We start from the raw sequence: 114,622 nt of genomic DNA, 5'->3' as shown, positions 1-114,622 counted from the left end.
ATCTACATTCGTCTCGTATAGGTACACTTGCTTAGTTGTCGTAAGTAAGAGACTTGATATTTCCTAGGGATTTGGAAGTGTGCAGAATGATGACCATAATGCAAAATGTAAAACCAATATTTTATTATCACTGAAAAAATCTCTTTATTACAAATGGAAGGACTTTTTTTAATCACAAGTGAAATAATCTATTGTAATATGTGCAAGTGAAAGTCTTTTTCTAAATACAAGTGAAACAAAGATTTACAGGACACATGGCATGTTTGCAGAGTATACAAATGTATGTGCAATTTATCTGTCTTATGCTTATAGTAATTAAATCTGAAAGTTCGTTCGCCGACCTATTGCGATAATTAGCCACAATACGGATTTAAATCTAAGCCCTGATTTCAAAAAGTCTAGTTAATTAGTTAGGTAGTCATGTGGTACAGTGACGTCACATGCGACCCTCTTCATCAACAGATTATTACGAACATGTGTTTATATAGGAAGCATGTATTTTTTTCTTCCAGACTTCAGCAAAGCGTATTAATGACGGGTTTACACTACAATTGTATTTAAGAACGCTATTACAAAGTATGTATGCAAAATACATGAGTACATTTATTTTCACATTATCTAGAAATCAAACAAGGCGGATGTTATGACAGTCCAAGAAACGAAAGGTGTAAATTATGTTCACGTGCTGAAATAGAAGATAAATATCATCAATTTGTTCATTTTACAATTGAATATTGTACACAGAGAAACGTCACCACAAAAAAGGGTAAAGAAAACCCATTCACTTTCAAACTAATTAAATACTAGTAACCACCAAATAACAATGTCTCAGAGTTGTGTAATTCATACAATACAAGAAGACGAATAGAGATAAGGATTTTGGAATTTTCAAACATTATCATGAATAATTTAACGTGTTCTACGTTCTACTTTAAATTTAAATTATGTATATTATGTTATTTTATGTTTTACAAAATCATTGTGCAATCATTACTATGCAAATATTTTAAACCCATGAAGTAATAAACGATACAATACAGACGCGGTTATAGGGGAAGGAATGGGGAGCTGGACCCCCTCTCCGAAGAGTTGTAAATATTACATACATTGTCTATTTGTTATACACTTTCAGCTGTAAAAGTGTTAGGACCCCATTGGAAATAAGCCATATGGCTTTCATGGGTTATCCTTGGCAGAGGCATATACATTAATTTACTCACTGTGCTCTTAAAAGTCAAATACCTTGTACATAATGTAGCTGCTAAAGTTTACCTTTCTATCTTATATATTTAACAACAACTTTTGTTTTAACTATGTGTTCCTCTGTGATATTGTCTTGTATTTATATTGTATATGTGCCTATTCCCAAATAAATGAACTAAAAAGTCCGTAAAATAGGTTGTATCCCCTGAAAGGAATTCACCCCCCCCCTCGAAAAAATTTCTGGGTCCCCCCCCCGGAAAACTTTCTGGATCCTTGAATACAACAGAGTACGGATTCACTATCATCCAATGTACATGTATTTTGTCATTGCTTTATGAAATGATGGTGAGCAGTGTTCTTTCATCCTGATTTTTTAACCAATGGCTCATTGTTGCACAGATTTGCACTGATAAAAATTCTGGGTTTTTTTAACCTTCAAAATCTGAAATCTAAAAAAAAATAAAAATCACCATCCCAACTGATATAAAAAAAAAATGTTGGGGTATCACATCTTTAATAAGCATATTAATCAGTACGTATAATTCATGAAAATACAATTAAATAACAACCACATATTCAATACATTAACAATCTGAAAATTATATTGGCTTCAACAAAGGGCTGAAATGCAATATGCTGTATGATAGATACTTCTTATTGTGGCAATACATGTATCTATACACTTTATAATGCAATCTAAAATCCATGCATAATTTATTGGATCTATATTTGTACATGTACCCTCACCATTGCTCATCTGTATAACTGTTGTTGCTTCTAATTGTCAACATGTACCGGAAATCTAATTTCATAAATATTTTACATCAATTTCATATCATCAAATGCTTGACATCACAATTTGCTACACCAGAAAACAACAGGCTTGTGGAAATTTCAAGTAGCTAATAAAATGAGGTCATGCTGAAGCATTTTCTGGTCTTTGCAATGTCAGCTGGAGTCCGGCGACTCATTGCTGGTGTTGAACATGGGATCCATGGCGTGTTCCCGGGTTAGACCGATGCTGGAGCCCGAGGAGGTGCTTAGATTCTCATTACTGCCGATAAAGGCATCTGTGACATTGGAACGAAACGTATTACTTCATGACAATTCAAATTGGAAGCACAATAACAATAGTTCATTATTACGCACAAATGTCGTATTCACTTTTATGGCACCAAAATATTTTTTCTTTGATAATTTTCGTTTTTATGACCCCAGTGGCGATCAAAGAAAATATTTCATATCGTAATGAAATGTCACAGAAACCATGGTAGAATTACGTGATCATAAAAATAAATCTTTTGTCCTCAATTTTAATTTTGAGAAGACCAGTTGTCCTAAAGGGGCGGGCAAAACAATGTTTTCGAGAATACTCTCCTTAAGGGAATGAAAGGAAAGCTCTTTCAGTCAAAGCCCCCGGCCATAAAACCGCCGAGGGCAACAATCTGACCTACTCACAACAACTGTTTTCTCCTCTGTATCTTTTGTTGTAAATAGTGATTAAAATGAAACCTTGATGACGAGGATTAACAAAAATGTTGATTAATAATTTCATCTCAGGTAATTGATCTCGGCCTCTCACGCTCATTACCTTAGTTGATAAAAAAGTCTTGATCCAAAACCCGTTATTGATGTACCCTGTGTGTATACAGATAATGGAGAAGGGGGGCTCAAATTATCATAGCATTAAATAAACTATACATGAAATTAAGCCCAGAAGAATACCGCGCCGACAGATCATTGGGATGACTGATCAGGCGTTATCAAAAGATCGAGGTGAGTCGCTTAGCATTTCTGGGCATCTTAAAAATCAACCTTGGTCTTTGATAACTGATTCTGTCTCTCCCTGGTTTGCTAATTATAAAAGACTTTTAATGACACTAAAACAGAGGGAAGCACCTGATGCTGCTAGCCAGCCTCAAGCAGTCGTCTGCTTAAATCTATACACGTAAAAAAAAATAGCCAGTCATTTGTTGCTCGGAAATATGACACTGTCTATTAGGGTTGCCGTTTATGGGTTAAAAGAGGCAGGAAAAGTTGAAGATAACGTGTTGCCAAAGTAACAGGAATGCTGTTATATTTGTCAGTAGTACTGACAAGAGAGAGAGAGAGAGAGAGAGAGAGAGAGAGAGAGAAAGAGAGAGAGAGAGAGAAAGAGAGAGAAATATATATAAAGAGAGGGAGGGGGAAAGAGAGATAGAAAGACAGAGATAGAAAGCCAGAGATAGAAAACAGAAAGATAGAGAGATAGAAATAGATAGAAAAACAGATAGAAAGATAGATAGATAGAAAAACAGATAGAGATCAAACACTGACAGTAATGGTATTCAATTACCATTTAATTCTTGGTCCTTGCTATAACTTACATTATAAATCAAAGAATATATAACACTTCTTCAGTGCTTGTTACCTTCCCTCTAGTATGTTTAAATTTCAGCATTTTGATTTATTGACTATATACATCATATCATGACTTTAATCCTACATGTATATGAACATACCTGGTATATCAAATACCTGGATAACTAGACCTGTCCTAGTCGGACCATGTACCCCCAACTGAGCACAATTAAAATGAAGCAGAGATCAAGGTAATGGAAGATGTGTTATGCTTCTATTGTGAACCAAGATCAAAAAGAAAACAATTCATGACCCAGAGATTATTTTCCTATCTCAGAGTCCAGTTTGCTTGATCTTTGGACCCTGGAGTGTACACAGATCTTCTCTATCACTGAAACAATGGCAAATCTGTGAGTGAAGTTTGATGGTTTCAAGGAAAATTGCTTAAATCCCTGAAACTATTTTCCTATACCACTGTTCAGTGTTCTTGACCTTTGAACTTTTGACCTCAAAATCCATCTGGGTCATCCTCATTCCATGGCAAGTGAAGTCTTTAAAAGAAATATGGTGACTTCAGATGGAAAGATAAATAACTTAAGGCCAGGACTGCTTTTAAGATTGTAGCTGCTAGGTATGATGGCTGATTTATGCCATTTTACACTTTATCATCTTTTTGTTATTTCGAGGCGAATAGACAACAAATTGATATTTAGCAACTTTCCATCCTAAAACAACGAAAAGACGACAAAATGATAATATTAGCTACTTTTTGACTCTAAATAACAAAGAGGCCAAATTGTAAAATGGCACACCATACCTAGCCCCTAGACTAGCCCTGATGATCTTGAATGCAGCCCTGAAAACCATTTTCCTATATCAGTGTCCAGTATATTTGACCATCTGATCCCAAAATCAATAGGGATCATCCTCATCACATGGTGAACATGTGTGTATGATGTACGGAGAATCCAGGTGAAAAAAGAAGTCACTTATGGCCTGTAAACCATTTTCCTATATCAGAGTCAAGTTCTCTTGACCTTAATTTTGATTCCAAAATCAATAGGGATCCCCGAATATCTAGTCAATGTATGAAGTTTTGTGACTCCAGTGAAAAGAGAAATCCTTATGACTTTTGCAGAGTCGAGTCAGTGTTCAGTTTGCTTAATTTTAAACCTTCTGTCCCAAAAATTGATAGCCATGATGATGATTCCATATCTCCAAGTGTAAATGGAAATCACTGAATCCTTCTACAGACATAAAGATGGAATATCTTATTCCAGTATAACCCCCACCCCTCCAACTTTGTTGCAGGGGATATGATACATATAACCAGTACTAATATATAAAAATCACATAATTCACATTTTAACCACAACCTTATCTTAATCAGTAATCAAAATTTTGTAAATTCCTATGGTGGATTATTTTTATTTGATAAACCCTTTAAAATAATATCATGATTACAACAAGAGGCCCATGGGCCACATCGCTCACCTGAGTCACTATGGACCATATTTGAAGACTTTCCATATATATTTGCATGTAAAACCTTAGTCCCTATTGTGGCCCCAACCTACCCCTGCAGGTCATGATTTTTAAACTTGAATTTGCACTATGTCAGAAAATTTTCATGTTAATGTCAACTTCTTTGGCCCAATGGTTCTTGAGCAGAAGATTTTTTAAGATTTTCCCTATATATTTGTATGTATAACTTTGATCCCCTATCATGGCCCCAACCTACCCCTGGAGGCCATGATTTGAACAAACTTGAATCTGCACTATGTCAGGAAGCTTTCATGTAAATCTCAGCTCTTCTGGCACAGGGGTTCTTGAGAAGATTTTTAAAGATTTCTCTATTTATTCCCATGTAAAACTTTATCCCCTATTGCGACCCCAACCTATCCCCCCCCCCCCCCCCCCGGAGAGGGGGGGGGGGGGGCATGATTTGAACTAACTTGAATCTGCACTATGTCAGGAAACTTTCATGTAAACATCAGCTCTTCTGGCTCAGTGGTTCTTGAGAAGAAGATTTTTAAAGATTTTCCCTAAATATTTCTATGTAAAACTTTGATTCCCTATTGTGACCCCATCCTACCCCTGGGGGCCATGATTTGAACAACTTGAATCTGCACTATGTCAGGAAGCTTTCATGTAAATGTCAGCTCCTCTGGCCCAGTCGTTCTTAAGAAGAAGATTTTTAAATGACCCTACCCAATTTTGCATTTTTGTGATTATCTCCCCTTTGAAAGGGGACATGGCCCTTCATTTGAACAAACTTGAAATCCCTTCACCCAAGGATGCTTTGTGCCAAGTTTGGTTGAAATTGACCCAGTGGTTCTGGAGAAGAAGATGAAAATGTGAAAAGTTTACAACGCCGACAATGGACAAATTTTAATCAGAAAATCTCACTTGAGCCTTTGGCTCAGGTGAGCTAAAAATCACACAATTTATTTATTAGATATGAAATATGATCATTATACATTGAATACTTTTAAAACTGCTATTTCTGAAGCAAACATGAGACAGAAAACTGAAACTGGAACAGTAATTTTTATAGAGAGCAAACACATGTGGTGATGACCTTATGTTGCTCACTGTACATTAACCTTGACCAATGATGTTCTAACCCAAAACCAATAGGGAGCTTTTTCTTTTTATCTGTTATCAATGCATTAAGTAAGGGGGGGGGGGGGGGCACTACAATTATACATGTGTGTTGGAATAAAGTAGGCCCCAAGTATTTCTATATCAAAATCTCTATGAAGTGTATTGTTTTACCCCTCTACATTTACAATATAGATGTGATTTGAAATATATAAATTACAGAATTTGTAATTGGAAAACGTGTGCACTATACCCATAGTCTGATTATATAGGAATGGGATATTTATTAGAGGATCTACCAACCAAATATAGGCCTACGGTGCACAATAAAACTGTTAAAACACTCCCTCCTCTTTCTCATCAGAACACCAATCCTCATCGTTTTAATAACGTACGTATACAATATTTTGATAATAAAAATTACATTGACCTTTTGATAGAAAATAAATTATTTTAGTGAGAATGAGATGCTTTGAATACACAAAAAGTGCGTCACTATGCATGTTGAGTATGATGCAATGTGAGGTTAAAGTGTGACGTCAGCATTAATACTAGTATATTAGTGTAGAAAATGATTTAGATAATTTTTGTTAGACGGATCTTTGTTGTTGTTTTTTTTTTTAATGAAAACAAGTGTTCTACAATAGATATGCGTCAAATTTTATTTACTATCTTCAATATTGCTATTATTTTTCCCTTGTAAACTAGAACAGAGCATACACTTAGGAAATTTATTTTGAACAATATATGCAATCTAAAATAACAGTGACATTGTGTTTAAACCATGTGTCATGTAATCACTTATCCCCCCCCCTTTTTTTTTGCTGATGTATTTATACATTTGTGTGTATTTTCATGCTGCCCCTTGAGGGCCCTTGGCTTTTGGAAATAAGATATGAACAGGTAGGGGAAAATATACATGTATATACATGCATATGATAACACATATTAAAATCAATGATCTGACTTTATCTGTGCATGGGACAAAGATCGACGTCAAACTTTTTTCTATAAATAATTTCTTTTTGTAATAATCCCCATGTGTTCAAACCACCAGGAAATATTGTCCGACGTCTGCTCTGGTCTTCTCAAGCTGTAAAACCACTTTTAAAACAATTTTTTCTTATCATCTTTAGAATTTACTATATTTGAACATGAATTAACAGTCCTTTAGTTTTTTATTTAAAAAACATGGTAATTGTTAAAATATCTACATTACTGTAGAGTTCACTTTTTACGACTTCATGAAAGTGAAATGATGCACAACAACTGCGCAGAATGCGAAAATTCAAATTGTACTTGGCCTCGTTAACTGCAACCCTAACCTTAGATGTAACCCTAACTGCAACCCTAACCAAGTAACATTGCCCTAGTATTGTAGCCCCCACAGCTTTTTTTCAATAACTTTTTAAAAACATGAAAAACAACAAATCTTAATATAAGGAATAAGATTTCATTTCTATTATTTCATTAGAATATGAAATGCAGTTGGCACTTAATCAAGTCTACTTTCACTCCCTTTGGGTATTACAGGATTTAATCACATGATCAACTGCACTTCACTTTCCAATGAAGTTAGAAAAACTATACATGGATGTTCTTATGTCTTAATTGTCTGCTACAAAACCTTCTAAGAAAGGAATAATATACCATCTGAATATATACCAGTAAGTAAATTAATTACATAATGAAAACAATTACCAAGGACATCTAGCAATACAATGCTCCTGTTAATGATTAAAAAATAAGATGAGGATGGCCAAGTAGTAGTACCCATAGGACTGTCTGAAACATACCATGTGATATAGATGATGGACCCCCCTCCTTCATTGGACTGTCTGAAACATACCATGTGATATAGATGATGGACCCCCCTCCTTCATTGGACTGTCTGAAACATACCATGTGATATAGATGATGGACCCCCCTCCTTCATTGGACTGTCTGAAACATACCATGTGATATAGATGATGGACCCCCCTCCTTCATAGGACTGTCTGAAACATACCATGTGATATAGATGATGGACCCCCCTCCTTCATAGGACTGTCTGAAACATACCATGTGATATAGATGATGGACCCCCCTCCTTCATGGGGGATTCTAACATCGCCTCTGCCAAGTTTTCTTTCATCTTCTCATCTAATTCTTCACATCCTTTTGGTTGCTTAGCAACAGTGGACTCTGCCCAACTACTATACACATCACAAAGGTTTGGAGACTGATCAAAACTACCTGGAATTCAAAAGAAATTGTTAAAGACCCTGTCAGAAAATACACTGACAACATACATGAAATTTCTGTAGGTCCAAAGTATTTATATCCCCATGGTATTATTTTTGGCATGACCTGTAGAGCACTGACCTGCTTCAATGAGTAGAGGGGTGGAGCCTCTTCCTGGAGACGATGCAGTGTCACTTCCTGTTCGTCTGTATGCAGGGCGAGCATTAGGCATGGCTACAGGACTAGATCTGGCTGGTTGGATTCTGCAGAAGATAATCACTTTTAGATACATGTCTTTTCTGTTATCAGTAATCAGAACTGAATTAGGTGTTGAAATAAATTGTACATGTCATAGATCTGCTCTGAAATCAAATAATGCATTCTGCATTGAAATTGAATAAGAGGTCTATGGGTATGACACTACTATGAGTCACCTAAATTTGGAACTTTCTCGTTTCCCAATACTTTAGTCATGGCTACAACTGGACTACTACCAAACAAAAATGCTTTAGTATTTCATTTATTGATATTGAAAAGGAAATATTGAATAATTCTCCACAGGAAATCTGTTTAGGTCCATTCTGGATTTTGGGTTGTTGTTTGAACAAATTGCATTTATGTTGACAAATATTAGATCTATGAAAAGTTTGCACCTAATTGTGGCCCTATCCTAGTCTTAAGGGTCACAGTTTGATATACTATATAAGAAAACTCTCGTATTAATTTTATCCCATGATGATAAAAGGATATTTTTCCATTTTCTTTAATAATCTTCCCATTTGAGGAAAGGAACAATTCTTATACTGTTTCATCTGAATTCTGTTTACCTGGAATACTATGTCCCGGGTCAAAATTGATCCAGTGCTTCTACATCATCGAATATCCATGGCTGATCTCATCATGATGAATAGAAGATGAGGTCAGCTGTGGATATCCAACAATGTTAGAGAAGTCCAGATGTAGCAAAATGACCAGATGGACAATCTGATCAAGAAATCTACCTGGAGTTTTTGGTTAGGGTGAGCTACATGAATGCTTTTACATGGCCTACCTTTACAGCATGCAAGAAAACTCCTACGTTCAAGTTGATTTTTAGAACACGTTTTTTTTTAAGTCTACTAGTATACTTGGTTAATAACAGCTTCAGTTACACATACATGATCAGCAATAAGCAATTCTGTAGGCAAGAATAAACGGATGTAATTTTTTTCATCATGTTTGCTGCTCCTTTTTGTAGGAGATGCCCCCTCCCCCCACCCCAGTGAAGTCAACACAGCATTACAGTCTTTATTAATGATGAGATGGGGCTGCATTAGATATAACCCAGATGCTATATAACACATCACTTGTCGTTTGCAACAAGGTGGGAGTCATACATATGAAATTTCATTTCTGAAAAAATTTACATGTATCTTACTTGAGACTCTCTAGGTCAACCTCATCTGAGGTAACATCCATGTTGGACAGGTTGACTTCGGGACTCTGTGACAAGAGCGCTGATGACTGGGAGGAGAGGACAGTGGTATTCTGGACATTCTGGTACGTCTTAAATGAGAATTGTGGCCCCATCCAGAGACGGCGGTGAGGACCCACATGGGTGATGATTTCAACCTGTCACAGAATTAAGCACTCACCAGTCATGACAATGTGTCTACTCTAAATCTTTAACTCACATGTATAGGTTAAAAAGAAACACAAAAAATATCACAAGATACTGATTTCTTGTGAGCTATGTTCTCCTTAACAAGTACATATATATAAAGCAAGTCCCATTTTCATTAAAAATACACATATAAGCAAGTCCCATTTCCATCAAAAGATACACTATATATGCAAGTCCCATTTTCATTATCAGATACATGTATTCACGAGTCCCAGTTTCATTCATAAATATATACCTGTATATACCCAAGTCCTACACTCACGTTAAAGTTGGCTACCAACACCATGGTGTATTTATTAGTACATGTAATGTCAATGAATATTTGAATATTCATTCGATGAGTTGACATTCAATTCAGAATTCATCATTTGAATATTCGTTATATTTTTCATAACAGTATAAAACAAAATTAAGATCATGAACCACCTACACAACGATAAAGAAAATCAAGTGGGATTGAGTAACTTATAAAGTTCTCATATGAGAAAGGAAAACAAGAGGCCCAGGGGCCTTATAGGTCACCTGAGTATCATGTAACAACATTCCAATGTTTGAATTAGGTTTGTGTTTAAATATAAGAATTTTACTTTTGGATGGAAGAAACATTGAATAGCTATGTGGTCAGCCCCGCCTTTGCACCAGAACTCCTGACCCAGGGGCCATAAATTTCAGTTTTGAAAGAAGCATCCTTGATCATCATTATCATACTATTAGTTTGTCTACTTAATACCCAGCAGCAGAGAAGATTTTCAAAGAAATAAAATGCATTTTCACTATATGATCAATAGGGCCCCACCCTAATACCAGAACCCCTGACCTAGGGGCCATGAATTTCACAATTTTGAAAGAGGCATCCTTGCTCATCATAACCATGCTATTGGTTTGTCTACTTAATACCCAAGGACAGAGAAGAAGATTTTCAAAGAAATAATGCATTTTCACTATATGACTTATAGAGCCCCACCCTAGCACCAGAACCCCTGATCCAGGGGCCATGAATTTCACAATTTTTAACAAGAGGTACTGTGAGCAATGCTCACTAAGAATACCCCCCGCTTACCCCAATCTCCCAAAGGGTGTTGGTAATAGGTATAAACTACCTCTTTTCTGAGTGTTGCTACTTCGATGTCCAGTGCGCATGACCTTTGACCTTTTGACCCCAAAATCGATAGGGAATATCTTCATCCCATGGGTAGTTCATATGTATGATATGGTGACTGTAGGTGGAAAGGATAACGCTTTAGAGCCCGGAAACCATATTGCTACTTTGATGTCCAGTGTGCTTGACCTTTGACCTTTTGACCCCAAAATTGATAGGGAACATCTTCATCCCATGGGTAGTCCATATATATGATATGGTGACGGTAGGTGGAAAGGATAATGCTTTAGAGCCCGGAAACCATTGCGTCTACAGACGGACGGACGGACAGACGGACAACCCGATTCCAGTATACCCTCCAACAACTTGTTGCGGGGGGTATAAAGAGGCATCATTGCTCATCATTACCATGCTATTAGTTTGTCTACTTAATACCCAGAGACAGAGAAGAAGATTTTCAAAGAATTTCTACATTTTCACTATATGAACAATAGAGCCCCACCCTAACACAAGAACCCCTGCCCCAGGGGCCATGAATTTCACAATTTTGGTAGAGGGCTCAACGCTCATTATAATTATGCCCACAGTTTGGCTTCTTGATGTCCAGGAGTAAAGAAGAAGATTTTTTAAAAATACACTCATTTTGATGGTTTTTGCCCCACTCCTCAGGCCCCAGGGGGGCAGGGACCACAAATTTCACAATTTCTGTTCCCCTCCACCCACAGATGCTATATGCCAAAATTGGTTGAAATTGGTTCAGGGGTTTCAGAGAAGAAGCTGAAAATGTTCAAATGTTAACGCACGACGAACGACGATGGACAAAAACAGATAGCAATAGGTCACCTGAATGAATTCAGGTGACCTAATAAGCTTGAAAACTACACAAGCGAACGTATCCAACCTAACAAGGATGCATTGATATAGTGGTGGGAAAAAGAGGAAAGATATCCTATTCTGTCTAAACTGGCCAAAAAAAATTATTGCCATAATGGTTGCCATTATGTTCCGTTCTATCTGAAAGATTTTTTTCTTCAGACGGCCTTCTTATCACTAAGCTACGAAACCAACTGTCAAGGGAACTTGTTGATCAGATTATATTTCTAAACAAAAGTAAAGAAATTACTCTCTTGATCGTTATTGTTGTACAATGCTCATTTTCTTGAATTCAACCCAATAAATGCATTCATTACTTGTTTGTCGTGTGTTGTACTTTGTCGGGAAATTGTAAAATCATCAGAAGATTAGTTAATAACAAAAAATTTGAGGCCAGGGTGTTTGTTTCATAACATTTTATTAATATTATTGCTCTCCTTGGGTTATAATTCTCTTCAGTGCAGGTAATATAGAGTTATCGTTCTTGCCCTTATCTTGATCATACGAGATTGCCTATGTTGGAGCTTCAAAACATTTAAAAGTTAAGTTTTATTTGTCCAAAGTAAATTAATTTCTTTCAAACATTGGAAATAAATTGCCTTGATATACACCTAGAAATGTTTGCATATAAAACAAATTTTCTAAAGAAATATATAATAAAATGACACAATGCATATTAATAGGTAAATGTTATAATAGAATGAATGGGAGTTTTCACATCGAATATTGAAATATATTCAAATACTAACATTGAATATTTGAATAAGAATGGTTGATATTTTTTACATCCCTGGTAATCATGTTGTTACCAGTTCGAGTAAAATTTTCTCAACTCTGAGACCTTCTTTACCTGAGACAGCCATTCCTCTTGATCCACCACTCTGTTTTCCTGCTCTAAAGTCAGACTGTCCCTGGAATCTTGTCTGGTTACAGGAAATAGGTCACTGCCATCTGTCAAATAAAATAGGTATTTCAAACCACTGCATGCTGAAATGCATATACACTGATCCCTTATTTTAAGTGAGCAGTCAATATTCGCATCAACTCATGAGAGGTCTCTCTAGCAAAATCAAAAGCATTGCCTAAATATGATTATGTAGATGTCAGTCCTTCAGAGTATAGCAGTCATGATTTTACCATTAATGCAAATCAACACTCAATGGCAAATTTGTTATATAAAGTACTTATGTAATGTAATTATACAAAAACATAACACTTTAAAATTGAAACTGAGTGGGTTAAAATAAGACATTGAAGCAAGACAAAAATCTAACAATGTGTACAAGAAATTGTAGACATTTATTCGGAAGGAAACATATCCTCTGATATAATTTCCCCAAACAGTTTATAGTCTTTGGAATACATGTAGTACACAATTCTAAATACACGACACTACACCAGCTCAGGTGCACAAAATTGTTTAAAATTGAAAATTTCTAAATTTTCAAATTGAAAAGAATGTGATACAGTCTTGGATTCAGTCCCGAAGATGGACCTTAAATAAAAAGGGGTCATTTCATGGAGATTTTCATCAACATTGTTTTTTTAAAACATATAAAGCAATTAAAACTGCTACTTTCAATCCCAGCCTTAACTTTCAAAATAGAAAACAAGATTAGTTTACATTATTAAAGATTTATTTAATATGCATGATCATGATACATGTACATTTTATTGTTATCTTCAATTTCATACCTGTATGACAGTATATTTTCAAACCAGTAAAATGTAATTAATTCATCCCATTTTGGTTATTAGATATTTGAATTTATAATACTATTTACTCTCTGTAGAGAAAAAATTCCGTTTGTTTGAGGGTATCAGTACCACTTTCAATGACCTTCACCCTTACATACATGAAAATAATACAGATAATCTGCACTACTTATGGTTTAGGAGTCCATTATTCAACCTTAAGTAACTAATTTTGCTTATTGATTAGTGAGCCTTGTAATAATAGGTTGCGTCATTATAACACCAAGTCGGCGGCATGGAAAGCTTAAAGTATAAGAAATATGGCAGACTTAGGCATACTAAATCCCTGGAACTAATTCATTAATAAGTACATTCAAGCCATTATTTATTGTAATAGGCTTGTAATTATAACCCTGTACTAAACAAATTACAAACACAAGCCACTGATCAGCTGATCATCAATGTCTGTCTAATTGGGTCAATCAAAATAACACAAAGCTCAGTTTGCTTGAGAAATGGCTGGGTTTATTTTTGCTAATTTAAATGTTGGTCTTAGTGAGGGGCTTCAGGATATTTTTTAAGTTAAGCACATGTTATTTTCCAGGAGCATTCTAGCGGATTTGGGAAATTGCACATTCATGAAAGAATATGAACCACTTTGGGAAAATGAAAACCAGTTAGTAGAATTAAGAACTGAAAAGCTATTGGATTTCCTGTCACCATCTTCAAATGCTCTCTTGTTATAAATAAAACAATATGTAGCCATTTCAGGCCTCCATTGCAAAATGTAACATGGACTATGCATGGACTATGCATACAAAATGATATATTTACATTCACTGAATATGTTCTTTTATATTTCTTTTGAAACTGACATTGCTTTCATCAGGCAATAAATACATATTTGTTGCAAACTAATTCGATCCGGTTTTCTAGTACAACCTGTCTGCAAAATCATTACCAAATATGGAGTGTCATCAAGGTCAAAGGGTGCATTGGCTGTTCCATTTAATGTAACAAATGGGTAAACCATGTGATATTTTAGTTTATATTTTTAAATAATACATAAAAATATGAATATAAACAATAAAATGTCTTTCTTTGTTTCATCGGGTGATGAAGGTAGCAATCATTGCAGAAAAAATTTGCATAACCCATTTGATGAAACAACAAAGAAAGCATTGTATTGTTTAAATGTCACTGGTCATGTTGAAGTTTTTGATACACATGGAAGAGATTTAATGTCCATGCATTTTTATGAAAGTGGGGATGATGGAAAATTTATCAACAATCATGATCATTAGATGTAGTTATTCACCTGAACATGATGAAGGTCTTTGTGTCATAACAGCATCAGAGGCCAGAAAGAGGGGGTTGTTGTTGACCAGAGGGGGCCTTACTTCATCAGATGTTTTCGATCTGTATAAAATAAATGTAATTAAATAAAATGCATGATATACAGATTATTTTTTAAAAATTTGATCTGTGTTGTACTTTGTATAAACACTTTTTCAATAAATATCAATTAATATTATAATATTTACATTCACTAAATCTGTTCTCTTATATTTCTTTTGAAATTGACATTGCTTTCATCCGGCAATAAATACATATTTGTTGCAAACTAATTCGATCTGGTTTTCTAGTACAACCTGTCTGCAAAATCATTACCAAATATGGAGTGTCATCAAGGTCAAAGGGTGCGTTGGCTGTTCCATTTAATGTAACAAATTAGTCAACCATATGATATTTTAGATCTTAATTCTAGTTTATATTTTTAAACAATACATTTTAATTTATAAAAATGTAAATATAAACAATAAAATGTCTTTTTTTGTTGTTGTTTCATCGGGTGATGAAGGTAGCAATCACTGCACAAAAAATTTGCATAACCCTCTTACGAGGGTTAGCATTTTTTCTGCAATGCTGGCTACAGTGTACCTTCATCACCTGATGAAACAACAAAGAAGGACATTTTCTATTGTTTAAGTATTTCTATATTAGTTTGGAAACAGAACTTGGTTGTAGGTCACAATTTCAGATGTGCTTATAATATTAAACACATCAAAATTTGGGTATGTTACAGAATTTGATTATTACAGAAAATATATTCTGATGGCCATGAAATGCACAATATCATGTCAAACATCCAGAACCAGCAACCAATTAACCAATTAACTTGCCTCTGCAGATGCCATTGTGTATATCCAGTAATGGTTAAATCCAGTGGAGTGCCGTCAGTTATTTTCTCTGTCACCTGCTTAGACTTGGGGTCCAGCACATATTCCACTAAGGTTCCTGTCTGACTCATTAGAAATAGAGAATCTGCTGCTCTCTTGCCCTCTACAAAAAAGCAATACTAGATTTTTGGTTGGAAATGATATGCTAAAATAATTATTTTATGTATTGGTATAGCAATCTTGGTCTTGAGGATTTTCATTTGTACCAATCTGAATTTCCTGTTCACATACAGATGCTAAAAACATTTTTTCAAAAGTCTAAAAGAATCGATAAACCCTTTATCAAAAATGAGGAACTAGAATTTGTGTTTTAAAATATATCTAAAGTTTTATCAATGTACTACTAACATGTAATTACATAGATCTACATATATTATCATTACAGTAACTTGATCTGAAGAGTTGGATCACTTTGAGTTGCCAGGTGTGAGTCATTAGATCTAATGAGACGCTTAGTATCTCGTTTGATCTGATGATCCGCGCCTGTCAATGAGACATGATCCAATTCTTCAGATCAAGTTACTATAGTAATGATACATTTATTATATACCCCTTGTTCATTGCCAAATACACGTTTATAAAATAATGAATGTATTCCTAATTAGTGAAAAGACATACAGTAAAACTATTTTAAGGTACACAGTTTTATGTGATTACTTTCCTCAAAAGCGTGTGTTAATGCATTTCAACATCTTCAGTTTCAGAGAGACATGATCTAGATTCAGATCACCACAATGTGATGATCCTGAAAGTCAGATCACACTCGGTGAATTCAACAGTATCAAAGCACAGACTATTGATGGGTATATAATAAAAGTTCTAAAGAGTAGAGCACCTGCTATCTTGCACCCCTACAAATCGATGTTTAAGAGCAATTTACCAATCAAATACTAGGTATAAATAATTACTTTTCATAATGATCGGTAAGAGTACATGCGTATGTATAAAAAAAAAAAAAAAAAAAAAAAAAAAAGAAACCGGAAGATATTAAGTAAAACTTCAGTTCTATTATTTCAAATCTTCAAAAGCTTTACATTTAGTATTAAACATAGCAATGTTACAGAATTAGATTATCACCGAAAATATATTGTGATGGCCATGGAAGTAACATATTGCCATGTTATCCACACCATTACAGCTAACATGCTTGTAATGAATTTATGCTTACAGCAAAGCAATTTTCATTCCCTGTAGTTTTTAAAACATCTTATGACCTTATTGGGTATGATAAATAGCATTTAAAAAATGAATCAAAATTGTTCCTCACCAGCACTTTGCTATAAGCATCTTCTACTTCATTACTGACAAAATAATAGCAATACCTCTCCTATCTACAGACAAGTTAGGACAACCTCCCACCCAAACGCGGGGGGTAGAGAAACAGGCTGTAACAAGGATCCAGTTATCTGAGGCTATGTGGGAGGGGCTTCCCGTCTTACTGCTGCTCCGCCCTGCCATCAGGGGCTGCTTTATCTGGGCCAGGGGATACACAGTGATGGGGTGAGGATATGGGGGAAGTCGGGGGTTTCCGATGCTATTGTTGAGTGCGTTGTGTCTCAGGAGGCTGGGATAGTTGTCATACTGCCCTACAAAATATTCAGTTAACAGGATTAAATCATGATTACATCCTGTACAACAGAAATAAATACTCTGGTGAATAGAACCTATTCATTGTGTGATGACTTAATTGATTTCTGTAAATCATGTACTGTAACAAAACATACATGTATATGCTTACGGAACCTACCTCCTGAAGAAGTTGGGCTGCTGGAGGCATTCTGAACTGGACTATTTCTACCCGTACTGTGATCCATTTCATCCAGGCCAGCACTCTTGTGGAAGCGACTGGCTCGATTTACAATCCGTGGACTACAGTGTGTTCTGGTATTGATTGGGCCTGATGAAATGTACAACATATACAAAAAGGGTTGTTTACCAAAAGTTCTATGTAAAGTCTGCAAAAATTGCTTAAAAAGAAAATGTGTACCAATAGTATAGTAAATCCAAGTTTCCATAGCAAATTCCAAATGTACAGTAATTTTCATGAGTTATTGCAACAAAGTGCACCAATGACATTGTTTCTTTTTCATTTTCTAATCTATTTTGAAGGGTTATATGCTTTACATTCTTTTCTCATTCATATTCATGAAATGCACCATTGTTATACAATGTAAATAGTGATTTTACAAAAACATACAACTTCTTTGATGATTTCCTGTGAAGTGACATTTACCTCCATATGGTGTAATGGGGAAGAGATGAGTTGTTCCTCTGTGAGAGCTGACTGTCACCCATCTACTGTCATGGCTAAAACACATGTCAACCACCTGACAAAAGGAAAAATAATACAGTCAATCATCACAAGGGAGGGGGACAATTTTTCATGGGTTGTAAAGATTTTAACTTCCTCAAGATGTAATTTCATGAATATGGATTCTGTACATGTAGAAACTCGATATAAATTGTGCATTTCATTGAAGTTTAAAATGGGATAGGGGCCATCTATGAAAACTGGGCCCTTATAAAACAATGATTCCCCTATAAGCACATTTATGACCATTGTGTGGAATGCACAACATGCATCAGCTCCGTGTGTATCTTCTTTTATCATCACTTCAAATAACAGGTTTACACTGTCTAATAAACATCATAAAGGCTACCACTGACAATATCATTTTCTAAATAAACCACACCTAGATATTCCTTTGTTTGAAAGTACTACAGTGCTATCAGAATATACAAATATATGTACATGTACTCAACAGTTAAGTTGACTGCCATATTGTGATTACAATTGTAAGATTGTGAAATACTGGTAAACATACTGTTAATCTTCTTCATACTGTACACTGTTATAAAGACACTACCTGGTTTTAATTATAACATATTCATTTCTTAAGGAGAACAATATACTGTAAAACAACTTTTATTTGCGGCTACTTCGAATCTCGTGGAACTTTCTCGCATGCGAATAATAGTTGGTTTACAGTAACTAACTATTCACGATAAATATACAGTAGTTACAGTAACTATTCATGATAAATGTACAGTAGTTACAGTAACAAACTATTCATGATAAATGTACAGTAGTTACAGTAACTTACTATTCATGATAAATATACAGTAGTTACAGTAACTTACTATTCATGATAAATGTACAGTAGTTACAGTAACTTACTATTCATCATAAATGTACAGTAGTTACAGTAACTTACTATTCATGATAAATGTACAGTAGTTACAGTAACAAACTATTCATGATAAATGTACAGTAGTTACAGTAACTAACTATTCATGATAAATGTACAGTAGTTACAGTAACAAACTATTCATGATAAATGTACAGTAGTTACAGTAACTTACTATTCATGATAAATGTACAGTAGTTACAGAGGTGTTCCTATCTCTCATATTTTTACAGTATGTAAGTTTGAAGCTTTGGGTTCACAAAATCAGACCTTTGCAGTTGTCTCTCCTCTGTGGAGGGTATACAAATGATGTATAGCTCCCATTGATGAGGCGCAGGGATGGGCCATGATTCGGAACACGTGGAAGTTGTGACCCAATTTACAGGCCGTTAACAGCAGTGTTCCAGATGTGTCAAAGGTCATACAAGATACAGGTTCGTTAGCATGAGCATGGAAATGAGCAATCAGTCCATCCCCATCATTGTCCTCACTAACACAGAACTGGAATCAAGACGTGTACTATTGAGTGTATGCTAAGGGAGATAATGTTACATCATATATTATCAATAGCATGTAAAACAAATGTGATTTTTTTTCCCTGTTACCATGTCAACTTGCACATGTAGATACACTGTGATTCTAAAATAAACAAAATGAAGTAACTAATTTCTTAGTTTCTAATATTCAAACATTCTTCTTCTACCAAATAGATGTCAGAGGTACTAAATGGACATCACAAAATGATTCCTTACGTGATCCCCAATGACTGTCTGTGTGTCAATGATGGACACAATGCCTGGTCGATGACCGTTGTCCAAGGGAGGGGAGTCAGACTTCTTTGGAGTTGGAGAGGGCTTTGTTCCTGTTACACTGTGAACCATGGCTTCTCCAAACATGGTCAGACCCTTGAATGCACCCTGCAGAAATATACAGTGACTTCAGTTGCTCCTATCAAAGTTGATTCTTACATGCAGATAGAACCTCCAAATCTGACAGCTTTATGAATACTTCAAATTTTAACTACCAGTATTTTACATATTATTTAAAAATTAAAGCTGATTGTGATAGTATTGATGAGAAAATATGTTTATACACTTTTAAAGATACATGCACATTGTCCAGGTAGTTTCCTATGCAAAAGTACCCCTCCCTTATTAAAAACTTCAACCCCCAATCTTTACTCTCAACTTTGTTTTATTCAAAATAAGATGTAAAACACACACTGATAAAGGAATAAGAACCATAAACACTTAATTTCTATTTGTACAATGGACAATGCTAATAAAAAAAAAATTAAAAAATAAAATTAAAAAAACCCATAAACATTAACTGAATTTTGTTGTAAACCTTCATTAGAATATCACTTGGGAACCAATCATTTTGGTGAATATGCACAATAACATCTTCTATAAAATCTTCACAGAAACAGCAATATTTCAAAATAAAAATTTAGTCAGTATCTACCCATTTGGTTCAGTCACTTAAAGGGAAATAAACAAAGTTAAATGTTATGTTCAATCAATGTTTACCCTGGCAGCACTAATCACTGTGGCAGCGTAGGATTGAGATCCATCCCCCGACATACCCCCACAGGACTGGTGCATCGGAACAAGCTGTCAACAAATAGTCACAATAAAACACAATATCCAATATGCATTTACATCAATATTAAATTGACCCATACATGAATAATAGTAAATCTTACATGTATATTTTTTTCACCTTTAAACACATAATAAAGGATCAGTACATTCATTGATGTAGTCCATCTATACATAAAACATGATCATCGGATGACATCATTAACATATGACATCATTAACATAGCTTACGCACATATTTACAATCAAATTACCTTGTAAAAACAATGCCTGACTGTCTAATTCTGTTTAATACATAATGCACATCTACTCTGATGTTTTATGATATTCTGCTTTCCTGTTGCATGTAGAAATCATACATAAATCTGATCTACGTATATTAAATTAGATCTCCTCAGCAGTAAAGCAGGAGTACGGATGCTCACCCTTTTGTCTGCATACGCTAACCACCTGGTTCCTAGAGCGATTGGGTTTATATTTGGACCAGTGTTAGGAAAACAATCTAAAATACAAAAGGTGATCCTCTACAGATTTATACAATATTACCATTCTATGACGCAATTACAAAAATACATGTACATAAAAATCATGACAAAAGATGAAGATTGTTTGACTGTTTGTTGTTAAAATTAGATTTTCACAAGGAATAAATAGCAAGTCCACTTACTCATAACCCAGAATAATTGCCTCAGTGAGCAGGCATCAAATACACTGAGTTTCTCTTGAAATGCCACCACAATCACTCTGCAAAATGTTCATGAACTAACATTCAAATGTATGTATAGAGAATATCTAAATGATAGTACCAATTCACTTCTTCTGCACTTCTGAGCTACTCATACACTATACACTGTATGTTGATACTTCTAAACTGAAAAACTATATTTATATATAAAGGATAAACATTTAAATTGCATTTTCAGCTTAAGTGAAATTTGCCTGATCCAGATGTAGTGAAATCTTGAATTTTGTATAGCCTGTAATAGTGTTTTTATACAATTCAGCAGCAAGTCTTAAATACAATGGAAAATTATATTGTAAGTAAATTTTGGCACCAAATCCAGCTTTAGCAACATTGTACAAACCCAATTTTGTATCAAATGTTGAGATGTTCTGTTTGTAGCACCATGTGTGTGTTTTAAAGTTTTGTAATTATCTGAAGAGTTCCATTTATCTCTGATTATTCACTATTTCTGTTTACACAATGTGTGTGTAGTTTTGTAATTATCTGAAGAGTTCCATTTATCTCTGATTATTCACTATTTCTGTTTACACAATGTGTGTATAGTTTTGTAATTATCTGAAGATTTACCTCTTGTTACACTCAATATTCAGCACTGGATGAGTTTTAAAACTGACATTATGAACTTCATCTCCAGTCCTCAGAGAAACAAACTTCACAGAGCAATATGGCTGTCCAGCACTGAAAATTGTGTAATGTGAAACAAAATACAATCAAAAGCAGGAATGGAAAAGAACATTCAGATTGTTTTATGTCTAGTATCATTTTAATTTTATCATTGGTATGAAAAAGCCTGTGTATTCAGAAATGATGAGGAAAGAGACATACTTCTAAAACTGTATAAAAAAACAAATGAGAGGGCACGATAAGGCATCATATTGTCTCTATATTTTGGTGGCTTGAAACCTCTGCAGTGATGGACATAACATTAAGATGCTTGAGAGTGTACACACCTGGTACTATCACACAGTACGGCTAGTGGTCTCTTGTAATGGAACTGATCACAATCCTCAAACACTGCAAACATACACAAGTCAGAGGGTCATGAGCTCTTTATTTACATACATTCATGTGGAAATATTTCTTTTCATGACGAGATAGAGCACAAATTTGTAAATCAGTCAGCAAATAAAATGCAATATGTGAAAGTTTAAATATAACAATGTTTTTTAAATAATGATATGATCTGTCTGTATTCTTCTTCATTTTAAATTCCTGTAACACTGAACAAAAATACAGTTTAATGCCCTGAGATTTCCAACATAGAATCCTGGCATACTCAAAATCCGTGCTCTAAATCGTACTCAAAATGAAGGTTATAAAACTTTTATAAAATCATTTTCATACTCAAATGAAGTACATGCTCAAGATTTTTTGAGTATGCTTTGGAGCTTGCTCAGAGTTGTACTCAAAACAAACATGGCTGAGTTTGAGTATGAGTACGGTAAAAGTTTTATAACCTCCAGGCCTGGGATTAAGAAGATATGAAATGTCATAGAATGTGGAATTTAGCAAATATTCAATTGAATAAGCAGACACGATTGCTGATGTAAACCTTGTGTTGGCGATGGCAAGACTTTGAAGATTCTGATTGGTCCCTGTCTCAGTGACAATATCTCCTGGGCCTCTCCATTAGTCTATGATGAAAAAGCATTAACATCTATGTTTAAAATGAAAATCAATATTGCTGTATACCAAGAACATGACAGAATACTTTGTAGATATGAATATTTATCCAGAGTTGTATCTACAGGAACATATCAACATGATAGTATTCTGAATCAAAATATATACCATACTTGCAGTGGAAAATCCAGGATTTCCGAGGGGGGGGGGGGGGGGGGGGTGGGGGGTTTACAAGTGAAAATCAAGAATTAGTCAAAATATTTTGCCTTTTGGATGCCAAATCTGGAGTTTAACTCACATTATTTTTAATTTTGTTGCAAAAAAAGGTGAGGCCCTCTAAATCTGCCACAGACTTCTTTATTTGCATTTGCACACTGCTGCAATGCTTATAGAATATTCCTTAACTGGGAGCCATAATCTGATGCAAAAGTTAGCTCTGTTTGAACAAAAGTAATGAGAAACAACTATTTTTACCGCTATATTCCACACTTGGACACCATTTCCATAGCCCAGTATCAACAACAGAGGTACCCCTTTACTTTCATTTGTGTTCAGATCAGGATTGGAGGACACATCTGCAAATTCAAATTTCAAAATCATGCGAGTCAAGCATGTACTAAAGAAAATTAAATACATAAATTCTCTTTTTAACATGGAACAATTCCAAAAATAAGTCTTGTTGTCATTTACATAATCAACAATAATTGTGAAAATGTGATGATGATAATACAAATGAATAATAAGCACAATAAACAATTAGTCTATTTGAAAATCCCATTTTAATATTTTGTAGTTTTCCACCACTTATTCCTAGGCAACTTCAAAATTTCAGTATTGCATTTTTTTTTATCTGGTGCCATTTTGTAACACAAAATCAGTTCTCTACCATTGATGTCTGAATTGGCAAAGTGGACCCACTGAATCCTCTCCTTGTCCTCACATTTTGTGCTTCCAGTATAAGCCTAGAATAGAATTTGTTAAACGTCATTGCTTTTTGCATAAATATATATCTACAAAACTACTTTCAATGTTATCCATTACCAAAATGAAAAAGTGAATACGTACATACATATGCTATATTATATATATATATTGAAAATTTTGTGCATTAGATCTTCAACTTTTTGCATTACTGTACCAAGAGTTGGAACTCTTTTTTCCCTGCAAGGAGTCTGTTTGATCTGACATTATACTGATGCAAGAGGAAAATCTTATTTCAGCATAACTTACTTATGAACATGATGGATTTCTCTAAATGTTACCCTACACCATCACTAAGATTAGTGTGTTACAGTTATCACTAGTAAGATATTTGCTTTACTTGTTTTGTTGGTTTAACAGGCTAATGCGATGGGCACTAGAGTCTTACAGCCCTGACTAGGACGAAAGTAGGTTGCACAACATTTATCACTATTCAGTGTTTACATGAGGAATAAGAAGGAATAACTTGCACCATGCAAAACAGGTATGATGAATTTTAATGTCACATCTGTGTTATATCATAGTGTGTACTTTTCAGTACCAAGTTTTATTTAAGCATACTATCAACACCTATCTCACCTGTGGTACAACATCTGATATGAAATCCACAACACTTTCCATCACACTCTTTTCACTGAAAATAATAAAGGTTTTCCGCTATTAATTTGCATCTGATACAAGCTGAAAAAATTCCCTACCACAGAGATTCATTTTTCGCACATTATCACCATTGTGAGATCGACTTTACCAGTGTTAGACAGCCATGTGAGATTTTTTGTCTCACACTGCTGCGACGTCATTTGACTGTGATGCCATATATTTTCTATGATTTGCGTTACATGATGAAGTAAAATATTTTGTATTGTTTTCTTTAAATTTCACTTTGATATAGCTTTCTGATGGACAACCTTGTTTTTTGTTGTTGTTTGTGTTGTTGTTGTCTGTTTTTTTAATAGTTTACACTTATAATGTAAACCATTTTCAGGTACACTCTTTCTGTCTGTCTCATTAGTTTTTGCATTGAAGTTCAAATGAGGATTTTGATGATTTAGAATTTTCACAATGCTCCTGAATTTATGCACTAAACTGTGGGTAAAATGTGAAAAAAATAATCCTTTATTATTTACTTGTGTGGAACAGGGAAATTCCACCCCTGGAACAATATTCGCTGTCTAGGACTCAGCAAAGCCTTGTCCTAGACTGCAAATCTTGTCCCCTCGGTGGAATTTCCCTATCCCACACTTATACTAATAATGGGCATTTGAAAATAATAAAAAGGAGGGGAAATGCTTTATGTTTTCTGTACAAATCCATTAATAACTTGTTCCCAAAATTGTCCTCCATGTTCTTCATTAAGTTTCAGAGATAAGAATCACAATGAGACAATGATCCAAAGAGGTATATGGGGTGTGGTTGGGAGGTAGGTGATATCTCACTTGTATTTGATTTCTCTGGTCAGATTACTTATATATATGCACTTATCTGAAGTTACGCTTATCAAATATTTTGAGGCAAACATTTAAAAATCTATTTCAAGTATTATGCACTAAACTGTGGGTAAAATGTCAAAAAAAATAATCCTTTATTATCTACTTGTGTGGGACAGGGAAATCCACATTTGAATAAATTTTCTGCATGATTAAACAGCCACTTTTAGCCACTCTATACCCTTGTATCTGGGGAATTCTGCAAAGTGCAGACCAGAACAATGAAATAATACCCATTAAAACTACCCTATAATATATAGTAAATTCAAAATACAAACATGTACTTTGTTCCATATATTTCATAACGAATGCTAGAGCATGAAATCAAACGATTCAGTATTTACCTGAAAGCTTGTGGTCTAGTGACATTGTAATTCGATTTTACACTTTTCTTTGGTGAATCAGCAGCCATATCTACATTATATGTTTCATTAAATGCTTCATACTCTCCTAATCCTAAACAGAGAATGAACACATATGACGTCACATTTGTTTTGGATTGTCCGCGAAGCGTTCAATTGAAGAGTTCTATTTCCGGTTAAGTGGCGGATCCATACATGTCGATCAATATAATTGTATAATATCATTGTACCAAAATATATCTTTTATTTCGAGGATCCTGGATGTGTGCGTCAAATATTTGACCAGTATCGTTATTAGAAAAGGATGGCGTGGGGGTTACATGTGTTTGTGGTGCATTTGAGGCTTGTAGGCCTATATCAAAGCAAAAAACTGGAAAGTTTTACATTAATTTTATTTATTTATTTTGCCTGAAATTCATGCAAATTATGAACAACTAATCCCCTGGAAGATTGGAAACTACTACAGAAGTTATGTAGTCACTTTGCTTGTAGATCTGCTTTTAAACATAATAATAGAACTTTTGGAGGGTTAGAGATGCTATGTAAAAATGATTTCAAACTTCATATAAAATTTTTAAAACACACAAAAGCTGACTTTCAGTGGATAAAACTGAAAAAGGATTTTTTTTTCAATTTTATCAAGATTTATACATTTGTATGATATATGCAACCCTCCAGAAAACTCCTCTTATTCAAATGGTATCGATTACGATATTACCGACTATTAAAAAAGAAATAACACATTATACATGTAAATCCTAGGGGGAAACATTTTACTATGTGGTGACTTCAATGCGAGAGTCTCAACAGATCTAGACTTTATCGCAAACGATGGTAATGAATTTCTCCCTCTCCATTCATCATATACTATAGGTAACTATATCTACTCAGATTCCATAGAGACAAGTCAACAAGGCTAGAACCCATTCGCGCCAAAATGGCAGACATGATGCTGGAGATTGATTCCTCGTGGTCGAAAATTGTACCAGAGTACCCCAGATCCAGTTTACCAACAAAACAAAAAACAAAACAAAAAACTAAATAAGAGAACAGGTAAAGCCAAAAATTCTCTTTTTGAAGAACTTGACTTGAACTTGTATAAAAAGGAGGCGAATATGGTAACGTTTCATACTAGTATAGACCGCCTCTATCCTCTATCCTCGACTCATTTTACTACGATCATTTGGGTAAAAGTGACGAGTACAACATCAAATGGTATGATAACTCTGAAGTGTGGGAAAACTCCTCTGACAATGCTAATTCTATTGTTATTCAAGTCCAAGAGAAAACGAATAACCTGGTATATTGTGAGACGTTTTTCATAACAACTGTTACCATAAGGGCACAGGGGACCAAATACTTGTTATTTGTGGAAAAACATTTTCCCATCTTGAAACATTTGTTAAACAGGGTTCTTACCCATGTAATACCACAAACAGAAGAAACCACTGGCAATGAGAATCGGTCCCCATCGAACATAAAAGTAAGTCCTGATCAGATGGGTATAGAAACTGATGAGAATGACACACTCCTGAAAACTACGGTCCAAAATGAAGTGCAGTCCAATGTAGGAAATGTATCTTCAACCTTATTGAGAATTGAGAAAGGTTTAACTGATGCCATCGGGAAGCTGGAATTTGGTCACGGAAAAGATACAGAATGTCTGGCCAAACTTGTTAGTCAGAACAATGATAACTGTGAAAAGAAGTTAAATCAGTGTTTAGTGCACTTGGAACAAATTAAAGATATATGTGTACATCTTTCGAACACTTCAAAGAAAATGTCATGAAAACTTTATAGAAAGAATAGAAAAACAAATGAAACTCCCACTGTCCTACTCTGAAGTTGTAAGCAACTCTAACCATATTGAGCCTCAAACAGATCATGGTACTGTAGATAGGAAACCCTGCATTTTACTAATTGGTACATCAAATGTCAAAGGTATAAATGAAAGCAAACTCACTCCAGTTGCAGAAATTATCAAGTTGATACAGTACACCATAAAGGGGACAATTGAATTTGTTTTTTCCTGCATTTTACACCCAGAAATCATAATTCTCCACTCATTGACAAATGACTTCACAAAAATGGATCCAGAAACATGTGTCAATGCCCTTGAAAATTTGATTTAAGTCATAAAAGACAAATGGCAAAACAGCACCACAATAATATCACTGGTCACTCCAAGATTAGACAACTTAGTATACCATACCAATGGGCAAATCATAAATGCTTTGATCAAGCAAAGGATCTCGGAAGAACCTGCTGTCTCTTATTGTGATCACAGCAATGTGCTAACAAATGGCAATCCTACCCCGGACTTCCTTGCTGAAGATAAATTCCACCTCTCTGGTAAAGGGACATCTGTGTTAGCAGCCAACATAAAGCGAGCCATCCAAACTGTGCTGAACATTCCGATACAAGAACGAGGACGATCCAGGTCGAGATTTCGTCACAATGGTAGAAGAGGTCGTGGTCGCGGATTCAGCAACAAATTTTAGTATTTGGAATTATGATCTGTATAGCTCATTGTAGCATTTTACCATATATTCATTACTACATAAACAATACAATGTTCAGTCTATTCGTAGAAGAAAATGGTCCTATTTTTTGTTCATTACCAATGTATTATTGTGTTAAACTTGTTCACAGTTTTCATGTAGTACATTAAACTTTTTACACATCATTTTTTTTAATCAGCTAAGATAGTGTTAGTATTGCAACTTTTTGTTAGAATTAGCAAATACCATTCTTAGGTATTGATAGAAATCCAAGCACAGCTTTCATACACTTATTTTTTCTAATTTAGAACTTACTGTCAATAACGAGTTCATCTTTTGTTTATTCATCAATCAAAATGGGCTTCTGGAATGTAGGGGGTCTCATGAGTAAGTCATATAATAAACTCAATGACACAATTTTCCTCAAACAAATTAAAAAATTTGACATTGTCTTTATTGTAGGTCATGATCAACGTATTCATAAGATAGACAACTACTATTGTCACTGTATGCAGATCTGCATCTAAGCATAATAATAGAACATTTGGAGGGTTGGTCATGCTATGCAGAAGTGAATTTAAACCACATATTAAGATTTTAAGAAACACAAAACCTGACTTTCAATGGATAAAGTTAGAAAAATCTTGTTTTCAATTTTGATCAAGATCTATTCATCTGCATGGTGTATAACCCTCCAGAAAACTCGTCTTACTCTGAAGTAATTGTATTGAAAAAGATGAAGCTCGTTACAAAGTACAAGGTAACATTTTGTTGTGTGGAGATTTCAATTTTATTGTAAATGATGGTAATGATTTCATTCCTCTTCATTCAAGTTATATTACTGATAAACAAATCTGTAATCGCCTTAATATGGACACTAAATTTGATAACCGTGGCAAAAATTTATTAGACCTCTGTATATCCAATCAATTTGAGAATACTAAACGGTCGAACTTTTGGAGACATGCTTGGCAATTATAGTTGTTATACACCAAATGGATGTAGCACAGTTGATTATGTTTTAGTGTCAGAAAATATTTTGAATCACATTTTGTATTTTAGAATTTCCGAATTTTTACCCACATTGTCTGACTGTCATTGCTTGTTACAATGGTCATTGTCTGCTAGATTTCGTCTAGAGCCAGAAAAGAATGATGTTATTACGCATGCTGTATCACCTAACTACATATGGTCTGATAAATCTTCTCTTAGCTTTGAAGCTATACTCAACTCGGAGGAAATTCAGAATAGACTACAAAATCTTGCTAAGCAAGTCAATATGGATTCGAATCAGTTAATTGATAATGCTACTGAGGAATTATCCAATATTCTTCTTGATACAGCAAATAAATCTCTTCGAAAGTGCAAAAATGCTCGATACAATACAAGCAAGAAGAAACATCATAAATGGATCGATACAGACTTGAACTCCTTGAGGAGAAATCTACTCAGTTATGGAAAGATTGATTCAAAATATCCTCAAGATCTCTCAGTCAAAAATCATTATTACAAGTTATTTAGAGAATATACAAAAACAAGGAAATTCAAATGCCGTCAATATAAGCAAACTCTTCGAACACAATTGGAAACACTACATGAAGAAAATCCAAAATCTTACTGGAAACTAATAGATAAGTTAAGAAGTAATGAGAGGGAGAGCAGCTCTGAAGCAGTTGACCCATCAACTTGGGCCTCCCACTTCCAAAATTTAAACAAACCAAAACCCATGTTTGCTCAACGTTTAACACAACTAAACGGTGTTCTTACAGAATTGGAAAAAGAAAAATATTTTGGTGAACTTGATAATCGCATATCTGTAGCAGAAATATATGAAATGCTATCTCAAAATTAAAAAGTGGGAAAGCTCCTGGCTTAGATAATATTTCCAATAATATGATCAAATGTGGTAAAAACACTCTACTACCATGTTTCCTTAAAATATTCAACAGTTGCCTCACCTTTGGACATTATCCAAAAACCATGGTCTTCGGGGTATATTACTCCTATTCACAAGAGTAATGACATTTCTGATCCTAATAATTACAGGGGCATTACAGTTACTAATGCAGTTGGAAATTTATTTAACAAGATATTGAACATTCGTCTTGATAAATTTCTTGAAAAATACCATATCATTAGTGATTGTCAGATAGGATTTACCCAAAAAGCTAGAACATCAGACCACGCGTTTATTCTTTAAAAGACACTTATTGACAAGTACTGTAAGTCTAAAGATGGAAGAGTGTTTGCCTGCGTTGTGGATTTTCAAAAAGCATTCGATTCAGTAATCCATACTGGAATCAAAATTGGAGTTCGAACAAATTTTTACCATGTTATCAAAAGCATGTATACATCAAGCAAATCACGTGTCCGCCTAGAAAACAAAGTCAGATCCCCCCCCCCCCCCAATAACACTGGGGGTGAAGCAAGGTGATAACCTTAGTCCGAATTTATTTAAAATCTTTATCAATGACCTTCCAAACTATCTAGACTCTACTGCTGACCCTGTCTATTTAAATTCAAATCCAATTAAGTGCTTGGTGTATGCTGATGACATAATTTTACTCTCTTCCTCTGCTGATGGATTACATCAAGAGTTGAATATTTTACATAAATATTGTAATGATTGGTGTTTCAATATTAATACATCAAAAACCAAGATAATAGTTTTTAACAAAGCAGGTAGACTCTCCAAATCAAAATTTTTCTTTGATGATATGTCGAGCTTAAATGTGTATCAGAATATAATTACCTAGGAGTTCTATTTTGCTCTTCTGGATCTTTCTCCTTTGCTCAAAAACAACTTTATCAAAAAGCCCTAAAAGCTTTCTTTAAACTCAGGAAAGATTTCATTTCACTGAATCCACATATTAAAACCACTATGCACATTTTTTACCATAACATTAAACCTATCTTATTATATGCATCTGAAATTTGGGGTTCTATAAATTCATCTTCAAAAATATTAAGAACTCCAGGCTGTACCATTAATAAAATGTACTCCAACCTATTTTGTGACAAACTTCATTTGAAATTTTGTAAATCAATACTTGGCCTTGGGGTACATAAATCTGCAACAAATTTTGCTGTGTTTTCTGAATTGGGAAGATTTCCTCTACACTTTGACAGTGTCAAATCGATATTAAGTTATTGGTACAGACTTGAAAATCTTGGTCAATCTTTTCCACTTTTGAATGATGCATATCGTGAATCTAAGTCACTGTTTTGAGCAGAATGTTCCTTCATGGTACAGTACCACCAATTTTCTTATCAATAAGCTAGATGGTGTTCAGAATTTGACTTGTGCCAAAGTACATCAATTCAAAAGTGAACTGAAAGATTGTTTATTCAAAAAATATATTAAGGAATGGAAATCACAAGCTACTTCACAATACGACAAAAAAGTTAGATTGCTACATATCTTTTAAACAAAACTTCGGGCAGGAGAAATATTTAGAATTACTCAAAAACTTTGAGCAGAGGAGAAGTTTTACACGCTTTCGCATATCGGCTCATAGATTAAATATTGAAAGAGACCGATACCAAGGCATTCCTAGACAAGATAGACACTGTACTAGATGTAATACCAATACACTTGATGATGAAAAACATTTTTTACAGTCATGTTCTCATAATGAGGAAGAAAGAAATGTTTTATATGAATTGGTGAATAACTGCTGTAAGAACTTTTGTAACATGAATAATGATCAAAAGTTGATCTGGCTCATGACAAATGAAAAGCACAAATACTCAAACAAATCCGTAGATCAGCTCATAGACTTAACATTGAAAGGGGGCGTTACCAAAGAATCCCTCGACACGAGAGAAGTCTAACACGTGTCCGTATATCAGCTCATAGACTTAACATTGAAAGGGGGCGTTACCAAAGAATTCCACGACATGGTAGATATTGTGTTTAGTAAACCAAAAGTGATAAAAGAATCACTGTTCGTTATCTTCACCTTGCATAGGTTACATGAGGAATATGTTTTGGTTCCAGCTGACAAAGCTTTTAACAACATTGTCTTTGTTTCACTTTGTAATACAACTGTATTTTAAACGAACTTGGCATTAATTCCACTTTTGGTAATTGTACTCCAACTGCCCTTTCAAAAGATAAAATTCTTCAAAACCATGCTTCAGTTTTTGACACATTTAATATCCCAGTCAATGGGACGGATGAATATGAGTTACCGTACCTATACTGGATTCCTAAACTTCATAAAACCCTTACAAACAAAGATACATTGCTGGATCCAGTAAGTGTTCTACCAAGCCTATATCATTGATCCTCATGAATTCGAAAATATTAACAGTTGTGAAGGAGAAATTTCAAACATACTGTGCCACTACATATGCCAATAGTGGTGTAAATCAAATGTGGATTCTAAAAAAATTCTAAAGAACTGTTAGTAAACTTGAAATCGCAAAACTGTTCTCAAATCAACAACATCAAAACGTATGACTTTTCAACACTACACGATCATTCCTCACGATAGATTAAAGACTAGATTTTTTGACATTATAGACAGTTGAAACAAAAATGGAAATGCACTGTATTCATATCTAGTGATCAATCATCCAAAAAAAAAAACAACTTTGTTAAACACCACTCTGATTCCACGCACAAGTAATTTGAAGTTGAAATTAAAAAAAAATATGCTGAAGTTCCTCATTGACAATATCTTCGTAGTCTTTGTTGATCAGGTTTTGCAACAGTTTGATGAAATTCCCATGGACACGAATTGTGCTCCTTTGTTAACTGACCCGTTTTTATATTCATATGAAACATAATTTATTCAAAAACTTCTACGTGAGAGGAACAAATCTCTTGCTGTGACCTTCAATGCGACATTTAAATATATTGACGACGTTTTAGCTATTAACAATGCTGATTTTCATTTACAGGTGTAGCGGTGATCGCGGTCGCTGGTGCTCAGGGTCGCTCTAAATATAGCGGTAGCCCTGCTGTTCGACGCTCGCATAATTCGACCCATAGGTAATTGTAAATATTTTATATGGTTGTAATCAGCAATTAGTGTGAAGTCTGGTGTTGAAAAAAACCCAAAAGACAATAAAACAATTGGTATTATTGAATTATTTTGTTTTAAAAACCAGAAAATGCTTTGGTTTTTAATTCTACATCTGAAATTGTGATCGGCATATGAACTTCATTTATGCACATATTTTAATAAGAAGACGTGCATTTTAACTAATATATTAAATTATATAACTAGTGCAGCTCCTTTAGCAAAAATATCAACAGAAACTTACTAATAATTATTCATTTTACATGCAAGAATCATCGAGATCGGCATCCCACCAATGTCGTCCTGTACTCGAGCGATCGAGTCTCGACTGATTATGATAACAATACCTTGAAAGTAAGATAGTGGTTTAAAAAGAAAAAGTAAATAATATTGTTTTTATTGTCTATGATTTAATTGCTAGTATGAATAAATGCGAATCATGATCACACTGTACCAGTTTAATTCAAAACGAATGTATGTTCGTTCGCCCTAAAACGCGTTCGCCCATGACGCCGTTCGCCCTTATTCCCGTTCGCCCAGAGTCCGATCGCCCTAAAACTTGTTCGCCCATGGTCCGTTCGCCCTCTTATTAAGTTGAATGTCTGAAACATAGGAATTCTTCATTTTTCTATACATATTTTTCTATAGATGAACCAAAAAAAATATTTTTCACGTATGCAACGGGTCTTACTAATGACCTGTCATACCAAATACCTGACTAACAGAAATTTACGACATTTGAAGGTTTTATATTAAATTTTGTAAGATATATTCCTGAATATGAATAAAAATACATTAGATTAAAGGCTATTAGAAATAATTTTCCCAATTTTTTTAGTCATTCATAAACATTATTTATATTTTATTGCTTGATATACATGTATGATATATTTGGTATTTTGGAGTATGAAGGTATAATACTTGGTAATTAAAAATTTTAATGAATTTTTGTAACTGTTAATTTATGATTTATCATCAGAGCCATGTTCATTCTTATATACACAAGCTGACATGAAATTGAAGCTTTATTGTTCTATTCTATCCCATTTAATTCAGTTCTGTGTGGATGCCTCATTCTTTCCCTCTTTCTGCATATGGATAAACAAGAAACCTAGAAAGTTTCAAAATTTATTTATCGTCTGATTCTCATCATAAATAAATATCAAACAAGCACTACAAATTAAATATCAAACAAGCACTACAAAATAAATATTTAACAAACAAAAATTCTTCAAAGATAAAACCGGTGCTCATATCCATAATGGGCCTATTAACGTCTCAATGTCTTCAATATTGCTTTCAAAACATCGCGAATCGTTAAGAAAACAAAGGAGCTGATTCCCCAAATTACAGTATTAAAAATAACATACATTTAAAACTAATTATGTCTTTTATAAACACTACAATCAGAATTAAAATACCAGTCTATTTATTTAAGAAACTTAAAATTGTTAATTGCGAAAAAAAAAAATCGATACGTAATAAATGTCTTAAAAAAAAAAAAAAAAAAGCTTAATATATACTATATATATATATATATATATATATATATATATATATATGGCGAACGGGATATAGGGCGAACGAGGAAAAGGGCGAACGAGAATTATGGCGAACGGACTCTGGGCGAACGGACGGACGCGAACATGTAGAGAGGGCGAACGAACCCGATACCTTCAAAACAAAGTTGTGACTCGAATTTCCTCTATTGTGTTTTTTAATATCGAAAAGCCATCAGCTATGTCAATGAAATATTTTTATGTAGGTGTTGAAATGCTTAGGTATTTAGTTTTAATTTTTTGCGCAATTACTTACGAATTATGAATTTAAAGCAGATTTTCGACATAGTTTGTGGTCAGAATAATCCAAGCCCCATGACTAATTTTCATTTGTAATTAAATGAGCACAAAGCACAACTAGCCAATCCAATAAACTTATCATGGTTATGTAACACTAACCTGACTAAGAAGATAGGTGCCTGTTTTTGACCGACTCAGGTTTACATTTCTAGGTAAACATCATATCTATAGATATATCTAGTGTTTTTCAATGATGATATCAGACATTCAGTATTTGAAAAGTGGATAATTTATGTTGAATTAATGTTAAGAATGGAGATGTGGAGTTCATATCCCATTAAAATAATTTACTTCACGTAGTTCAAAACGCGTGAAATTAGTTTAAATTCATTTCTTTGAAAACATGCCAGAAGAAAATTTATACTAATGCAATAATCAATTATCTTTGGAATGAACAATATGAATTATTTACCCTGTGAAAAACGAATAGAGAACATCCTATATATTGGACATTCTCGAGCATACAGTAAAAATGTGCATAATCATTTGCATGAAATTTCTATATGGTAGAGCCTTGATATTTAGAGGTCAAAGGGCAAGTATTATGACATCATTTACTGATCCTTTTAATTCTTTCTGCATTGAATTTGTCAATTCTCCAAAACATCCCAATTTCCCTCATTGTGATACATTTTAATCTGTGATCCATTTCAATCAGTCTGTTGATTTTTTTTGTTGGATTTGAATTATACATTTTTTTTTCGAAGTAATCTGTAGAGTAGCATAATTTCATGTGAATTTGCAATTTTTGAGCTACGTCTGTTCTTTAATAACATCAGGTTGCACTCAAATACAGTGACAAATCTATACCTTACTGTGGGGTTTGGGGGGAGGTTAACCCATTTAAAAAGAATGATTTAAAATGGTGCATTTTAATGCATTTCTTCCCTTCATTTGTAGTCACCACATCTTTTATATGTTTGGGTGTGGTAAAACAGAAAAGAAATATGCTGGTGTGACGTGTTGTCAGTATATTTTTCTGAATTAAAGTAACAGAAAAGCAGTTTTCGAAATTCGTTTAAAACTTAGTACAGACTGGGTTTATGCCAAAACTAGATGACTTCATTGAATTGGCATAGACCGCAACATTGAAAAAAATAACACAAATTTAAAACATTTTTATTGACTTTTAAAGTACTTATAAAGCATATTTTCTTTCCATTTCCAAAAAAGTGTTCTCTTTTCCTCATAACGTTTATCAGACGTTGACTTGTGGGATAACTCAATTGCTTCAAACTAAGAAAATTAACATACACGTTTTGTTATATCCCAATTACAATTGTTATAGACCAGTGCCATTTGACATAGACTCGGTCTATGGTTAATTTCAAACACCAAGAAACATCCTAAAGGTCAGTTATAAAACAGCATCACGCATATTTGTAATATATCAACAAGTAATTTTGAAACTGCACTTTCTAATGTTGACTGTCTGGTATCACCCTCATCTTACTGGAGTTTGATAGGCTATATATCAAAATAGCAAAACCGGCTGAAACCTCAAGTGAACTTTTATGATCACCTGTTGTCCGTTGTCTGTCTAAACTTTTTACATTTTCGACTTCTTCTCCAGAACCACTAAGCCAATTTCAACCAAACTTGGCCCAAAGCATCCTTGGGTAAAGGGCTTTCAAGTTTGTTCAAATGAAGGTCCATGAGCCTTTCAAAGGGGAGATAATCATAAAAATGCAAAAATAGGGTGGGTTTCATTTAAAAATCTTCGAGAACCACTGGGCCAAAAAAGCTAAAATTTACATTGAAGCTTCCTGGCATATTGCAGACTCAAATTTGTTCAAATCATGGCCCCCGGGTGTTGAATGGGACCACAGTAGGGGGTCAAAGTTTTACATACAAATATATAGAATAAATCTTTAAGAATCTTCTTCTCAAGAACCACTGAGCTAGAAAAGCAGAGATTTACATGAAAGCTTCCTGACATAGTTGCAGATTCAAGTTTGCTCAAATCATGGCCCCCGGGTGTTGAATGAGACACAATAGGGGATCAAAGTTTTACATACAAATACATAGGAAGAAACTGTAAAAATCTTTTTCTCAAGAACAGCAAAGTCATAATTATTCATAGTTATATGTAAGCATCTTCAAGTAGTGAAGCAGTTTGCTCAAATCTTAACCCTCCAGGGGTAAGTGAGGAACACAATTGGCAATGGGCAATTTAGTTTTAGATAGGAGGAATGAAGAAATTTGTTTACAAACAGTGATCAGTCTTATTAATATGGAATCATTCTCAGGTATTGTAGATTCAAGCTTTTTCAAATCATGACCTCTGATTTCCTTAATTAAATAATTGCCAAAACCATAACATTGTCAATCCCCCAAAAAGTAGACCAGGGGTCATAATGTGAAAGTGCGTTCTTTTTAAACTAGATACAGATATATATTTACAATACGAGGATGTCTGCTAATGTCACTTCTTTTAATAAGACTAAGAAAGAAGGTAATTTTGTGACATCATTGCCCAGCTCATACCACGTGGAGGTATCCTCATATGAGCCATAATTTTAAATAAAAATTTAAACCCAAATGAAAAATAAAGTCCTGAAATTTTCTTAGTAAGTAAAAACAAAACATTAACAATTATAATGAAGCTTTAAAAAATTTCAGTGCTTAATGTAAAAAGTATGATCTAATTTGGAATGAATAAAAATAAATGTTATAGAAAGCCAAAATGAAGAGACGAAATAAAATACTATGTGTGGTTTCAGTTACAATCCCTTGAAATATAGTGTTGGTATGTAGGAATGATATTTAATTTCTTTTTTATTATAGACTTAAGATGGAAACAGTTTCCTTTTATCGTCACTTCCTTGCATATACCATTTACATATATTTATCAAAATTGGTAGGGATCACCCTAGTGTTTACAATTCTAAGACTTATATATATATTTTTAAAAAATAAAAATGCAGAACAAAATCAGTGCATTTGCCAAAATCATGTTGTCATATTTCACCCAGGTTACAGTTTTCAAACCCTTCCAAGTTTTTAAATCTTTCTTACTGTTTCAAAAATAAGTAGGGTGATAGCTCAGTTGTGTATTTAAGCATTTTTTTTTAGTTCTATGTCACTCTCTGTCTAACGTTAGATGGCCTGTTGTAAGTGTTTACAGCTTAGCGTTTGAGCGGTATCTATATATTGGCTATGAAAGAACTTAAAGCTTCACCTGAAGGAAAATGGGCCAAAAACCTATATATAGTGGTAAATAAAGTTAATCCTTCTCATAAAAGAAAATCTTGAAAAAGGCGTGTATTTTATTTGTATATGGTAACGAATTTAGGAAATATTAAAAACCGGAAAAAAAAAGATAATTGAGGGTCGGAGGTAAAAATTATGGACTGTCGTTTAACTGTAACCACACATGTTTTTATTTGGCCTGAACAATAATGAAGAAAAGGTCAGTGCTCAAAAGGTAAAAACAAAAGTTTTAAACCAAAGTTTTCAAGAATGTCTTGCCAATCAGAATTTCATGCTGTGCTGAATTTTTTTTATTATTATGGATCCATTGAAAATAATAAAGTTGTTATTTTGCTGTTTTCAAATTACCTTCTACACCATGAATAGTGACCCCCATAATTGTTTTAACTACCACTTTCTTGTACATTATCTAATCAAAGCATTATTATTAGTATTAAATAAATTCAAATTGTGTAATTCTCTTAATGCATTACATGTAATTCAAGTAATTTTTTTTCGGATTGTGTGAAGTAAAAACTTAAGGTTAATAATAACATGAGAGCCAAAATTTGAATGATTGATATTAAATGGGTTTATGAAAAAGATAAGTTTTTATTAAAACCTTTAATAATTACATAACAGAGAGTCAGCATACAACATTGAGAGTAATAATAAAATAAGTGTATATTATTTACAATATCTGAAGAACAATAAAACTGCTATTTACAACAACTGCATATATATATATATATATATATATATATACATTTTTCGCACAGATGTACTCGGGTTCATAAAAATCAGGTGGACTCGCCGATCAATGCATCTGTTTCCAGGTTCAATTGATACTGATTTATTATTTACCTGACGTACATACCTTATAGGTCCACAGACCTCAAAATTGGCATCAAAGTCTCAGAAAGGTGGGTAGATTATTTTACAGAATGAAAGCTTCTGCAATCTACATTAAGTCCATTAGTATCAAGGTTCATAAAAATCAGGTGGACTCGCCGATCAATGCATCTGTTTCCAGGTTCAATTGATACTGATTTATTATTTACCTGTCATGAGTTTCTGTTACAGAATTAGGTCCACAAACCTCTTAATTGTCCACAGGATTTCGGAAATGCTGTAAATCACGGACGTCAAGGTAGGATTCAAGCCAACCAGTATATGCCTGCACTTACTCTTGGGTCATGAGAACAAGGTTTCCAATTCGCCTCATTGGGGTAGTGCTTCTGGTGTGCCAGGTGAACAAGTAATCTGAAATCAAAAGATTTTGAGATCTTTTAGATTTTCTCCATTGATTAAACACCTGAAAAACAACATCATGAGTAGGAATGATCTTGACTGGTCACACTGCACATGGATCCCAACCTTAGATAAAATGAAAGCAAATGTGTTAGTACGGTCGTTAAGGAAAACTGGAATTGTGCTGGCATCTGGTTCCATCGGATAGGAGGAATGGTCATCAAAGACACGTGTTGTCACTGTGGCATCATCCAAAAGTAAATTAGCTATTTCAAATCAAACCGCCACCCATTTGCATCTTGTGCAACTTTTACAGACCATACCCTAGTCAGTTCTGACAAAATATGAAACGGTCATTCTGAAGAGCGACCCCAGACACCGACGCTCATAATTAATTCAAAATAATTATTCAATTACATTTCTACTTTGGCTATTTTTGTAAAAAAAAGATATGCCAATTTTATACGTATATTTCGGACCATAAAGACTGAAAACAAATGATTTGTGGATTTTTATGTGTTTGATAGAAAGTTCGGTGAGGCTGTATGCTGGTAATTAGGGAGTATATGTTTCGACTCTTAAAAAGATTTCGTCTCTCTGAATGTATGTTATTTGAGGCATCTTTTCGAAATATTTCTGTGGCCCTTAAAAGGGCCGGTTTTCTTCTCGAGCTTTACTTTGTCAGAAGAGCTCTCCTTATCTGTGCGGCATATTTCCATAGGTTTCCCTGGGAAATATGAACACCATCAGCCGCAAAGTCCTGGGGATATTTCAGTCGAAGTAAAATAAATCTTTTTCCGAGCTTTGCTCGCAGAATTGTGTTAATCCTGTTCCTCTTCCTCCTGAAGATATCCCTTGTCAGACCAGGGCTCTTCTTGAAAGTACCACCCCTGTCTAGAATCTGTCCCACGAGAACAGTTCCAACTCCGCTGTCTTCTAGGACCTGCACCAGTTGTAGGACGTTTTCAGCCACATTCCTAGGTTGTCCGTCAACGCTAATGTCGTTTCCACCGAGATGAATGAAAACTCGATCAGGGGAATACTGAAGCAGGTTTTGCAGGCAGGTTTGATTTGGCTCCTTTGCTGTCATGCCACCAACTCCAAAATATTTTATTCTCGGGTCTGCTTCGGTAGATCTTCCGAGACGCGAGACAAAAGACGATCCAAAGACAGCAGCTTTCATGATGATATTAAACAACTGGACGTCGATACCGTGGCTTTTGTACATACTCGTGAAGCCAGTCCTATCATATTATTGGCTGACTGCAAAGAATGAGATTCACTTAAAGTACTGCTCATTTTTACGTAGTTCCTTGTCATGAATTTGATATAAGAAAATTGTAATTTTATGATATATAAAAAATAATTCAAATAAATGTTCCTAATTAGAACCAGGATCATGAAAATATTTCAACTTTTAAAGTCATAATTAATATATACATTGTGCTGAAATTATGTACCTTTCAAACCATTTACAGCTTTACAAATTACAAAAAGACACGGCCAATATGTCCATGGGCAAAAAGTTACAATAAGAAATTTTATGAAAGTAGGACAAAATGTCACAGGACAAAAAGTCACAATTTTATAAGAAAATAAGACCAAGTCACAATTAGAATTTTATGATAGTAGAACAAAATGTCATAGGACAAAAAGTCACAGTTTATAAGAAAATAAAAAACTATTGATTTTTTATATATATTTGAAAACATATCTGTTCTTTTTGTAAAGTTTAAGAAAATATATATGCAAACTTTATATTTTCTATGAGATTTTGATAATAATTATAAAATTGTTATTCCTTTTATCATATTTATTGTAAAATATCATTTTGATTTTTAAAAAGAGAGATTTCTTATTTCGATGAAATAAGCTTGATATGATCATTTGGTTTAGTATACTACATATTACATGTAATGATTGTCAAAATAAAATCTGATGACAGAATTATGGTTGGCTTCCTTTCACTCCAGATCATTGTCAAAACAAGAAGTAAGTGAACTATCATATAATAATTGATATATAAACAAGTTAATGATTTTTCCTTTCTTATTATCTGATAATGAACATTTAATAATGAACTGAAGGTGCTAAATGTGGCAAAACAAACATCAATAATGATGACATGTATTCCCTTGTACCTCCTATCCACTGTAAGAAATGTCTGGTGTCTGAACAACAGCTTTGGTGAGCATTTGGGTACCACCTGTTATTATTCTCTTAAAAGTATATATGGGGTCTCATTTGCTAAGTCATTTTTGTGACTTTTCTACATATTTTGTGACTTTCTGTCCAGTGACGTTTATCCTGTGACTTTTTGTCCGTATACCAAACATGAATCCTATTTTGACTAATTTCGTGAAACTGAAACGTGTCCTTTGTAAGCAATTATAGTTGGGGCATAAGTGAACAGATATACGTTGACCTTGAAAATAAATAAATAGATATTAGGTAAATAAAGAAGAAAAAAGCCGCCAGACGTTAGTTTTGTTGTCTTATGGGTTTTTTTGGGAATAAGAAGGATGGCACGATCCCTAATGCCTGCTGGTTCCTATACACGATCCTGCTATATGTACATGTATATAGAGTCTAGTTGGTTAAATTTTAACACAAAAAGAATTATCTCGTAATAGGAAAGTCTTCCACTTTTGTACAAAAACACCCAAAGTAAACTTCCAAGTTGTATACAGTAGATGTGTGGTTGTTCGCATATCGGAGATAATTTGAATTCAGATAATCAGAAAATATATTTGAAATAAAAGAGGGTGAGAGAAGAAACATACTATGCAAAATAGATAAATAAATAATAAAACAATGTTGAATATGTGCCTACGTATTGTTCGTAAATTGGGCGAGTGGTATTTGTACTTATGATTACGAAGGTTGGTCACGGTAGAATAACCTGGTGTTATTTTATTTACAGGTAATTGTTTACACCTGCACGTTAATCCAAGTTTAAGGCGTCTAGCTGTGCCTTGTTCACACCTGTTGTCATGTGATTAAAATATAAAAGATGACTTAGGAATTGTTATGGAGATAACACTATTGTAAATATGCTTTGAATAAACAGCTATTGTTTTCAAGTTGTTTATTCGTTTTTGTATCTTTCAAGTTATGATGTGCATACGAAACAGAAAACTGAGAAGGGGGTTTATTATTACTATGATTTAAAACCAGTAGGGCACCGCTTCGAGTTAAATACCACGCATGCGCAGAAGCCGGTGATCCGAGTCGTTCTTTTCCCTATATATTCTATTAAGAGCGACCCTGAGCACCAGCGACCGCCACCACGGTTACACCGGTATCTGTCGATTCGATATATCTCTGTAAACTCGAAATAAAAAGCTCCACAGAGTTATCCACTTCTGCTTCATACTTAGATATGATAAACGGGATGATTTCAGCTTCTCCATTGTCAACTTCCCATATTTATGTAGCAATATTCCATTATCTACATATCGTGTTTATATCTCTCAACTGATTCGATACGGAAGAGCTTGTTCTGCGAATGACCAGTTTTTAGATCAAGACAGGCTACTGACATACAAGTTGATGGTGCAAGGGTTTCAACAGTCTCGTTTAAAGTCAGCATTTCGCAAATTATATGGTCATTATAACAATCTAGTTTGCCAATACAACCTACATGTATCATTGGGTCAAATGCTTTCTGACTTTTTTCATACCGATTGTTAGGCCATTCTTGACACACCAATTTTGGTTACGGATAACTCCGTTTACCTGATCAAGATATAGAGCTCACGGCGGGTGTGACCGGTCGACAGGGAATGCATACTCCTCCTAGGCACCTTATCCCACCTCTGGTATATCCAGGGGTCCGTGTTTGCCCAACTCTCTATTTTGTAATTGCTTACATGTATAGGAGTTATGAGATAGATCACTGTTCTTATCTTCACCTTTCATCCAACAACAATTCAGTGGATGATGAAAAACATTTTTTATTCTCGTGCAGTCATATATCAGAAAGGCGAAGATAACGAACAGTGATCATTTTATATCAGATGACAGATAAATCATTTAAGAATTTTGTAAAGATGGACAGGGCTAATGACCAATGAGGATGAAAATATCCTCATCCAAATTAATAAGATGATTTTGAACAGTGGAATATAATACTACAAGTATTGCATCTCATTGCATTGTACACAGTTTCTTTTTTCTTCATGTTTTACACTTGTAAGCTGTCTTGTTTACTGGGATTACAAGACCAACAGCCTGGTACAACAATTTATTACCATACTGTTAACAGGCACTGTCCCTTTGTGCCCCTGTAATCAAGTCAACAAATCATGCTTTCTTTAACTTTTTATTCATATAGTACAATTATTTTCATTTATATAATTATTCTAACATTCCTGCTTTAGACATGAAACATTCAGAACAATTGGATCCTGCATATACATGTGTATTATATTTGCATATTGTATTTACTAAACTCTTAGAAAATAAATACAGTTCTTTACGTTTTACATTTCGTCATTTTTCGTTATTTTCCGTAAATACATTTAAGCAGGTTTTTGAGCTCGATCATGAACGAGCGCCTTTGCGCTTAGTATATATACTACTACTGGTCAGTGTTCGGACAGTACGAGGTTCGTTACAAGCAACAGAGGTCGCTTTTGTATTTCTGTGCCATAGCCTTCACTCCCACCCAGCCCATTTTCAGTTTTGAATTCATATGCTTTTATTAGTGATTTTTCAGCTTTGTCGATTTGATGTTCGCTTATTAAAAGCCATCTTGTACATGTAACGATCGCAACCAACCTATTCACTTTTTCTGTTATGTTTTATTATCAAACAGTCAAGAAAATATTTATTTTCGGACGAGGGCACTGAGGTAGAAAATAAATAAATAAATGTATATATATATATATATATATATATATATATATATATATATCAAAATAAATGTAGTAACATGCGATGTGTACTTTAACATTCGGTGACTTATAATATCTGGGCCAATAGGCTTATTAACGGGCAATAATAAAATAGTGTTAGCATATATTGATTGATTGTTTCTCTAAAGATGTTTTACCGCCACACTCAACAATTTTTCAGTTATCTGGTGGTGCCCAGTTTTTATTGGTAGAAGAGAGAACACAGATACAATATACCTTGGAAGAGACCACCCACCTTCCGAAAGAAAACTGGGAAACTTTCTCACTTACCGGTGCAAGCGGAATTCGAACCCACGCCCACGGAGGCCCCCGTGTCGGCAAATAAGTGGTAGACATGTTTTCTTTACACAAATAATATAAATCGGGTAATGTGTGAGTTGTAGTATCTATATTAGAAATTGTTGAAAAATACTTATTAATCGCCATCAGAAAAGGCTAATCTTGACGATCTGTGTCCTGTGTAATGCAGAGGAGGAATTTCATTTGTTGCTTTAACATGGAACAAATCAATATAGTTAACAGCTACTACAACCTTCATTCAACTGTTCAATGCGCACTCAATATTGGCATAATAGTTAGTCATGACATATTTTTCCATATTGTTGACTCTTTTGCGAACAGGTGTATATTTAGCCCAGTCTGGGTAATTTTTTAATGCTTTCTCGTAAATTATCTCATTTCGCAATACAGATCAAGTCGTACCACGGCTTGACACGAGGGCGCACATCCTTCAAAATTGTTAAAGTAAAATGTTCAGTGGCCACATCAATATTTTCAACATCGTTCATTAAACTTTCACAATCATGATTACTTATTAAAGAATTTGATTTTTAAGGTTAACAGAAATTAAGTGAAATACATGTATCAGAGACATATATCCACCTGTATGTCTCTTATGTGTATAGATAGTTTTGTGATCGTTATCGGACGAGTCCACATTCAGAGTGGCAGATTCATGTACCTTCCTTACAGTCTCCGCAAGAATTGGGTCAATACACGTGTTATTCCTTAACCTGGTCTGATACAGAAATATGTACTCTGTAACGTGCATTGTCTCCAGAAATCTGTCTTTACCGTACATGCATTGTCTCCAGAAAGCTCCCATCACCATATGGTATTTTATTCCAGTTAGAATTTAAAAACAATTTCAAATCATGTTCCGGTTGAGGAGGTTTCGGAAACATCCTCAAAACACAAATCCTTCTTAATTTTTTGTAATTTAAAATTACTACAGTAAATGAAATTTTTTAGAAAGAATTGTGTGTTTATGTTTGAATATGAAAGGATTTAGACAGAAATATGCCACCGTATTACTATAACAATATATTTCACAGGAAAACGTTCAATTATCTTCAAGTTTAATGAAATGCCAAACTATTTAGTGTATATTGCAGCGATTACCTAGCTATTAGAGAATATCACGAGGATGACTGTAGCCATCATTCATGATGCCAATGACCTCTTTACAATGTCATCTGTGCTCTCATGCGTGGTTAGCTTGGTTCCCGAGGCCTTCCGATTGTGCAAGCACAGAATGTGGGGTAAAATAATCTTCATGCCATTCATGCCACTGCAATATTGAAATAGGCCATTTAATCATGGGAAAGATGTTTGTGATGTACAAGTAATGCAAACTAAATACACAGTTTAGGTGAAGAAGAAATAATCAACAAGTTCTGGGGACGGATACATCAGTTGTAGAGGTAATATTTTATCTACGGACAATTTTACGGTCAGTTTTAAACGTGACATATTTCATGATAAACTGTAAAATGTACAAGTATGCAAGAAAAGCGTTTTTTTCGTATTTTCATCTAAACTTTTAGGCTTGGATTTCTCGAAAAAATCTCTCAAACTTAAGTTTTGAGTATTCTTTTATTTGAGCAGATTTGTATTTTGAGCAATGCATGATGTTTTAATTAAAACGTGATTTTTATTTGTTTTTCATTACTATCGGAGATATGCACTGGTCGAGTCCAGCTAGAAAAGCATTCAAAATCGCATTTGGGGTATAGATAATATGGGTAAAGTAAAATATGCTCTCTGAAAGAAATATGACGGATAAGATGAGATTTTTTTTTAATTTTCAAAATAAAACGCGTAAATTTTGAACCTAATACGGGTACAATTCCGGGTTCACTTCTATTCTCTTTTGAGAAGTCGAGAGGCATAGCCTTCATCGACTTTTCTTCGCAAGCATTCATGTTTTGATTCTGGAAAACGTGTACATGCCGGAGTCGGTGACGGTTTATGCTTCGACCGATGTTTCGACTCAGATGTTAATTCGTCTGGGAGTTCATCTGCACTAAGCGCGCGCGACTGCTTTTCTCTAGAATACAAAATTGATTTAAAGAAACAACACACAGTCCTGGTGATGACACAGATATACATTAGTTCCCGGTTTATATATCGTCTGCTTTACCTTACGAATTCAAAAACATGACGGAGAGCGGCGACTTTTGACCTTGGAGATATTTATGAAATTGAACTGTGTGATATGGAGCACACCGAGGGCGATTTAGATGAAGATGTGTTAAGCTTTTTACCTGATACTGAAATGGAGCCGAGTCGCATTCCACCGTTCGAATATTCCCACGACACAACCAGCGTTCAACGTCTCCAACACAATGCAGTATACATCCAGCCACACCGAGGGCGATTTAGATGAAGATGTGTTAAGCTTTTTACCTGATACTGAAATGGAGCCGAGTCGCATTCCACCGTTCGAATATTCCCACGACACAACCAGCGTTCAACGTCTCCAACACAATGCAGTATACATCCAGCCACCGCTTGTTCTCTAATTCAGCTTTTAACTATTGCACCTTTGATATGCGTCTAATCCATTTAATTCTTCACAGTAACTTTACCTGACCTGAACACACAGCCATGTTTCGCTCACCTGAGTTGAAAACTCAAGGGAGCTATTCTAATCATCCGTTGTCCGTCGTCTGTTTGTAAACTTTTCACATTTTCATCTTCTTCTCCAGAACCACTGGGACAATTTCAATCAAACTTGGTACACATCATCCATGGGTGAAGGGAATTCAAGCTTGTTCAAATGAAGGGTCATGCCCCTTCAAATGGGAAATAATTACAAAAATGCAAAAATAGGGTGGACCAATTTAAAAATCTTCTCATGAACCTCTGGACCAGAAAAAGTTCCCATTTACAAGAAAGCTTCCTGACAAAGTGCAGATTCAAGTTTGTTCAAGTCATGGACCCCGAGGGTAGGGTGGGGCCACAATTGGGGATCAAAGTTTTACATGCGAGTATATAAGAGAAATTTTTCAAAATCTTCTTCTCTAGAGCCAATGGGTCAGAAAAGTTCAAATTTACGTGAAAGCTCTCCGACAAAGTGCAGATTCAAGTTTGTTCAAATCATATCCCCCGGGGGTAGGTTGGGGTCACAATAGGGGATCAAAGTTTTACATGCAAGTACATGTATATAAGGATAATCTTTAGAAATCTTCTCAAGAACCAATAGCTTAGAACAATTCAAATTTATATGAAAACCTCATGATATAATGAAGATTCAATTTTGTTAAAATCACATCCCCCGGGGTAGGGTGGGGCCACAATAAGGGATCAAAGTTTTATATGCGCTAATGGATATGAAAAATCTTCTCAAGAACCGCATTTACACGACAGCTTCCTGACATAGTGCAGTTTCAAGTTTGTTCAAATCATGACCCCTAGGGGTAGGTGGGGCCAAAATAGGGGATCAAATTTTTACATTTGAGTATATAGGAAAAATCTTTAAAACTTTTCTTCTCAAGAACCACTGGGCCAGAAAAATTCAAATTTACATGAAAGGTTCCTGAAATGAAGTAGCTCCCAAGTTAGTGCAATTTATGGTCCCCGGGGGTAGAGTGTGGTCACAATGGGGGATCAAAGTGTTTTATGTTGATATATGGGGGATATCTTTAAAAATATCTCTTGAACTATTTAAGTTCGGGCTTTCATATTTTGTAGATACATTTTTAACAGAAAGACCTTTTATGTGATGCACTGATGTGTGATCTAGTGACCTTGACCCGAAAGTTTGACCTACTTTAATAAAAAAGATTTTTAGCGGCTCACAAACTTTTCTGGTTATTCTTACACCGGAGCAAATAAATCCCGTGCATAAAGATCTTCAAAAATTTTATTTCCTTTTTTTTTTTTGAGAATAGCCTCATTGTTTTTAACACATACCATATGTTGAATTTTGTTTTATAACAACGTAATTTAAATGAGTCCCCTCAATACGTTTAAAGAAACTACATATATATTGCGCATGAATACATATATATTGCGCATGAATACATATATATTGCGCATGAATACAGTGTCACCGGCAATTGTATTTGTTTATTGAACTTGTGACGTGTGTATAAATAATAGATTCACCGGTAAACATGAAACAAATAGTGTAAGTAAATATTTTATAGTAAAGAAAGTAAATATCTTGGTTAATTTTCTGAGGTTGATAAAGCATGGTAAATATTAGCTGCAATAATGTAGCCCTCTCCCGATTTTTTATTTTATTTTATTTTGGGGGGAGGGGAGATGGCTACAACTCCTTAGGATCTCCGTAATGGTGCAAATGCGGGAGTGATTCACTCTCGCAACATTTTCGATCATTCTAAACATTTGCTGACTTTCTTTACGTAAATAAAATGATATTCTGTTTCTTAGTCAATATATAAATTTCCAACCTGCAACTTACGATTTGTGAGGCTCTATTCTACCGTTTTTAACAATTTCGATATATTCCAATTTCTCGATTCATATTCATGCGCCATGTTTGATGACCGAAGTTTCAACTTCCGATTGTCAAGTTATTTGCATATGCCATTTAAGGTAGTATTTACATCAATGGACAAGTACGGATGAGAAAGCTATTTCGTAGGTATTAGACGAATCTGACTCCACTTTTTTGGCACTCTGTTTTTCCCTTAAATAGCTCTTAGGGCCTACAAGTTAACTGTTATTTCGGATTTCAAAAATTTCGGTTGAGCATCACTGAAGAAATTTTGTGTTATACATGTTTTCTTGAAACATTTGTACAAATACATGTATAGAATTAAATTCCTGAAAAATTATTTATGAAGCCACCAATATGTGATTGATACTGACAGGGATAATCAATTTTCGTTACGTTTTGCTGTTTTACGGGTAAAGCGTATTAAATTTTATATACATATGCATCATCCGACGATTATATATGGCAATCTACCATTGTATTGAATGTATGGTTCAATAAATGTAAAATGAGAAGCTTTTGAAATATGTGACAAGTCGGTCATCTTCTAGTATTCTCGTAAAATTCACATTATCAAAGAGATGGGCGGTCCTTCTCGGATGCTAGAATATAACCATTACATATCACAGTTCTTATGTTCAATTCTGACTAATCGGCATTCTTGTCCATATAATGTTCAATTCTGACTAATCGGCATTCTTGTCCATATACATACTACAGAGCGGTAAACTTAATTTCAGTAAAGCACGTGATTTTGTAGCAATAAAGTTTTAACAGACTTGATAATTTCTTTGTTTAAACTTCAAAATTTATCAAACGAGTGTTCAATGTATTGTAATAGGTGCAACAAATGCCGTACCAAGGTGCATTATAACGGCCTCATTGGTAATTATAAACATCATAATTATAAAAGCCAATTATTTGATCGATCGGTACTAAATGAAGAACTCAAACATAACAGCATAACACTCCGAAATTTTGCCGTATTTAGATGGGTAAAGTACATTGTACATCAGTCGTTTACTGCAAATAGAATGTTAAAAGTAATCGCATATTCCCAGACCCATGGAAATCGTGCAGAAAGCCGTGCAGAGAGAAAGATTTGACATAATCAAGTGCTTGTCACAGTATCGTAGTATCATGAAAGTTTAAAAAAAAAATTGCACGATGATGAATTTTAATTCGCTGTTTCATGATAATTGATTACAGGATGTAAGCAATATGCGTATTATATTGAGTTAAATACGGGTGTTGTAAATATAATTATGTATAACTCCGATTGCATTTTTAAGGGTAAAAGTATGGAAGCTCATTAATGTCATTGTAACAGTCAGTATTTGATTCTCTACCCAGAGTTCCACGCGCTACTTTCCCGTGGGGATCCGTGTTAGAATAGGTACTCAGTACGCCTTGCTTGTCGTAAGAGGCGACTACATGGGGCGGTCCTTCGGATGAGACCGCAAAACCCGAGGCCCCGTGTCACAGCAGGTGTGGTACAATAAGAATCCCTCCCTGCTCAATGGCCATAAGCGCCGATCATAGGCCTAAATTTTTGCAGCCCTTCGCCGGCAGTGGTGACGTCTCCATATGAGTGAAATATTATCGACAGTAACGTTAAACAATATTCAATCAATCAATCCACGCGCTAGTCGCACTATGAAGCTTGCGGTAACGCGCCCTCTGGTGAGAAAATGTCAGTATCTACGTTTTCCGAAGTACGGAAACCAATTTAGTAATATTTCTAAATTTGTGTGTCTATATTTGAGATTCTGTGAACAATTTCTTTGCCCCCTCTCAAAGAAGAAAAGAGGGGGATTACTTGCACTTGACCACATGTCCGCTCAATCATTCACTTGATAGTAATGGTATTCCATACATGTTGATTGGTAATGAGTAGAAGAGGACCCTAAGTGATTTCAGGTCAAAAGGTCATTCCACTCTGGACATAAGAATATACTTCATTCAATATCTTAATGACCCTTTGCTCGACAGACATCAGACTTGGAACACTGGCACACCCTTAAGAGTAGATGACTCCTATTGATTTGGAGTTCAGATGGTTAAAGATCAAGGGTCAAATTGGACATAGAAATATACTGTCCACTCAATATCTTGAGAACCCTTTGCTTGACAGACATCACACTTGGAACACTGGTGCATCATAAGGAGTGGATTACCCCTATTGATTTTGAGGTCACATGGTCCAAGTTCATGGGTCAAACTGTACATAGGAATAAACTGTCCGCTCAATATCTTGAGAACCCTTTGCTTGACAGACATCAATCTTAATGTGCTGGTAAATCCTAAGGCGTAAACGACCCCTATTAATTTTAGGTTCACTTGGTCAAAGGTTAAGGGTCAAACTAGACATAGTAATATATTGTCTTCTATATTTCAAGAATCAGTTGCTTGATTGACACCAAACCTGGTACATTGGTACATCCTAAGGAGTAGATGACCCCTATCTATTTTTAGGTCACATAATCAGTCGACTCTGGACATAAGATATTGTCCACTTAATATCTTGAATTGACTTGGTATTATTATCAATGAAATGATTCATATGTATAACCCTTTTCAATTTTTCACCATGGGGGATATATGTTTGACAAACATTTCTTGTTTTCTCTTTTGTTTTGATAGTAGCTTTTTACGTCTAGTTGCTGAATAAACTATAGAAATATACACTGAGAGTTAGTACAGTAAATCCTGCTAAAAGAAGCGTGCACACACGTACACATACATACACGATGTCCCTCATCCTTAATTACTACTATTTTCCTCCTTGAAGATTACCTACTCCAGTTGACAATGAAGTGCGAATCGACCCTTAGGCCCTTCAGGTCTTTGATTTTTATTTTGGAGTTTGACCTACATTTTAGCTCACCTGAGTTGGAGTTTGACCTACATTTTAGCTCACCTGAACTAAAAGCTCAAGTGAACTTTTCTGATCACCCATTGTCCTTCCTCTGTCTGTTCATCTGTCTATAAACTTTTCACATTTTCTACTTCTCCAGAACCACTGGGTCAATTTCAACCAAACTTTGCAAAAGCATCCTTGGGTAAAGGGCTTTTAGGTTTGTATTAATGAAGAGTTATGCCTTCTTCAAAGGGGAGATAATCACAAACGTGCAAAAATAGGGTGGGGTAATTTTAAAATCTTCTCTTCAAGAACCACTGGGGTAGAAAAGCCAAAATTTACAAGAAAGCTTCCTGACATAGTACAGATTTAAGTTTGTTACATGACCCTCTGGGGTAGGTTGGAGCCACAATAGGGGATCAAACTTTTGCATGCGAATATATAGGGAAAATCTTTTAAAATCTTCTCAAGAACTACTTGGCCAGAAGAGTTGAAATTTACATGAAAGCTTCCCGTCATAGTGCAGATTCAAATTTGTAAAAACCATGCCCCGGGGTAGGTTAGGGCCACAATAGGGGATCAATGTTTACATACAAATATGTAGGGAAAATATTTAGAAATCTTCTTTATAACCATTGGGCCAGAGAAGTTTACATGTACATAAAAGCTTCCTGACATAGTGCGGATCCAAGTTTGTTAAACATCACGGCCCCCGAGGGTGAGTTGGGGCCACAATAGGGGATCAAATTTTTCATATACAAAAATATAGGGAAAATCTTTAAAAATATTCTCAACAACCTTTGGGCCAGAAAACATTTACATGAATGTCACAAAATGAAAGAGGCCGACCCAAAAATGAGATTGAAGAAATTGTTTTCAAATAGTTATCTGTTTAATAATAGTTATTTGAAATAATGGTAATAGTTTCCAGTCAGTATTTATGATGAGAGTTGGTCCTGTCTCGTGCGTCCATATCACGCAGAGCTCCGGGTTGTTTCGGAATCCTTCCCGAAAACATACATATACAAGAGCCAGTGGTCTCCTTGTCCACAAAAAAGGTTTACGGTCAGCTCAAGGACCCAACACACAGGTACTAGTCACTGTAGAATCTATAAACGAATAATATAACTTATAGACAATGTACATTTAGCACTGGTGGCGAAACACTTAAATTACATAACTTAGTTTCATGTTAGAAACATACAAATACATGTATCGTTATATTCCAGAATTACTAAGTTTAATTTACAGAGTCAACAGCGTCATTTGTAGACAAACTATTACTTTAGGGCCTTAACTGAGCACCATACTAAACTGGTATTTAAATATAGATCATTAACAGTATTCACAAAATTAAACAAATTAAAAAGGAATTTAGTAACTGGGAGATTTTAGGACTAACCATTGAAATCGCAGTTTATAGTAAAACAAGATATGTTTGTAAAACATGTATGCCCCAATGATGCAAAAATTTAAAAGGGTTATACACACATATCATTTAATTGATAGTATCGTCGACTGACCAGTTTTGGTGACCTTAGTGATAAACCGCGATTTTCTCATTAATCACTTGGATTAAATAAATAAATTACACACCTACCTTTAAAGTAATCAAATTCCTTTACTTTCATCCAAAAATTCCAAATTCATTGGTACGTTAATTGAATATATTTTTGTAACAAAAAAAAATGTCACTTTGTGGTCCTAAAACGGTGACGTCACCTATTTCGGTGACCATTGTTAATATAGGTTTGCCAAAGTTTATAACTGATAAAATGTATATACAGGAGGAATGTGCAACTAAACGTCAATGAATAAAATAACATAGTGTGGAATTCTAGACTTTTGGTATACTCTATATTAATTTGAAGGTTTGCTTGAAAAAGTAATAAGTAAATGGACATATTTTTGGGGTGCTCATGTTGATTTTTACATACTCCCCTTTTAGTAGTTCATTTTCGGGGAAAAATTGAAGACGTACTCTATATATGTTTGCAAACACTACGGCGAACTTGATGACGCAATCTACACCCGGAAACGACAACACTCACACGTAAACAAAAGGTCACCGATTCTGATCAGTCACCGAAATAGGGCAGTCGACGATATTATCTTCAATTCAAAATATTGAGCAGACAATATCTTCCTATCTCAAGAGTGGATTGCCCATGTGACCTAAATATCAATGGGGTCATCTACTCCTTATGCTGTACCATTGTACCAAGTTTGGTGTCAATTAAGCAAATAATTCTTAAAATATAGGAGACAATATATTACTATGTCCAGTTCAACAATTGACCTTTGACCATATGACCTAAAATTCAATAGGGGTCATCTACCCCCTAGGATGCACCAGTGTACCAAGTTTGATGTCTGTCAGACAAAGGGTTCCCAAGATATTGAGCGGACAGTATATTCCTATGTCCAGTTTGACCCTTGACCTTTGACCATGTGACCTCAAAATCAATAGGAGTCATCTTCTGAAGATGTACCAGTGTATTAAGTTTGATGTCTGTCAAGCAAAGGTTTCTTTAGATATTAAGTGGTCAGTATATTCCTATGTCCAGTTTGACCCTTGACCATGTAACCTCAAAATCAATAGGGGTCATCTACTCCTTAGGATGTATCAGTGTACCAAGTTTGATGTCTGTCAAGTAAAGGGTTTTCAAGATATTTGGCGGACATTATATTCCTACGTCTAGAGTAGATTGACCCTTGGCCTTTGACCATGTGACCTAAAAAACCATAGGGGTCCTCTTCTACTCATAACCACCCCACATATGAAATATGATTATGACCAAGTGAATGGGTCTCAAGATTTTGAGCGGACAACATGTGGTCTACCGACCGACTGACAGGTGCAAAAGAATAATATCATGTCCCTCTTCTTTGAAGGGGGGGGGGGGGGGGGGCATAACAATAGATAAAAACTTATCTCAGAGAAGCTGGACCAATATTCTAGCTCAATATCGCCTTAGCATGCGCCTTTTGGGTATAAACTTAAAGACCCAACTTTAAGTTAACGCCCCCAAATTTTACCTGTGTCGTGATCAATGATAAGCCGCCGGTCAATCAAACTTTTAACAATAGAGCTTAGGTTGATTGACATTTACAGAGACCATGGTCTACAGCTACCTGAGAAAGATGTTTTGATAACAATCATGGCTAATGATGACCGGCAGTCTTCAGATCTCCAGGAAAGCCCCAGTATACCCGAGTTTTGATAGCATTGACTCGCACCTAGAATATTTTAATTTCTAAAGTCCCCTATACAATGCAATTTATCATCGTATTTTCTCTCTCCATCTTTATACATGTATTATAGATTAAACAATCAGAAATCAAACAATAATAATAAAAAAAAAACCCACCAAACAAACATAAGTTATTGGATATTTTCTATTAATGATTTATTGTGACTTTATATTTATAAAAACATGAATAATTCTTTATTGGCGCAGCACATCAACATGTATAATGGTTATATTGCTCATGCGTAAAACTGGTACAGTAGTTAAAAAAATGCTTCTGTTTGAGATACCACATGGATTATAAATTACACGATCAGAAATCAAACAATAGTAAAAGAAGTATAAATAAGTTATTGAGATATTTCTATTTATAATTTATCACGGCTTTATATTGAGAGAGAGAGAGAGAGAGAGAGAGAGAGAGAGAGAGAGTTATTGATATATTTCTATTTATAATTTATCATGTTCAAATATTTTTATACTTGAAAGAGAAGTATAAAAAATCCTTCTCTTATGACTGTGGCAATTGTACGGACTGGCTATTTCAGGGTCCAGTTAAATCCGTTTATTCACGAGGCGCCACACAGGGTAAAAGAATGTTCGATAAAGTTAAATGCAACAATGAAACCCCAAGCATAAAATAAACTCGAATTGACTGATTTTAATGTGACAACGAACGCTTCCTTACGCTGTGCAGATTAAAGTTTGTAAAAATCATGGGCCCCAGGGTAGATTGGGGCCAAACTAGAGATCAAAGTTTTACATGCGAATATATAAAATCTAAATTAGATGTGGGCCAAAGTTACTCAGGTGAACGATGTGGTCCATGAGCCTCTTATAAAAAAAAATCCCTTACCTTTTCAATATCTCCTGAACTATTCAAGGTAGGATTTTTATATTTTGTATATACTAGCAGATACTTTATGACAAGACCTTATTATTCTGTGAAGCATGACCTTGTGACCTTGACCTCGACGATTTATATACTTTTAATAAAACTCTTACCTATTCAAGATATCCTGAACTATTTAAGATATAGCTTTCATATTCTGTAATATAGATTTCTTATGGCAAGGTCTACATATCATACCATGATACCACAATATGGGGATAAAAAATTTCATGGAAATAAAGATTGATCAGAAAGATTCTTTGATAAATCACAACAGCTAAACAATGGCAGGTGACTCATTTGAGCGATGTAACCCATGAGCCTCTTGTTTTCATTGTTACGTTCATGTATTTCTACGCGCCATTTGAAAATGTTTTTTTATGAGAGAAACTATTTGTTTTACTATATTCAAAAACATAATTAAATGATAAGAAATTAAAATTCTAATTCTTTTCTTGATGCAGGTGTAAAAGGAAAAATTGGGCGGAAAACTTTTTACCTCCAATTTTTTCATCGATATCTACATCAAGAAAAGAAAAGAAGCCAAACAAAAAACAAAAAACAAAAAAACCCCAAAAAACTTACCTCTAAACAAAAACAAAAACTCCAACTGAACAAACAAACAAAATAAAAGGAACCAACATATTCTCAATAAAGAATTACATGTACATGTATATGCATCAACGCTATTATCGACGGTATACATATACTCGTACACCTCGTATTGATGTGGGGTTTTTTGTTTGTTAAATTGACTTGATTTACTTTCATTTACAGATGGATTCTGCTTTTGACCTTCCCAAACCCAATCCACCAGAAACGTTCAGCGAAATGAACGCTGATGATAAAGCAAGATACATTGCAGACGAAATTATGGACCTCTTTCGACCATCGCGAGAAAATGGACCTGAACTGGCCTTGGTTGTGATAGGAATGACAATCCTACTTAACCTTATTTTGTTCATTTCCATTTTAGCCGAGGGGAACATTAAGAAACCTTCTAATCTTTTAGAAATAGCGAGGGGGTTCTCAGAAGTTTTTCTCTTAGTATCAATTACAATACAAAATACGAAAAATATGTACAATACAATAGAGCCAGCCTCAGCGGTTTCTGGGTTTGCCGTATTCTGGTTTTTTTCGATGTTGTCTGTGTGCCTTGGTCTGATGAAGTCATTCACGGGATTTGTACGGTACACCGGTAGATACTCAATGTCGGGTTCTTTCTTGCTCGCGAACTTGGTTATATTTGCCCTATCGGCGTTCATTGCCTTTATTGTTCTGTGTGTGGTATATGTTGCCAATGTTCTGGGCTTTGTTATTTTGGTTTGTATCTTCTATTATTTACCGTTCATGGGGATGTGGTTACTGGATGGATTAAGAATTCTGCATCTTCGAACTCATTCAGTGAAAAATATTCTAGAAATGGAAACGTTGAATAAGACTAATCCTGCGGTACCTGCGCATGAACAGGAAGTGCAGTTCCAGAAGCCTATGACAGGCTTTGGAATGTTCATTACCTTGTTGTACGGGTTTTGTCACACCGTTGCTTTTGCCATGGTATCTATAGTTATTACACGAGTCGCCTGGGTTTTCTTCAGACCAGTTTCCACTCAAGTTCAACTACAGTCCATCCCTGGTATTCTCTAAAACATTTGAATGTTAAATTGTTTTATCACAATTCGGCTTCATGCAGTAGACACAAGATCGCATAAACGCGGAACTTTCGGATTTTCCATTTATTTTCAAAATGAATCCTGGACCTTTTTGTGCAATTTTTTTATACGCTCGTAGCCTCTGGTTATATTTTTCATGAAAGTATTCTCTAGATTAATACTATAGAATATAATGCTTTATGTACATTTTGTTTGTGCAGATATGATTTGTAAGAGTTCTGTTTATAACTAGCCATAAATGTGCAAGTTTGTGAGTTCAAACGATGTAATTGTAATATTAACAATATTGTATACATGTATCTTCATAAGGAAAATAAATGCCCATGCCCGACTCCTGATTATACACACCCCACTAGTATCTTGTCCTCTAAGGCAGTGCGATGTAGGTATGAGTAGTTGAATTGTCCATTCTGAAGTGAGTGGCTATGGTGTCAAGTAGATATATCCATATAGCAGAAGTGGATGTCAGGTAGCGAACGAAGTGAGATCCGGGGGATGTGAAATGGATATGAAAATGGACGTACCGCATGTCGGTAATTACATTGTTCATGTATTATAGTAATTAAATTGTACATACAATATTGTAATTATAATGTACATTTGATACAGTAACTACATTGTATATTTATTTGCATTGTACATGTAATGTGGCTGCAACTTTTCATTGTATCTTGAATTGCAGGAAATGTATTCTTTTATATTGTTTTATATGGTAAATTTCGGTTTTTTAAAAACTTGTACTTCGAAAGTTTGAATTTGAAACTTAATGGACTGTCAATTTTTTCTAACATTTGTGAATGATTATGATAATTGTAACCTCCTTACACTGTACAAACCTACACTGATTATCAGAATTCTTCTAACATTTGTAAATAATTATGATCGATTGTAACTTCACTGCATTGTACTTTTTTTGGAAAGAATATATTATTTAGTTCATTGTAAACATATTATCGCTCAAGTATACAATAGCAAAAATAAATGATAAGCATACAATTCCAATTGTCTTTATCTGAGAGAGAGAGAGAGAGAGAGAGAGAGAGAGAGAGAGAGAGAACGTCATTAACAGTCCATGCCAATTTGCTAGTATTTTATTTATGCCGATTTGAATAATCAATTTTATGTACTGTAGCTGATTAATTTCATATTATCATGCTATTTATAAGTAGGCAGTGATTGTTCCTTCGCTGAGCGCTTGTCATCAGAAGTTTTTCGGGTATTACCTTATACAGTGAAATTCACTGCTACGGCCCTGAGTACCATGTGTAGCGGTCAGCCGGGTTCAATCGCCGGTGGCCAGATACCTCAGTATAGATGATGCGGAAGGACTAGTGCTTATTCTGATGATTCCTTGTTCTAGAAGTTTGCGCACGTGTTGTTTAACTTCATCCAATTGATTAGGTGATATCCTTCTGTGTGGTACACGAATAGGTACTTCATCATTCAACCTGATAGAATGTTTGATCATGAGGTTTGTCCTAAATCGGAATAATCTTTACAGAATGAATCAGAATGTTTTTCAACCAAGCATCAAACATTTATCTTTGCTCTTCAGAAAGGTTCTTATCACAGTGATCAATCTCATAACTCATAATAAGCGAAACAAAATAGAGTAGAGGCAAACACGGACCCCTGGATATACCAGAGGTGGGATCAGGTGCCTAAGAGTAAACATTCCCTGTCGACCGGTCACACTCACCGTGGGCCCTATATCTTGATCAGGTAAACGGAGGTATCTGTAGTCAAAATCAGTGTGCCAAGAACGGCCTAACGATCGGTATGAAACAAGTCAGACAGCATTTGACCCAATGATAGGTTGTATTGGCAAACTAGATTGTTATAGCGACCATAGAATTTGCAAAATGCTGACTTTAAATGAGATCGCTGAAAGCCGTGCACCGTCAACTTGTTTGTCAGTAGCCTGCATCGATTTAAAAACTGATCATACACAGAACAAGCTCTTGTGCATCGAATCAGTTGAGAGATATAAAAACCATATACAGGTGATAATGGATTATTGCAAAATAAATATGGGAAGTTGAGAATAGAGGAGCTGAAATCGTCCTGTTTATCATAAAGTTGAGTTCTTAGTTAGCCGTTAATATCTATTTTCAATAAAATCTCTAAGTATGAAGCAGAAGTGGACGACTTTGTGGTGTCTTTTATTTCGAGTTCACAGGGATATGTCGGATCGACACATGAATGAAAGTTATTATTGTTAATAGATGAAACGTCGTCAATACATGTATATCTAAATGTTGCATTGAAGGTCACAGCAAAAGATTTTTTCTCACGTAGAAGTTTTGAATAAATTCTGCTTCATAACTCAAAACATGTCACAACGTATGTTCTACCTCTGCCCCGTCCTCGATCAAGTTTCCTTGAGTTGACTGTGACATCTTAGTTAAAAGGTCAATCTGCTGTTATTGTTCTAATAGATCTTGTTGCTTCTTCGGAATTTGTAGCAGTATTTTATTAGACGTGAAACACTCAACACTTTGTCTACAGCCGCGTAAGCCTCTGTAATTGGTTTATCATCAATCCACAGTAGAATTTATTTGTCCTCAACATTCCAAAAATGGCATTTTGGAATATTCAAATGCATGTTTAAGTAGTTCTCTTTTCAATTACGGATCTCGCACACCATCAACAAATTTGTCCATTAGAATTTCGTTGAAATGTTTAACATCACTCCCTTCCTTCTTTGCGATCCGGTTTGCCATCTTTAAGAGAACTAATGAATACGCTTCAATGGTCACAGTGTTTTTCTGAACACGTTTATGGAATGATTCCTGTAACTGTGAAACGGTTTCTTGTACAACTTACACACTTTCAATGATAGCAAAAATGTCTTCAGGTGCCTGTTTACATTCAGCTGGTCCAAGTCTCACTTAAAGTTTTGCTGCTCCTTCCAGATGATCAAGAATGAATTGGATTTTCTTATTACTTGATTGGATACTGTTTAAGTGTTCCCTCAAATACATCAACCAGTCATCGACGTCTGGGTCAGAGTCTCTCAGAGGTCTTCCAGAAAAACTTAGGTAAATTTCTCTCAGTCTTGATGTACAATGGTTGTGGAGGAGGTCCAGCTAGTGCTAGTTCGGACACTTCTTTCTGTAGTTTTTCAAGCTTAACCTGTACTTCCATCGTGGTTTGTTGTGTAGATCAAAATAATACTCTAACTACTCTTAAATCAGGATTATCACTAAAAGAGAAGAAAATCACGAAAAGAGAATTTAGGACCATTACAATACTGCTCTGTCTCCATTTTCACCAGTCTCTTCGGAGGCGCGGGCTCGAATGTCACCGCTGCCACCATTGTAAGAACTGTGTTCTATTGTCTCACTTTTATTGTACTTAACACATACATGTACAATATGAAGTCATGGTGATGGATTCCAGATAGGGAAACACTGGTATGAAAGTCTCCAAAGACAGACAGACAAGCACACAAATGCAATTTTTATGCAACACTGACTGATCTGTAGTAGTACTTTAAATGCAGGAGTTTTGTTTGCAACCTGATTGTACTTCTTTTTCGAAAACAATGGCGCTGCACGAGAAAAATAATCTCAAAGTGCTGACGAATTTCAAAACTTCTAAATTTTGAACAATAGCATTTTATACTTGTAAATGATGAAAAATACCGATTACAATATTTTGAAAAATTATAATTTACACGACTTCATTCATTTCAGAGTGTAATATGACATAAGTGTGAAGAGTTTAAAAAATATTGCGTAATAACAAAGAAATCATAGTCTACAATGGCTAAGTGGTCCAATGAGCAAGGCCAACAAAACCAGACCAACATGACACTGGTTTAAATCCCAGGTTTGCCATCCCCCCCCCCCCCCCCGTTATTATATACATGTATATTAGCGCTTTCGGCTTTAATGCCACTTCAGACAGATATAAAATGAAATACAATTGCTAAGTAACGTCAACATATCACGACGTAAGTAATTGTCCTTTGTGACGTCATAATAAATTACACTGGTAGCGATATAATACACAAAATATTACACAACACTTGGAAATCAATTATAGAGTTCGAGTTTTGTGTTATTATTGGATATATACACCTCTGGTGTGTCCAGGGGTCCGTATTTGCCCAACTATCTATTTTGTTTTGCTTATAGGAGTTATGAGATTGATCACTGTTCGTTATCTTCACCTTTCATATATATATATATATATATATATATATATATATATATATAAACATGCGATGTGTCCTTTAACATTCAGTGACTTATATTATCTGGGCCAATAAGCTTATTAACGGGCAATACTGAAATAGTGTCGGGAACCTCTTCTTTTTGTATATAAGTGTTGGACATGTTTTCTTTACGCAAATAATATAAATCGGGTAATGTGTGAGTTGTAGTATCTATATTAGAAATTGTTGAAAAATACTTATTAATCGCCATCAAAAAAGATAATCTTGACGATCTGTGTCCTGTGTAATGCAGAGGAGGAATTTCATTTGTTGCTTTAACATGGAACAAATCAATAAAGTTAACAGCTACTACGACCTTCATTCAATGAAGACTCACTATTGACATAATATTTAGTCATCACATATTTTTTTCATATTATTGACTCTTTTGCGAACATGTCTATATTTAGTCCAGTCTGAGTCGTTTTAATGCTTTCTTGCGGAAATGATCTCATTTCGCAATACAGATCGAGTCGTACCACGGCTTGACACGAGGGCACACAGTGCGTATATCCTTCAAAATTATAAATTTTCAGTGACCACATCAATGTTTTAAACATCTTTAATTTCATTAAACTTTAACAATCATGATTACTAATCAAAGAATTTGATTTTCAAAGTACATGGAGCATATTTTTCCCCGCATATACCAGATACAGTACATATTATGAATCAGTGCAATTGGTTATGAATATCTGTAATATATATATATATATATATATATATATATATATATATATATATATATATATACACATACATACTGTGTTTATATATAACTTAAATTTATGCAATGACATTAAGTGTATAACGTTATGTAAGTTTATGCACTCTCCATATACTGTTCCTGTATGTATTATATCTTTATATCAACTGTACTGCCTGTGTATATATATCAGTATAGGTGTATGTGAATCCAATTAGCCATATGGCTCACGGAAATAAAGAAACTGAATCTCCAACATGTATAAGTAGCTTTGTGATCGCTAACAGACGAGTTCACATTCAGAGTGGCCGATTCATGTACCTTCCTAACAGTCCCCGTAAGAATTGGGTCTGTAACACCATAAAATGTGTAATAGGTTCTTTATTCCATGGTGAAGTACTGAGTATACAGTGCTCCCCTAAGTAAGGGGCAAACGTGGTGACTACTGCTAGGCACTTCCCTTCTAAACAGTGTATTGTAAAATGTAATGTAGTGCTCAAACCCTTTCTGTCAACCAATGGCCACAAAAATATCACGAGAAATGACCAGCATGCAATACACTGTTTCATATGACGTTATAAATATTTATCAATAATTAGTTTTATGTCAAAGTTTTCTTTAAGCTTATCATTTAATGTTACATAACTTCATCCAATGGTCAACAGATAACGACCCCGTCCCCAAATAAAGAGGTCCCCGGTTCAAATCCCATCATAACACAATACATTTTTTCCAACTTGAAATTAAATTTCCGCTCTCTTACAGGTCAATACTCTCTTACATATCTCCCCTCTTTGACATTACTGTCCCTAGCAATGTGAAAACATAATTTGGAAACTTTGATAACCTATTCTGAAAAATATCAATAGTCAATATGTGTATCATATATGTACAATAAAATGGAAAAAAAAACTACTGTTTTGGTATATGTACATTTGCCCATGACTGACTAAGTGTACTTGTTGCACTTAAAGAAGCTCCCAACGATGCACCCAAAGTAGCAATGGCGTCACTAAGTTTGCGAAAGTCCTTTGTTTCCAATTGAGAAATGCGCACTTCTTTATTTGTCACCACAGCACTTTTTGGTAAATGAAATGAATTTGAATGTTTCCCTCTGGTCGAACGTCCTGAGCGTCTTGGTGCGGGCTGATCCATGTCACCGCACGAGTCTTCCTCACTCTGTCCATCAGTTGCATCAGCGTGATCCACATCTATTGGATGCGTTTCTTGTGGTTTGATGTCCACAAGCTGGTCAACAATAACATCACTAACATATCTAATGTCACTATCATCACTATCCACTTCATCTTCGACTTTATTGCCGGTGTCTGTCTAAAAGGTCGGTACGTGTAACATTCCGAGTTGGTCCAGTCGCGTCAGCAAGCTAAATTGTATATACATTTTCTCCAGGTCTTGCAACCACCTTGTATGGTATGGACGACCAAATATCCTGAATTTTGTTTCTCCCTATCACACGATTTCGCATTAGCACTCATGTGCCAATTTGAATTGGTGCTTCCTTGGTATTCCTGTTCTGCAATTCTTTCTTATGTAGTGCATATTTCTCAGTGTTGATAGCTGCCGAACGTGGAGCTTCACAAAGTCTTTTCTTGTGTTTCTCAATCCAGTCATCTATGGTGGAAACATTAAACCCTGCTCACAACGCCAAATGTAACACCTTAAAATGTGTAATAGGTTCTTTATTCCATGGTGAAGTACTGAGTATACAGTGCTCCCCTAAATAAGACGTACTCAAACACTTTCTATCAACCAATGGCCACAAAAATATCACGAGAAATGACCAGCATGCAATACACTGTTTCATATGACGTTATAAATATTTATCAATAATTAGTTTTATGTCAAAGTTTTCTTTATGTAACATAACCCGAAATAATTTTCAACAAATAATGAAAATAAGAAATGATTACAAATGAATCCTATATTTCCAAACCTCATAAGCTTATCATTTAATGTTACATAACTTCACCCAATATGTTAACACTTAAATTGAAATGGTCAAGATATGACGACCTCGACCCCAAATCAAGAGGTCCCCGGTTCAAATCCCATCATCACACAATCCTTTTTTTCCAACTTCAATTAAATTTCCGCTCTCTTACAGGTCAATACACGTGTTATTCCTCAACCTGGTCTGATACAGAATTATGTCTTTAACGTGCATTGTTTCCAAAAATCTGTCTTTACCGTACATTGTCTCCAGAAAGCTCCCATCACCATATGGTATTTTATTCCAGTTAGAATTTAAAAACAATTTCAAATCATGTCACGGTTGGGGAGGTCTAGGAAACATCCTCAAAGTACAAATCCCTTTCAATTTTACGCAGTTTAAGCGAAGAGGAAATAATCAGTGCTGTTGCAGAGGAAATTTTATCTACGGACCATTTTACTGCTAGTTAAAGGTGACATATTTCATGATAAACTGCAAATATGCAAGTTACAAGGAAAGCTTCTTGTCTTAAGTTTGAGTATTCTTTTATTTGAGCAGATATGCATTTTGAGCAATGCATGCTGTTTTAATTAAAACGTGATTTTTATTTGTTTTTCATCACCATCGGAGATAATGCACTGGTAGAGTCCAGCTATAAAAACATTTGGGGTATCGATAACATGATAATATATGGGTAAAGTAAAATAATATGATCTCTGAAAGAAATATGGCGGATAAAATAATATTTTTCTTTAAAACACCTAAATTTTGAACCTAATACGGGTACAATTCCGGGTTCACTTCCTACAAACTAAAGGACTTGTGTTTATAGATGACACGCGAACTTTTAATATTAGCTTATTATGCAAAGTCATAAGCACGCTTGGGGTGTACATAAAATGGGGAGTTCGCGTGCCGTTCATATATAGTCACAAAAGTAAATCTACCGTTCAACCGAACATGCTAAATGGTTTGTCGGAAGTGAAAGAGTCTAATTGAAAATTACTATATATTCTTCCACGTACTAATTAGCGGTGGCGGACAAAGTGTGAAAAGTAGTTTCTGCAATACAAGAAAAGATTAATTTTGAAGAATGGTGTCAGTTATCTTTGTCGATTTCACTCATTTTAGGTCTCTGTTTTATAATTAACCCTTGCCCACGGTTTGGTAAAATGCAACAATCGAAATTTAATTCAGCCGTTCGATCTCCACTAGGAAAATGAACTTGATAATTGCAATTAGAAAACTATTTTGAATTAAAATGATCCGTAATTTGGAACATTTTCGATCCCGAAGATCACGGTCAACGAGAAACAAGTTGTAGTTGCTTGATTTATGATTGTACATTCAATGCCGTCATCGAGAGTACATTGCGAAACACAAAACTACAACTGATCTGTTTCTGTTCTTGTTTTTTTTCCTTGAAAGCAAAATCATTTAGTAACTTTGTGATAACTTAACAACGATGCTGATTGGATGAAAAATTCCTTTGATTTCTTAATTTTAAAAAAATTATCGGGGAGTTGATCTGCACTAAGTAAGCGGGACTACTTTTCTTTGGAATACAAAATTAAAGAAACAACACACAACCCTGGTGACGACACAGATATACATGAGTTCCCGGTATACATATCGTCTGCTTTAAGAGTTCGAAAACATGATGGAGAAAGCGGCGACTTTTGACCTTGGAGATATTTATGAAATGGAACTGCGTGATATGGAAGATACCGAGGCGATTTAGATGAAGATGTGTTAAGCTTTTTACTTGATACTGAAATGGAGCCGAGTCGCATTCGACCGTTCGAATATTCCCACGACACAACCAGTGTTCAACGTCTCCAACACAATGCAGTATACATTCAGTCACTGCTTGTTCTCTTCCTCAATTTATATTTATATTCAGCTTTAACTATTGCACCTTAAATATGCGTCTAATCCATTTGATTCTTCACAGTAGCTTTACCTGACCTGAACGCACAGCCATGTTTCGCTCACTTGAGCTGAAAACTCAATTGATCGAGCTATTCTGATCATCCGGTGTCCGTCGCCTGTCTGCAAACTTTTCACATTTTCATTTTCTTCTCCAGAACCACTGGGGCAATTTCTATCAAACTTGGTACACATCATCCATGGTTGAAGGGAATTCAAAATTGTTGAAATAAAAGGCCATGTCCCATTCAAAAGGGAGATAATTACAAAAATGCAAAAATAGGGTGGGGGTCATTTAAAAATCTTCTCATGAACCACTGGACCAGAAAAGTTCACATTTACAAGAAAGCTTCCTGACACCGTACAGATTCAAGTTTGTTCAAATCATGGACCCCGAGGGTGGGGTTGGACCACAATTGGGGATCAAAGTTTTACATGCGAGAATATAGGGAAATCTTTAAACTTTTCTTCTCAAGAACCACTGGGCCAGAAAAGTTCAAATTTACATGAAAGGTTCTTGACATGAAGTACATGTAGATCCAAGTTAGTGCAATTTATGGTCCCCGGGGGTAGAGTGTGGCCACAATGGGAATCAAAGTGTTATGTTGATATATTGGGAACATCTTTAAATATATCTCTTGAACTATTTATGTTAGGGCTTTCATATTTTGTAGATACATTTTTCACAGAAAGACCTTTTATGTTATACAATGCTGTGTGATCTAGTGACCTTGAACTGGAATTTTGACCTACTTTTAATAAAAATCTGACCTATACAATATATCCTGACCTATTTGAGGTAGATCTTTCATATCTTGTATATATATATTTCATATGGCAAGGCCTTTCATTTCATATTATGAACCGCCGTGGAGGTCTAGAGGTTGGAGCGTTCGCCCCCATGCAGAAGGCCGGGGTTCAAATCCCGGCCGCGACAAACCTAGGTCGTTAAAACAGTATACCGTAGTGACAGTTCCATCGCCAAACGCTCGGCATCAGGTGTGAATGTCACGGTTCCTCTGAGATGACCTTAAAAACGGATGTCCCGTGTCACAGTCGGTGTGGCACGCTAAAGAACCCTCACTGCTCAATGGCCGTAAGCGCCGAGCAAAGGCCTAAATTTGAAGCCCTTCACCGGTCTTGGTGACATCTCAAGATGAGAGTGAAAAATTCTCGAGAGAGAGGTTAAACAAGATACAATCAATCAATCATATCATGATCTTTGACATTGTGACCTTGAACTGGGACTTTGACCTACTTTTAAGAAAACATAACCTATTAAGTATAAGGTGAAGATAACGAACAGTATATTAGGAACTATTTTAGGTGGGGCTTTTATATTTAGTATATACTAGTATATTCTTTATGGCAAGACCTAGTACACAATGGTTTTTTATTTTGGAGTTTCGCCTACTTTTACCTCACCTGAGCTGATACTCAAGTGAACTTTTCGGATCACCCATTGTTCTTTGTCTTTCTATCCGTCTGTCTCCACATTTTCGACTACTTCTCCAGAACCACTGGGTCAATTTCAACCAAATTTTGCAAAGAGCATCATTAAATGAAAACCTTTCAAGTTTGTGTTAATGAAGGACCATGCCCCCTTAAAAGGGTAGATAATCACAAACATGCAAAAATAGGGTGGGGTAATTTAGAAATCTTCTCTTCAATAACCACAGGGCCAGAAGAGCTGAAATTTACAAGAAAGTTTTCTGACATAGTACAGATTCAAGTTTGTTAAAACCATGATCCCCTAGGGTAGGTTGGGCCATAATAGGGGATCAAAGTTTTGCATGCGAATATATATGGAAAATCTTTTAAAATTTTCTGAAGAACCATTGGGCCAGAGAAGTTTACATTTACATAAAAGCTTCCTGACATAGTGTAGATTCAAGTTTGTTAAACATCACAGCCGCCGAGGGTAGGGTGGGGCCACAATAAGGGATCAAATTTTTCATATACAAATATCTAGGGAAAATCTTTTTAAAAATCTTTTTAATAACCACTGGGCCAAAAATGTCACAAAATGACCGAGGTCGACCCAGAGATAAGATTGAAGAAATTGTTTTCAAATATTTGAAATATTGGTAATAGTCTCCAGTCAGCATTTATGGTGAGAATCACGCAGAGCTCTGGGTTGGTTCGGAATCCTTCCCGAAAACATACATATACAAGAGCCATTGGTCTCCTTGTCCACACGAAATTTTTACGGTCAGCTCAAGGACCCAACACACAGGTACTAATCACTGTAGGACATATACACGAACAATGCACACTTAATAGATAGTGCGCATTTAGCAATGGTGGCTATACACTCAAATTACATAACTTAGTTTCATGTTAGAAACATACAAATTCTATCTGTATATACATGTAATATATTATTTTTGTCTAATAAAGTCACTGTATTATTTACAATTGTACAATTACAAGAATACAGACCTGTATGTGAAACTGAGGAACCTGGCAAGAAACAAACACCTATATTTTATTTTTCTTACCCAATGGCAGATGCATGTATGAAATTTAATGATTTCATTTGAGAGATTAATATTTAATAGACTCTCGACCGAAAGGTCGTGGGTTCGAGTCCTCACCGCGGCAGGGCCGACGCTGTGTCCTTGGGAAAGGCACTTTACACGAATTTCCTCACTCCACCCAAGTGTAAAAGGGGTACCTGGCTATAGACAGTGAAAGATATTGTTAGAATGTTAGTGCTTTAGCGCCTGTAACGGCAGCTTGCACTGTATGCTTTCCCAGGAAGCTGAGAAAGTTCTAGATTGATATAAGGTCTGTCGGGGTAATGATGTATTGAAAAGCGCTTTGTGCAGCATACGCTGGAAAAGCGCTATATAAAAACCAATTATTAATATTATCATGTTAGTCATATCGGTGTTGAAGCATAAATTCATTTTCAGTTATGTTGTGATCCTTTGGGGCTAGGTTGGGGCCACAATTTGAGGTCAAATATTTTCATGGAAATAAAGATTGATAAAATAAATCTTTGATAAATCACAATAGGTAAACAAAGGCAGGGCCAAGGTGACTCATGTGAGCGATGTAACACATGGGCCTCTTGTTGTTTTCACTGTTACGTTCATGTATTCCTACGCGCCATTTCAAAAACGTTAATTAAAGTTTTTTGATGAGAGAAACTATTTGTTTTACTATATTCAAAAACATAATTAAATGATAAGAATTTAAGATTATAATTTTTTTCTTCATTCAGGTATAAAAGGAAAAATTGGACGGAAAACTTTTCCCCCTCCAATTTTTTCTTTGATATCTACATCAAGAAAAGAATTATAAGTTTCATTTCTTGAAGAAAGAAAAAACAAACACAAAACCCCCAAAAAACTTGTTTGTAATAAAAATCTTCAATCGAACAAACAAGCAAAATAATTCCCAATAAAGAATTACATGTACAAGTGTATATGCAGCAACGCTATTATCGACGGTATACTTATACACCTCGTATTGATGTTTTTTTGGTTAAGTGACCGATTTACTTTCATTTACAGATGGATTATGATTATGACTATTTCAAACTCAATCCACAAGAAACGTTGTACAAAATGGACGCTGATGCTAAAACAAACTACATTGCAGACGAAATTATGGATCTCTTTCGTCCATCACGAGAAAATGGACATGAACTGGCCTTGGTTGTGATAGGAATGACAATCCTACTTAACTTCATTTTGTTCATTTCCATTTTAGCCGAGGGGAACATTAAGAAACCTTCTAATCTTTTAGAAATAGCGAGGGGGTTGTCAGAAGTTTTGCTCTTAGTGTCAATTACAATACAAAATACGAAAAATATGTACAATACAACAGAACCAGCCTCAGCGGTTTCTGGGTTTGCCGTTTTCTGGTTTTTTTCGATGTTGTCTGTGTGCCTTGGCCTGATGAAGTCATTCACGGGATTTGTACGGTACACCGGTAGATACACAATGTCGGGTTCTTTCTTGCTCGCGAACTTGGTTATATTTGCCCTATCGGCGTTCATTGCCTTTATTGTTCTGTGTGTGGTATATGTTGCCAATGTTCTGGGCTTTGTTATTTTGGTTTGTATCTTCTATTATTTACCGTTCATGGGGATGTGGTTACTGGATGGATTAAGAATTCTGCATCTTCGAACTCATTCAGTGAAAAATATTCTAGAAATGGAAACGTTGATTGAGACTAATCCTGCGGTACCTGCGCATGAACAGGAAGTGCAGTTCCAGAAGCCTATGACAGGCTTTGGAATGTTCATTGCCTTGTTGTACGGGTTTTGTCACACCGTTGCTTTTGCCATGGTGACTATAGTTATTACACGAGTCGCCTGGGTTTTCTTCAGACCAGTTTCCGCCCAAGCTCAACTACAACTACAGTCCATTCCTGGTAGTCTCTAAAACATTTGAATGTTAAATTGTTTAATCACAATTTGACTTCATTCTTGCAGTAGACACAAGATCGCATAAACGCGGATTTTCCATTTATTTTCACAATGAGTCCTGGACCTTCTCGTACATTTTTTTCATACGCCCGTAGCCTCTGGTTATATTTCTCATGAAAGTATTATCTAGAGTAATACTAAAGAATATAATGTTTTATGTACATATTATTTGCGCAGTTATGATTTGCAACAGTTGTGTTTATAACTGTAGCCATGAAAATGTGCAAGTTCGTGAGTTCAAATGATATAATTGTAATGTTAACAATATTGTATATCTTCATAAGGAAAATCAATGCCCATGCCCGACTCCTGATTATATACACCTCATTAGTATCTTGTCCTCTAGAGTAGTGCGATTTAGGCACCAGATTAATGATTTGAGTAGTTGAATTGTCCATTCTGAAGTGAGTGGTTATGGTGTCATGTAGATATATCCATAAAGCAGAAGTGGATGTCAGGTAACGAACGAAGTGAGATCCGGGCGATGATAAATGGACGTACTGCATGTCGTTAATTATATTGTGCATGTATTACAGTAATTAAATCGTACGTACAATATTGTAATTATAATGTACATTTGATACAGTAACTACATTGTACATTTAATTGCATTGTACATGTAATGTGGCTGTAAATTTTCATTGTATCTTGAATTGCAGGTTGTTGTTTTTTTTAAACTTGTACTTCGAAAGTTTGAATATGAAACTTACAAGGACTGTCAATTTTTTTCTAACATTTGTAAATGATTATGATAATTGTAACCTCCTTACATTGTACAAACCTACACTGATTATCAGAATTCTTCTAACATTTGTAAATAATTATGATCGATTGTAACTTCACTGCATTGTACTTTTTGTGGAAAGAATATATTATTTAGTTCATTGTAAACATATTATCGCTCAAGCGTACTATAGCAAAAATAAATGATAAGCATACAATTCCGATTGTCTTTATCTCAGAGAGAGAGAGAGAGAGAGAGAGAGAGAGAGAGAGAGAGAGAGTCATTAACAGTCCATGCCAATTTGCTAGTATTTTATTTATGCAGATTTGAATAATAAATTTTATGTACTGTAGCTGATTAATTTCATATTATCATGCTATTTATAAGTAGGCAGTGATTGTTCTTTCGCCGAGTGCCTGTCATCAGAAGTTTCTCGGGTATTACCTTATACAGTGAAATTCATTGCTACGGCCCTGAGTACCATGTGTAGCGGTCAGCCGGGTTCGATCGCCGGTGGCCAAACACCTCCGTTGGTAGAGCACCTGACTAGAGATTCAGGGGGCCCGGGGTTCGAATCCCGGTCTGGTCCGTTGCATTTTCTCTCTTCCTGTCACACATGCATAGGTCAAAATTAATGACACTCACCTACAGCTACTTTTTTTAATGGGGCATAAAACAAAAAATCAAGAAAACAAACGCATTTTCCAGAAACATTTTAAAACGTACTCCGTCAGGTACACTTCCGCAAGTCGGAATGAACACTCTTTTGTCCAATATTTATGACCGTAGCAAGATCTCTCGGCCCTCTAAGACTTTTTTCTGTAATTCAATGTTAGCAATACTACAATCAATGGGCCTCTATCTACTTAAGTTCGATCTGATTGCACAAGAAATCACACTGTTCACTTCAATCGTTGATGACGACATGTCTGACCTCTAAATAGGAGTCTACAAAAAGTATTGAGTTGTGTGAATTATGTTTTCTACAGTTCAAATCTGACCTTCCGACGTCTTCTTCCTCTCTTGTCCAGATGTCACGTGATTTACGTTGGTAGACTGTTGTAAGATAATATGTGTTGATGCCGTTTACCTTTTAGTAAGAGGTTATAAAGGTGGGATCAATCCCAGCAGAAAAGTGTCACCTGAAAGATGTTGGGTCTTGTTTAGAAGCCAGATTGCCTTCACTTACGATACCATTCCTCTGTTAAGATGTTCCTGAATGTGCTGTGGACGATTGCCGTTCTTGCTGCACTTGTCAGTTCCACGGAGCTCGAGGAGACATGCATACGTGGAGGTAAGAAATGAAGAAACCCACACCGTGCATATGTGTGACAGAATATTTCCAATTACCGTTAAAATTAATCGAGTTACGTGCAAAGTTATTACATTTCATCCTAATTATGTAGATTCTAAAACGTTTTCTTGCATTTAAATTCTTCCGTTTTTAACCGGTTATTGATGAGTGTCTGATTAAATGCAACTTCACATCTAATCGTACACTCGTTAATAACTAGACCATTTTTTAATAATGGAAATAATTTCGTATAATTTCCACTCAGAATTAGATAGTTTTCTTTAAAGTAAATAAATATATTGAAAATAAAACGTTTAGGCCAGAAGGCATTATACTAGGATATAAGTTACGTCCTTAGGTCTTAGAACATCGAACATGCGAAATATATATTGATGTTAAACAGAGGGACTATTTGGGTATAAAGGTATGTCCTTAGGCCTATAGTCATAAAGAAGGCCTTGTGAGAGATTTTGATATGTCCTTTAGATCACCAAAGACGGCATAGTGGAATTTCAGTATACATGTATGTTATTTAGGGGAGTTAACACCAGACAACGGTACACTGAGATGTCGTTGAAGGTTATGAACACTTGGAAAACATAGAATTACAAAATGCCTTTACCTTCTGGCTTATATATGAAAAGTATATGAAAAGTGAATTTGAAAGTGTTTGAACATGGACGGCACATTTCGATTTAAGTTTGATCAAATATCCTGGGTATCGATATTGCAAATCGAAGAAATCTGACTGTCAATTTTCAACAGTTAGTTAAATTTGTGTACAAAAGGGAATTCGTAAATTTCTACTTTCAACATCTGCTGCAGAATGTCGGGATTTCTTCGGTCGGTGTCTGAGCGTCAACCGGACCAATCAGGTGTGTCGAGATATCGACGGATTGTGTCGGAGTGACGGAGAACGCTGGGATTACATTAACTGTTTGACTCTGGAATGTCGGAGCCACAGGATAATTGTCGTCAGTCGTAGTAAGTCTGAAAATATACTAGGACATGTAAATCATAACATCATCCGTAGTAAACTCGTGAATCACAGAACAGGGGAGTGACTGCTTGTAGACAGTTTGTACCAGAGCAGTTCGCAGATGATTATTATCCGTATATAGAACATACGAAGACATTTTACTCACTTAACCGTTCTCGTTAATATCTATTTATAAATCGTTTACCAGGCCTCTCCATTGATCTCCCTTACCTAATATATAGTACCAGTCTCATTTGTATACTGAATTGTCAGACTCCTCCCTTCCATTGTTTGTATAGCCCACGTATTGTCAGACTCCTCCCTTCCATTGTTTGTATAACCCACGTATTGTCAGACTCCTCCCTTCCATTGTCTGTATAGCCCACGTATTGTCAGACTCCTCCCTTCCATTGATTGTTTAGCCCACGTATTGTCAGACTCCTCCCTTCCATTGCTTGTATAACCCACGTATTGTCAGACTCCTCCCTTCCATTGCTTGCTCAGCCTACGTGTTATCGGACTCTTTCATACAGCCAATCGCAAATCGCAGGTACTGCCTGACGTGTGTTTATGCAGACATATCTGATGTTATTCCATTGTTCTTCTATGTGATCCCACCATATTGTACATGTATAACACTGCATGATATTTTAAATGTTTACTCTCGGCTGATAAATTTTTTCACTTTTCTTACAGAATGTCATAGTGCTGGAGAGTGTTTGATCATGTCCACAGAAAACCAGTTGTGTCGGGACCACTTTGGAAACTGTCGGAGACCCGGAAGTCGATGGAAGTACAAATGTCACGAATTGACGTGTCGGCGAAACAAGGCTTCAATTGTTAATGCCAGTAAGTTCCAGTATGGTACTGCTTTCAACTTTGTTGATTTTTTTACCACTACTAAATACATGAATGAGAACAGATACAATATCTTATGATGCTTCGTAATCTATTGAGATTTTTTCTCCGTTTTATTACAGAATGTTGTGTCCGAGATTCAAAAGGTAATTTTACAAGCCCGTATGTATATGCCTGATTTAACAAAGTGATACAGATTTCCAAACTTCAACTGCACATGTCAGCGAGCCTGTGAAACCTGATAAGGATAGAAATGAGCGAAACATAAAACTAGGCTTACTAGTTGCAAACTACTGTAGTTAATGATTTGAAGCTATAGTTACCGATTTAAAATTATAGTTACCGATACATATGGTGAATCCTATCTATCTATCTATATATATATATATATATATATATATATATATATATATGGCTTTATTAGATTGGAATTTTCCGCGACCGTTTACATGAGTTGAATGGTTATATTAGAAATATATTATATTGAAATATAGTTTCACATAATCACGTGCGTTTACGATGTAACGTCTTCGTTTTGGAGCTGACCTTCGTTTCCCAAACTATTTTGTAAATTCGATAACTCACAAAGCCGCACGTTGTGTAAACTGAAATTAGCATAAATGTATTAGCTATAGTTTATAACTGTATTCCAAATAAAGTTTCTTCTAAGGAATATAAAAAATTATGTTTAATCAAAGTATGAAGGGTTTTATGATAGCTAGGTAATTATATGCATGTAGTATTAATGTTTACTTTATGTTGATGAGCCGTAAGGCTTAAAGCCAATACACCATACAAATACATGTACATGTACCATAGAGTGCGCACTCTTCCTAGTCTACCCCATTATTTTTGTTGGGGTGTTTGAGTTCACAATCCGTCTGCCCCCCCCCCCCCCCCCCCCGGCTATTGTCAAAGATGACTCATTTAATATTTTCCTGCTACAGGTTGTATCAAGCCACTTGAATGCCGCTCCCCTGGAGAAATCTGGACAGTTCCAGGGAAGGGAACGCCCCAGACATGCGCAGTGACCAAGAACAAGAAAGGGCGTCTCCATTTCCGCTACATCACACCGCCATACTGAAGACATTCCTGGAAACAATTTTAAAACTATTCAACAATAAAAAAAAAAAAGTGTTGTACAAATCATTATTCACCACATTCACAAGCATTTAGGGCGCGGATCAGGGGTCCAATTTGAATTCCATTCAGTTGTACCTGCCAAGCCAAAACATAGTGGGGTGAAATGTCTGCAAGGCAGCCATGAGAATCAGAATATTTGTTTGTATATACTGCAGGAATTCTTGGGAATAATTGCCAGCTCGTTGCTGTTTTATGAAGGGGTAGGGATAATGGCTACGGATCCATTCGCTCATAGTATTTACTTGTATTGAATTGATTGATTGATTTATATTGTTTAACGTCCCTCTCGAGAATTTTTCACTCATATGGAGAAGTCACCATTGTCGGTGAAGGGCTGCAAAATTTAGGCCTATGTTCGGCGCTTACGGCCTTTGAGCTGGGAGGGATCTTTGTCGTGCCACACCTGCTGTGACACGGAGTCTCGATTTTTGCGGTCTCATCCGAAGGACCACCTCATTTAGTCGCCTCTTACGACAAGCAAGGGGTACTGAGGACCTATATCTGGATCCCCACGGGAATGTAGTGAATTGAACATGTTTTATTGTATATATTATCAATATACATTCTCTCCTCCTAGGCACCTGATCCCACCTCTGGTATATCCAGGGGTCCATGTTTGCCCAACTCTCTATTTTGTATTGCTTATAGGAGTTATGAGATTGATCACTGTTCGTTATCTTCACCTTTCAAACACAAGGATTGGAAACATGTTCTAACAACTTACAAGTTCCTCTCCTGGGGTGAAATGTAAAAATTGAATCGATATGAACTGAAAGATCATCAACCCACCCCAACAATTTTGGATTTTGAAGACTTTTTTTTACTTGTCAAGAATTTTCAGACAATTGTGAAAGCAACGTTCACGGCTCTCCTCCCCGACGCATGTTACATGCCTGGTATTGAATAAAGTAGAATTTGTTAATCAGTGTTGAATTTTCACACAAACAAATAACATAAGTTCTTCAATACCAAAATCTATATAAACATTAATTATGATTCATTAAAACATACACAACATAAAGGTGACTGTTATGCCCTAACACATGTACATACCGTACACAGCGTGCACATCTCTTAATATTAAAACCTTGTTAATAGCAGTTACTGTTAAATTTAACCATCAATACATGATTAGGTTATCACTAGGTTTTTACTGATGTTATTATGCAAACTATTAAATACATGGTAAGTTTATTTTTGTCAGTGCCAATACAGCATTTGCAGTGATGGAGAGATCTTCTTGATATGGGAACTATTTGCAGCAAAAGTTTTGTTTTTATAGTTTAATATGTCCCTAAACACATGTAAAAGATTTAGAAAAATATATTAAGGGGAAAGCTGTTATTTATTTTTGGCAATTCTCCACATCCCTCAGTTACCAGTCAAAATAGAACTGGACGAACCACCCTCTATGGGAGAACTCATCAAAGCCATAAAGTGGATTCAGAGCAAGCAATGGCGCCGCAGACATGGTCTTTGTCCTCAGGCAGCTCCAAGAGAAATGCTAAGAGCAAAACAAAGGTCTTTATGTAACATTTGTTGACCTGACCAAAGCGATCGATACAGTAAGCAGAAAGGGACTATGGCTGATCATGGAAAGCCTCGGCTATCTCCCAACGTTTTTTTTAGCACGGTAACCCAACTGCATGAAGACCCGCATGACCAGGTCAGATTGAACAATGACCTCTCTCAACCCTTCCCCATCACCAACGGTGTGAAACAGGGATGTGTCCTGCCATCGACTTTTTCTGCATCCTCTTCAGTATGATGCTTAAGCAAACCACGGAAAACTTCAACGACAACGACACATTTTACATCCGCTACCGCCTTGATGACAGTCTGTTCAACCTCAGGAAACTGCATGCCCACACAAAGACTCTCGAGCAGATGATAAAAGGTATCCTCTTTGCCGACGATGCTGACATCATTGCCCACTCTGAAAGAGTCTTGTAGCAACTAACATCTTGCTTTGCAGAGGTCACCCATCTCTTCAGATCGAGTTCAGCCTGAAAAAGACGGAAGTCCTTCACCAGCGCCCCCCCCCCCCTCCCCAGAAGAGTACTATACTCGTTCATCTTCAATGGCGAGACAGCTGCCCTGTTCACGTACCTGAGGAGTACTATCACATCAGATGTCAAGATCGACAAGGACATTGTGACAACAGACTGGGAAAAGCAAACAGCGCCACCGAAAGGCCATACAAAAGAGTCTGGAACAACAAGCGCCCGAAGAAGAGCACCAAGATTAGCGTCTACAAAGCCATAATACTTACCACACCCATGTACGGTTCTGAGTCGTTGGTCACCTATCGCCACCTCTACGATTTCTGGAGTGCTTCCATCAGCGCTGTCTCCGCACCATTTTCAAAATTTCCTGGAACGACTACGAGAACAATGTTGCGGTTCGCGAACATACGGAGATCACCAGCAGTGGCGTTGGTAAGTTTGAAATATCTGTAAGCAGGGGGTCTGGGGGCGATAGCCCCCCAGAAGCTGAGGAAATTTTTCGTAATATGTAATAAAATTTAACAAAAATATTTGTAAGCACGTGCTTACAGAGCTACAATGTAGCTACGCCACTGACCAGCATCAAGGCCATATTGCTGAAGTCGCAGCTACACTGGGCAGGGTCACCAGAATAGAGGACCACCGCCTGCCAAAGATTGTCCTGTATGACGAACTCTCCACTGGCCACACCTACAGAGGAGCACCGAAGAAACGATATTAAGATTCCCTGATGATGTCCTTTGGTACCTGCCTTATTGACCACCACCAGTGGTATACCTTTGTTGCTGACCGTGTCGTCTGGTGCCACACTGTCCACCAGACTGTCTCCTCCTTCGAGGACTCCTTAGGAAGAAACGCCGCAGGAGGAAGAATAGAACAGCCTCAGTAGCTACATTCAGACCAGACCTATGAATGCAGCCGAACCTGTTTGTCCCGCATAGGTCTTGTCAGTCATCAGCGCGCCTGCAATCCGCGTGGACAGCTGCCTTCGTAAAATCTTCGTCCGTGAAGCCAAGCCAACAAGATGAGAAGATATACCATCTTCCAAGGAAGACGGTAACAATAAATAAAATCGGGGTAGACTTGATATATGTATTTGGTAAACATCGTAATCCTTGGCGATACATGTAAAACATGTACCATCGGAATTGAAAGGTAAAGTAAAAAAGATACCCCACTCTCGATTTATACAGAGTTCAGTATCGTTTTCGGAACACCTCGCACTAAATATCAAGGTCATAACGTCATCAAATGAAAGGTGAAGATAACACGAACAGTGATCTATAGGCCTAAGCAATACAAAATTGAGAGTTGGGTAAACACGGACCCCTGGATATACTAGACGTGGAATCAGGTTCCTAGGAGGAGTAAACATCCTCTGTTGACCGGTCACACCCGCCGTGAGCCCTATATCCTCAGATCAGGTAAACGGAGTTATCCGCAGTCAAAATCTGTGTGCCAAGAACGGCCTAACAATCGGTATGAAACACGTCAAACAGCATTTGACCCAATGATAGGCTGTATTGGCGAACTAGATTGTTATAACGACCATAGAATTTGCGAAATGCTGACTTTAAACGAGACTGTTGGAACCCCCGCACCATCAACTTGTTTGCCAGTAGCCTGCTTCAAAAAAGACCGCCGCGGAGGTCTAAAGGTTAGAGCGTTCGCCCTGCATGCGGAAGGTCGGGGTTCGAATTCCGGCCGCTACAAACCTAAGTCGTTAAAACAGGTAGTGACAGTTCCATCGCCAAACGCTCGGCATCTGGCGTGAATATCACGGATCTTCGGAGATGACAGTAGGTGTGGCACGCTAAAGAACCCTCACTGCTCAATGGCCGTAAAGCGCCGAGCAAAGGCCTAAATTTGAAGCCGGTCTTGGTGACGTTTCCATATGAGAGAAAATTTCTTGAGAGAGACGTTAAACAAGATACAATCAATCAATCGATTTAAAATCTGACCATAAGCAGAACAAGCTCTTGCGTATCGAATCAATTGCGATATATAAACACCATTATATGCAGGTGATAATTGAATTTTGTACATAAATATGGGAAGTTGACAATGGAGAAGCTGAAATCATCCCGTTTGTCATAAAGTTGAGTTGTTAATTTGCCGTTAATATCTACTTTCAATAAAATATCGAAGTATGAAGCAGAAGTGGACGACTCTGTGGTGTCTTTTATTTCGAATTCACTGGGATATATATCGAATCGACATATGAATGAAAATTATTATTGTTAATAGATAATGCATCGTCGATATATCTAAATGTTGAATTGAAGGCCACAACAAGAGCGTTTAAATTCTTCTCACGTAGAAGATTTTGAACAAATTCTGCTTCATAGGAATTTAAAAACAGGTCAAATGTGGCGCTGTTGGAGTGGTCTAATGCTACAAGAATTGCACTAGATATCAAGGACACAAAATCATCAATGACGACATTGTTGGAAATTGTTATACTTATATAAATTAAAAAAAAAAAAAAAGTGTTAACATCATCCCCGTAAATACTGGAAGCAATCCATGTTACGAGAAATGTCAAATCTGTCTATTTCACAAAAACATTCTAATTACTTTCACAAGGATAATTTGCGCCATGAAACAAAACCTAGATGCAATAGTATTTCTGTAATTATGTAATTACCCACAAAAATATCTAATTCACATGACACGCCGTTTTTTGGGTTTTTTTGTTTTTTGGTTTTTGGTTTTTGGTTTTGTTTATTGGGTTTTTAATATTTTTGTAATTTTTTTTTTATACATGTAGATCTATATACATTTATTCCTCTCTAAAGATATATCATACATTTTATAACATAAAAGTTATAAGATATCTTAAAAAGTGTTTCAGATATATTACATCCTTTATAAGATATCTTATAAAAGATATGAGATATACTTTTTTCTTTATAAGATATCTCATTGAATATATGAGATATTTTATATAGTATATAAGAAATTTCATAAACTTGATAAAATATCTCATAAATTTTATAAGATATATTATACCTTTTATAAGATATCTTATAACTTTTAAAAGATATCATAACTTTTATAAGATATCTTATAAAAGAAGAGTTTATAAGATATCTCATATATATACTACTAGGTATATGATATTATAAGATATCTTATAAAACATGAATCCCTTGCTACAAGCAGAACAATACACGAAACGAAACATACGACGTAAGACTTATCAAGTTGTGTTTGAACTTTGACTCTTAGTTTCAGTTTAGCCTAAGTCGAATTTGCAAATATAGTAGTGAGTAAACATTCTATAATGTAATTAAAGAGGAGGACTAATTAAAAAAAATATCGCCTGACATGTGTTTAAAACACATAGATAATCACAACTTGCCTGTTTTTTCCTAGTGTCATTGACGGAAAAGAAATCTTCGTTCCTGGTTATCTGAGGTACATGTTAAGGTCAGTAGACATGACAGTGATTTGAGAGTACTATGTATACACTGTAACATAAGATTTGTACCCCAAATCTGACAATTATACTTTTTGTAAATTGGTATAATATTTATAAGGAAAAACCTTAGAATATTTAATTCATAGTCAAAGTTTCAGTTTCAGAAAGTAGCCGAGTTGATGGACATTTTACATGTAGATGAGGGGGCGGACAAGGTTTCTAGTTGGGGGGAGGGGGGAGAAGTTCAGGAGGAGGGAAATAACAGAGAGGAAATAGATAGAGAGAGAAAAATGGGAATGGGGAGGAATCGGGGAGGGGGGGGGGCCTATATATATATATATATACACACACAGAGCTCTATGTATTCTGAAAAGAAAGAAAAAAACCAAAAACACCCTTTTTATGTAATCATACCTTCAGATAATCAGAATGAGTGCAGTTGTTGGAAACATGACTGGTGGATCAAATGACCAGATCCAAAGAGAGGCTTCAGTGATTGAAGAAGGTCCTGTAACCAGCACCGATACTCAGGAAGCATCACCTGCCACCCCTCAAAAAGATGAGGCCCTGTCAACCAGGGGGAATCTGCGGCATCGTATATTGCAGAAAACTGGCCTGTCTCATCCCCAGCCTAAGGATGACACTGTGGAGTACCCCGCTGATGATGAGTATGGATTGTTTGAGCAGGTAATAATAGGAACTGTACCTTGACATTATTATAGACTGTTTCAGAGACTGTATTGTTCTATATTGACTGTTTGAACAGGTGATCACAGAAAGTAAATACTGTTGGCATGATTTTTGAGAAGAAGGAAAATAAGTTTGAATAATGCCTTTGAGCATCTTCTTTCATGTGGACCAGTCAGTTTGTTCATGTAAAATATGAAGATGTTGGATTGCACACAAATTCTTTTTTTAACATGAGACTGTTTCACATTGGCTATATATGATGAATGCTGCTAATATTAAATAAAGTTGTATTTATTACAATAAGTCTATAAATTTTGCAGAATTTTAAATCATGCTTGAAGAAAATAAGTCTCTACAGATGTCATAAAGAAAATTAAAATATGTTGAGTTTTCATATTTTATGATTACCATTGAATTGCCTTCATTTAGCAGATAATTAACTGCTGTGTTTTGTTGTAACATTTTGACTTTGTTTACAGGGAAGAGACTATGAGCCAGTCTATGTGACCCATAAGTACACAAAGGAAGAGCAGAGAACACTGAGCTCGTTTGAGAGTGTCGATTATCTTCCACCACACAGTGAAATTTACAAAAAGTGGCTGAAAAACCAGGGCCCACTCGGGTAAGAGATGGATTATTATCATGCATAGGTGATCTGACTTCATAACTTTTTTGTAATATTTAGGAATGTCATGATTTTATTTCCCTTACAAATTCATCTTCATTACTGCTGCCATTGAGGTCTACATATATCCACCCTTCACCTCACCCTAGTATTACCAACCACTGAAATCTACATATGTCCACCCTTCACCACACCCTAGTATTATCAACCACTGAAATCTACATATGTCCTTTTCCACCTCACGCTAGTATTACTAACCACTGAAATCTACATATGCCCACCCTTCACCTCACCCTAGTATTACCAACCACTGAAATCTACATATGTCCACCCTTCACCTCACCCTAGTATTACCAACCCCTGAAATCTACATATGTCCTTTTCCACCTCACCCTAGTATTACCAACCACTGAAATCTACATGTGTCCTTTTCCACCTCACCCTAGTATTACCAACCACCGAAATCTACATGTGTCCTTTTCCACCTCACCCTAGTATTACTAACCACTGAAGTTTCTATATGTCCACCCTCTCCACTTCATCCATATATTACTAAGCACTAAAATCTTCACAAAGTGATGTCCTCCACCTCGCCCTAAACACTAAAATCTGTATTTGCCCACCCATCTCCACCTCACCCTAGTACTGTATAAAGGGTTATTTTTGTGCTTTTATACTTACTAACAGTTTTGCCTTATTTTAAATTCACCCAGACACAATTGTGTTTAAAGAGAAAAAATCAAATTCATATGAATTCGTCTAAACACTGAAAACGAGGGAAAAAGAGACAAAAATAAAACGGCCGAGTGGCAGATATTTCCCTGTATACAGTATTACCAATCATTGAAATCTATAGTATGTCCAACCTCTCCACCTCACCCTCGTATTACCAATCATTGAAATCTATAGTACATGTATGTCCAACCTCTCCACCTCGCCCTCGTATTACCAATCATTGAAATCTATAGCATGTCCAACCTCTCCACCTCACCCTAGTATTACCAATCATTGAAATCTATAGTATGTTCAACCTCTCCACCTCACCCTAGTATTACCAATCATTGAAATCTATAGTATGTCCAACCTCTCCACCTCACCCTCGTATTACCAATCATTGAAATCTATAGCATGTCCAACCTCTCCACCTCGCCCTCATATTACCAATCATTGAAATCTATAGCATGTCCAACCTCTCCACCTCGCCCTCATATTACCAATCATTGAAATCTATAGCATGTCCAACCTCTCCAACTCACCCTAGTATTACCAATCTTTTTACATTCGGTTCTTACTGTTCCTCCTGAGATTTACTTTCTAAAGGAAGGGATAAACGAGGATATACTATGCCTCAAATATGACTGCCTCTAATTGTTATGTAGATATCGCCTGGAAGGCTGATTATCTATATATTTAATTACATTGTTATAAAGTCATCCACTTTTTAAGCAGGTGACAATCTGCATGGTTATGACATGGGGAGGGTGACCTTTTAAAAATGTCTTGTAGGGATAACTTGAGGGGGCTGACTGTCTCTAATTATTTTGTAGGTATAACTTGGAGAGGGTGACGGTTTCTAATTATTATCCACTTGCAATTTATTGAGGAGATGTAATAATGAGACCGTTTGTACTTGGGTGAATGTGTGTGTGAGTGTGTAACATTGAATTAGTAGATGCTGTACAGGTCACATTTTTAGCTCAAATGATTTCAAACTGCACGTATAGTTTGTTATCAAGAGAGGAAGATCCTTATTGATTTGGGGGTCAAGGTCACTATGGGACTTCATAGAAAAAGCTTGGAGACACTGTACAGGCCACATTTTTTGCTTGATTGATTTCAAACTTCACATGTAGTTTGTTATCAAGAAAGGGAGAAACCTATTGATTTGGGGTCAAAAGGTCAAAGTCACTACTGGACTTCATAGAAAAAGTTTGTCGGCACTCATTGCAAGGGGATATACCCCGTCTTGAGGAGCTCCTGTTTTGTAGGTATATCTTGGAGAGACTGAATTATTTTTTAGTTATAACATTAAGAGGGTGACTGTCTCTGATTATTTTGTAGGTATAACATGGGTCGATGGGTAATCATGGGTCTGATTGGATTTTTTGTGGGGATGATCGGATTTCTTCTGCATGATTTGATTGAAGAAATTGCTCACTTGAAATGGCATCTGACCCGCCAGTTTATCGATGTAAGTATTGTGTGCCTGAGGTCGGTGTTAATAGATGCAAGTACTGCCTGTCCGAAGTCGGTGTTACTGTAACTTACACTAGATATTCATCTTTTGTTATCACTTGTCTTCTACATTGTAGACAGTGGTGGGATTTGAAATTCACTCTGAATTAATTTTGTTACTTAGCAATCGCAGCAGATGTAAATGATGTAAATTTCAATCCATTCATACTACAAGTGATTAAAAAAATCAAACATTGAAAACAAGCACCAGTAGCACTAAATCTGGACCTGCAGTACATGTATTTCAATGTAACACTAAATCTGGACCTGCAGTACATGTATTTCAATGTAACACTAAATCTGGACCTGCAGTACATGTATTTCAATGTAACACTAAATCTGGACCTTCGGTACATGTATTTCAATGTAACACTAAATCTGGACCTGCAGTACACGTATTTCAATGTAACACTAAATCTGGACCTTCGGTACATGTATTTCAATGTAACACTAAATCTGGACCTACAGTACATGTATTTCAGTGATGCACGTCTTACAGGAAAAAGAAAATTTCAGTTTTTAAAATTAATTCTGTAAAATTCAAATTATACGCTAGGCCCCGTGATCATGTAACAAACTTGAACGCAAGTCAAAATTTCAATCACATGTAAAACTTTTGAACTGAATCTCTTAATTTGAAGACACTAGAAATATTGAATAACAATTTTACTTTGGAATGGTTGACTTCTCAATCATTTCATCGCAATATTCAAATATTTTGACTTAAGCTTGAGATGTTTCATGATCCTCGGGCCAGTATATGCATCCCAGTTTAATCTTTCTCATTCAAATCATTTAGAGTTTTTGAAAAATGTGTATATCACTATACTCAACATATAATTTTTTTTCCTATTTTAGGACAAAGATTTTGGACTAGCTTGTGTGGTGGCCATTTCATACAGTCTTGTCTTCATAATATTTAGCTCATTCATTGTAGTGGTCAGTATTTTTACAAAACATATCTGGTCAAATATCAATTTCATTTCAATTGTTATTTCCTATTAACAAGATAGTTGGTCAAATATTGATTCCATTTCAATTATTTCCTAACATTGATTTTGTTGAGAAAAAAGCTTTCTTGTGTTTGTGTATGTGCTGCATGAATTATGGAGCTGTCACCCATTGTTTTCCAGTTTCTACGGCCCAGTGCTGGGGGGTCAGGAATTCCTGAGGTCACTGGGTTTCTGAATGGAACCCTGGTACGACACATATTCAACGTGAAGACGTTAGCTGTCAAATTCTTTTCCTGTGTCGCAGCAGTGGGTTGTGGTCTCCCGGTGGGGCCAGAGGGTCCAATGATTCATATGGGGTAAAAAAAATTCTGCCATATTTCAATTAATAACCTTAAGAAAATCTTTAACGAGTTTTGACACTTATATTTTCTGTTATATTGTGGAAATAAGTTCACAGGCTATTTCAGGATTTATTGTTACTGGGATTGAGAACAAAATATGTATTTTTCTTTTTCAGAGCACTTGTTGGAGCTGGACTAAGCCAGTTTCAGTCAGAGACCCTCAGAATTAACATCCCAGTCTTTGAGAGGTTTAGAACTTCTGAGGACAGGTACCGTTCCATAGGTGGATCCTGAAATTTCTTTGAGAGGGGGTCCAATTGTTTAAAATTACACCAATATATAGTCAACTTTGTGGAACATGTGGCATCAAACCCTCCACTACCACTGTTTGAATCCACACTTATGTTCAGTGGATAGTTTTAATCCATTGTGTTAAACATTTAGTTGAGAGATATCCTTTAAAGTAAATTTTTAAGAAAAGGATAATTGGATGTGGAAGTTCTGTGGAGATTATGACTTTTTTTATTTGTTTCAGACGTAACTTTATCTCAGCCGGAGCAGCAGCTGGGGTGGCCTCGGCCTTTGGCTCCCCTGTGGGGGGCCTCCTGTTCTCTATGGAGGAGGTATCCTCGTTTTGGACGACCACTCTTTCCTGGCAGATCTTCTTCTGTTGTATGATTTCTACCTTCACGACAGATCTGTTCAACTCTGCATTTGATGGATTCAAATACACAGGCGGATTTGGACAGTTTAAAACAACTAGATACATTCTCTTTAACGTAAGTTATTATGTATAAACCTGAAGCACTGTACCTGATAACTATTTCAGTAGGAAACACCCAGCTCGTGTATCTGTCATGGTTTGTCAGCAAGTTAAGGAAAATCTCGCATCTAATTGCATATTTTATTTCATCAGATTGAAAGGGGTATAGATGTGAACATTTTGATGTTTATCCCTACCATTATCATCGGATTAATTGGTGGCCTTCTGGGAGCCATCTTTACAATCCTCCACCTGAAGATGACCCGCGGCAGAAAGAGGCTGCTGGCCAACATCAAGAGTGAATGGTTACAGAAATTACTCAGGATATTTGAACCAGCACTTATAATTGCAAGTGATATCTCTTGTAGAATGTCAAAGTTACTGGTTTTAACATTTACAGTATCCTCATTTCATTTGAATAATGAACAACACAGACTTGAATAGTAATATTTACCTTTCCAATATTTTGCATTTGTTATTTTTGCGAATTTTATTGATCGCCTTTTCCTCATGAATATGTTGTAGTAGATGTGAGTAATACACATATATATCTTGATAAATATAGTGCTTCTATTTTGACGGCTTAAAATTTTGACAGATATGAAGGTAGAATATAACTTTCATTTTTGAAAATACATGAAGGTGTGAACTAGCTTACTTCATGAAACGTGTTCACAAATGTAGGACTCTCTTATACGGTATATGTTCTCTTTATTCCTTGTATAAAGCTTGAAAACTGATTATTTCCATATGTAATTAGAATTTGTGGGTTGATTGTAGATCCTAGTGACCATACTATCTGTGTACCTGCCACAAGCCTTTGGCTGCTCCAAGTTCACCTGTATACAGGGGGCCAGTGGTGATGTCAGGTATGTTGAGGGCCAATTTCCGTATTACCTCAAAATAATCAAAGCACTTAAGGTTTTTTATGAGTATGTATTATTATGTGTGTAGGTGAGCGAGTGTGTGTGTGTGTGTAACATTGAGCTTGTAGAAACCCTACAGGCCACATTTTTTGCTCAATTGAATTGTAACTTCACACAAAGCTATGTTATCGAAAGAGAAGGAACTCAATTGATTTTGGTGTCCAAAGGTCAAGGTCACTACAGGACTTCATAGAAAAAACTTGTTGACACTCTAGAGGCCACAATTTCGCTCAATTGATTTGATATTTCACATTTAGCTTTTTTATCAAGATCAACGTCACTACAGGACTTTAGAAAAAGCTTGTAGACACTCATTGCAAGGAGATATACAACATCTTGCAGAGCTCTTGTTTCTATTATAAGTACTTATAATATGCCATAATCATGGCTGTTTTCATTTGTTTTGACATCACAAAGACGATATAGGTTTCCTATGTACATTGTCACATTCTAAGAAAATATGTTAGGTGTAGGAAATCAGTTCAATATTTTGGTTACGTAGGCCTCATGGTGTATTGAAAATACAGTTGAACTTTGGAATCTTGAGCATCAATATATCGAATACCATGGATATGTCGTAGTGAGTTGGAAGTTCCAACTACTGTACATTTTCTTTATGTTTTTTAACCTCAATATCTCGAACCCTTGAATTCTTGCTTCCATTCAGTTCAAAATAACAAAGTTTGACTGTATGTGTATAAACCTGGGGTAAATTTTTACACAACCATGATAAGACCTAAATAACATTCTTCTCCTTGTTTATCCACCATTAATGAAGTTACTTCATTGAGAAATACATGTGTATTTACTAGCTAACACATATTATAAAATAGATATCTTTACTGACTTCATTGAGAAATACATGTGTATTTACTAGCTAACACATATTATAAAATAGATATCTTTACTGACTTCATGTGTATTTACTAACTAACACATATTATAAAATAGATATCTTTACTGACTTCATTGAGAAATACATGTGTAATTACTAGCTAATACATAGTATAAAATAGATATCTTTACTGACTTCATGTGTATTTACTAGCTAACACCTAGTATAAAATAGATATCTTTACTGACTTCATGTGTATTTACTAGCTAACACCTAGTATAAAATAGATATCTTTACTGACTTCATGTGTATTTACTAGCTAACACCTAGTATAAAATAGATATCTTTACTGACTTCATGTGTATTTACAAGCTAACACATAGTATAAAATAGATATCTTTACTGACTTCATTGAGAAATACATGTGTATTTACTAGCTAACACCAAGTATAAAATAGATATCTTTACTGACTTCATGTGTATTTACTAGCTAACACCTAGTATAAAATAGATATCTTTACTGACTTCATGTGTATTTACAAGCTAACACATAGTATAAAATAGATATCTTTACTGACTTCATTGAGAAATACATGTGTATTTACTAGCTAACACATAGTATAAAATAGATATCTTTACTGACTTCATGTGTATTTACTAGCTAACACCTAGTATAAAATAGATATCTTTACTGACTTCATGTGTATTTACTAGCTAACACCTAGTATAAAATAGATATCTTTACTGACTTCATGTGTATTTACAAGCTAACACATAGTATAAAATAGATATCTTTACTGACTTCATTGAGAAATACATGTGTATTTACTAGCTAACACATAGTATAAAATAGATATCTTTACTGACTTCATGTGTATTTACTAGCTAACACCTAGTATAAAATAGATATCTTTACTGACTTCATGTGTATTTACTAGCTAACACAAAGTATAAAATAGATATCTTTACTGACTTCATTGAGAAATACATGTGTATTTACTAGCTAACACATAGTATAAAATAGATATCTTTACTGACTTCATGTGTATTTACAAGCTAACACATAGTATAAAATAGATATCTTTACTGACTTCATTGAGAAATACATGTGTATTTACTAGCTAACACCTAGTATAAAATAGATATCTTTACTGACTTCATGTGTATTTACTAGCTAACACCTAGTATAAAATAGATATCTTTACTGACTTCATTGAGAATCACAGACTAATACGTAATCTATAAGTCATCTCTCTCCCTATCACATGGAGATATTTTCCTTTCAGTGTGAACTGCATGAATGACACGAGGAACCCGCTACACGTAGAGGCGACCGTGGAAACCTACACCTGTACAAAAGGGGCCATAACGGGAGCCACTAATACTACAGTGTACACCAATGGTACTTATAATGAGAGTAAGTAAATATTTACAGAAATACTAACACTGTAAACACACCAATGGTACTTATAATGAGAGTAAGTAAATACTAACAGAAATAATAACTCTATAAGCACACCAATGGTACTTATAATGAGAGTAAGTAAATACTGATAGAAATACTAACACTGTAAGCACACCAACGGTACTTATAATGAGAGTAAGTAAATACTTATAGAAATACTAACACTGTAAGCACACCAACGGTACTTATAATGAGAGTAAGTAAATACTTATAGAAATACTAACACTGTAAGCACACCAACGGTACTTACATGTATAATGAAAGTACTAAGTAATTACCAACAGAAATACTAATACATGTACCTCAATGACATTGCAATGCTACACTTAAACAATATCATTTTCATAACCTTTAGGAATAATTGGTTTCCTCTCTTTTTAGTGGCCACGTTAATGTTTGGGACACTGGAGAATGCAGTGAAGCGACTGTTTTCTCGCGATACTCACCTGCAGTTTGGTTATGGTTCACTGCTGACCATGCTGGTTATCTACTTCCTGTTAATCTGCTGGGCGACGGGGACTTCTGTAGCCAGTGGAGCTCTGGTTCCCATGCTGTGAGTAAAAAATCAAAATCTCCAGCTATTTTGATCATGATTTACCCGAGTTGTTGGCAATACATGTATACAATAAGAACATTTGTATAGCACCCTATCAAGGATAAAATTCCTCTAAAGCACTTCACATAAAACAGATATACATGTAACTGATACATTCCAGTAAAATTCAATGTCAAATGTACATGTATACCTAGTTAAACACTAAATACATGTATTTGTTTGAATAAATGAGTCTTTAACCTTCATGAACAATGAACTACATGTTATTCATGTTAGCTGCAGAACAGTAGATATCTGGGATACAAATTTGGATATACATGTACCAGAGAGCCACAGATTCACCCTTATCTTCGATTTACAGAGCTACGTTTTTGCTTACGAATTAGGTCATATATTGCTGTACTAGTCTTACATTGCTGCCTTAAACTTTTAATATGCAAAAATTTCTAATATATTGTCCCACAACACATGTATTTACACATTTCACTAAAGCCCCATGTGAACCAAAAACTCACAGCTTGATAAAATTTTGTTTGTTAGCATTGTCAGTGACCCGGGGAGGTCGTGACTTCGAGCCCCGCTCGTGCCTTGGCCGTGTCAAACCTAAGACGTAAAACATAGATAATGATTGCTCCTTCGCCATATGCTTGGCATTTAGAAGTGAGAATCACAGGTCTTTCAAATATGACCTTAAAAATGGAGGTCCCATGTTGCGGCAGGAGTTGGCACGTTAAAGAACTCTCGCTAGTACGGCCCTGAGCACAAAGTATAGGTCTAAATTTGTGGTACTTAGCCTACAGCTAGGGATGTCTCAATATGATTGAAAAATTCTTCACGGGACATATGTAACAAACAATTAATCAATCAATATCATTTTTATTTTCTCCTTCTTTATCCCAACTAACTTGTCTGGAATGGGTCTTAGAAATGGTTATTATTGGTGTAAGTTCACAATAGAAATGATTATTATAGGTGTATGTTCACAATAGAAATGATTATTATAGGTTTGAGTTCACAATATTTTATGTTATGGTAGACTGATGTTCATAAATAATCCTGTAAGCATTCAAGTTTTGCAATATGTGTGAGGGAATGCTTATTTTTGGAGTATTAAAGTAGATAGGAGTTTCAAATTTTTGCTGATAGAAGTCTACGGGAAAATTGTAAAACACAATTATTTAATCCTCACATTTTTGCATTTACTTTGCTTTATAGGGAAACACTTGCCCAACTCATCAATTTTTCAATGTTGTCCAATCTCAACAATGGGAAGTAGGGTAGTATGGGATGGTGCATAAAATGATAAATTTGAAGTTATCAAAATGTTCAATGGCCAAAATTTTCAACCCTTTTGCGTACCTTTGAAAGCATGGGGTGGATGACAGCTGGATGGCATAAGGTACAAATGAGAGTCAGTCGGCTTAGTGTGGAGATTGAACTCTATTTCCCCGTTCATAATTAAGTCATATATACATAATATGTTTATTTATTCATTCATAAAGCACTATAGATTACAGCAACACCTGATATCTAAAAGTGTCAGATCCACAAAGTAAAGTGGATGCAGAGTAAATGCCATTAAGTTCCATTAGAGCTGTTTCACCTTTCCCACAAAGATGAAATATTAGAAGAAACATGCATGTAAATCACATTATTACATATAAACAATATCCTTACTTTGTCTGCTCACAGCCTGGTTGGCGGGCTGTACGGGAGAGTGGTGGGACTACTGATGACCTCGATGTTTGGTGTCCACAGTGAAGACTTTGGGTACTGGGCCTGGATGGACCCAGGGGTTTTCTCCTTGATTGGGGCAGCATCATTCTTTGGAGGAGTGACCAGACTAGCTTTGGCTGTCACTGTTATCATGGTATGCCACACTCAACCTTCGCCTATAGACTGCTAAGTTAGGTCAAAGTTTAATAATTAGGTCAAAGTCTGCAATTCAATTGAAAAATGACAATTTAACAGACAGCTAGACTTGACATATATTTCTGCACACACTGGAAATAAATTTTAGATGGATTGTGATGTGTTTTAGAGGTAAACAGAGTCATTGTAATATTTTGTAGATGGAACTTACCAATGATGTCCAGATTCTGTTGCCTGTGATGGTGTCTGTAATGGTGGCTAAGTGGGTTGGGGATTTCTTCACTCATCCTATCTACCATGCCTTACTGGAACTCAAGTGTATACCACTGTTAGACCCAGAGCCCAGAGTTAGGATAAACAGAGAACAGTAAGTATGCACAAAACTGGGGGGCCCAGGTGCGAATCCCTGTTTGGTCCGACTTGTATTTTCTCCCTTCCGATTACTGTATTTTGATAAAAGGGAGCACTAAATATATCTAACAGTATTTACAATCAATACAGGGAGTTCAAAAGTAGAAAAATCATATAGGGATCAGTTTGTATCTACATTTGACACAGGAACAGGGATCAGTAAATTGAGTATTAACAATAAATACAGGGAGTAGTAAGTATTCACCTTAACACAGGGAGCAGTAAGTATTCAATATCAACACAGGGAGCAGTAAGTATTCACTATCAACATACATGTAGGCCATTAGGGAGCAGTAAGTATTCAATATCAATACAGAGAACAGTAAGTATTTATCATCAACTCAGGGAGCAGTAAGTATTTATGTTACAAATATGGAGTATTGACTGGAAATATATTGAATAAAGAACTTTGAATACATTAATTTTGCATATCTAAATATTGATGTCAAATCAATATGATATTAATATCAGAATGATTAGCACAGAGTAATACTAGTTAATTATATTATTTGAGACCATGAAGTATGAATAGTGTGTATATTACAAAACACCAAACCAATGTATATGATACTTATGTTACTTTCAGACTAAATCTGGAGCTATACACGGCTGGTGACATCATGTCGTCCCCGGTCATCACTATACAGACACAGGAATCGGTGTCTGTCCTGTCCACTCTCATGCTGAACACCACTCACGGGGGATTCCCCGTCATCAGGAAAAACCAAAATGGCACAGAGTGCTTCTTTGGCATAATCACCAGGTATAATAGAAATTTTCTATTCTAAACACTTATATGAAATAGAATTGAATTTTTCAGTACCCATGTTCAGAATCACATTTGTGAAGACATATTTCAGTTTCATTTTGTGCTTGTGGTTAAGTACATCAAAATACTTAAATCAAGGGATTGCTATAACTGTAGTATAGGAAAGGAGGAAATTTTGGGCTGGGTTGGGAATTGAACCTAGGACCCCTGCATTAGTAGTCAATTGCTCTAACCACTGATCTATCCAGGCCGATATCCATGGTCCATATAGCCCTGGGGTGGGCCAGAAATCGAACTCAGGACCCCTGCATTATCATTATTTATTTATTATTATACATTTATATAGCGCTTTATCTAATTAAGACAATCATCCTAACGCGCTTAATTACATGTAAAACAATAAAAACAAACTAAAACAAAGAACAATAAATACATAGAAAAAGACATAAAATGATACTAAAACTGAGGTGGGTTTTTTTTTTTTGAAAAAAAAATAACTGTATACATAAATATCAATTACAGATTAAATGCAATTTAAAAAGATATGTTATAAGTTTGTTTTTAAAAACAGCTAATGAACCCTCGTGTCAATCCATTACTAGTCTGGTGCTCTAACCGCTGAGCTATCCAGGCTGATATCTTGGTCCATATAGCCCTAACTACAACATTTTCCTCCCTTCTTAAATTGTCTTTGCCCTTAAAAACAAACAACCCAGATTCTTTCACATGGCAGAACAATTAACCTGCAAGTCCAGGGGTGGTCAGCAACACAAAATGTAATACAGGAAAGGAAAACATTTTGGGCTGGACCAGGAATTTAACCCCTGCATTACTAGTCAGTCAGGTGCTCTAACCACTGAGCTATCCCGGCCAACATCCACAGTCCATATAGCCCTAAGTACTACACAATGAACAAAAGGGTAATAGATGAGAATTTTAATGTATGAATACACATACCTCTTTTCTTTATCATACAAATGGATGAAGGACACATTGATTGCATGTATATAATTATAGATCTCATATTGCATACTTTTACAGAATGGAAGTAATAGTACTGCTGAAGTGTGAAAGTTTATTCAAGCCATTTAATGAATCAGAGGAAAGTTTGGAGGAGGAGGATGCACCATCTTGGGTGGAGTATGACCAGGTAACAAGTTATTCATGAAATGAGTTGCATCCCATTGAAATCGTAAAGACAAAACAAGAGTTATACAGTTACTGACATGGTTGAGGGTGGCAGATTTAACCTGAACACAAACTGCTGCCTGAGGCCAAACTGTTAAAATTTAATTGAATTACTGTGTAATGTTGATCTTGCAATTGGTCTGCATCTGTTGTTGTCCGCTGTGTGTCGTCCGTTAACAATTGAACATTTTAACTTCTTGATAACTACCATTACAATTCTTTTCAAATTTGGTATGAAGCATCTTTGGGACAAGAAGGACATAAATTGTGAATTTCAGGACTCCTGCACCCCAGGGGCCTTAGGGCGGGGCAAAAACTGCCAAAAATTCACCAATTTTCAAAAATTTTCTTTTCTACAACCACACGTGTAAGAAAAACTGAATGCATAGTGATATAGAGCAGGAAGGTCTCTACCAAAACTGTAAATTTCATGATCCCTGGGGTAGGGGCTCTGACTTCTGACCCCATGGTGGCGTGCCGGGGCCAAACTTTGTATATAGTGTTTATGTGTAAAACACTTAAATAACATCTTCTTTAGTACTATTGATACTAAATTAAAACTAAATGGATATGTAGAAAGAACAGGTTGTCCTTTACCAAAAATGTAAATTTGTTGACCCCAGGGGTTGGGGTTTTGGTATCAGGTTAGGGCCAAAATGGTCAGTTACTAAATGTGTGAACAACAGAACATTTTTAACTCCTTGATAACTGCCATTCCAAATCCTTTCACATTTGGTAAATAAAATAAATGAATAAATGTTTATTTGGTATATACATGCATGCAAACATACATACATAAATACCAAGGATAACCCATGAAAGCTCAAAAGCTTATTACCAGTGGGGTCCTTTGATGCACAGATGTTTGCGCTAGGGGGTCATTCATACATGGTATGAAGCATCTTTGGGACAAGGGGGACATGAATTGTAAATTTCAGGACTCCTGCAATCTGGGGCCTTTGGGATGGGGCAAAAACTGCCATAATTCACCAATGTTCAAAAATCTTCTCTACAACTGCATATCTTTTAAGAAATACTAAATGCATACCCGGTAGTGATGTAGAGCAGGAAGGCCTCTACCAAATTTGTAACTTTCGTGATCCCCTGGGTAGGAGTTCCGACTCTATATGACTGTATATGTGCAAAACATATAAATGGTATCTGCCTTAATGCTATTGATACTAAATTTAAACTAAATAGGTATTTAGAAGGAGTAGGTACAATTTAGTCCTTTACCAAAATTGTAAATTTCATGATCCAAGGGGGTAAGGGTTTGGTTTCAGGGTGGAGCCAAAATTAATATAGTGATTATTGTCTTTATGATTTGAAGGACTTCTTTAAGTTTGCTGATAAAGTATAAAAAGTGCACCGCCACGGCACATGATACGCCCGTCACATATTGTTAACAGTATAGATTGTACCCATTAAAACATTTTTTTTTATATCACCTTAATTAAATGTCACAGTGACCTTAAAGTAGGATGCGACACACCTTCTACCTAAGATGCATTAGTTGACCAATTTTGGTGATTCTAGGTCTAATAGTTTTCAAGTTATGAGCCGGACAAGTTTTTGCCAAATATGGCCATATCTTCTTAATGAAAAGTCACAGTGACCTGGTTTTAATGTGCGACACACCTTCTACCCAAGATGTATCTACAGACAAAGTTTGATGATTCTAGGCCTTGTAGTATTTAAGTTACGGGTCGGACACGAAAAAGCTAACAGACGGATGGACAGACGGATATCTTCTTAATGAAAAGTCACAGTGACCTGGTTTTAATGTGCGGCACACCTTCTACCCAAGATGTATCTACAGACAAAGTTTGATGATTCTAGGCCTTGTAGTATTTAAGTTACGGGTCGGACACGAAAAAGCTAACAGACGGACGGACAGACGGATATCTTCTTAATGAAAAGTCACAGTGACCTGGTTTTAATGTGCGACACACCTTCTACCCAAGATGTATCTACAGACAAAGTTTGATGATTCTAAGCCTTGTAGTATTTAAGTTACGGGTCGGACACGAAAAAGCTAACAGACGGATGGACAGACGGATATCTTCTTAATGAAAAGTCACAGTGACCTGGTTTTAATGTGCGACACACCTTCTACCCAAGATGTATCTACAGACAAAGTTTGATGATTCTAGGTCGTGTAGTATTTAAGTTACGGGTCGGACACGAAAAAGCTAACAGATGGACGGACAGACAGACAGACGGACGGACGGACATGAACGCCATACCATAATACGTCCCGTCTTAAGACGGGCGTATAAAAACTAATTCATATTTAGGAATAACAGAAAAGGATTTACAAAAAATGGTGAATTTCGCAACCCCAGGGTTTTGACTCTAAGATGGGTCCAGATTAGTCATCGTTTAATGTTAATACATATATCATATTATAATATACATGTATTATAAAGCCTTTCATCAGTATATGCACTTTTTAGGGCATTGAAGTTTTAAGAACACATCTTGTTTTATACTGTTGCTGAATATTAGAGTTTAGCTTAAATATTCAGAACAGAATTTTTTCTCTCTATATTTCATAGCCCTTAGGACTAGTGATACTTTTAACTAGTACTCAGGTGACCGATAAGGACTGTGGGCCTCTTGTTTTATAAAGGAATTCATTTTCTCCCTTTTATACTCAATAAAATGTTTACCATCGAAAAATATTCCATTTGGTTGCCTATTTATACAATGAGGGTCAACACGTACACTGAGAAAAAAGTCAGAAACACAACCTGCCATTTTCTGAGACTGCCTCAGTGTTTTCACTATAATTTTAAATTTTACAAACAGTTGGTCAGGACGGGATAATCTCAATTTACTGACCGGGTAGACCCTCTAGTGTCCCGCTTTGGCCATCAGTTTTATGTGTACTTAGTATAAATAGCTATTCCTCACTTGATTCAACAGAGAGCCCACTGGCACAAAAAAGGGAGGTCATGACAGGTCAAAAGAAAATGGCAGAATAATCTGGGAAAAGAAATTGTGAGAATAAAATATAGCTAATGGAATGCTGCATAACATCAGGACGAGGACAGGTCAAATTCCAAATGAATGGGGGAAAAGGCTCATTCTTTTTCTTTCTTTTTTTTTTGGCCTCCACCTACCCAAATTTTGATTTTGAAATCTGTGAACCAATCAATAAAAAAAAAGCCTGACATTTCAAAACTTAGTTTGAAAATGCAGCTTGGTATTTCAATTTTCATTTAGATAAAAATCATTGTTAAAAGTACTGATGAAAATATGATTTAAAGTAATTTGAATTGCATGATTTTCAGAGAGAACCATCATTGAAAGACTTTGTATTAGTGAGACATTTTAAAATTAATATTAGTATTTAATTATGAAATAGACAGATATATTTTAACTGTATTTATTACATGTATGCATGCATGCTTCTTTATATCATTGCAATACTGTCAATACAGGTATACAAACATAATGGTATACTTGTCTAGCCACCTGTGGCTAGTTGATACTCATAAACGCAGTGCAAAACCCATTTATATTTTCTCATACCATTGTATTGCATCACATGTATTTATAGTACTCACTGTTGTACAGTGATTGCTTTGTGCAGTTACCTTTACTGCTTTGGAATGCATTGAGAACAGATCAACCTTATATGATTTTTTATATGCCCGTCAACGACAGGACTGGTATGGCGTCGTCTGTCTGTCCGGACCTTGTTGGCAAAATGAACTGTAAGCTCCAGGATCTTACAATTTGGTACATTTGATGACCATGATGAAAGGAAGATGCCTATTGTTTTTCGATTTCAAAGGTCAAGGTTGTAGTATAATTTAATAGGAAAACCTTGTAGGCAGAATACAGACTGAACAATTGGGGTTTGGATCGTATAACTTCGTACACATACTCCTTATGCCAAATAGAGGACGCCTTTTGTTCTTCAAGGTCAAAGGTCATAGTATCACTTAGTCGGAAAACCTTGTAGGCAGAATACAAACCGAACTGTTGGGGCTAGGACTATCGAACTTGGTACACATACATCTTATGCCAAGCGGAGGATGCCTACTGAAGCTCAAAGGTCAAGGTCATAGTATCACTTAGTAGAAAAACTTTTTTGTTTGTTATGGATACAGATATTTCCCTGAAATTTAGTCACAAGATTCCTTTTGGAAGAATATAAGTTCAGTTTGCATTTCAGCTGGATTGGTGTACCGTGACCTACTTTTGGGGGAAAAGAAGGTCAAAGTTTTCCAGATTTTTTTTTGGCTATGCACGGTTTGAAATTACCTCATGTCCGTAAGTCCAAGACTAGTAAAAAACATGTTGGACTAGTAAACTCTCTATAGCACCAGTCCGTACAGACTAGTGAAATTTTGGAAATCAATCTTGAATTGGTTAAGATTTTAGCAAATTTGTCTGAGTTTCTTAGATGTGTGAAGTTATGGTCAATTACCTGCATGGTATAGTGTTTGCGTGACAATGACATGTTGATCTTCCAAACACATGGAGGGCGTTCGAGACCGCCGTTCTTCGCACTAGTACAAATTCCTATCGATTTCGAACGCCGAGTACGCATCACGAGAACGGGTTTGAGGTGCAAGAACTCACACTACCTCTGTAAATAGTGTGGTCGAAGAACACGTTCGTGCGTACATGTTCTAGTCATTAGCGACTCTAATATAGGTGTTCATAAAATATAACACTATAGCTCATGACTTGGTCAATCGAGTGAATTCTATTGACAATATTGATAAAATTTTGAACACCTGTGACTCCAAGAACTGAGCACGAGAACAATGCGAACGTCTATCTCGAACGCACGTACATGTATGGGCGTTTATAAAAGGAGTTACGTGATTAATTCGGAGGTTACTGTATGTGTCTGAAGATCTTGAATGCAAAATAAAGTATGGTGGTCTGAATTGTTTGCAAATGTGATGTGTTTGGTTTGATTAAAATAAATACTATTGAATGAAATGAAGATAATTTCATATGATATACTGGACAGACTAGTGAAATGTTTTGCGCACTAGTGAACATCAATAGTCACTAGTCCGTACGGACTAGTGCTTGAAAAAGTTAATTTCGAACCCTGCTATGAATACAGGTATTGCCCTGAAATTTTGTCACAACCTCCCTCTCAGAGAAATACATGATCACTTCACATTTCAACTTGATTGGTGCACAGTGACCTACTTTAGGGCTAAAAGAGGTCAAATACATGTAGTTTTCTGGACTTTATTTCATCATGGATACAGATATTGCGCTAAAGGTCTAGCAGGCATATGTTGTACTGTTTGTGGTACTCTTGTTCAAGAATTTTATATATATGAAAAATTTTAGCCTCAGAAATAACTTAATGATATGAATAAAATACTTTTTATGGTTACTACAAAGTGTGTTGACACTGAAATAAACATGTTTTATTGTGTAATCTAACAGCTGAACGTCCACAAGCTGACAGACCCCCACGAGACATCCGTGATGTTGCATAGATATGCCACAGACCCTCAATATGGCAATATATACATAGACTTGGTAAGTAAAAATGATTTCATAAATGAGCTACAGACCCTTGACATGGCAACCTCTACATAAACTTGGTCAGTAAAACTACCCGATTTCATAACTATGTTACAGCCCTCAAAATGGTGCTCTTTACGTAAATTTACTATGTATGTAAGTAAAATTTCCTGATTTCATAAATAAACTTGGTCAGTTAATACATCTTCATATAAATTTACTATAAATAAAATCTTCTGATTTCATGAATATGCTAAAGACCCTTAATATGGTGATTTTGAGGTAGACTTACCAATTAAAATTGTCTGATTTCCTAAATATGCTACAGACCTTTGATATAGTGATCTTTATGTAGATTTATGAATTGAAATCATCTGATTTCATAAATGCATGACATACCATGATCTTTACCTACTAATTAAATAAATATGCCACAGATTCTCAATATTGCAACATTTATATAAACTTGGTTAGTAAAAATGTCTCAATTTCTTCTCTCAGCAAAAATAAGAATTAGATGTATTGGATATTTTTTATTTCTCGAAGTACTATCATCCCAGAAAGAATTCAATGTATCATTTGTCTTCTTCTTTACAAACATTTTCATCCAAATAATTAACATAAATTGTTAATACAAATTATAACATACCAGACTGTTAATACTAATTATAACACACCAGACTGTTAATACAAATTATAACATACCAGACTGTTAATACAAATTATAACACACCAGACTGTTAATACAAATTATAACATACCAGACTGTTAATACAAATTATAACATACCAGACTGTTAATACAAATTATAACATATCAGACTGTTAATACAAATTATAACATACCAGACTGTTAATACAAATTATAACATACCAGACTGTTAATATAAATTATAACATACCAGACTGTTAATACAAATTATAACATACCAGTGGAATTGGTGACAGTAACTTGGTGACATTGATTTGTTCTCCAGTCTTGGTCATCTCTTCATATGTGGCGTGTGTACTTTACCCTCCCCTTCTTTCATTGAACTTTCAAGGATTTGTAATGTGATGTAATTTGGGTTCTTCCAATCCAATTTGACTTCAGTTGACTGATTTCCTGTTTTGACTTCAGTTGATTAATTTCCTGTTTGACTTCAGTTGACTAATTTCCTGTTTGACTTCAGTTGATTAATTTCCTGTTTGACTTCAGTTGATGAATTTCCTGTTTGACTTCAATTGACTAATTTCCTGTTTGATTTCAGTTCACTAATTTCCTGTTTGATTTCAGTTTACTAATTTCCTGTTTGACTTCAGTTGACTAATTTCCTGTTTGATTTCAGTTGACAAATTTCCTTTGACTAATTTCCTGTTTGATTTCAGTTGACTAATTTCCTGTTCTGACTTCAGTTCACTAATTTCCTGTTTGACTTCAGTTGACTAATTTCCTTTGACTAATTTCCTGTTTGATTTCCTTTGACTAATTTACTGTTTGATTTCAGTTGACAAATTTCCTGTTCTGACTTCAGTTGACTAAATTCCTGTTTGACTTCAGTTGACTAATTTCCTGTTTGTCTTCAGTTGACTGATTTCCTGTTCTGACTTCAGTTGACTAATTTCCTGTTCTGACTTCAGTTGACTAATTTCCTGTTTGACTTCAGTTGACTAATTTCCTTTGACTAATTTCCTGTTTGATTTCAGTTGACTAATTTCCTGTTCTGACTTCAGTTGACTAATTTCCTGTTTGATTTCAGTTGACTAATTTCCTGTTCTGACTTCAGTTGACTAATTTCCTGTTCTGACTTCAGTTGACTAATTTCCTTTGACTAATTTCTTGTTCTGACTTCAGTTGACTAATTTCCTGTTCTGACTTCAGTTGACTAATTTCCTGTTTGATTTCCTTTGACTAATTTCCTGTTCTGACTTCAGTTGACTAATTTCCTTTGACTAATTTCCTGTTTGATTTCAGTTGACTAATTTCCTGTTCTGACTTCAGTTCACTAATTTCCTGTTTGACTTCAGTTGACTAATTTCCTTTGACTGATTTCCTGTTTGATTTCCTTTGACTAATTTCCTGTTCTGACTTCAATTGACTAATTTCCTGTTTGATTTCAGTTGACTAATTTCCTGTTCTGACTTCAGTTGACTAATTTCCTGTTTGATTTCAGTTGACTAATTTCCTGTTCTGACTTCAGTTGACTAATTTCCTGTTCTGACTTCAGTTGACTAATTTCCTTTGACTAATTTCTTGTTCTGACTTCAGTTGATTAATTTCCTGTTCTGACTTCAGTTGACTAATTTCCTGTTTGATTTCAGTTGACTAATTTCCTGTTCTGACTTCAGTTGACTAATTTCCTGTTCTGACTTCAGTTGACTAATTTCCTTTGACTAATTTCTTGTTCTGACTTCAGTTGACTAATTTCCTGTTCTGACTTCAGTTGACTAATTTCCTGTTTGATTTCCTTTGACTAATTTCCTGTTCTGACTTCAGTTGACTAATTTCCTTTGACTAATTTCCTGTTTGATTTCCTTTGACTAATTTCTTGTTCTGACTTCAGTTGACTAATTTCCTGTTCTGACTTCAGTTGACTAATTTCCTGTTTGATTTCAGTTGACTAATTTCCTGTTCTGACTTCAGTTGACTAATTTCCTGTTCTGACTTCAGTTGACTAATTTCCTTTGACTAATTTCTTGTTCTGACTTCAGTTGACTAATTTCCTGTTTGATTTCAGTTGACTAATTTCCTGTTCTGACTTCAGTTCACTAATTTCCTGTTTGACTTCAGTTCACTAATTTCCTTTGACTGATTTCCTGTTTGATTTCCTTTGACTAATTTCCTGTTCTGACTTCAGTTCACTAATTTCCTGTTTGACTTCAGTTGACCAATTTCCTTTGACTGATTTCCTGTTTGATTTCCTTTGACTAATTTTCTGTTCTGACTTCAGTTGACTAATTTCCTTTGACTGATTTCCTGTTTGATTTCAGTTGACTAATTTCCTGTTCTGACTTCAGTTCACTAATTTCCTTTGACTAATTTCCTGTTCTGACTTCAGTTGACTAATTTTCTGTTTGACTTCAGTTCACTAATTTCCTGTTCTGACTTCAGTTGACTAATTTCCTGTTTGACTTCAGTTGACTGATTTGCCTAAGATTGATTGATTGATTGGAAGTTGATATTCCTCCAAGAATTTATTTTACATTTATTGAGACATCTCCATTAGATTAAGGTAGAATGCCACAAACTTAGATCTATGCTAGGGACTACACATTTGGTTAAGTGGATTCTTTATCAGGGATTCTTTATCATGCCAGTACCTATCTTGATAAGGGATAATATTAGTTTTTTTAAAGGTCTTATCTTAATAAAAAAAACCAGTGACTTTTATGTCTAATTCTGAGTGCTTGGCAAAGGAATAGTGATTTTCTATTTTCTAGACTCATTTCTGTGGTACTGAAGACTCAGACGTTTTTCTTTGTCTCTATATTGATGATAATACAGTTGCATGTTGATCAAACTAATTTTACAAAAGTGATTGCCCTTAGACCATGAAAATTTCTAATTATTTACAGTTTTCTGAACTTTTTTTGCTATGTTTGTATAATGAGCTGATTTGATAAATCTATATATAGATCAAATGTGAGTTTTATGTTGATTGACTTATTTTTACAAAAGTTATTGCCTTTGGACTTTGAAAATTATTCACTGTTAATTTGAGATTTCATTCTATCTACTGTGCTTAATGTAGACATTGAGCTAAATGATAGTGTGTACGTACCTTTATTATAATGAATTACGATCTTGTTTCGCGGGTACGTTAAGGCAGGTTATGAAAAATTTTACTGGGATAAAATCCGCGAAACAATGTGTGAAATAAGTATATCACTAAGTATATATTAAATTCCGATTTTATTTTTTATTTAAGTTTTATTTATGCATAAAATAAACCATGCAGCTACTAAGATCCAACAAAATTCGAAATGCTATACTGCTGTTGTGTAATTTCCGTCTGATCGATATGAAAGTAAACTGATGACGTCATGACTATACATCGAGTGACGTTGACACATGCAAGGAATTTGTTTATGTGTGCCATGCAAATATCGACAAAATGTGGAGTATTTGGAATATATGACATGGGATATTTGGAATATATATGTGAAACGCTGAGAATTTATTGATATTAAGAAGGTATGTTGATATCATTCATTGACAATTTTGTTTAACGGAGAAAACATTCCATTTAGCATGTCGATCCGATTTTCCTCTGTCACACACTGAAATAAAACTGCAAAAGTAGCACATTAGGCCACATACTTTTAGAGACTTTTTATACACCGTGTGAAAGGTCATAAACTAATGTACACGGCAATTACTGATAGAATCGTCTGTTAAGAAAACTTTTAAAGAAAACTGCATAGCATCAGCCATCAGTGCAAAATGTAAAACATGGGCTAGATGGTTTCGTGTTTAAATGTTCAATAATTATTTCTTATTGACAGTGGTAGGATTCTATCAGTAATTCTGATATACTATGGGTATTTTACCGTCATTATCGCCAGTTAGACCAATATTTAAATCTTGGGATAATGTGCTACTTTTACATTTTCTATTAAGGTACCTCCATGATCTATTTATAACAGTCATTCAATGACGTCATACGGAAGCGCATGTTTGTCATGTTGTTATGATACAAAATGTTCTCATGTAAACAACCAAATTAGTTTTTAAGAGTTAGTAGCTCCCTCTCTCTGTGTAAGACAGATTTTAAAAAATATGCAGTTTACGTGCATAAAGGGAGCATGACCTGCCTTAACATACCTGCGTTGTTTACTGATATACTATTCTCAGGGTGACTGCCATTAGACTTAAAAAGTTTCAAAGTCAGCGTATTATATTTTTTTCATCAGACTTTACATGTATATATTGAGAAAATGACAATTATGATATTAATGAACATAGCTAGGATATTGATTGTTGTTTTTTTTATCAATTTGTAACAAAATGTGTCAAATGAACAGTGTTGCAATAATGTGAATTAGATTCAATTGATTTATACAAATTGCCATTTTATTGTCAACTTGATTTTTATATGCCCGTCTTTAGGAATATTATGGTATGGCAATCGTGTGTGTCTGTCCGTCCGTCCATCCATCCGTCTGTCCTTCTTTGTGTCTGGCTTGTAACTTAAATACTATATGAGATCTAGAATCATCAAACTTTCTCAGCTGATACATCTTGGGTAGAGGATGGGTCACACTTTAAAGTTAGGTCAATTTTACCTTTGATTAAGACGATATGGCCAAATATGGCAAAATCCTGTCTGACTCATAACTGGACAATTATTTGGTCTAGAATCATCAGATTTGGTCATTTCATGCATCTTAAGAAGGTGTGTCACGCCCTAAATCAAGGTCACTGTGACCTATAATTAAGATGATATGGCCATGTATGGCATAACCCTTTTTTGGGGGGTTCATGTAGATACGAGTCCTAGAATCAACAAACTTTGTGAATTTGTGCATCTGTATAGAAATGTAAATTGTAGCTTAAAATCAGGTCATTAAAACTTTTAAATTGGTAAGTATTTTGAAAGAAATGTTCTAAGGGATGTAATCCCTACATATGTGAGAGAGTATAATGCATTTATAATCCTGTTCAATACTCATTACATCAGGAAATACACTTGTCCATTAGTGAAATAAGCAAATTGTGTTCATTCTGCATCCAAAGAGTTCCTTAGTAATTAGCGTACACCTTGTGCCTTCATACCCATGGAAACAAATGTAATTTAATTCTTTTTACAACTTATTCAAGAAAACATAAATAGATGTAATATTATATTCTATTTTTGTTTTATTTGCACCTAATGTTACTTTCACATCCTTGAATTTTCAAATATTTCAAATTATTATGTCAGCAGGACATTCGTGTCACACTGGGGTGTTTACATGTAGTTTATTATTACCTTACTTGTAGATATATAATGTTCAGATGTATGAATTTTACTTTTACAGAAACGATTTACAAATCAGTCTGCATTATCAATCCAGGAGAAGTTCTCGCTTCAGAGAACCTACATTATCTTCCGAACTCTAGGTTTACGACACTTAACAGTTGTAGACAGCCAAAATATAGTGGTGGGCGTAATTACTCGAAAAGACCTCATGGGGTTCTACATGGAAGAGAGGCTGGAGGAGAAATTGAAGAGGAGGCCCACTATGGAGCTGAATGACCTCCAGAACAGAAATGAGGATGGGACTAATCATGTAGTGTAAGAAATTGGAAATGAAATTTATGTACACAAGATCTTCATAGGAAAAGTCCAGTGACCATGATAAACTGTGATATCTTTTTGAGGTGCTTTTGAAATATTAAAATGTATTTAAAATGTATATTTTAAAAAAGAAATTGGAATGAACATTTAAGAACATACCAACAACAACACCCCCCCCCCCCAAAAAAAAATCAAGAAAATTGGCTGTTGTGTAAATAATTAGTATATTATATGAAACAAAACATACATTTTTAAATAAAATAGTACAAAAAAGTAGATTTATTTCCCACAGATTTGGTATGGACTTTGAAATTTAAGCCACAGGTTGTGAAATACATGTATGTACATACATTTTTATATTTGTCCTGACTATTATTTAAAAAAAATATCATAAAGTTTTATTTGCATTTACTAATACATTAAGTTTGGTACATGTGTTTTGATTTTGTTGTTGATTTGAGTTGTGTTGTACATGCATATTTAAATACCTGCATTTGAAATTCATAGGATGTTTAATAATTTTCCTGTGTAATGTTATTACGCAATCTGTATACAGGAGAAATAGCACACCAGGGAAAACGTAGGGATGGAAAGTGGTCCAGATATATTTATGAAATAATTATTAAAAAAAACTTTCTATTTTCATTTTAGTGAAAAATGCAATTTTCGTAGAAAATCACCTGATAAAAATTAAAACCCTTGCTAGACATTGATCATGATTTACAGATTGACATGTTTTCTGTTTTCTTAATCTTACAGCAATATGTACATCTACTGAAGACAATAAAAACTGAAAGATGAAAGATTTTAAGCACAAACATCAATATATCATCTGTTTCTTTGGCTAGAAGATCTATGTGCAAGAGTTTTATTTAAAACATGTATTTTTTTTTATTTTCAACTACACAAGAACACTACCTCTGACTATTATAAACTAAATTCTCACAATCCTTCAATAAATGCTCCAGATGATATGAAATGATTTTTTTTTTAAATCTAGTTATAATAGTTCTGTACATCTATTTAAAAAAATGCATTATACATGTATTTTCACATGTATTTAAACATAAATGGACATTGATAACATTAGGATAAACTTTTCCAATCTTGCATAAATTTTCAGAAGAGAAAATTACATTATGAAAATGTACAGGTCACCTGAATCATCGTGCATTGTCAGTCGTGCATTAACAATTGAACATTTTTAATTTCTTGATAGCTAGCTTACATTTCAATCCTTCTGGAAACCAAGAATTTGATTTTTTTTCCTACCAAATCTATAAATGAATTAAAGGAAAGGAACCTGACAAGATTTCCTGAAAATTTCATGTTCCCACTGTCATTCTTTGACAAGCTGTGTATTGATTTATTAAAATTAATTAAATCAAGTAATTGTATAGAAATTCCCGTGCAAATCAGGTTGTGTAATATTTGTATTCTATAGAAGGAATGGGTTAAGGTAATGAATTTGTCAACGATATATTCTAGTACTTAAATCTAGTCAATATTTTTTTTAAAAAATACATAAAAATATAAACAATAAAATGTCTTTCTTTGTTGTTTCATCGGGAGATTTGCATAACCTGCTATGAATTTCTTCTACAATGCTTGCTACCTTCATCATCTGATGAAACATCAAAGAAAGCTTATTTTATTGTCTTTCATCAGTATGGCACTTTTGGGGACATGCATTTTTCAATAGAACACATCTTGTTGTATTCTGGTGTTGAATATTAGAATTCAGCTTAGTTAATCATTATAGATTTCGTAGCCCTTGTGGTTAATCGTAATACTTTTAAAACCAATACTCAGGTGACAGATAAGGCCCGTGGACCTCTTGTTAAATCTAACTTGATTATGTCAGTTTAGACGATTGTTACAACTGATTCCACTTTTTCTCAAAATGACTAGTGTCTCAAACACATTTTTCCAATATTCATTTGATGTAGGACTTTTCCTTGATACATAATTTATCCAACCATTAACCCTCTGAGTCATCCGGCAAGGTCATGAAATTCTAAAAAGACAAGAAACACATTTTTTTCAATATGAGTTTCGAAAAGAAGTCGACAATTATGACGATATATTATTTCTCTCTAAATTATGTACATATAATCGCAACACTGGCAACCAGAGAAGAAGGGCGATAACTGTGACACATCATCCCGCAAATACTCATCTTATCAGAAATCCACATTTATTTTATTTCTCAAATCTCGAAGAAAGATTTTTTGTTGTTTTAAAGATATATCGTATTTTGATGTTGTTTGTACATTCCATGACCCATAAAGAGTTTTAGCAGTAAAATAGTGTACTATTTTTGTTGATACATGTACTAACATTTTTAATGAACATTTTATACCGGTATATTACACATGAAAATTAACTATTTTTGTTGAGAGTGTGTTATATCCTTACTAGAGTTTTTTCATTGTTCACATAAAAACGTGAGGAGTTGCAGTGTTGTAACTTTTATGGCCAATGCACTGTGCCATATTTTTGTGGAAATGACAAAATTATTCTTGGATTTTACAGACTATAAGTTGTATCACAGACCATGTATATGCATTTATAGTTGTATATATCTTTACAATGTATAATTTCAGTTTGAAACAAAGGAAAGTTGTTTGAATTTTGCAGTCCCATACATTGTATATAATGTAGAGTGAATTTGTATTGAGATTATCACCAGCATATATGCATGTTTAATCGTAATTTAAGAACATGGTTACATTTGTGTCATGTACAAGCTGTAAAGCTTAGATGAAATCAAACGATTTATCTTTCAATCAAGTATTATTTTTACATTCTTAAAGAATTTAAAGTTTAAAGGAAAAATGCAAATTGACCACGGAATCATCCGGAAAGGGATCATAATTACAGTTCACATAAACAATGTATTAAGGTAGCTCATTACACCAAGACGTATACTTTTTATGACACTACGTCATAAGATGACGATTCAAATGTTTTGTGAAATTACTTATATCGATCGATTTGCTTGTATATCTACGTAGCTCCGAGGATAAAGTATTGGGTTAGTAACCCGCAGATCCCGGCTTCACTTCTGTTCATATTCACTGAAATTTTTTTTTTGAAAATCATGTTTTTATTATATAAAAAATTGTATAGTCTCTGCCTTTTTGACATATATACTTATTACTTTATCTTTCATAATTAAAAAATTTAGTGCAGATTTGAGAAACTCTTTCAAGGTGTAGTGAGTGAGCTTAATATTTAATACTGGGTATTTTATGCTTGTTTGATTTATAATGTTGGATTTCGTTTTGACCTTCAGATATACAGTGTACTTTCAGTGTTTGGTGTGCAATATGTTTCTGTGCCGTTCATCTTGCTGAATAAAATTTTATTTTTATTATACATGAAATGCTTTACCTTTAATATGAACAAGCGAGACCAAGTAATTTAATTATTAAAGTATCAAGCCTGTTGCTGAGCTAATCTCCCGAATTGCTTTGTCTCTGGCCAGTTAATGTACAATGACCTTGCTGACCTCGACCAATTCCTGTCTTGGATTTATGGCAGTAGGGCACACAAGTCCAACAAGGTCTTTAGATAACATGTTGTTTGTCAAAGTTTCTTGATTAAAAGGTTTTTGATTAATGTACAGGACACAACACATCAGACTTCTTTCCAATACATGGGGATAATGTACGTATTTGCGCTGTTTTAAGCTGAGAAGGTTGCCAGCCGCACAGAAGTCACGTGCGTTGTATTATCGGCTCTACAGTGTGTGGTAACCCTAAGTTTATTAGTGGAACGTGTATACAAATCGTAGCAAAAAAGTTAAGGATAAAGAAAATTTAATTTGTTGGACTGTGATATGAAAAGAGCTCTATTTAATTGCCCACCCAAAGTCGACATTTTGACGTTTGATGCAAACCAGTTGTTACCAGGGGTAATCTCAATTTGGTCAAAATGACATAGAACCGGAATTATGACGTCAGAAGCACGACATTTTGTCTTTATTTTCGGTATTTTGACAAAAATTGGCTATTTTTCATGCTGTTGTTCTTCTAGGAAACATCCAGCAAAGGCTCGTACAAAATTGATATTTCTACAAATTGATTACATTTATCTTTTCAGTACACATAGATTAATAAACTATAAAGATTTGTTATGAATTTGAAATCATTTCATTTTTCCAAGCCTAAACAGTGAAATTATGTGCACACCTATTTAAAAAAAGTTAAATGTACATATATGTTACACCAGAGATATTTGATATAGATGAAAAGTGGAGGATATGTACTACAATATTTTGAAACCGAAAACTTTCAAATTTACTTTATTTGGTCAAAATAATTCAGTTTTAATAGGAACGAATCTGAAAAAAAAAATTAAACTCCTGCTGGACTCAAACCCGCGATCCACAGTTCAGCAGTCGACGTGCTAACCTACTGAGCTACTCATTTAGACGATGAGTTATGAAATGAATAGACAAATATTGCTGATATCTATATTTTCATCCATATTTTAAAAGGAAGTCAGCCATTATGACAATGTAGAGTACCTCCTTAAACAGATATTTTGAAAAATGGGCGTTAATTTCAGAAACACGTGTATTGATATCCTGTGTAGTCTCTAATATACATACATGTACATCTTCTGTAAAGACCAGCATGCAATCAATGCAGTGTCTTCTTGTTGTTCTGTTTATTCTACATATTTTCTCTGTGCCCTTTTGTGTGTGAAGATAACTAATAGTGATCAATCTCCTTAATCATATAAAGATTACAAATTAAGAAAAGGGCAAATACAGACCTTTGGACATGCAAGAGGTGCGACCTGGTGCCTGGAAGGTGTAAACATCTCTTTTGACCGGTCAAACCCACCGTGAGCCCAGTATCTTGATCAGGTAAATGGAGTAATCCGTAGTCAAAATCGTGGTGTGAAGAACAGCCGAACAATTGGTATGAAACACTCAGACAGCATTTGACCCAGTGGTCGCTTGTATTTGCAAATTAAAGCGTTATGGCGACTATAGAATTTACGAAATTATTACTTTAAACGAGACTGTTGAAACCCCTGTAACATCAACGTATTTGTCAGTAGCCTGCCTCCATTTACAAATTGATCAGACGCAGAACATGCTCTCGCGTATCGAATCAGTTGAGAGACATAAACACCATATGCAGGTGTGTTAGACTTGAATTCTTTTGAGTCAATACATTTTAATAAGTCTGAGAAGGTGAGGATAACGAACAGTGATCAATCTCATAAATCCTATAACGAATACGAAATTGAGAGTAGGGCAAATACGGACCCCTGGAAACACTAGAAGTGGGATTATGCACTAAGTAGTAGGAAGCACCCCCTGTTGACCGATTACACTAACCCTGGCCGCTAAATTTTAATCAAGTAGATGGAGTAATCTATAGTTCAAATCAATATGCAAAGAACGACCTAACAATTGGTATGAAACATGTCATACAGCATTCAACCTAATGACGGGTAGTATTTGCAGATTAGATCATAAAGACCATAGAATTTGCAAAATGATGAATTAAATGAGATTATTGAACCCTGTTACATGAGTCTGTTTGTAAGTAGCATGGCCCGGTTTTAAAAAGTGAACATACGCAGAAAGAGGCATAAACACCCATATGCAGGAGATAGTGTAGTGAGATATTGTTGCATAAATATATATTCTAGTGAAATACTAGTGAAACTATATTCTAATGTTACTATATTTTCTAATGAAACTATATATCCTGCTCAGTCTATACATTCTACCTAGTGTAAATATTTTACGGAACTATATATATATATATATATATATATATATAGTTAGTATACACTACTGACTCAGTCGATGTATTCTGATAAATCTATATATAATCTGTTAGTCTACTGTTCATATTCATCACTATATATTTTACTCCGTACATGTATATACACGTATGTTATAGTAGAAATCAATCGAGAATTCTTGTGTCTCCGAGTGTTACTATTTAACTTCGTTATCAATAACATATCGTTATCAAAATGAAGTTGCGATTTTGCAATTTTGCGGTTTATCAAGAAAAGAAGGCGCGGAAATAATTTCTCGCGTTTTCAACAATTTGAATTTTCTTGCTTGGTCCTATTTTGGGTTACATGTAGTCCGTTTGTATGTTTTTATATATTCCTCATATCTTTCCTCATTATGTTTTCGTTTTGTTATGGGGATTCTGTGTACAAAGATTGTTACTGAAATAGATTATAGATTGATCTATGCAGTGTATGATAAAAGCCTAAAACACTCAAAGTCAATAAAAGCGTGCAATCGATGTCGCCGGCACTTTATTAGAAAATAAGCTATATCAAATCATATATTTTGTGTGCTATACATTCATGGACCCATAGCCTCCCTAGGCATGGTATACTTTTTATTTCCCCTTTACTTATAAACTTGGTAGGAAGCGTAGATACCCTAATTTTGTAACAAACGTGACTGTCGCCGACTCAGTTTTTAAAATTGAACAAGCAAATATAAAAATCTGAGAGCGTGTTTTTTAATTTTCTTTGCGTTAATATCATTTGTATTTCCTAAATTTTCATTCAATAAAAGTTTAACACCTTTTGCATATGATTTTAAGCAGTGGTGTATATATTACTCCATGTCGCCAGATTATATTATGTGATCATAGGGTCAATTAAACACCCAATGTATGGACAAAGATTTCGTATTATCTTTATGTTTTTGATCTATTTTGGCGCTAAAATATTCAAAAACTTTGGGAAAATATTCATCAAGCGATATTTAGATGTGGCATTGAGAAGAAGTTATCATTATTCTCAAAATTTTGCATTTCGATTTTAGAAATGTAACATACGATACAATAAACTTTTTTTATGAAAACGTATTTGCAGAGCAAATGTTACCTCTTTTATGAAAATATCGTAGTGTACAGAGAATGAAAATATAAACATTTCTTTTGCAGAAGTCATTGGTTAGTCTGAAATTTGACAAACGTGTCAAGATGTAACATTCGTGATGTAACATTCGTGATGTAACATTCGTTACAGAGAAATTAATTAAAGGGAATGATAGAACAATTTCCCGTGTGTTTTTGCTCTCTGTCTGCATGATGTGGTATACGACATGAACTTCTACTATGAACATTTGAGTTTGAAAGTCAATACGTGTTAAAGTTTGAGAATTAGGATTAATTTTCTCTTACGGTAAGTACTGTTACAACAACTGCAATGTTTGTTATACAATATTGATTAAGCAAATGGAATGTTTTGGTCTGAATTTGTTCTTCTGATATCAAAGAATGTATATCGTATTCCATATATCTCAAAATTCCTCTGGTGTAAGAATTACATTGAGTAGAATGCTGGTAACATACGTTACTCAAAGTAACGTATGCTACTTAATGAAATGCTTGATTAGATATCAAATATTGAACTACATATTGACAAAATATCATCATTA

General features: G+C 35.2%; 5 protein-coding genes across 12 annotated transcripts; 4 read left to right on the top strand and 1 right to left on the bottom strand.

Annotated features, from left to right (window-relative positions):
* Positions 1-1,700: 1,700 nt before the first annotated feature.
* Positions 1,701-26,064, bottom strand: LOC125655556 (BCAS3 microtubule associated cell migration factor-like). 2 transcript variants are annotated; one of them, XM_048885882.2, is made up of 22 exons: positions 25,910-26,064; positions 24,658-24,712; positions 23,984-24,059; positions 23,572-23,672; positions 23,027-23,108; positions 22,425-22,488; positions 22,042-22,152; positions 21,397-21,473; positions 21,155-21,231; positions 20,658-20,741; positions 19,881-20,045; positions 19,399-19,629; positions 18,174-18,267; positions 17,688-17,837; positions 17,263-17,526; positions 15,884-16,043; positions 15,019-15,119; positions 12,856-12,956; positions 9,788-9,981; positions 8,512-8,633; positions 8,209-8,382; positions 1,701-2,273 (listed from the first exon to the last, which is right to left on the bottom strand). In XM_048885882.2, exons 1-22 carry the CDS (start codon positions 25,975-25,977, stop codon positions 2,152-2,154), a joined length of 2,673 nt encoding a protein of 890 aa, XP_048741839.2. In that variant the 5' UTR covers positions 25,978-26,064; the 3' UTR covers positions 1,701-2,151. The 2 variants fall into 2 exon arrangements, with proteins under 2 accessions (XP_048741839.2, XP_048741854.2); XM_048885897.2 differs by lacking the exon at positions 19,399-19,629.
* Positions 26,065-46,019: 19,955 nt separating this feature from the next.
* Positions 46,020-59,098, top strand: LOC125654486 (uncharacterized). Its single transcript, XM_048884451.2, has 2 exons — positions 46,020-46,382; positions 57,207-59,098. The coding sequence occupies exon 2, from the start codon at positions 57,207-57,209 to the stop codon at positions 58,074-58,076; it is 870 nt and encodes a 289-aa protein (XP_048740408.2). The 5' UTR covers positions 46,020-46,382; the 3' UTR covers positions 58,077-59,098.
* Positions 59,099-65,370: 6,272 nt separating this feature from the next.
* Positions 65,371-72,296, top strand: LOC125653494 (uncharacterized). The gene is made up of 2 exons (XM_048883027.2): positions 65,371-65,453; positions 70,432-72,296. Exon 2 carries the CDS (start codon positions 70,432-70,434, stop codon positions 71,305-71,307), a length of 876 nt encoding a protein of 291 aa, XP_048738984.2. The 5' UTR covers positions 65,371-65,453; the 3' UTR covers positions 71,308-72,296.
* An 872-nt stretch (positions 72,297-73,168) lies between these two features.
* On the top strand, positions 73,169-76,352 carry LOC125654497 (uncharacterized). 2 transcript variants are annotated; one of them, XM_048884463.2, is made up of 5 exons: positions 73,170-73,369; positions 74,195-74,353; positions 75,045-75,197; positions 75,329-75,352; positions 76,154-76,352. In XM_048884463.2, the coding sequence occupies exons 1-5, from the start codon at positions 73,285-73,287 to the stop codon at positions 76,288-76,290; spliced, it is 558 nt and encodes a 185-aa protein (XP_048740420.1). In that variant the 5' UTR covers positions 73,170-73,284; the 3' UTR covers positions 76,291-76,352. The 2 variants fall into 2 exon arrangements, with proteins under 2 accessions (XP_048740425.1, XP_048740420.1); XM_048884468.2 differs by lacking the exon at positions 74,195-74,353 and having other exon boundaries at positions 73,169-73,369.
* Positions 76,353-81,554: 5,202 nt separating this feature from the next.
* Positions 81,555-110,559, top strand: LOC125654513 (chloride channel protein C-like). 6 transcript variants are annotated; one of them, XM_056149550.1, is made up of 20 exons: positions 81,556-81,623; positions 81,734-81,787; positions 82,200-82,466; positions 82,949-83,091; positions 85,156-85,285; positions 86,188-86,268; positions 86,463-86,638; positions 86,800-86,892; positions 87,159-87,402; positions 87,540-87,734; positions 88,167-88,255; positions 90,434-90,564; positions 90,994-91,165; positions 92,861-93,038; positions 93,241-93,407; positions 94,038-94,214; positions 95,262-95,370; positions 98,705-98,734; positions 100,839-100,934; positions 106,919-110,559. In XM_056149550.1, exons 3-20 carry the CDS (start codon positions 82,209-82,211, stop codon positions 107,177-107,179), a joined length of 2,730 nt encoding a protein of 909 aa, XP_056005525.1. In that variant the 5' UTR covers positions 81,556-81,623; positions 81,734-81,787; positions 82,200-82,208; the 3' UTR covers positions 107,180-110,559. The 6 variants fall into 6 exon arrangements, with proteins under 6 accessions (XP_056005519.1, XP_056005525.1, XP_048740436.2 ...); XM_056149544.1 differs by having other exon boundaries at positions 81,555-81,787; XM_056149553.1 differs by having other exon boundaries at positions 81,563-81,775.
* The last annotated feature ends 4,063 nt before the right edge of the window (positions 110,560-114,622 follow it).

Source organism: Ostrea edulis, chromosome 1 (genome assembly GCF_947568905.1).
Source record: "Ostrea edulis chromosome 1, xbOstEdul1.1, whole genome shotgun sequence".
In the NCBI taxonomy this organism is placed as follows: Eukaryota; Metazoa; Mollusca; class Bivalvia; order Ostreida; family Ostreidae; genus Ostrea; species Ostrea edulis.
This window is presented reverse-complemented; position numbering and strand designations above follow the sequence as displayed.

Bases quoted from the DNA above. Each gene is read 5' to 3' on its own strand.
- LOC125655556 (XM_048885882.2), bottom strand. From the start codon at position 25,977: ATGGCTGCTGATTCACCAAAGAAAAGTGTAAAATCGAATTACAATGTC. The intron at 21,474-22,041 runs GTAAATCTTCAG...AACATTTTGCAG, and splicing joins AATATTGAGTGTAACAAGAG to AGTGATTGTGGTGGCATTTC. The intron at 12,957-15,018 runs GTGAATAACTAC...TTTATTTGACAG, and splicing joins AAGACCTTCATCATGTTCAG to ATGGCAGTGACCTATTTCCT.
- LOC125654486 (XM_048884451.2), top strand. From the start codon at position 57,207: ATGGATTCTGCTTTTGACCTTCCCAAACCCAATCCACCAGAAACGTTC.
- LOC125653494 (XM_048883027.2), top strand. From the start codon at position 70,432: ATGGATTATGATTATGACTATTTCAAACTCAATCCACAAGAAACGTTG.
- LOC125654497 (XM_048884463.2), top strand. From the start codon at position 73,285: ATGTTCCTGAATGTGCTGTGGACGATTGCCGTTCTTGCTGCACTTGTC. The intron at 74,354-75,044 runs GTAAGTCTGAAA...CTTTTCTTACAG, and splicing joins GATAATTGTCGTCAGTCGTA to AATGTCATAGTGCTGGAGAG. The intron at 75,198-75,328 runs GTAAGTTCCAGT...GTTTTATTACAG, and splicing joins GGCTTCAATTGTTAATGCCA to AATGTTGTGTCCGAGATTCA.
- LOC125654513 (XM_056149544.1), top strand. From the start codon at position 82,209: ATGAGTGCAGTTGTTGGAAACATGACTGGTGGATCAAATGACCAGATC. The intron at 83,092-85,155 runs GTAAGAGATGGA...ATTATTTTGTAG, and splicing joins AAAAACCAGGGCCCACTCGG to GTATAACATGGGTCGATGGG. The intron at 87,403-87,539 runs GTAAGTTATTAT...TTATTTCATCAG, and splicing joins CTAGATACATTCTCTTTAAC to ATTGAAAGGGGTATAGATGT.